Here is a 144179-nt window from a genome sequence, read left to right as displayed (position 1 = left end):
TTCACTGAGGTAAGACCAGGTAAATTTGGCTATCTGTACCTGTTGGAGCTCATGGATACATTTTCCGGGTGGCCAGAGGCGTTTCAGAGAAAGGGTGAGTCTGCCCGAGTTGTGGCCAAGGTCCTCTTGGAGGACATTTTTCCCCGGTTTGGCTTCCCAGTGGCCATAGGATCAGACAACAGCCCCGCCTTTACTTCCAAAGTTTCAAAGGCTGTGGCTTCAGTCCTGGGGACTGAGTGGAAGCTCCATTGTGCTTATAGGCCCCAAAGTTCAGGACAGGTAGAAAAAATGAATAGAACTCTAAAAGAAACATTAACTAAATTGACTTTGGAGTCTGGCGGGGACTGGGTGACTCTCCTTCCCGATGCCCTTTTTAGGGCCAGCAACTTCCCCTATCGATTAGGATTGTCCCCGTTTGAAACCATTTATGGGACTGCCCCCCCCCCACAACCCCCCATGGTGCCCAGTTGCCTCACGTTTTTCCTACTGACTGTGAAGTTTTCTTTCTATAAGGGCTGTGCAGCAAGCTCATCAGGAAGTCTGGCCCTGCCTCAGGGCGCTCCACAAAGGGGGAGGGCCCTCCCAGCCAGCCCAGCTTTCAGCCAGGTGACCGTGTCCTTGTTCGCAGACACAAAACTGATGGTCCTGGGCTCCAGCCCTGCTGGAAAGGGCCATATCTGGTCATTTTAACCACGCCCACCGTCTACTTAAGGTAGACAGGATTGCTGCCTGGATCCATCATTCCCACTTTAAGGCTGCACCGGCGAACGAAACTCAACCTGCGTGTAGGCCCGGAGACACCCCACCAATCCGCTCAAGCTGACTCTTCAGACACTCTCGGCCTCAACCCACGCCCCCCGAAGAGACTGGAGCTCTTCAGACGTTCCCAGCTGCAAACCATCGCTCCTGAACCACCGAAAATGACAACAAACTGTAAAGTTGGCCTACTGCTCTTCTTTTGTTTTCTCCTTGTCGGGGCTGAGTGGGATGCCTGCCAGCGATGCGCCACCGCAGGCGTATTCGAACACATTCAGAGCAAGTGCTATATTAGTAAGCATGCTTGCCGCCTTGGGGGAACGCCTCTGTTTGCAGCGACCCTGATCAAAGGCACCACCCAGGGCTGTCCGGGCGTAGTGGGGAGGGTGGTCTGCTGGAAGCGCTTGGATCACTCGCCGCCTAAACATGAAGGTTGCCATCGCTGTAAGTCGAAAGGGAGGTTTTCAGCCCGTACTTTTGTTCATTCGCGGTGCTATGAAATGTCTACTGTTTACCAATGTACGGAATCCAATCAAACTTACTGGACTGGCATATCCAAAGGGAATAATGCAGGATATGTGTGCCCTGCCAAAGCAGGGCAGCCCTTTTGTTGGACTATGAGGAACCCATCGGGGAATGACAGATGGAGGAGGGGTGCAAGACTGGGCAGAGAAAAAGGAACATAATTCCCAACATGTGCCTCCTTCACCATGAAGTTGAGCAGCTTTAATTGAGTTTGGTTATAGTTATGCTGTTATTTTTTATATACTCTTTTTTAGACATCTTAAAAAAAAAAAAAAAGCAGAACTGTGGAACCTAGCTGTTTGTGCTTAATCATAGCATTGCCATTTTGTGTATAGTGGCCATTTTGGGTTATAAGTCTCATTTGCCTGGAGATGATGCAACATTCCTGAAATGTCTCATCCTCACCTCATCAACAGTCTCAGACCACCCTGGCCTCCAAAGATAAGGAGGCAACCAGATAAAGGGACTCCAACATCCCTGGCCTATCAATTTGAACTTCAGGTTGCGCGCACACCAAGGACGAAAAATGCTTTCTTGTGATCAATGAGCATCCGCCACCTTGTTTTAAATGTTAAGCCTGCTTATAACTCTATAAATATCTTCCTGCTCCCCCAGTTCGGGGCTCGCGATATCTGCCACCGCGTCGGTAGGTGCCGTGAACCCGGATTCGAGTCTGCAATAAACTCTCTCTTGCCTGTGCATCGGCTGCTTGAGTTCCTTGGGGCTCGCGTCCGTTGATTTTAGGTACAACAGAACAAGTCCTACAAAATTAGCTAACATCATCAGAAAAGACCGAGACACCCTCAACCTGGATTAATATAATCCAAAATGCTATACCTTTCCTAAATAACTCTTTTGGGACCTAATACCTCCTCTTGTTTCCTCTGTGCTTCCCTTCAGAGGCGTCTACTGGTGGCAGGTCCAGCTAATCGCAATACCACTAAGACCAAGATAACAGACGCTGCTTGCCAGACTCCCCAACTCTCACCCCACTATGGGACTCCAATCACAGCTACCCCTGCTATCAAACTGACGCCCTTGTCAGCTTTCATTCCTGCACTTCTAACATTTCAGTTAACTTCTTAGAAAAACCTATGTGTCTTTAGCATCATTGCAAAGACAGCTCACCTCACTAGCACAGGTCGCTCTCCCAAACCAGCCGGCTCTGGACTTGTTAACGGCTGATAAGGGGGGTTCCTGCCTGTTCCTCAGGGAAGAATGTTGTTACTAGGAAAAGAGGGGGCTCCAACTCTCCGCTGACAAGCTTTCAAAATCCTATAGTGTCATGGTTCCTCCCACTCTTGGGGCCAATACTACTGATAACTGAAAGGTACAACGTGGTAAAGAACAGCCAGGCCAAGCTTCCTCAGGGGAAGGGAAAGTTTATTGCTCCCGGGCAGACCTCACGGACCCAATGTGGGGGTCAATATAGCCGTGCACGTTGTCAGGGGGATGCAGGCCTTTATAGGGTGAGGAGAGGTCAGGTGGGAAGTTGGGCTTGTAAGGGGCTAAGAAGTTTGTAGGGCATGAAAAGATTCATGGGGCAGGTAGAGGTTCTTTGAGAAGAGATCCGTGGGGTGGGGGGAGGCTCATTGTCTGAATCCTCCTGGCAAGTTTCCGCATTCCTGCCCCCAGGTGGGCTTCCGGGTAGGCTTTTGCATTCCAGCCTCCTGCATGGACCTTTCAATAACCTTGTCTTTTTTTCTTTTTGCTCCTTGTGTTACCGAACGCCAGCCTCAGTTTCCCTCAGCCAATAAAAGGAAACTGAGTTTGAGGAAAAGGAAAGCAGTTTTATTTGTCGACAAATGAGGAGGGCGGCAGACTCATGTCCAAAAGTCCACCGTCCTGCTCTTTGGCAGTGGGCAGTGGTATTTATACTAGGGGGAGATGGGTAGGGGTCCGCGAAGGGGAGAAGGAAGGGTCCGCACAGAGACAAGTGGATGCCAGCTCAGCAGGGAGATGGATGGGTGCCAGCTGGTTTTCATCAAGGGGAGGGGGAAAGTGTCAGCACAGAGTAAGGGGAGGGTGTCTTCACAGAGGCCGATGGGTGTCAACTCATTCATCTTAAGGGAAGGGGAAAGTGTCAGCACAGAGACAGGTGATCGCCAGGTTGTTTTCCTTAGGGGGAGGGGGAAGGGTCTGCACGAAACCAGTGGGCGCCAGCTTGGTTTTCTTCTCAAGGGGAGGGGGAGGCTGCAACAAATGGGAAAGACAAGCTATTAATCCGGTTAATGCTAGATAAGGGGGAATTGCAAGAAATGGGGAAAAGACAAACTTGTTAACTGTATCATAATCCCCACTCTCAGTTATGACCTTCCATTTCTATGGGAAAAGGGGCGTTGTGTCATCTGGCTGCTTCCTGCTGAACAGGGTCGTCGTGGTGGGGTTTACTATGGAAGGCCTGCACTTACTGGTGCCATAGTTCCCGACATGATGTTAAGGTCTTGGTGCTGGTGTGGCTGTTAGGGGGAAAAGGATGTCCTAAAGCTAATTCCATACAGGCTTTGTGGACTCCACCCCCACCCCAGGCCAAAGCCAAAGACACTGGGAACTCCAAATCCCATCACCACCAAAGGGAAGGTGGCTGGGACCTGAGGGTGGGGTTAAGCAGCCAAGTTGGTATAAAGGCAGACACGTGGGCTTTGGGGGGTCCCCCATTTTGGCTCTCCACCAGCTAGCAGCGTCCGGCCAGCTCGGAGAGTGACTTTGGGTTTTCCAGGTCTGCGGATCGAGTAGGACGCATTAAAGACTTTATTTCCCTATTTTCTCCCTGAGTTGTCCATTTTCCTTATTTTCTTTTCCCTTGTAAATAAACCTTTTATTAACCTTTTGTGTGTGCCTGTAGTGGAGTATTCATAAGTCCCTTTTAAGCGCGCGGGTGGAGGACCCACAGCCAGGAACCCGTTCAATATCGGGGCTGTCCTATAACGTGGCAGCGACAAGATATACAACATAGCGTAGTCCTAAATGTAAGAGGGATTACTTTTTCTCTTCCTCAAGATGATAACATTAAGGCTATAGCCCTCACTGGAGAGGACCAGAGAATAATATAAATAGTTACTGAGACATAATTTTTCTCTACCCTCATCCCAATTCTGTAAAATAGTAAACCAAATCTAATTTTAACAATTTTCCCTATATTTGCATAAACTCATAGGGCAGAGTAAACAAGTAGAGTGTTGTTGGCTTTGTTGAAAATTCCACAGGACTTAGCGTGAGCTTTTTAACATCCAGTCCATGCCGGCTTTATCAAAGTCACAATCTCAACAAATTTCACCTGAGATTTCCTCTTCTCAAGGTTCCCAGGACTTTTTCCAGGGTTTTCCTCAGTCCTGTCCATGGAGGCAGCTTCCTCACCTTTCATGGAGGTCTCTGGAACCCAGTAAGCAAAGTGACAGGCTCTTCTTGGCTTGCTCTTCTCAGCTCAGCACAGTTTATTCCCAGAAGAATTTCAATCAAAGCCTTGTAACAAAACATGTTTAATTTACCAGCTTAAGGAGAAATAAATAAAATTCCCTGTTGAGATTATGCAAAGATAGACATTGTCCTGAGAAGTACAAATATTGCCTATAAATTTTTGGGATGAGACAAGAGAAAAGCAAATGCTTCAGTTTGCTCCTAAAAAGTTGCAAATTGCCACTGCTAAGATCATAGCCCAGCTTAAAGACAAGGTTTCTAGAGACCAAAAAAACCAAAACATTAAAAACTAATTTTTTTTAAAGTCAGGAAATATTATTCAAATCTTCCTCAGTGTACTTTCCATATATTAAGTCTCCATCTTCTGTTGGTAATTTTCATAAATCAAATTTTTATAGGCTTGGTAGGTCTTTTCAGTTCCAAAATATATCTATGTTATCAGTCTCTTTTTGTGAGTTTTCTGAAGACAAAGCTCAGCAAATAAACTTTATTTATTTTTTTTTTTTTTTAATAGAGGCATGTTTTTATTTATTTATTTGTTTGTTTGTTTGTTTTGTTTATACATGCACTGGGTACAGTCAGAAGCGCGGGAGGGTGAGAGAATTCACCAGAGCCAGAGTGGGGAGCAGAGCAGGCAGAAGGACCGAAGTACACTGCTGAGGGGAGCAGCGGGCGGCAGGAGAGGTCTGCGCACCATGTGGGACCCTCCTCTGGTGGCCGGGGAGCAGCCGGGGATCGAACCGGCGCCGCAGAGGCCGCGGGCAGCTTCGCAACCGAGCGCTCAACCGCTGCGCCACCGGGGAGGCCCAGCAAATAAACTTTAGAAAGAACAAAAACTCAAAAATGACCATACCTAAAATCATGGCTTAAGGTAAAAGACAAGGATGTTTGCTCAATTTTGTGACACACATACACATATATATTTCAGTATAATCAGAATCATCCAATAATATTATACCAGAACATACTAGGTTTTAAAAATGGCATATATTTTAGAACACTTTAATCAATTTTATATATGCTGAAAAGGTATAACTTTTTCCCTCAATGACAATTTTTTATGAAGTTTTAACATTTCTAGATTGGTCCAATGTGTTTTAGCATTTTGCTATAAGGAAAATAATTTATTAAGAGTCCTAATGTAACAGGGTGGTCCCCAGGAAAGGGGGAGGTTCCCTGCCCCACCCAAGGGAGGGTAGAGCTGAGCAGGAAGAGGAGAAGCTGCAGAGGAGACTGAGGAAGGAAGGAGCAGGATGGAGCCAGGAGACCTGGAGGAGGCACATGGAGCCTAGAGACACGTAAAGAAACTGCGCTTGTCTTGTGGTCGTGGACTGGGTGACACAGATGTGGGTGAGACCCATGGGGAGGTGACAATGGCAGCTTTTATCTTGATGTTGATTTTGCTCTTTTCCTTCCGGGCTTGTCTGGTTGTTTCTGACCCTTTTCTGTGGGTCCCCACTGGAAGATGCTTTAGACTTGTGGCAGGCTTTGGGGCCTTGTTCTGGGCCGATCCCATATGGATGGACTTTTACCCACGAGGGGATGGGTAACTTTGGGTGCTTCATTTAGAAACCTGACTCTTTGCCTTACCTGTATTGTTTCCTAGTTTTATTAAAGTTCCTTCCCATTAAAGTCTCATATGTTTTGTGTTGATGCGGCAGATGACAGAACCCATTTAGAATAGGCAGGTTTGCAGGGTTTGGGCTGCCCCTCTCCCTGTCCTATAACACTAAGACGCATCAAATAATTGTACTTGATTCAAAAAAAAAACTTTACCATTTCTGAAATTTGACTCCAAGAAAAGTTTCGTCACAGGCTTAATAATATATACAGATTTTTATAAAACAACACTAAGGTACCCAGAGTGATAACTAGTGGTTTTTAAAAGTAGATATATTTTCACAGTGCTCAACAATGCTGACAGGACTATATTTTTCAGTTTACCAAGTCCAAGGGTAAAAGAGAACCAAGATTTTAGATTACCTAAACAGTTTTTAATTTGTCATCAAGAACTAGTAAAAGCAGGGCCTCCCCGGTGGCGCAGCGGTTGAGCGCTGGGTTGCGAAGCTGCCTGCAGCCTCTGCAGCCGGTTCGATCCCCGGCTGCTCCCTGGCCACCAGAGGAGGGTCCCACATGGCGCGCAGACCTCTCCTGCCGCCCGCTGCTCCCCTCAGCAGTGTACTTCGGTCCTTCTGCCTGCTCTGCTCCCCGCTCTGGCTCTGGTGAATTCTCTCACCCTCCCACGCTTCTGACTGTACCCAGTGCATGTATCAAACAAACAAACAAACAAACAAACAATAAATAAATAAATAAGACATGCCTCTAGAAAATTAAAAAAAAAAAAAAAAGAACTAGTAAAAGCAGTTTAAGAATACTTGAGCCTTTACTGCAGATAGAAAAGAAATCAAAGTTTGGTTTTACGTAAGTACACCACTGATAATAAATTTGAATATTCCTAAAGCAAGTCATTCTAGCACATAGCATTTTTTCTAAGATACCTCTCTCAGACCTGCAAACCCTTTTTTTTTTCCAAGATAGCTATTTTGTTTTGACACTAGATTTTTCAGACCTTTAACATATCTTTTACATACATATCTTAATACAATCTCGCTTTATTTGCATTTAGAGTTACAACATTCTAGTTTTTAATTTTTAGATTGTAAGACCGTTATAGAAGACTTTTGTCTTTATTTATGCCCACAGGCCCAGAGATCTTTTTCCAAAGTCCAAGCCCCCAGCAATTAGACAACAGAGCATCCATTGCCCCAGCAGGGGCACATTCGCACTTTAAAGCAAGCAGGGAGTATAGAAGCAGGAGACTCCCAAGAGGTCATCTGGTCATCTGGGGCACACAAGTCAGGCGCCTGGCCAGAGAAAGTCCATCAGTCATTTCCTGAAACTTTTAGTCCACTCTGAGGCTTTGTCCCAACGTAACTTCAGCTAATTAACAGGCAATCCTCACATTTTTCACTTTAAGACATTGTTAGAGCTGTTATGCTATTATTCCTTTGTACTGGTACTAGATAACTCATACATAAACACATGTTTTATTTTTTCCTAGATGATAACAATAAAGTTTTGTTTTCCTACTATAAGAAGCAAAAATACACCAAAAGCTCATCAAGCAGTCAACAAACTTTCGTTATTAAACTTAGTAAATCCTTAGTTTTATAGGAAAAATATACCACCATTTACATAATGATAAGAAGAACAGAGATACCAACTGTAGCTCTAGTTTTCCTTAGGATAGGAAGTTCAAATTGCAGAGTTAAAAATGAAACAATTTTATATACCAGAGGTTTTTCTTTTTTTCCTTGGCTAGGACAAGGGAAGGAAAAATCAATTAAGTTGCTTACCTGGGGAACAAAGGTACTTCTTTCAAGGTAAAGAAATAGTGGGTCAGTCTTTTTAGAAGAGAATTTTATCAAAAAGAAGTCCAGGTCTAAACAAAATCACACTTATCTCTGTTACCATAGACCAGGTTTTTTTTCTTTCGACCACTCCAAACTTTTTAAAACACATTTAACATACAATAAAACTTTTAACTCCCAACATTATAAATCTAAGACATATGTGCTTTAATGAAACCATTACATTTTGAACTAGTTTTTGTTCACCAAAAATTTTAGATCCCAATCTCAAAATTTGGGTTCTTTTCTATTAGAATTTATATAGGCACCATTTATAATGATTTTTAACACAGCAACCCTCCAGAGACAAAAAACATAAAGGCAAAGACATAGACACAGAGATCTCTTCCATTTAGAATTTTGGCCATTTGCACTCATTTTTAAAGATAGTTATTTTACCAATATTTCTGATAACACTGACAACAATTATTAATTTACTTTTTAATATCCTTTCTAACTAACTCCTTCAGATAAGAAAACATTTCTCAAGTTATATTTGTAAGAATGCCCCTTAGGTTCTAAAGAAAGTGGGGCATAAAATTCCCTATCAGTTTTCTAAGGCCACATATTCCTTTAAATTCCTAGAAGAGATATTGGATGGGTAGACAGTTTCACCAAAACTATATCCCTTTTCAATACAAAGATAGACTAATTCCTAAAACTGTAACAGGGTGGTCCCCAGGAAAGGCGGAGGTTCCCTGCCCCACCCAAGGGACGGTGGAGCTGAGCAGGAAGAGGAGAAGCTGAAGAAGAGACTGAGGAAGGAAGCAGGATGGATCCTAGAGACACGTGAAGAAACTGCACTTGTCTTTTGGTCGTGGACTGGGTGACACAGATGTGGGTGAGACCCATGGGGAGGTGACAATGGCAGCTTTTATCTTGATGTTGATTTTGCTCTTTTCCTTCCGGGCTTGTCCGGTTGTTTGTGACCCTTTTCTGTGGGTCCCCACTGGAAGATGCCTTAGACTTGTGGCAGGCCTTGGGGCCTTGCTCTGGGCCAATCCCATTTGGATGGACTTTTACCCACGAGGGGATGGGTAACTTTGGGTGCTTGATTTAGAAACTAGATTCTTTGCCTTACCTGTATTGTTTTCTAGTTTTATTAAAGTTCCTTTTCATTAAAGTCTCCTATGTTTTGTGTTGATGCGGCGGATGGCAGAACCCATTTAAAATAGGCAGGTTTGCGGGGTTTTGGGCTGCCCCTCTCCCTGTCCTATTGCAACAGGGTGGTCCCCAGGAAAGGGGGAGGTTCCCTGCCCCACCCAAGGGAGGGTGGAGCTGAGCAGCAAGAGGAGAAGCTGCAGAAGAGACTGAGGAAGGGAGCAGGATGGAGCCAGGAGACCTGGAGGAGGCACATGGAGCCTAGAGACACGTGAAGAAACTGCGCTTGTCTTTTGGTCGTGGACTGGGTGACACAGATGTGGATGAGACCCGTGGGGAGGTGACAATGGCAGCTTTTATCTGGGTGTTGATTTTGCTCTTTTCCTTCCGGGCTTGTCCGGTTGTTTGTGACCCTTTTCTGTGGGTCCCCACTGGAAGATGCTTTAGACTTGTGGCAGGCTTTGGGGCCTTGCTCTGGGCCGACCCCATATGGATGGAGTTTTACCCACGAGGGGATGGGTAACTTTGGGTGCTTCATCTAGAAACTAGACTCTTTGCCTCACCTGTATTGTTTCCTAGTTTTTATTAAAGATCCTTCCCATTAGAGTGTCATATGTTTTGTGTTGATGCGGCGGATGGCAGAACCCATTTAAAATAGGCAGGTTTGCGGGGTTTGGGCTGCCCCTCTCCCTGTCCTATAACACTATAACAGATTAACTTAAGTTTTCAAGTTAAGTTGATATAGCCATCTAAGTTCTGGTTTTTTTTTGTTTTTTTTTAAATCAAGGAGGTTTCCAATAAGAGATGGAAGTTAAAGTCCTTACATGTTCTAATAAGCATCCCATTTTAATCATTTTAAAACCTCTAGAACCCAAGATTGGAACCATTTTTAAAGACAAGCATAGAAAACTCAAATTGCTTTATGGAGTCCTAGTTTCTGTTTGACCTCACGGATGAGGCCTGGTCCTAAGAAACATAGTAACATGGGCCATGAGATATACATGGGCCACGAGAAGGACAGGAGAAGAGGCAGATTGAGATATTACTTGGCAGCTTATCTGTTCTTAGATTCTTACTAGAAATCTGATAAGGAATATTATTTACAGAAACCCACTATGTAGTTTGATTAGTAAATTGATTGTTTTAAGAGACTTAGATTTTCAAGGAAACCTGAAATTTTATGGTCAATAAGAAGTTTAGAAATTTTCCAACCAACTAGCAAGCTTCCTTTATAGCTAACTAGAAAGTCCAAAGTAATCTTGACAAAACCAACTGAGCCTGATCCCAGAAGTCTCAGCACATGATCAAAAAAAGCCTGCAAATTCAGAGGAAGAAAACACCTCCTTAAAGTGGAGAACACTCTCTTCAGCTTACTTGACATCCAATTTTTACAGTGACTGGTAAATACTGAGTTAGGTGTCTGACTAAAACATAAAAAGCAGAAAAATACCAAATTTTTAAATTATCCAAGACCTGATTCCAGATACTTGCTTGAAATCCTTACACAGGCACAAAGATCAGATTCACAAAGTTATTTGCATAAAATGGGGAAAAGGTAAGGTAAGTATGATGAAGGACAAGAATAGAAAAACTGAAAAGGAGGTGCCCACAAGACAAGTTGCCTAAAGCCAAAGCATCTGGACTGACACTGAATGTCAGGGTAAGATTTTAGCAGAGCATAGATAAAAGGAGCTCACAGGCAAGCCAGCAAATGTGGAAAAGGAGAGTATATTGCCTGGCTCTTGTGCTAAAAAAAAATCAGTCTGTTCCCCACATCAGTTTTTCCTGGGCTCCTGCAGGGAAACCGTGATAGGGGTTGCTTCTTAGACATAGGTTTGTAGCTACAGGTCGACCACTCAGTTAATATTTTCCCCATGGGGCTTTCAGATGAAACAAATACGGTGCCTCTCATAAGTTTAACTAAATCCCTGGCTTCCAAAAACCAAATGGGAAACTCCAAATTCCAGATACCAAATGGACATCAAGTAAAAAATACCAAATGTTTCCCAATTCCCACTCAACCGGGCCTAACACACCAAAGAGCGCTCCAAATCGAGGGAGACTCATAGACTCCCTCCCAAATGAGGAGACCTGAACTCCCTCCGCGAGGGGACTCAGATTTCTCCCGAACGTGTGAAGGCCAAGGTCTTGGCATGCATGCCAGGGGAACTTACACCAAACGCCAGGGGACCGCGGTTTTCCATCCAGTTTCCATCTCCTCAAAGGTAAATCCAGGGTGCAGAGAAGAGCTGTGCCTCTCCCGAGGAGGACTTGGGAAGTTCCCCGGAGGAAAAAGAACTCCGGCAGCTGCTGTGACTCTCCCTCATCCTCCTGGAGACAGGGCGCTCCCTCTCAGCAGGAGGGTCAGGATGCCACCCGGGATGCCCAGGCCCCTCTCTGACAGCACAGACCAGCATAGATAGGTGAGCCCTGGTGCGCTGCTGAGGCCAACTGCCTCGTCCGTTGGAAGTCAGAGTTGGGGTTGGGAGAGCCGAAGTGGCATCCACCTCCTGGCCGGCTCGCCAAAATTGTTACAGAACGCGGCCTCAGTTTCCCTCAGCCAATAAAAGGAAACCGAGTTTGAGGAAAAGGAAAGCGATTTTATTTGTCGACAAATGAGGAGGGCGGCAGACTCGTGTCCAAAAGACCACCGTCCTCCTCTTTGGCCGTGGGCAGGGGTATTTATACTAGGGGGAGATGGGTAGGGGTCCGCGAAGGGGAGGAGGAAGGGTCCACACAGAGACAAGTGGGCGCCAGCTCAACCAGGAGCTAGATGGGTTTTCATTAGGGGCGGGGGAAAGTGTCAGCACAGAGATGCGGAATGGGAGGGGTCTTCACGGAGACGGGTGATCACCAGCTGGTTTTCATTAGGGGGAGGGGAAGGGTCTGCATGGAAACTAGAGGGCGCCAGCTTGGTTTTCTTCTCAAAGGGGATGGGGAGGCTGCAACAAATGGAAAAGACAAGCTATTCATCCTGTTAATGCTAGATAAGGGAATTGCAAGAAATGGGGAAAAGACTAACTTGTTAACTGTATCAAAACGCTATACCCTTCCTAAATGACTCTTCTGGGACCTAATACCTCCTCTTGTTTCCTCGGCGCTTCCCTTCAGAGGCGTCTACTGGTGGCAGGTCCAGCTAATTGCAATACCACTAAGACCAAGATAACAGACGCTGCTTGCCAGACTCCCCAACTCTCAGCCCCCCTATGGGACTCCAATCACAGCTACCCCTGCTATCAAACTGACGCCCTTGTCAGCTTTCATTCCTGCACTTCTAACATTTCAGTTAACTTCTTAGAAAAACCTATATGTCTTTAGCATCATTGCAAAGACACCTCACCTCACTAGCACAGGTCACTCTCCCAAACCGGCAGGCTCTGGACTTGTTAACGGCTGATAAGGGGGTACCTGCCTGTTCCTTAGGGAAGAATGTTGTACTAGGAAAAGAGGGGGCTCCAACTCTCCGCTGACATGCTTTCAAAATCCTATAGTGTCATGGTTCCTCCCACTCTTGGGGCCAATACTAATGATAACCTTGTCTTTTTTCCTTTTTGCTCCTTGCCTCCTAAAATTCATACAGGCTCACACTCAGGAAATGTCTCCTCCTGTAACAGGGTGGTCCCCAGAAAAGGGGGAGGTTCCCTGCCCCACCCAAATGGAGGGTGGAGCTGAGCAGGGAGAGAAGAAGCTGCAGAGGAGACTGAGGAAGGAAGCAGGATGGAGCCAGAAGGAGACCTGGAGGAGGCACATGGAGGAGGCACATGGAGGAGAGGAGACACATAAAGAAACTGCGCTTGTCTTTTGGTCGTGGACTGGGTGATGCAGATGTGGGTGAGACCCGTGGGGAGGTGACAATGGCGGTTTTTGTCTTGATTTTGGTTTTGCTCTTTTCCCTCCAGACTTGTCTGGTTGTTTCTAATGCTTTTCTGTGGGTCCCCACTGGAAGATGCTTTAGACTTGTGGCAGGCTTTGGGGCCTTGAGCCAATCCTGCTTGGGTGGACTTTTACCCACGAGGGCACGGGTAACATTGGGTGCTTGATTTAGAAACTATATTCTTTGCCTTTTCTGTATTGTTTCCTAATTGTATTAAAGTTCCTTCCCATTAAAGTCTCATATGTTTTGTGTTGATGCGACGGATGGCAGAACCTATTTAGAGCAGGCAGTTTTGGCCGGGTCTGGGGTGCCCCTCTCCCTGCTCTGTAACACTACCATCTTTAACCAACAACTCCACCCAAATTCTGGCATCCCTGCAAAAGACCCTCATAACCAGGCCTGAGCCACCCACCTTGGTCTTCACCCCCTTCCAGCAGGAAGTAGCCAAAGAAAGAGCCATTGCCCCTTTTCTTATCAATAAAAGGCTGGTATGAAAGGTCGATTGAGGAGGCCAAATGCAAAAACCCACCAGGCAGCCCACCTGGGGGCAGGAATGCAGAAGCTTGCCTAGAAAATTCAGACAATGAGCCCCTTCCCACTCTAGAATCTTTTCCTGCCCTTCAAACCCAGTCTCCCACCTGACCTCGCCTCACCCTATAAAAGCCTGCCTCCCCCTGGCAACGTGCATGGCCCCCACCTTGGGTAGGTGAGTGCTGCCCGGGCCGCAATAAATTTCCCCCCCTTCGAGAAATTTAGCCTGGCTCTCCTTTTCTTTACCACTCTGAACCTTTCAAGAGGAAGCAGCTTATTTTGTCCTTCTGTTAGGGGGAAAAGGATGTCCTAAAGCTAATTCCATACAGGCTTTGTGGACTCCACCCCCACCCCAGGCCAAAGCCAAAGACACTGGGAACTCCAAATCCCATCACCACCAAAGGGAAGGTGGCTGGGACCTGAGGGTGGGGTTAAGCAGCCAGGTTGGTATAAAGCCAGACACGTGGGCTTTGGGGATCCCCCATTTTGGCTCTCCGACAGCTCGCAGCGTCTGGCCAGCTTGGAGAGTGCTTTTGGGTTTCCAGGTCAGCTGATCTGGTAGGACGCATTAAAGACTTTATTTCCCTATTTTCTCCCTGAGTTGTACATTTTCCTTATTTCCTTTTCCCTTGTAAATAAACCTTTTATTAACATTTTGTGTGTGCCTGTAGTGGAGTATTAATAAGTCCCTTGTAAGTGCACGGGTGAGGACTTACAGCCAGGCAACCTGTTCAATATCGGGGCTGCCCTATAACACTGCCAGCTCTAGGAGTGCCATTGGGTTTCCAGGTAAGCAGATCGGGTAGGACGCATTTAAGACTTTATTTCCCTATTTTCTCCCTGATTTGTACATTTCCTCATTTCCCTTTCCCTTGTAAATAAACCTTTTATTAACCTTTTGTGTGTGCCTGTAGTGGAGTATTAATAAGTCCCTTTTAAGCGTGTGGGTGAGGACCCACAGCCAGGCAACCCGTTTTATATCGGGGCTGCTCTGTAACAGTTCCTGACAAACTGAGAAGGTACAAACCATCCTGAGGAATCCTCCCTCTAACCCCTATTATTCTGCCCCCACCAAAGGAGAGGGAGGAGGACCTAGTGAACAAAAGGAGGAAGCAAGAGGTCAAGGCCCATGGCTTCTCCAGCTACTATTCTGTCCTTTGGAAACTCCACCTCTTCTGCCCTCCCCTCTCCAGATCTCCTCCCTCCTATTCCTGAGGACAAAGTTCCCTGAAGGGAGTCACCCTGTAGAAGAGTCTGAACCTTTCCCACTGCATCGGGCCTAGTAGTAAACACTGGAAACAGTCGCCCTCCTCTCTTGCAGTTTTTTCCATTGAGGTGTCCTCTGACTTTCAAGGCTCACTGGGAAGGTAACAGAACTGCTCCTATTCCCTCAAAAGCTACAAAGGCGGGGTTCTACCTGTGAGGTCAGGTCACGGTTTATAAAATGTGGGAGTGAAAAACTTCATGGCTGAGTTGAGGTTACTTCATGGATCCTCCACAACACCCAAATAAAGAAGTAACCATCTTGTATAAAAAGAAAAATTTCCACTGAGTTTTTGAAGTTTCTATTTTGGGTAAACTGTTTCAAGAGAATATGTTGTGTCACCAAAAAGAAAAAAAAGGAAGAAAAAGGAAATGAGCAGAGCCTTTTATTAGGTTTATTTTCCTTCATGCTAGGTTTGGGTTTTTTTGTTTTGTTTTGTTTTTGGTGTTGATTGTTTTTTTCTGCCGGTCTTAACTGTTTTTTTCTGCCGGTCAGAACAGTCTGCAAAAAAAAAAAAAAAAAATCAGTTCATTTGGTTGTTGAAATTAGTAGAACACAATTGGTGGAAAAGACATCAGATTCTCTGAACACCAGCAAAACATTTAAGTCTTGTGAGTTCTGGAAGGCTGGGCCAATGCCTGGTATGGGGAAATTTTCATTGTCGATGCCCACTGGGGCAGTGAGCAAAGAATGTAGTCACTTTGCAGAGGGGGTTGGCTGAATGGCCAACGCAAAACAAATCATCTCAACCTTAACTAGGGAGATGCAAGTTTAAACAACAATGAGGTATCACTTCTCAGATTGGCAGCATTGAAAAGACTGACAGAGGGCCTTCCTGGTGGCGCAGTGGTTGAGCGCTGGGTTGCGAAGATGACCACAGCCTCTGCAGCGCCAGTTCGATCCCCAGCTGCTCCTCGCCCACAGGAGGAGGGTCCCACATGGCGCGCAGACCTCTCCTGCCGCCCGCTGCCCCGTGTACTTTGTCACTCTACCTGTTCTGCTCTCCACTCTGGCTCTGGTAAATTCTCTCACCCTCCTGCTCTTCGGACTGTACCCAGTGCTTGTAATAAATAAATAAATAAATCTTTAAAAAAAAAAGGTGATAAAAAAAAAAAAGACTGACAACCAGAGTATAAAGCACACAGATAAATACGAACTCCCCCTGCTGTGAATATAAACTAACTGTTACAGGGCAGCCCAGATATGAAACGAGTTGCCCAGCTGTGGGTCCTCACCCGCGCGCTTAAAAGGGACTTATTAATACTCCACTACAGGCACACACAAAAGGTTAATAAAAGGTTTATTTACAAGGGAAGGGGAAACGAGGAAATATACAACTCAGGGAGAAAATAGGGAAATAAAGTCTTTAATGAGTCCTACCCAATCCTCTGACCTGGAAACCCAATGGCACTCAGAGCTGGTGGAGAGCCACGAGCTGGCCGAGAGCCAAAAGGGCCCCCCCAAAGCCCATGTGTCTGTTTTTATATGCTTAACTCCACCTTTAGGTTCCAGCAACCTTCCCTTTGGTGGTGACGGGATTTGTCTTTCCCAATGTCCTAATGGCTTTAGTCTGGGGTGGGGGTGGAGTCTACAAAGTCTTTATGAAATTAGCTTAGGACATCCTTTTCCCCCTAACATTACCATCACTTTGGAGAGAATCATAGTTTACGGGGGGTTAAAGAGTACCAAGTCAGTCATTGCTGGCAAGTCAATATCCTCTTCAAGTCAGTCCTGTTCTAAGCCAACACCTTAAAGAAAATCTTGCACACAAACTCCAGAGGATATGTGCAAGGCTGTTCACTGTAACACTGTTTATGTGTCTGTAAAATATATAAACATGGCAGTTGTCATCTAATCTTACTGCTCTTGTATTCACCCAAAATATGAGAGACTATGCAATCCTTCAGTCATTTTTTTAAATTTTTATTGTGTTAAAATACACAAAGCCTAATATTTATCATTTTAACATTTTGAAGTGTACAGTAGTTCCGTGGCATTACGTACATTCACATTGTTCTGCAACCATTGCCAGAAGTCTCTACCTCTTGTGAAACTGAGTCTCTGTACTTCCTTTTCCTCACCTCAGGTCTGGCCATCACCATTCTACCTTCTATCTCTATGACGTTCTGTACTCTGGGTACCTCATAGAAGAATCATACAGTGTCTTTTTGTAGCTGACTTATTTCACTTAGGATAAGGTGCTCAAGGTCCATCCATGTTGTGGTATTGTAGGGGAAGGATGAGCACTAAGCAAGTTTTCTGATCCTGCCAACAGGTAAAGGAGAGTCTTGGTGCCCTCAGTGGGTTTCGCAGGCTTTTATTGAGCTGTTACATATAGAGCAGCAACCAGGTTGGGGGGGGGGCAGGAGGCCAGAAGGCCTCCAAGCCCCCACCAAGTCTTCACTCTGGGCTTCTCTGGCCTCTTTCTCCCCTTCTCTTTCCTGCTACTCTTCTCTTGGTGACTACCTCAATACTCCTCCCATGGCCCATAGAAGTAAGTAAGTCAGCTTGCAACAATGTAACAACTGAGGGTGCCCCATCAGGGAAGGCAATCCTAATGGTGGGAGGACAGAAAAGCCTGAAAAACCTTTTACCCAACAGGTATATATCAAAATTCTCTTCCTTTTTCATGCTGAATGTCATTCCATTGTGGGGCTATTTCACATTTGCTTATCCAGTCATCATCCAATATCAAAGTGTTGACTGAGCTTGTTCCTTCTGAGGGCTTGTGAAAGAATCTGTTCCTTCACTTCTGGTGGTTTGCCTGCCATGTTCAGGGTTTCTTGGCTTGTAGAAGCATCACCTCAATCGCTGCCTTTCCTTTCATACAGTGTTCTTCCTGTGTGTGTGTGTGCCTGTATCCAAATTTCCACTTTTATAAGGATGCTAGTTATATTGGATGACAACCCACACCAATGCTGCACCTTCCCCTGCAGTGACCTTTAGGGCTAACCGCCCCTAGGTCCGGCTGGGCAACCAGCGCGCAGGGGAAGAACAGCAAAACCCTACCTGCTGCACCTCCCCCCGCAGTGATCTTTAGGAATGGCTTTCGCCACGGTCCCTAGGTCCGGCTGGGCAACCAGCGCGCAGGGGGAGAACAGCCTGAAGCAGAGGAAGTGCAACGGAAGTTCCCTGAAAAGGCAGAAGCTTATCAATAGATAACGACCACCAAGAACCACTACAAGAATGCTAAAAATCTTATCCCTCTTCCTAGAACTACAAACTTTAATCCCTTATTTGTCTTTCTAAACTTCCTTCTTTCTTCTATAATGGTCATTGCTTGTTATGTAGATCACCTCCCTGATAGTGGTAGACTGAGCCCATGAGCAAGCTAATTTCCTTGATATTCATTCCTGTGCTTTTGGAAAACATATATATACTGGTCACAAATTTAGAGAAAATTACACTCAGATTTTCACTCTTGAAGTGTGTCTGTTTGTCATTTCTTTCGCCGACGCCCTGACCACCCTGCACGCTTCTCTCAACCCTGAGGTGGCCTCATCGTCTACTGCTGTGCTGGTCCGCGGCACACCAATGACCTCATTTTAAGTTGATTGTCTCTAAAAAGACTTCAGCATATAAATTTGAGGTGGACACAATTCAACCCAGCACAGTTGCCAACTCTAGTAGTTCTTCCAGTTTTGTTGACAACATCTGGGAATCACTGACCTGCAGATGAATTGGCTACCAGCCTTAAAGTTCTACATTTCTCAGTTTCTAGAAGTCAACTATGAAGCCAAAGAAGTAGCTGTTACTCTGTCACCTAAAAGCAGTTGCCTGCACTGATAAACTTAGGAAGGGCTAGGGAAATGAAATCATTTTAAATTTCATTACAAATTTACCAAAATGATATTTTAATTACCTTTTTTTTTAATTTTATCATAGATTTTACAACTTATTTTCATGAAAAATTTGGAGCTAAAGATTTAGCCCATTTGATTTCCAGAAAATAAAAATACTGTCAAGTAACCTCAATGGCAGAGCCAGTCTTCATTGTCAAATTAATTAACAAATCAGTTCTTTTCTGTTTTAAAAATAGCTCTGATTCCTTTTGCAATCCTCATAAGCATGTACATGTACATCCAAAAATAACTATCTTACTTCTGAATTTTTGCTTTATTATGGGGAGGGGGGTATGGTGATTCATCCCCACCTCTCTCCTAGACACCCCTTCACCAAGATCATAGGGACTGCCCTTAGGAGAAATGCATTTTGGGAAATTCCTCAGAAACGAAAAATGAATAATATTTGGGTGTTTTCCTCTGATTGCTGCCCCAAAGGGTTTTACACCACAGTGAGTTACTAGAAAGTGGATGGAAATTCTGACTTTTTGTTTTAGCAGGAAAAGAGCAATCCTGGCAGTGGAGGTAGAGAAGGGGAATCAGCCAGAAGGCTAACCATATGTATTTGCCCCTGGGCACCCTGCTTTAGGACAAAGGACCAGTGGGAGCTAAAGATCTAGAAAACAAACCCCTTAAAATTATATGTGTTGGGCCTCCCCAGTGGTGCAGTGCTTTGAGCGCAGCACTGTGAAGCTGTCCGCAGCCTCTGCAGTGCGGGTTCAATCCTGGCCAGACAGCGAGGGTCCCACATGGCGCAGCAGACCTCTCTTGTCTCGCCCTCTGCTCCTTAGCAATGTATTTCTGTCATTCTGTCTGTTCTGCTCCCTGCTCTCTCTGGTGAATTCTCTCACCCTTCCGTGCCTCTGGCTTGTACCCCATTGCTTGTACAAATAAATCTTTAAAAAAAATTATATGTGTCCCAACATTGTCTCCATATACCCCCATATGTATGAATACCTGACTTGGACCACTCATACTATGATAACATTTCTGTATATTAAAATATTCATCTAGAATAAAGGTATTAAAACAAAGAAGAACAAGTTGAAAATAATAGCTTAAAAATGCATTGTACAAACTAAGGCATAAGAAACCTGGAGTCTCTGAACTAATGTCAAATCTAGCAGAGATAATCACCTTATATAATGATAAAAGGATCAATGCAGGGAGAGAGAACAATCCTAAATGTATATGTATCCAGTAACAAAGCCTCAAATACACAAGGCAAACAATGGACCGAATTGAAGGAGGAAATAGAAAAATCCAGAATCACAGTTGTTAATTTAACATCCTTTTTTCATGCTTGAGAGATAAAACCCCAAATTTTGTTTCTGGGGAGAAGGCAGGGAGTTTGGGAGAGTATGATTATATCTGTAACATTCATCTGAAACAAATATGATAAAATGCCACCACATCTGTTCTAAGGTGTGTTTTCTGAGGAGATTATGGACATTTTTCATTATTTGCTGTATTTGATTGTGTTCAAATATTTTCACAACTTAAAAGGGGGTGCCCATCAGAAACATTTCTTCCAGCATTATCTCTACAACTCTCCACCCGCCCACTCTATCCTCCCTCCCTGGCCTTCCTCCTTACCCAGAAGTCCTCATTTTATCATCTATCAATAACAAACACGTGGGAGTGGGTGTCCTGAAGTGGGCCTGAAGCAGCCGAAGGCTCACAACCTCTTCCTGCCACAGGCTACCAGCCCCAAGTTCCTCGCCCTCCCAAAATGACCTGAGAGCCCCAACCTGCAGCCCCACCTTCCGTTGACACTTTTTCACCCACTCAAGCCCCCTCAGAAAGCCCCCTTCTAGAAGCACTTGGATTCTGTGCTGACATTTTCCTCCCTCTCCTTAAATGCAAGCTCTAAGAGTTCACCAAACTTTTCCATTCCCCGCTTCCTCACTGATGCCCTCTGTAGTCATACTCTGCAGACATCATCATCACCTTCTCACAGGACTGCATCCCCAGCCCCACCCCTCTCCTGAACTCAAATCCTGGCACTCTGGTTGCTGTTTGCTGGTTCTTGGCATTCAAGATCTGTCGCAGTTTAACCCAACCCAACTTCACAACAAGCTCGTGTCTGCACGGAGGGAGGAGGATGGCACAAGTTGTCAACAGATGGGTGGGTTTTCCCCATCACAGATCAGTTTCTTTCTCTCTGCCCCATCCAAGTTTTGACTAAGGATCCCCAAACATATTTCAAACACAGTCCCAGCTTCTGCTGACACCCTGGAAGGCCTTTCTCTCTTTGTACTTGTTGACTTGGGATTCACTTTGACATATATGTAGATGGAGATTTATATTTATTCTATTGGCACTGGAGAGCATTTTAATCTGAGCGGCTAATGTCTTTAATCTTGGGAAATCTTCAGCCATTATCACTTCCAAGATTCTTTCTCCACATGTCCTTTATTCTCCTCTTTCTGAAATTCTACTAAACATTCCACAGTGCTCAGCCTCCTCTCAACAGCCATTCAACCTGCTTGTGTCTTTAGCTCTCTACATTGCAGTCTCTGTGAATTCCTCAATGCTAGCTTCCAGCTTACTAATTATCCCTTCTATGATGTGCCACGGACCAGCACAGCAGTAGACGATGAGGCCGCCTCAGGGTTGAGAGAAGTGTGCAGGGTGGTCAGGGCGTCGGTGAAAGAAATGACAAACAGACACACTTCAAGAGAGTGACAATCTGAGTGTAATTTTCTTTGAGTTGGTGACCAGTATATATATGTTTTCTAAAGGCATAGGAAAGGCGAACATCAGTGAAGAAATCAGCTTGCTTATAGGTTTAGCTTATCATTGACAGGGCAGTGATTTACATCTGGACCCAGGCGCATTCCTAAGTAGTTAGGCTATTAATTTTTCTTTTTGTTTTATGTGATTACTTTTTTGTTTTAACTACTCACTACCACTAAATTACTATTAATTAGCACGGGTGAGTTTTACTTTTCACAATGTAATATTTTTATCATTAAGATTAATACTAACAAGGCTAAGCATACAACAGAGAAATTATTAAGCTAACAGTTCTATTAATACAGAGTTTAGTAACGTTTCATTTGAATTAGCCTAGTTATTAGATTTCGTATGTTATTTTTTAATCAGCAAACCAATGACCTTTTTAGACAGAGAAAGAGAAAAGATTTTAGAAAGAAAAGATTTTAGAGAGACAGTTGTATTAGAATAAAGTTTGTGGGCCTTGAGAAGGTGAGATAAGGTTCCGTGTGGTCAGCATTCACGTAGTGGCTCCTTGGGGTCATTATCTTTCAACAGGCTTCCGTCTTATCTATGTCTTCGGGGGGTTTGCTGTTCTCCCCCTGCTTCAGGGAGTTTTGCTGTTCTCCCCCTGCCCGCTGGTTCCTTGCCCAGCCGGACCTAGGGACCGTGGCGAAAGCCATTAGCCCTAAGGGTCACTGCAGGGGGAGGTGCAGCAATGATGTCCAATATCGAGTATATAATAGTTTACATCTCATTTCTAGAACATTTGGTGTTTGTCTTATTCAGCTGCTTTTGTTTAAAGTCTGCATTTTCTGTATGTCTTTGTTCTCTTTATTTAATAAACTCTTTTAAGATTGTGCCATAGTCTGCCTCTCTTTTAGAGTGAATTCACATTCTAATTTGAGTTAAATAGCCATATATATAGTTTGGGTATTTTGTACATGTGCATAGGATCATCCTGAATGGCAGTTTTTAAACCTTCCTTCTCTTTATACTCCATCCTCCTGGTTTTATGGGAGCTTCATACTCTCCAGAGTCCCCCGTCAGAACTAGGGCTTATACTGGTGGCTGTGGGCTCCCAACCAGTGGTGACACTGGGAATCAGGCAGCTTCCATTTCTGACCTGCTCTCCCATCATTATAGGGAAGCAGCCTCATATGACCCATGACTCTGGGGGTGTGCACTGCTTTCTCCGCCCTTTCACCAATTGAAATCCTGACCTCGGCCCTCATTGAAACAGCCTGACTCCAGCCTCTCCATGGGTGTAATGTTTTAGGCGCCTGTTAGTCAAAGAAATCAAACTCTCAGTGCTTTTGCTATGAGAAAGCACCCTCAAACCCAGACCCAAGAACACACCCCAGCAAGTCTAAGCCATGATTTTGCCCTGGTTCTACCACTACAGTCACAGGAATGTTTTCCTTGCTTGTGAGTACATCCACCTGCTCCTCTTCCTCCTCCTTTTACTTTCAGTCATATACTATTACTACGTGGTAAAGCATGGTATCTGCACCATCGTGACCAGAAGTGAAATGCAACATTCTCTCTAATGTTTACCTTATCGCCAAACCAGTCTCCATAAAGCTTTTCCTGAAAGAGACATTCTTATCAGAACTTGACTGTCTCTACCTCCCCTGGCCTGCTGTGCTCTGCTTTGCCTTCATTTAGCTTTTACAAACAAGGATTTCTTGAAGGCCAAGTGTGTGACACCTTCTGTTAGACTCCCCAGTATAAACAGGAGCCAGACAAGGTCGCTTCCTCAAGGGACCAAAGGTTGGCTCATCAAACTGGATGAGCAAACAAATCATTGCTGTACAGAATAAATGTTCCAGTCCAGAGAAGTCCATCTAAATGACTCCAAAAAGGAAGATGTCTATACCGCCTGGGGGCGGGACTGGGCAAGGGACTGAGCTCTGAACAATGAGATACTTGAGCTGAGTCTTGAAGAAGAGGAGTTTACTAAATAGGGAACAGAGGAGGAAAGGAGCAAAGCCCCTTTGAAAAACAGAGAGAAGCCAAGCCTAAGAGGAGTGAAAGACAGGTAGGAGAGGATGGACATGGGGCCACAGGGCCAAGTGTGGAGGGCGGAATTCCAGATTACCCAGTGCTGGTACTTGGGACCAACATTAGGACCCTAGGATGCCCTCATGGGATGAGATTCTCACTGGAAGAGACTAGGAGCACCAGTCACATTGAAAAAGACCAAAGTAGAAATGTGGGGGTGCTGCACAGTTAGAACACCATTGCAATAGTCCAAGTGAACAATGACACCGGCTACTTCTAGGCAGGATTCTAGGTTGTCCCTGAAGTCAGCATCTTAGAAGCTGGGGCACAGAGCCCTGGTCGGTTGTCTACCACTTCCTTGCCTCTTATGCACTCTGAATTAAAGGTATTTATTTCCATGTTTTAAGAACAAAGGCCTTGAGGGAAACGCAGCCCTGTTTAAATCTAACATGAAAACTAGTTTCTTTCCTGTCTCTCTGGATATTTTAAAAACAAAGGGCTTGCTTGATGGCATGCAATTGCTCCCATTTCTTCATGCCATGCCATATGAGTACCACACTGTGGAGTGTGGGATCTTACCTGGCAGTGATGGACAGGCCCCACCCGGCCTTCTGTACACCTGGCCCTCAAGCATGCAAGCATCCCCAGAATTTGCTCAATTGCATCTGCTCTCCTGCCTGCTGCAGGGCGGATGTCTTTGTGATTACATTGAGAATCGCCATCTTTTGAGAAAAACATCATTGGGGTCACAGAGCCCACCAAGGATGGTGGGTTTGACATGTTGCCTTGATATCCCCCCTCTACTCTCTTTCATGATCTGTACAAAAGGGCTGCCACCCCCATGGGTGACACTTTTCTTAGCTACAAGACTGGAAGACCTCCAAGCCAGCTGCAGCTCACTCCCAGGAGACTGAGGGGGGACTACTCTATTTTCAAGCATTGCATCCCAGAATCTGAGCATCATCATACTCAGGGGTCTGATTCCCAAGATCCAGATACCTGCAGGTTGGCTCAGGTTCCACTCCAATGGCTCCTCCACCAGCAAGGTATACTTTCCTAACCAGTCATTCTCTCTACCACATCCCCTAACTGCACCCAGGGCCAGCAAGGTCATTTGCCACTCCTTCTGCAGTGAGAGCAGAGACAAAGCAGAATAGGGAACTGCTGCCTGGAACGATGATCTGGACTTGGCTGCTTCTTGTCACCCTCACTCATGTGAATTAAGAGACAGCACTGTGTCTACACAGGCAGGCACACAGACACATGCAAACACACACATGCACACTTCTGTATGCCAGGGGATGCATTTCTGTGTACTTTGGTCATAACCATCTTTACAAAGGGTTTTAAGGAAAACCTCCTTTTGAGGTTTTGAAAATGTTCCATGTATGGAGTAAGGGCTCAACAGTACAGATACTGCATGTACTTCAGCCCTGCTAGTAACTACAAAAAAATGAGAAACTGCTTAAATGTCTATTAATAGGAAACCTAAAATATGGGACACCCATATGAAATGTACCCCTCTAAAATAGCCACATGTGCTGACATGAAAAGCTTTCCTTCTGTTAGATAAGAAACGTAAGTTGCAAAAATATATACAGAGCATAACTGCGTGTGTCTAAAACACATATAAACCTCTGTGCACAGCTACCTTGCAAAGGACACACTCCAGTGTGACAGTGGTAATGGTGAGGAGAGTTGAGGCAGGGAATTTCCCTATATTCTATTATTTTCATAATATCTGAAGTTTTTCAAGAAGGTACAACTGATTTAAAAGATATATTAAGAACCACTTCTAAAGATAAAATGTTAAATATTCCACCTTATTTTTTTAAAAGATTTATTTATTTATTTATACAAGCACTGGGTATAGTCAGAAGTGCGGGAGGGTGAGAAGATTTACCAGAGACAGAGTGGGGAGCAGAACAGGCAGACTGACTGACTGAAATACACTGCTGAGGGGAGCAGTTGGCTGGGCAGGAGAGGTGGGTGCAGCAGGAGAGGTGGGTGTGGCAGGAGAGGTCTGTGGGCCTTGTGGGACAGTTGCCTGGTGGCCTGGGATAGAACAGGCACTGCAGAGGCTTCTGGCAGCTTCACAGCCCAGCACTCAACCGCTGCGCCACCAGGGGAGGCCCTGGTGGCGCAATGGGTTAAGCACAGCACTGTGAGGCTATCCTCAGCCTCTGCAGCACAAGTTCAAACCCTACCCACATGGTGCAGCAGACCTCTCCTCTCTCACTCTCTGCTCCCCTCAGCAGTGTATGTCAGTAGATCTGCCTGTTCTGTTCCCCAGGCTATCTCTGGGTGAATCCTCTCACCCCTGCACCTCTGACCTATACCCCAGTTCTTGTATGCATAAATGAATAAATCTTTAAAAAAAAAAAAAAAAAAGGTAGGGGAAGTGTGTGCCAGAGAGGAAAAACTGTCTCTACCTGAGCATTCACCCAGTCCTTGCAAATGTCCCTGCTAGGCACCCAGAGCTGAGAATACAGAGAAATGAGTTTCAGCACCAGAATTACAGCACCAGAGCTGGCCTCTGGGTTAACAGAATGGCATCCAGAAAAAGGGAGCGCAGAAGCAGCAGGAACCCAGAGTTTAGATAACCTCAAGCCTTGTGTGGATTCAGGCTGGGGTACAGGCGGGGAAGGGGGTGGACAGAGACTGGAAGGAGCCAGCACACAAAGCCTTTGAGTCAAGCCAGACTAGATCTTCCATCTGGTCCTGCTGGTCTAGGGGGCATGCAGGAGTGACACCTCAGGCCCCCTTTACAAGAATAATGATCACAGCAGGACAGCCCAGGACTGGGTCACTGGAGAGACAGGTGGAGGTTTTTGCAAGGTCCCCAAAAAGAATGGGGCTGTGTGCTCAGGCTTAGCCAGTAGGAGCAGGCCCCAAGCACGCAGTCAGCAGAGGTTAGCCTGTCCCCTACCGGGCTTGGGACGCTGCTGCCCCTCTGAAGAGTTCTCAGAGAAGGCAGACGATTTTTCTTGGGTGAACACCCCCAACTACCCTGTCCTGGGTCCCAAGAAGTGGGAAAGTCACCAACTCCTCTTCCTTCTCAGTCCTCATGCCATTTTGCAGACGAAAAGCCAGGCGACAATGCTAGAGACACTTTGAGTGAAGGCACAGCAGGTGGACATTCCCCTCTGCTTTCCTGCCGGCTCTCACCCCCTCTTCTTGAAATCTCCACTCTCTGGGAGACATTTCCAGGGGTCATTTCCAAGTCTGTCTCCCTCCTCCTCAAGCCCGCCCATCTCAGCTTCCCCCACAGCCCGGCAAGGCTGCTCCAGGGCCCCCACTCAGGGGCCCCATCCCCTAAACCATGTAGATGGGAAGACGGCAACCGCGGAAGGAGGGGACTCTCTTCTCGCCAGTTGAAGTGACATCACATCCTCAAACCCGAAATCGGGCTCCACCGCCAGGACGCCAAGGGCCCAGCCTCCCGGTGCCACCGACTCCGGAGCGCTCCGCGGGCGTCCGACCCGCCTCCCCGGGCGCGCGCCATGGCACCCCCGGCCACCGCCCTGCTCCTGGCCCTGCTGCTCCGTGAGTTCGCCCTTCTGGGGGAAGCTGAGGGTGGGGGCGCGCGGGGCGCGGCACTCCCGGCTCAGTCTCCTGCCCGGCCCCCTCAGACGCCGCCGCGGCAGAGGTGTTCCGAATGTCGAAGCAGGAGGTGCACCCGAGCCCGGGGGAGACCGTGGAGCTGAGCTGCGAAGTGCTGCTGCCGTCCGCGCCGTCTGGCTGCTCTTGGCTCTTCCAGGCACGCGGAGTCGCCTCCCGTCCGCGCTTCCTAATGTACATTGGCATGTCGCCCAAGTGGGCGGAGGATGTGGATCGCGAGCAGATATCCGGCAAAAAGGACAGTAGCAGCCGCTACACCCTCACCCTGAAGCGCTTCCAGGAGAAGGACCAAGGCTACTACTTCTGCGCGGCCATTCAGAACGCGATAATACACTTCAGTCCCTTCGTGCCGGTTTTCCTGCCAGGTGCGGGCCCGGGACCCGTGGTGTGGGACTGCTCGGCGTGGGGTTGGGGGTCACCTCAAACCATTTATCACACGCACGCGCTGCTTTCCAGCCTCAGCGCCCCGCGGGAAGCCTAGATGCGATTGGCATGTCCAGGGCTTGTGCGGCCCTGGGCGAACGGCCCCATTCTCTGAGCCTCGGGGTTTCCTACCAGTAAAACGTGGACCTGAGACAAGCTTGCAGGTCGAGCCCGGGGGGAGGGGTGAGTGGGGGGAGATGGATCTGCTTTTGGGTGGGAGGCGCGAGTGCACCCTGCAGAGCCCAGGGCGGCACGCGGCAGGCTCGACGCCTTCCTCCGCCTGGAGAGGCCATTGCGTGTCCACCCCGTCTCCCCCGCCCCGGGGCGCAGATGGGCGCGGGCGGTGGGTGTCGCTCCAGCAACGGAAAGCCCAGAAGCCGCCACTCAGGCAAAGGCGCGTCCGCCGCCCTGTCCAGTCCCCAAGCTCGCGCTCTTGTTGCTCCCGCAGCTAAGCCCACCACCACCACGGTGCGGCCTCCACCACCCACGCAGGCGCCCACCAACGCGTCTCAACCCGTGACTCTGCGTCCAGAGGGGTGCCGGCCGTCTGCGGGGGGCCATGGTGAGGCACGAGGTGGGCCTGGATGGGGGAGGCCAGGGCCGGTAGGGACCTTGGGGAGAGCCCCAGCCAGGGCCACCTCTAATATGGACATGGAGTGGAGGGCTCTCCTAGTGGTGGGGCAAGTAAGACCCTGAGCCAGGAGACCTGATGGGGCTGGCCTGGCGGGATAGGATGAGGGGATCCCCCATCATTCCTGAATGTTGGCCTCTTCGGGTTTCTTCAGTGAATACAAAGGGGCTGGACTTCTCCTGTGATATCTACATCTGGGCGCCCCTGGCTGGGGCTTGTGCGCTCCTTCTCCTGTCACTGATCGCCGTCATCACCTGTAACAACAGTAAGTCCTAGGAAATCACTCTGGGCACCATTTGCCCCTCAACTGTCCTTTCAGCTGCTGACTCCAGGCAGCAGAGGTGGGGTGATGGGGTTGAAATTTCTGGGATGCTAAGCTGCACCGCAGGGCTACTAGGTACAGGCCATTTCTTTCCAAGAGATAAAACTGAGAAAAATCCTCCTCTCCCCTCTTTCCATTCTCTGGGAGGTTTTTAGGACGACAGCTCCCTATGCCAGGAGCTGCAGCAGAGGAAGCTCTAAGCAAGCACACAGGTCCAGTCTTATCACAAACTCCCCCAGGGAGAGGGGGCCATCGTGGGCCTGGGAACATTCCCCATAGGGTGAAGGGTTGAGTGGAAGCCACCAAGAGTGAGAGTCACCTTCCAGGAAACCCTACTGTGGTACCATGCGGGAGGTGCACTAACCCACCTTCACCTACGTCTGCATTTGCAGTGTTTCTTAAATTGATGAGAAGAATGGAAAAGAAGCCCTCAGCTGGGGTCTCAAGAGTTACAATCCTAAAGAAGTAGGGAAGGGGGAGGGAAAATCCCACGTGGGGACGATAGGAGTGTTGGAGGCAGTCAACTTACCCCTCTGTTTTTCCTTATTCAGGGTATCGAAAACGTGGTTTTTGCAAATGTCCCAGGTGAGTCTCTTATAAGCCCTGGGCACAGATCCTGGCTTCCCCAGCAACAAATATTGGGGACCTTCCTGAGAAAGGCAATGGCAGCGGAGTCCTGGGGGTGGAAGTCAGCATAGGGCTGGAGACAAGAGAAGACGAAGGTTGGCCACGTGGAGAAAATGAATGCCCAGCCTGGCTGATGGGGGAGCCATGTGACTTTAGTAATTGTCCATTTTATTTGGCCTCATAACAAAAAAAACCCATCTGAAGGATTCCCCCAATTCATTGTAGCTCCTCGAAAGACCTGAGGTCTCTTTATCTGGATGATTCCAGCTAGGTTTTGATGTTTTCTTAAGAGAACATTTTTTTCCCTGCTTGGCCTAGAAAGATGATCTTTTATCGCCTAAAAAAGTAATGGCTCAGTCCCTCATTTCCCTGAATCAGTGCAGGACCTTGAATTGCTGCCAAGGAGCAGAGTGAAAGAAAGGGGACCAGAGGCAGGAGCAGGTAGCTCTAGTAACTCCCTCATCCAATCCAGCCTATGATGGTTCTGGAAAAACCATCCAGATGGTGGGGCTGGGGTGGGGGGTGCGGCAAAGTATCTGGAAGAGACAGCACATTCTCCATCTCCTCTCCACAGTACTTCCACAGTACTTAGGGAGAGGTATCTAACCTTGTTAGATGTTCGCATCTAACAGTCCTATTCTAGCCTCACACTAATGTGTGTGTGTGTGGGGTCACACTCAGGATGTCTAATCCTTATAGCAACACAGTGGTAGACACCATGGACCACGACATCATAGATCACTGGCTCTGACATCAGGCAGGGAGGCACAGAGGGCAGGATATCAGATTACAGATACAAACCACCACCCTTTGATGAAAGCTGGCATAGTATCAGTGACTTGCCATATGTATATATTTTTTAAGATTTTATGCGTGCATATGGAACAGGGAGCGGTCCAGCCTATCTTGGCAGCTGCCTTGCTCAACTGCCTTCTCTTCCTCTTGGCATGAATGTGTGTTCCAAAACTTTTCATGGTGAACTTGATTCCCACTTGTCTTTGGAGACCTTGAGTGACTCCATGGCAGGTCGCACACCTTCCTGAGCATGTTCCCCAAGACCTTGGTGAGGTGCCTGCCTGCGGCAGCGGCTATATCTCACCTTGCTGAGTTCTTGGTCACCTTATGGCCCTTGTTGAGACCACGGCTATGGGGTAGCACACAGTGATGGCTGCTGCAGCAGAAGAGTATGTAGTTTGTTTTTTAATTTCAAGTTTCATAGCAATCTTTAAAGTAATTACTGCGACAACCAATTTACAGATGAGAAAACTGAAGCTTAGGACATTTAGTGACTTGCCTGAGGAGCAGAGCTGCAGGCTCCTTCCTATGATGGGGGCAGAGTTGAATAGGGGTGGGGGTGTTAAGGATAAACAACTGTGTTCACTAGTTCCTTTCAGTAAATGAAAATATTTCAAACCTTATACCAAGGGTTTGTATTTCACAGTCCTTGATATTTTCTGCAAGAATCCAAATTCAACATCTTATACCTCATTATTTTTTTTGTATTTATTTATTTATTTTATAATAAATTTTATTTTTATATTCCCAATACAATTGCAACCCCCTTATTTTGACCCCAATCCCTCCCTGCCTGCCCCCTACCCCCCATAGAGTGTCTCTGGTTCATAGTTTTTTGTTGATTTTGATTTTCACTTTCTTATAGTTATTCATTTTCCTGGTCCCTTATTTAAGTTTTCTAGATTCCTGCTATGAGTGAGACCATCTGGTATTTTTCTTTTTCTTTCTGGCTTATTTCGCTGAGTATGATCCCTTCCAGCACCATCCATGTTGCTGCAAATTGCATGTGCTTATCTTTTTTGAATGCTGAGTAATATTCCATGGTATATATGTACCACATCTTCTTGATCCAGTCATCTATTTTTGGGCATTTGGGTTGTTTCCAAAGCTTAGCTATTGTAAACAGTGCTGCTATAAACATAGGGGTGCAGGTGTTCTTTGGAATGGATGTTTCTGTGTCCTTTGGGTAAATACCTAGGAGTGGAATTGCTGGATCATATGGAAGGTCTATGTTTAGTAGGTCCAGAAATCTCCACACAGCTCTCCATAGTGGCTGGACCAGTTTGCACTCCCACCAACAGGGCAGAAGAGTTCCTTTTTCTCCACACCCTCGCCAACATTTGTTGTTGCTAGTTTTTTTAATATGTGCCATTCTCACTGGTGTAAGATGGTATCTCATTGTAGTTTTGATTTGCATTTCCCTGATTACAAGTGATATTGAACATTTTTTCATATGTCTGTTGGCCATTTGCATTTCCTCTTCAGAGAAGTTTCTTTTTAGCTCTTCTGCCCATTTTTTGACAGGATTATTTTCTTTGTTGTTGTTGAGTCTCATCAGCTCTTTGTAGATTTTTGTGATCAGTCCTTTATCATTAGTGTTGTATGCAAAAATGTTCTCCCAGTTGGTGGGGTTTCTCTTTGTTTTTGTTATTGTCTCTTTTGCTGTGCAGAAACTCTTTAATTTGATGTAGTCCCAGCTGTTTATCTTTGCCTTCACTATCACTGCTTTGGGTGATGTGTCTGTAAAGATGTCTTTGATGTGAATATCACACACTGTTTCGCCTATATTTCCTTCTATGTATTGTATGGTTTCAGGTCTTATGTCTAGTTCTTTAATCCAATTTGAGTTGATTTTTGTGTATGGTGTGAGGTAGTGGTCAAGCTTCATTCTTTTGCATGTAGCGACCCAGTTTTCCCAGCACCATTTATTGAACAAACTTTCTTTGCTCCAATGCATAGTCTTTTGCTCCTTTGTCAAAGATTAGTTGACCATAAATCTGTGGGTTTATTTCTGGATTTTCTATTTGATTCCATTGGTCTGTATGTCTGTTCTTGTTCCAATACCATGCAGTTTTGATGATTATGGCTTTGTAGTATAGTTTGAAGTCTGGGAGTGTGATGCCTCCATTCCTTTCTTTTTTTTTCAGGAGAGCTTTGGCTATTCGGGGTTTTTTGTGATTCCATATGAATTTCATCAATAATTGTTCTATTTCTTTGAAGAATGACATTGAAATTTTGATTGGAATAGCATTGAATCTGTATATTGCTTTTGGTAGGATGGCCATTTTAATAATGTTTATTCTTCCAATCCATGAGCAGGGGATGTCTTTCCATTTCTTTGTGTCTTCTTCTATTTCTTTTAACAGTGTTTTATAGTTTTCTTTGTATAGGCCCTTAACCTCTTTTGTTAGATTTATTCCCAAATATTTGATTTTTTTTTTGTTTTGATGATAAAAGGGATTTTTTAAAATTTCTTCTTCTTCAGATTTATTGTTTGTGTATAGGAAGGCTACTGACTTTTGCGTGTTGATTTTGTATCCTGCCACTTTACTGAACTGATTGATGAGCTGAATTAGTTTTTCTGTGGAGTTTTTGGAGTTCTTTATGTATATTATCATATCATCTGCAAATAGTGATAGTTTGACTTCTTCTTTTCCTATTTGGATTCCTTGTATGTCTTTCTCTTGTCTTATTGCTCTGGCTAGGACTTCCAGTATTATATTGAAAAGTAGTGGTGAGAGTGGACATCCTTGTCTTGTTCCAGATCTTAATGGAATTGCTTTCAGCTTTTCACCATTGAGAAGGATACTGGCTGTTGGCTTGTCATATATGGCCTTTATGATGTTGAGGTATGGTCCTTGTATCCCAAGAATTTCAAGGGCTTTTATCATGAATGGGTGTTGCACTTTGTTGAAAGCTTTCTCAGCATCTATTGATATTATCATATGGCTTTTGTATTTCTTTTTGTTGATGTATTGGATAACGTTGATTGATTTTCGGATGTTGAACCATCCTTATGTCCCTGGAATGAATCCTACTTGGTCGTGGTGAATTATCTTATGGATACATTGTTGGATTCTGATAGCTAAAATTTTATTGGGGATTTTTGCATCAGTGTTCATTAGGGAGATTGGCCTGTAGTTTTCCTTTTTCGTGTTGTCCTTGTTCGGTTTTGGTATTAGTGTAATGTTGGCTTCATAGAACGTGTTTGGTATTGTCCCTTCCTTCTCAATTTTTTGGAAGAGTTTATGAAGAATAGGCACTAATTCGTCTCTGAATGTTTGGTAGAATTCATTTGTAAATCCATCAGGTCCTGAGCTTTTGTTTTTGGGGAGGTTTTTGATTATCATTTCAATTTTGCTGCTTGTAATTGGTCTGTTTAGGTGTTCTATTTCTTCTTTATCTAGCTTTGGGTGATTGTAGAGTTGTAGGAATTTGTCCATCTCCTCTAGATTGTTGAACTTGTTTCCATATAACTGTTCATAGTAGTTACTGATTATTCTTTTGATTTCTGCTGTGTCTGTTGTGATTTCTCCTCTTTCATTGATGATCGTGTTTATTTGTGCTTTCTCCCTTTTTTCCTTTGTGAGCTTGCTAGGGGTTTGTCTATTTTATTGATTTTTTCGAAGAACCAGCTCTTGGTTTCATTGATCTTTTGGATTGTTTTTTTAGTTTCAATGTCATTTACTTCTGCTTTGGTTTTTATTATTTCTTTTCTTCTACTGGTTTTGGGGGTTTTTTGTTGTTCTTTTTCTAGATCTTTGAGCTTCGAGATTAGGTTGTTTCTTTGAGTTCTTTCTTGTTTCTTGATGTGAGCTTCTATTGCTATATATTTTCCTCTTATTACTGCTTTTGCTGCATCCCATACATTTAGGATATTGGTGTCCTCCTTGTCATTCAATTCAAAGAATTTTTTAATTTCTTCTTCGATCTCCTCATTAGTCCAGTGGTCTTCCAGTAGTGTGGTTTTTAATCCCCATGAGGTAGGAGAGTTCCTTGCCTTCTTTTTATGGTTTATTTCTAGTTTGATGCCTTCATGGTCAGAAAAGATGGTTGGTATGATTTCAATCTTGGTTGTATCTGTTGATGATTGTCTTGTGCCCCAGTATGTGATCGATCCTGGAGAATGATCCGTGTGCACTTGAGAAAAATGTGTACTCCATTTTTGGGGGGTTTAGTGTTCTATAGATGTCTCTTAAGCCCAAATGCTCTAGGTCCTTATTTAGAGCCTTAGTTTCTTTACTTATTTTTTGTCTTGTTGATCTATCCATTGTTGATAGTGGTGTGTTGAAGTCTCCCACTACGTATGTGTTTTCTCTGATGTCTGTTTTCAGAAATGACAACAGTTGTCTGATTTATTTTGGTGCTCCTTCGTTTGGTGAGTATATGTTAATGAGTGTTATTTCTTCTTGAAGTATTGTCCCCTTGATCATAATGTAGTGACTGTTGGGGTCTCTTTTTATCTTTTTGAGTTTGAAATCTGTTTTATCTGATATAAGTATAGCTGTTCCTGCTTTCTTTTTTGGTCCATTTGCTTGTAGGATTGTTTTCCATCCTTATCTTTTGTAGCTAAATGTGTTTCCTGGAGACAGCAAAAGGTTGGGTTATACCTCATTACTTTTAACAGTAGAAATATAAAGAATTTCCAATGCTTATAGTGCAGGTGATATACCAAGACTCTTTAAAAAAAGGATTTTTATCCTTTTCAAAACAGATGCAGTTGAAAGTTTTGGGAGGAGAATCATCCCTTATCTTCTGAAAATGCTCCTTTTTATTTATTTATTATTTTTAAAGATTTATTTATTTATGCGTACAAGAGCTGGGGTAGAGGCCAGAGATGCAGGGGGTGGGTGGATTCACCAGGGACAGAGTGGGACACAAAACTGGCATTGACCAAAATACACTGCTGAGTGGAGTAGCAGACAAGACAGGAGAACCTGCCTCGTCATGTGGGTTGCTCCCTGGCCGCCCGGGGATCAAACTTGTGCTTCAGAGGCTGCGGATTGCTTCGTAGTGCAGTGCTTAACTCCTTGTGCCACCAGGGAAGCCTGAAAATCCACATTTTTAAATGAATGAGAATAAAGCTCTGCCCTGAAATGCAAAACTCAGCAGGTTAAACATATGTGAGGACTCTACAGCTATGAGCTAGCAGACACAGAGATCGTCAAGAGTAGATTCAATGGAGAGATTTTGGAGGACAGCAGGTGCAGATCGGGTGCAAATTAGCACATTTAGGAGGTGGTAGCCCAGTGCTGAATAAGTGCACAGTCTTAGTGTAACATCACACTTAGGTTGTCAAAGGCACTTTTAGATAAAGTAGCTCCACTTGGCTGATGGTGGTGGTTTGCTCACATCCTCCCCGTCTCCTGTGATCCTCTCCTGGGGCTGAAAATCAGGTCAACTGAGAACTTTAATTATCAGCCTCCTCTCCACCTCCTGGGGACCTTGACAAAGTCCTCAAGAAGCTAGATTAAGTGGCTTCAGATGGTTACTCCATCACCTAGAGAGTTAACCTTGGAGATGTCCTCTAAGCTCTCATTTTCAGTGTCTACCCCTAGGGTTGCTGTGAGGATTAATAAGTACTTGGCAGGTCACTCACCCAGTCCCATGCTGGCCCCCCAGGGACAAGCCCTCCAGCCTTTAGAGACTGGGAGGTTGGGGGTGAGGATGGGCTTGGATGGATGCTGCAGCACCTGCCATTGCCCCTTGCAGCAGTGACGCTCTCTTGCCTCTCTTTCAGGCCGCAACTGACACAGGGGGGCAAGCCCATTCCTTCTCAGAGACTTGTCTAACATGGCGACAGGCCCCATGCCGCAGCTACTACAAGACTTCAACTGAGAACTTTCCTTTCGAGGAGAGCAACCATCCTTCGCTTCTGGTTTTTCCCGGTCTCCTCCTTATGTGTCATTCTCATTATATTTTCATGGGGTGGGGTGGGAAGACTACTTTTTTATGTGTTTCCTTTAGTTGACACAAAACAAGACTATACAATGTCTACAGTATATCACAAGAGCTATCATTCCGTTCTGCACACATCAACCAGGGTGAAGGTGGGCAACCGCAAGCCATGTTCTCAGAACCAGACTGCTAGAGCTAGAGGAGGCCTAAGCACCCACTCAGTCCAAACCTCTGCCCATCCCATTTTGCAAGAGAGACTGAAGTTCAGCTCTGGGCAGCAGCTTGATCAGGGTCACAGCAAGGCTCAGGGGGGTCCTCCACAGCATTCAGGTCTTTCTCACAGAGGCCTCTGTGGCCTCTTGGGGCGCTGTGTCTCACACCGCAGGTGAACAAGCAACTTCTCCAACACCTATGATAGACATTTTCTGTGCTCAGAGCTCTGAGGAGGGGATGAAATAGGCAAGAGATCTTCTGCCCTTCCCAGAGTTCTGTAATGTAAACCAAATAGCATCAGACTTTTTCATCATCAAGTGTAAAATTATATAGACAGCGGGAATTCCTCAAATAAACCGGAGTGGGTGAACTCCTGGAAAAGGAATCATTCCACCTCAAAAAGAAACCTCTGTAGAACCCCTCAGTGGATGATATTGCTCCCCCAGCCCTCCCATTGCAGAGCAGCCCAGGTGAAAGAAGACGCCACCCCTTTACAAATGTGCTTTGTGCGTCAGTGAAACTGAGCGGAGGCCTCTTGAATCTCTAAACTTGAGATACCATATTTGAACATGCTTCTGGATGACTTTTTACAGTTTGGAAAGACAGAGTTGTTCAAGAGCTGCCAGGAAACTCCTGGCCTCCCCTCAACTAGCAGAGGAGGAGGCTCAGAACCCAAACTGCTGCCCTGCACATACATTTCCTGTCTTAGTGTGTCGTAGAGAAATGCAAACTCATGGGGAAAAAAACCCCACAAGGAAATAATAATCAGCAATATTTCTTTACCTCAGGTATAACCCTTTGTTAATATTATGTTGTACATGCCTCCTGATTATTTTCTAGACTTGTATGTAAACTATATAATTTGCTTTAAAAAAAAAAAATGGGATTGTAGTTTGCTTGTACACATAGCTTTAAGAAACATTTACAGGGCCTCCCCTGTGGCGCAGTGGTTGAGCGCTGGGTTGCGAAGCTGCCTGCAGCCTCTGCAGCGCCGGTTCAATCCCCAGCTGCTCCCCGGCCACCGGAGAAGGGTCCCACATGGTGCGCAGACCTCTCCTGCCGCCCGCTGCTCCCCTCAGCAGTGTCCTTCGGTCCTTCTGCCTGCTCTGCTCCCCGCTCTTGGTCTGGTGAATTCTCTCACCCTCCCGTCCTTCTGACTGTACCCAGTGCATGTATAAACAAAACAAACAAACAAATAAATAAATGAAAAACATGCCTCTATAAAAAAAAAAAAAGAAAAGAAACATTTACAGCAAATTTTTTTTTTAAGATTTATTTATTTATACATGCACTGGGTTACAGGCCCGAGGCGCAGGAGGGTGAGAGAATTCACCAGAGATAGCAGGGAGCAGAACAGGCAGGATGACCAAAACCCACTGTTGAGGGAAGCAGGCAGGACAGGAGAGGTCTGCCACGCTATGTGGGAATCTCCATGGCTGGCCAGAATCAAACCGGTGCTGCAGAGGCTCTAGACAGCTTCAAGGCGCTGCGCTCAACCCACTGCGCCACCAGGGAGGCTCAATATACCAATTTTTTTTTTTTACGATTTATTTATTTACTTATACAAGAACCAGTGTATAGCCCAGAATGTGCAGGAGGGTGAGAGGATTCACCAGGGACAGAGCGGGGAACAGAACAGGCAGACTGATGAAATACACTGCTGAGGGGAGCAGTGGGCGCAACAGGAGAGGTCTGCCGCGCCATGTGGGACACTCACCGGCCGGCGGGATAGAACTGGTGCTGCAGAGGCTGCGGACAGTCTCACAGTGCAGCGCTCAACCACCTGCGCTACAGGGGAGGCCCTATACCAAACTTTTTTTTTTTTAAAGATTTATTTATTGATGATTGATTGATTGATTTATACATACAAGCACTGGGTACAGTCAGAGTCACGGGAGGGTGAGAGAATTCACCAGAGCCAGAGCGGGGAGCAGAGCAGGCAGAAGGACCGAAGTACACTGCTGAGGGGAGCAGCGGGCGGCAGGAGAGGTCTGCACGCCATGTGGGACCCTCCTCCGGTGGCCGGGGAGCAGCCGGGGATCGAACCAGCGGTACAGAGGCTGCGGCCATCTTCGCAACCCAGCGTTCAACCGCTGCACCACCAGGGAGGCCCGATACCAAACTTTTTAATGGCAAAATAGCATTTCATTTTTGGTGGTGTCATCACTTATTTAACTATAACCAGCATTTCCAATTTTTCCATACTGTAGAACTCTACTAAAATTCACAAACATCTTTGCTTCTTTAGAATAAGTAAGATGATTGGGTGAGCTCCTGCTTTCACCTTGATATCCCCATTTTCACTTCGGCTAAAATAGATGAGCCTCTTCTTGCATTATTTCTTTTGTTCTTTCTTGGTAACAGATGAAATGATAAGGCCTCTCATAGTAAATCATGAAATCTTCATACTTGTTGAGGTAAAATATACAGACCAGAAGTGCACAAATTCCAAGTGTATGACCCCAAAACCTCCTTAAGAACAGGCTCACATAACTAACACCAGGTCAAAAAAGAGAATTTCCCTTAGACTCTGGGAAGTACACTCCACATCCTTAATTTTCAAAAACGAAGATAGTTTAGAGAACAGAAATCAAGAGGATTCGGCGTTCCAGATATGAGGAAGTAGAAATGAAACCAAGAAGCTCTCCATGAGATCCAGGTTAGCTCTCCCCCCTCCTCCCTGACCCAATCCTGATGACAGAACCAGGGGCACCCGAGGTCTGATGTCCTGCTCCAAGCCTTGACAGGCTCTGCGGGCTCCAGCAGAAGCAAGGCCTGGGCTTTAAGCTGCTTCTGGATTCCCTGCAAGTGTGAGGAAGAGTATTCCGCCTCTTGCTGCTCGCGGGAGAAACTCATGAGGATGGCCAAGGAGAGCCAGTGCCGCAGAGCCTGAGTCAGGGGGAGATGGAAAAAGGCATTTCCCCTTCCACCTGCAGCTCCGGTGGGGAGAGGCTAAGGGGATCCCTTGGGGAGGATCCAGAGAAGGTGAAATATTTACGGATCATTTCATACCCCCTAAAAAAGAATTTCATTTACCATTAAAGTGGTAAACAATAATTTGGAGATTAAAAATATCAGTGCAGGAGGAAATAGTCACTGGAGCTGGCCCTCAGGGGCAGAGAGAAAAGAGAACACCAATCTGAAGCAGGCCCAGGGTGGGCTGTGAATTTCCGTTCCCAGAGCGCCATGACAGACTATTTGTTCTACGTGTGGGGATGGAGCACCCAGCAGTTCAATGCTGGCAGCCTCAAGTCCAACAGTAGTATTTCACTGGCTAATCTCTATCCTAAGTAATGGCTTTCTAACTATCCCAGGTGGAAGATGCTCACAGCTCAGTTTTGCACCCTGAAGAACAGAAAACAGAGAAATAACTTCTCTATTAAGCTGTGAACTTGGTATCAGCTGGCTGGATCCAGCTCACCATGGTTCACTTAATATTCATTTGGCAAAATCATATCCTGTTGGTGAGAGAAAAAAAGAGAAATTTGTCCTTTCTTTCCCTAGCTGTTAAATGGCTCTGAAGCGAGCCCACCCTAGAATCTTGGAAATCCTCTGTGACTGTTCAACCAGTGGGTCAGGGAGAAGTCTCTCTTTCTACCAGTCAGAAGCTGTCCCCTCCCTCTTATCCTGGGGTCTGTGTGCAAATCCTTCTCTGCACAGGTTTCTGACCTTCCGGGCCAGGTACCACTTGCTCCTAAAAGCAGGCTTGAGCAATGTTTCTCCACTGAAAGGACCTAATGCAGGGGTGCTAAAAACCACTTCCTGGCTTGTTACATTTTTTTAAAAAAAGATTAATTTATTTATGCATACAAGAGCTGGGGTACAGGCCAGAGATGTGGGGGGTGAGAGGATTCACCAGAAACAGAGTGGGGAACAGAACAGGCAGATTGACCAAAGTACACTGCTGAGGGGAGCAGCGGGCGAGTCAGGAGAGGTCTGCTGCGCCATGTGGGGCAAGTCAGGAGAGGTCTGCTGAGCCATGTGTGTTGCTCCCTGGCCACCTGGGATTGAATTTGTGCTGCAGAGGCTACAGATTGTTTCATAGTGGGGTGCTTAACCCCTTGTGCCACCAGGGAGGGCCCCCGGCTTGCTACTTATTAACTATGCTCTCTGAATAATGACTGAATGTCTATATACCTCAGTTTCCATACTTGTAAAATGGGAGTAATAGTAGTTGCTACATAAAAGGCTACTGGTGATTTTCTTCTTCGGGTAGTTTGCTGGAGTCGTCCATTTATCACAAAAATCTGCAAAGAGCTGATGAGACTCAACAACAACGAAGAAAATAATCCAGTCAAAAAATGGTCAGAAGAGCTAAAAAGAAACTTCTTGAAGAGGAAATGCACATGGCCAACAGGCATATGAAAAAATGTTCAACATCACTTGTAATCAGGGAAATGCAAATCAAAACTACCATGAGATACCATCTTACACCAGTGAGAATGGCACATATTAAAAAAACTAGCAACAACAAATGTTGGCAAGGGTGTGGAGAAAAGGAACTCTGCTGCACTGCTGGTGGGAGTGCAAACTGGTCCAACCACTATGGAGAGCTGTGTGGAGATTTCTGGACCTACTAAACATAGAGCTTCCATATGATCCAGCAATTCCACTCCTAGGTATTTACCCAAAGGACACAGAAACATCCATTCCAAAGAACACCTGCACCCCTATGTTTATAGCAGCACTATTTACAATAGCTAAGCTTTGGAAACAGCCCAAATGCCCAAAAATAGATGACTGGATCAAGAAGATGTGGTACATATATACCATGGAATATTACTCAGCATTCAAAAAAGATAAACACATGCAATTTGCAGCAACATGGATGGCGCTGGAAGGGATCATGCTCAGCGAAATAAGCCAGAAAGAAAAAGAAAAATACCGGATGGTCTCACTCATAGCAGGAATCTAGAAAACTTAAATAAGGGACCAGGAAAATGAATAACTATAAGAAAGTGAAAATCAAAATCAACAAAAAACTATGAACCAGAGACACTCTATGGGGGGTAGAGGGCGGGAGGGAGGGATTGGGGTCAAAATAAGGGGGTTGCAATTGTATGGGTATTACAAAAATAAAATTTATTATAAAAAAAAAATAAAAGGCTGCTGGGCAGAATAGAGTTCCCATGTATTTTCTAAGTGCTACATCAGCACTTAAGTAACACGGTAAGTAAACAATAAGTTTGTGTTGAAAAATTGACCTTATGCTGAATTTTTCAAAACCACTTTGTAGCAATTATACTAGGAATGCCTCTGTGTCTAAGACTTTCCATTTCTGTTCTCAAAAGGGGTCCACAGTAGCCATTCCTGACCGAAGCATGCTGTTAGGTAGACTCAGGGACCTCAGCACCCCAGTGTGCAGGGGGGCAGCCCTTCCGGTATGTTCCTATCTTGTATGTAACAGCCTCTGTTCTATGTCCTTTGAGCTCCCCTCAGCCTGGCTTCCTGAATGCCACCATCCCGCGTGATTGACAGCTGTGCCTGTCCATCTTGTGCACAAGAAAGCTCCACCATCCTGAGAGCAGGAGGAAAAGGCCCACAGAGGAGACACATTTTGCCATCTCAGTGCCTACTGAAGGCCCCACCCCTCCTCCTTCATGCCACATCAGTCCCCAACTTCCCTTTCCATGATCCCTTCGCTAATCATGATATTCTGCAGATCATTTACCTTTCATTTTATCAACTCAATAAAGGAATAGCTACCAGTTATTTAGCACTCCCTACAGGCCAGGTAGTTGACTTAGGCCTCATCCAAACTGTGAAATCGAAACTATTATTCTATGTTCCAGAAGTAAAGACTAAGCAGTGTAGGAAATTTCTATCAATTGCCCAAGTCACACAACTAGATTCTAGTGGGGCTTGGATCTGAACCAAATTCTAAGCTCAAATTTTCAAAATCTCCCCTAAATTGAATATTTTAATCTGTCTTTAATTTTTAAAGTAGTCCAAACACTTAAAAATTCTGTAAAATCTAAACACACCTCAAAAGATTTATTTATTTATGCATACAAGAGCTGGGGTCAAGGCCAGAGATGCAGGGGGTGAGAAGATTCACCAAAGGCACGGTGGGGAACAGAACAGGCAGACAGACCGAAACACACTGCTGAGGGAAGCAGCAGGCGAGTCAGGAGAGGTCTGCCGAGCCATGTGGGTCACCTCCCTGGCTGGCCAGGGATCGAACTCTCACTGCGGAGGCTATGGATTGCCTCACAGTGCAGTGCTCAACTCCTTGCGCCACCACTGAGGACCCGTGAAGGTACTTTTTAACTAGGCAGTTGTAAACGCAGGAAAGGCCACAGTGCAGGTTTTCTGATCCCATGCAGACTGGGTAAAGGAGGAGTCAGAGTCCTCAGTGGTTTTGCAGGTTTTTATTGGGGTTCACCAGGCATATGGCAGGCAGGATCTCCAGCAAATCTTCACTCTATCTGGGCTCTCTGGCGTTCTCTGCTTCTGCTTCTGGCTTCTTCTCTTTCAGCTTCTACTGGCGTCCCCGTGACACCACCCTTAAAAGCACAGTCTTAGCCCAGGTGTACCCACTCCAGGTGCCCGCCATCAGGCATGCATTCAGGATCAAGGGTTCCCTCATCTATTCTGATGGCGGGAGGGCAGAAAAGCCTGATTTTTTACCTTACCCTACAGCAGTCCAAGAAAAAAACAAAGGTCACCATCTGCTCTGAAGCTTCCAGGGCAGGTGAGGGGCAGAGGTCCTAAATTTACAGACTGTTTTGGCCTGATTCAAACATAAATACCACCAGAATCCAAGAAATACAGCTGATGATTTGTCAGTAACAACTCGCTCTTTTTTTACTTACGGGAGGTGGAAGGTTGCATTGACAAACGGTGTTGTTTTAATTTCCTTAGGTGAATTTCATGTCTCCTGGCTGAGATGCACAACAAAGTGTGGCAGACAGCACCCTGCTTTCCTAATGACTATTTTCCCCTCTTCCGAACAGAACCCTCTGGCAGGTGCACTGTGCCCAGGTAAAAGACTACCTTCCCAGCTTGCTAGTAAGTCATTGGGTGGTGCATCCAGGAAAGGCCTGCAAAGGTGCCGACTCAACTGGAAGCTTCATGTTTCCTCCTCCCTGCCTCCTCCTTTGTGCCTGGAATGGTTATGATTAGACAGACGTGAAACTGAGGCTTGTTAATGCTGTGGAGCAGAAAGATGGGGAGCCTGTGTCCTTACTGCCATGAAACATCACAGAAACCCTAAAGCCATGCATGCCGCTAACTAGTGCTCGCTAGCAGACAAGCTCCTCAGCACCACGTTTCCTGAGCTGAAAGTTTTCATGACAAGTTACCAGTAACCCACGTGATTCTTCTTCAGGGCTGATTAGCTCACTCATCAAAAACAACACTGTCTTCTGCCTACGAAAGGAAACCTCAAATGGATTTCTACACATTTAAGAACGGGAAAACAAAAGAAATGTCTTGAATGCTGACAAACGACGTTTCCTTTCAAGTGACATTTTTTGCTTTAGAGGGGAAATGACATCAAAGTCCATTCGAATGGCAGCACCTGCAGAATAGCTGGAAGCAGCTTCAAATGAAGTTAAAAGCAATTCCACTCCTAGGTATTTACCCAAAGGACACAGAAACATCAATTCCAAAGAGCACCTGCACCCCTATGTTTATAGCAGCACTGTTTACAATAGCTAAGCTTTGGAAACAACCCAAATGCCCCAAAAATAGATGACTGGATCAAGAAGATGTGGTACATATATACCATGGAATATTACTCAGCAATCAAAAAAGATAAACACATGCAATTTGCAGCAACGTGGATGGCGCTGGAAGGGATCATGCTCAGCGAAATAAAGCAGAAAGAAAAAGAAAAATACCGGATGGTCTCACTCATAGCAGGAATCTAGAAAACCTAAATAAGGGACCTGGAAAAAGAATAACTAAAAGAAAAAATCAAAAACAACAAACACCTATGAACCTGAGAAACACTATGGGGGGGGGCCGGGAAAGGAGGGTTTGGGGTCAAAATAAGGGGGTTGCAATTGTATGGGGAATATAAAAATAAAATTAAAAAAACAAAAGCCCTATCCAGGGCCTCCCCAGTGGTGGAGCAGGTTGAGCACAGAGCCAAGAAGCTGTCCGCAGTCTCTGCAGCGCTGGTTCTATTCCCAGCGAGATTCCCACATGGCGGAGCAGACCTCTCCTGTCGTTCCCACTGCTCCCCTCAGCAGTGTATTTCAGTCAGTCTGCCTGTTCTGTTCCCTGCTCTGTCTCTGGTGAATCTTCTCACCCTCCCGCGCCACTGCCCTGTACCCCAGCTATCGTATAAATTAAATTAAAAAAAAATATCTTTAAAAGCCCAATCCCACCTGGGAATTGGCAGAATGTAACACGGCACACCATGTAGGAGAGCAATGTCAATAAGGAGAGTTTGTTGAAGTTAAAAATTCACTTTTCGGGCCTCCCCGGTGGCGCAGCGGTTGAGCGCTGGGTTGCGAAGCTGCGCGCGGCCTCTGCGGCGCCGGTTCGATCCCCGGCTGCTCCCCGGCCACCAGAGGAGGGTCCCACATGGCGCGCAGACCTCTCCTGCCGCCCGCTGCTCCCCTCAGCAGTGTACTTCGGTCCTTCTGCCTGCTCTGCTCCCCGCTCTGGCTCTGGTGAGTTCTCTCGCCCTCCCGCGCTTCTGACTGTGCCCAGTGCATGTATAAACAAAACAAACAAACAAACCAGCAAACAGATGAATAAAGCATGCCTCTATAAAAAAAAAAAAAAAAAAAAAAAAAAAATAAAAATTCACTTTTCTATATGTGCAGACAAGAGATGGGAATACATTTTAAAACATTACAGCTAGGACGTCTATCCCTTGAGATAAGAATAGTGTTTCCTTGAACAGAGCAGTGACTTTGTATATCAAAAACATCTTGCTGTATGGGGTTTTCATTGTATTTTTCACTCAGATTATCTTGATGCATGGGGTTTTCATTGTATTTTTCACTCAGATTATCTTGATGCTAAAACTTGAGACGAAGTCCAGCCCCCACAAAATCCAGTGAATACTATTAAGTCCCCTGAATTCCCTGCTATATACCAGCCTTCCTGGCTCTAGCCTCGGCCTCCCCTCTCATCTCTGACAGAGTAGGCTTTAAAATACGCAACTGAATGCTGCTCCTCTCTTCCTCCCCATCATCCTCCAGCAGTTACATCCAAACAGTTCTCTCCATCACTCTTTTTTAAGATTTATTTATGCATACAAGAGCTGGGGTGCAGGCCAGAGATGTGGGGTGTGAGAGGATTCACCAGAGACTGATTGGGGAACAGAACAGGCAGATGTACTGAAATACACTGCTGAGGGGAGCAGCGAGCGAGACAGGAGAGGGCTGCTGCGCCATGTGGGTTGCTCCCTGGCCAGGGATAGAACTCATGCTGCAGTGGCTGCAAAGAGCTTCAGAGTGCTGCCTCTTAACCCCTTGCACTACCAGGGAGGCCTTCCATCATTATCTTTAATGCAAGGTTGTTTATACTGTGGACCTTAAACTCATTAGCAGTTCATGAATTCAATTTAGTCTTCAATATTAAATGAGAAATAGAAATGCATGTACATCATAAGCTAAAAGTTTTGCAATATTTGTTTCAGAACTATAACCTTTATGTGTATACAGGATTATGAAGTTTTATTGGATGGCAGAAAAAAAGAGGAAAGCATACCCTCTGCAAAGTAAGATTTGTTTGTCAGGATATGGTTTTCATTGTTTCCCTATTGGGGGGGTGAGGAGCATCAAACTACTGTTTTGCCTAAATACTCATTTTTAGTCTTTGTCAGTACAAAAACCCATTATCTTACATCTTTGGTGTTCATCCTTCCCTGTTTGCGTGGGAAGGTCAAAAATACATTTTGCTATGTTGCAAATACAATAGTAATACTCCCTCAACTACCTGGGTGCTTGAAGAAATACACACTGACTATAAAAATAACTATACTAAGAGTTCAAAGCACGCTAAATTTAACTCTGCCCAATGACTCAGGTCTTAGTCATCAAGAAAAGGGTAAATTTCTTCAGTACATGTCATCCTGCCTGTAAGGGAGGAACTTAAAACAGCGAGCATTCGGGAGGCACCTGTAGGGGAAGCCAGTGATCTCCCAAGTACCGAGGTTCCAGTTCAGGAGGTCGGGCTGAGATTTGAGATTCAGCCTTTATCCTAAGCTCACAGGTGGTGCCAAGGCTGCTGGAGACCACGCTGAGCCCTACAGAGCCCCAAATGTGTTAGGGAGATGTAGTGAGACCACCGGCCTGGCCCACCAGGACTCATCTATACCAGTTGGGCCGCTACTTCTACATGTGACTGGCTGGGAGCCCCAGTGGTTTCCACAGGTAGGAAATGTTCTAAAATTGAAGAACATAAATTTTAGACGGTAAAATCTAAGAATGTAAAATCTAAGACTGTTATTCCCTCTAAAAAATACACAAAAGCAGCACAGATTATTGCTTTCTACCTACCATCGTAGGTCATGAGGTAGAGCAGACAATTCAGCCTCCGTTCCTCCTGGCAGTCTGAGTATGCAATACAAGCCCTACTCCAGCAGCGGCCTGGCAGAGCAATTCTGGGCTTCCTCTTCCCAGTCACACATCACTCTGCTCAGAAAACAGGGCAGGGTCCCAGCCACCCACAGGATGGACAGGAGAGTACAGGAGGCTGCAACGCCCTGCAGAAACCAGGGATGGTGCCAAGCTGCCTCTTCTCACACTGCTAGTGGCACCGAAACAGGTGATAAATAATCTTTTCAGAAACACTCTTTCTGCAGATCCTTAAGCAAACACAGGCAGCAATGTTCTCTTCTACAATCGACACCTCCACACTCCCTCCCTCATGCCTGTCACCTGTCACATTTACACAGACTGGTCCCACAAAATACTTTTTAAATGTGCAGTTCTTTAATTTTTAAAAATATACACAGGAGAAGCCATGTGTTTTACATAAGAATACACACATTAACAAAGCATTTCTTAGTAATCCAAAATTCTATTATAGCAGTCTGAAATTCATAAATATAGCAGAACGTTTTAACGTTAAAATGAAATCCCTGAAGCTACTGGATATACTAGATTTTTTTCCAAAGTCAAATGAACAGAGCATATGGTTTGTGTTAAATAAGGTTTATTGTTAGCTTTATTGCCTATAGTCTATAAGATGCAACTTTATTGTGCCTTTGCAAACAGGATACATTTCTTAAAAAAACTGATCAAAATTTTCCATACATATAGCTCTATATGATAGATTACAGTGCAACACCATTCTTGTTACATAATTATAGAAATACTATAGAACCCAAGCGCACAGGGTAAGCGAAAGAAATACAATCCTGAGCCATCTGAACAAGATGATTTGATGAATCCATTTAGTGTAAGTTTAGCAAACAGAGGAGAAAAATAATACATGCACACTGCAGTCATGAGCAAAATACATTAAATACCTGTGCTTGCTAGACACAGGTGGGAGAAATGGTGAATTTTAGACACATGCACACTCACACACGCTCCCATTTTCTTCTCCTGCTTCACTCCCATCCCCATACATTCGCTCCCACCCCTTCCCCAAAGAAAAGATCAGGCACTAAATCCTAGTGAATCCCACATCTGCCTTGCCAGAGAACATGAAGCGACTGCTAAAATAGAGTATAGGTCCTCACCCCGTAACATGAAATGAAGCGTGTGCTATAAGCCAATTCCAGCTGCTCTTGCCTCTTTGGAAGAAGTAAATGAAGCATATGCTCACTACAGTTTAAAACGAGTGGAAAAGTTTTTGAAAACAAACCTTTGTTTTCTCTCCTTCTGTCTTGAAGTAAAATCAACAGTGGACAACTCTAAAACTAACTGCCTCATCCGATATTAAAATACATTTGTCATTCTATTTTTGGTATCTATTCAATTATAGTTCAATAAAAACAGTTGAAGGTTTTTACCTGCTTAAGGTAAACACTATTGTACCACATAAAACCTGTCCCAGTGGGACAGGCATATGAAGCACCAAAACCTTCTGTGTTCCTTGCGAATATTCCCTCAGGAGCACAGCATTCTAGTGTTACCAAAGATAATGTACATTAAGTAATGAGAGATATTTTGGTTTGTGTCTTCACCTTACACATCCCAGTGATGAAATTAACCAAACCTTGTCTCCATGCCTTCCCTGAAAATAACCTGAGTCTGCTGACTAAGCAGTTTGACTAGCATGCTGGCCAGTCCACTTAACCAGAGGTTGAACTGGAAAACCAGTAGGGTAATGTCTACCAGCAGCATGTCTTGTGAGGACAACCAAGAATTCTTGGTTTCTGCAGTATCTACTCTCCCAAAGGCTCTAACCAGTGAGTTGGAAAAAACTCACAGCAGGAAAAATACTGAATTTTAACTGCATAACCTGTGGGACTACCCGGAGAGAAAAAAAGGATCCTCATTTCCCACAGAATTTGGTGTGGGTTTTAGTGTCTCTGTATAAATCAGCTGCTACAGAAAAACCAAAACACAAGATTTACTTTCTTATTTTCAATTAAATGCTCATACACTCACAAAATATTCACACACCCTATGAATATGAGGTGGCTCTTTGCTTCAAATTTTTTTAAATCAAGAGGCACCAATACCCGTTCATTTATGTATTACAAGTCTCATAGAATCAACCACTAAAACAGCAATGGCATCTGTGATGATCACACAGAGGAGAAAAAAATATCAAAGACAACCTTAGCCACTGCACTTCAGATTGTACTTGAAAGCACAGATGCTGTGGCTATATCAGAATCTTACAGTAAGGTTTTATTGGTTTCGCATAGTTCCATGGCCTTTGTCCACAACTGATAAATGGAAATGGTTCTGAAGAAACCGCTCTGTTATTGTTTTCCATGTATATCACTATTATTACTATAAGTTTAACTGTAAAAAACCTTGGCTCTATCATGACCTCTTGTGAGTGGAGGAAGAGTGGATGGAAAGCATCCTTTCTGCACTGCTAACACACAGCCTCATGGCGAGGCACTCTAAAAACCATTAGTGAAGGTGTTTCTAGAGTACGAAGGGCAGCACATTGCATTTCAGCATCTTTGGTTAAGTTCTGGCCTCTGCAAATCCACCTCACCTTCACATTTAGTCACCAGTGAATTTTAAGCTCATGTACTGAAAGGTCATAAGACATTGTTTTCACATTGTCAGACTAATGAAGAGTTTCAAGGTTTTGGTCCTAACTGGTTTAATGGACCTTATACTGAAGGCTGTAAAATTAAATGCTTCAGTTAAAGCATGTTCTTTTAAAGTTTCATGCGCTGCACAGAAAACTCAACAGGATTCCCAACACTAGGGACGAGCAGGGCTTTAGCTAGTGGGCTGAGCCAACTCTGTGAAGGGTCTGGCCACCAAAAATATTAAATGCCAGCCTCCAGCACAATGTCTCTATTATTTGAACTTTATGTCAAGCCTAAATGTTGTGTAGGTGTTTGGGGTGGAAATAAGTTGTGAATAAAACTAAGTCTGGCCTATCAAGAAGAAAGTTTTTAAAAATGATGACACTCTGGATTTTAATTCTAAGGAAAAATATATAATAAACCAATTTTATTTCCTCAGCCAGAGTACTGCCTGGAATTCTCTACTTTCACTTTAGAGTCCAAGGAGTTTCTCTTGTTCTCTTCCTTCAATTGCTTTAGTAGAGAGAGGGAAAACTTTAGAGAGGTTTCCAACAGGAAAGCAGTAACTTACAACAAAAATCACTGTGGGGCCAAGACTCGCTGTGAGGCCAAGACTGAGGTTGTATAAAGCGAGCTTTCTGAGCCAGGCCAATCATAAATCCTGGCTAAACTACAGAGTGCACAGAAGCCCTCAACACAAGCCTGACTACACACACTCTGCAATCCAGCAGGTCTTCACTGCGGAACCACTTTCCTTTACAAACAAATCTCAAACTCTCTCAGGTAAACATTTCAGGATAAACCACCCAAGCTGGTGTACTACTGCAAATGCTGCCGTCTCCAAATAACTTAAAACTGGAACTATTATCTCCTTCCCCACCAAACTAAGTCAATCTGCATTTTACAATGTGAAGTGTCACATTCTGCTTCTGTGTTTTCTTCTTTTTTTCATAGTCTCACGAAAGTTTTCCTATATTGTTGAGTTCCATGTCAGTTGAATAAAGTTGCGAAGTATTTGGTGATTTCCATATAACATTCTTTCCATAATGAAGTAACTTCATGAGTTTAAGTCAAATTTATGTTCACAGAAGTCTTTTCCATGTAGTTCATCATACAAAGAAAGACTCTTACACATGGCTATTTCTGGACAGTGCATTAAATTAAGATACCTCACAAGAGAAAAAAAATCATTATCTGTATCCATTAGAGTAATATACAGATTCACAGTCAATGAGATGAAACACTTTGCAGAAGAGAGGCATTAAACAGTATACTATTCAAATACAAAAACAGCAATAAACATATTCTGCGCGACAGAAAATTTGCTATCTGCTAAGTTTAAGGATTTAAAGTGATAAGTCTCGTAGCTGCATTTTAGGACTGGAACATGCTTCTTCCCTCCCAGATACACAATGTTTGATGCTGGTGCACATACATACACACACAACACTGTGTCTGCAATGATATACAAATGCAATAAATAGCCAGGTCCTAAAGGCAGATTTCAGAGAATAGGGCTACTAAAACCAAAAAAGCAAGTATCAACTTAAGAACACTTCTAACTTCAGAATTTCATTTTATTGAACACACTTTTTTAAAAAAAGCACCCCTCAGCAATAAAAGCAAATCAAAAATAGTACTCCCGCTCTGTTTTGGCAGAAGATTTCTCACAACAACCTGCTAAAGTCAGGATGGAATTTCAAACAGGGAGCCCACGGGGGCTACAAGCAGGGCTCAAGTGCAGGTCTGCTGACTTCTCGGTGAGAACTGGAGCAGAGGAAAACATCAAAAAGCAAATTTTGGAATCTATCACAGCTTTCTCTCTTAAGCAAAAAAAAAAATACAAGTTAGTTTATAACCACAATTCAGTTTTTCAAACTTTTTCTGAAGAATTTTCATTTAATTATGTATACATAACAGGGAAATAAAACTTTTCCACAAACATTCTCAAGGCTTACAATTATCAAGAAAATGACAAAAGTAAAAGCAGGAGAAATATTAAACACATGGCAGGTAGGTCAATTTCTGTTTCTGCTCTTAAAAAGTAAAAAAATCACCATATAATTAAGTACAAAAACCTGCATTGAATGACAACTGCTGGTGTATTGACTTGATCAGAAATGAAGACCAAGAATATAATAAAGCCCTATGATAATATTCATCTCGAGCACTCCCCTCAGTGTACACTAAAATGTTGGCAAAGTTTCTGGAGCATTAGCTTATATAAACACGGGAGTCCTTGGTTAGCTGCATTAAATGGAACATTCTCTTCTGAAATGCGGCCACAATTCAGTTTTCACTTACAAATTGCTAAAGTTATTTCTTCAGAAAAATATCTGCTTGGCATCTCCTGGGCTTTGTTCCATTGGACAATACGGACACTTTAATCTAAAGACAAGGAAGAAAATACTGAATCAGGACAAAGACCAGTGGTGAGTCTTCAATTTTCATCTAGTTATAGAGTATCTTCAACAGTTACACCTATACACAGAAACAGATAACTGTATTTTGCTTTGAGGCTTAACTGTGCTTTCCCTTAATGTAAAAGCCAAGATTTGAAGGGTTGCAAATAAATACCAGTTAAGCCAGGCCCAAATCAGTGAAAACTAACTTTTCTAAAAATTGCTTTTATGGTTTCACAAATAAATCCATTTTTCCTTCTCCAAGATTTAGGCTGCACCTGTCTCTAAATGGATTTAAAATATATGGATCAGGGCCTCCCCGGTGGCGCAGCGATTGAGTGCTGGGTTGCGAAGCTGCCCGCAGCCTCTGCAGCGCCGGTTCGATCCCCGGCCACCGGCGAGGGTCCCACATGGCGCGCAGACCTCTCCTGGCGCCCACTGCTCCCCTCAGCAGTGTATTTCATCGGTCTGCCTGTTCTGTTCCCCGCTCTGGCTCTGGTGAATTCTCTCACCCTCCCACGCTTCTGACTGTACCCAGTGCTTGTATAAATAAATAAAAATAAATCTTAAAATAAATAAATAAATAAATCTTTAAAAAAATAAAATAAAATATATGGATCACACCATCCACTTAAGTGCCACAAATATGTTAGCTGCTGAACCGAAGGGGCACGTAGCCTATGAAGAATGCAGTGGCACACAAAATCAGCATGGTCTGAACCAAGATCAAGATCTGGCTTCTAGTCATCACCAATTGGCATTACTAGGTTGCATGGCCAGGGGAGAGCAGCCACAATTTTTTTATATGTCAGGTCCTTCTCATAAAAGGACTTTACCATAGTGAGTCTGAAATATATGCCAATGAAAAATACACTGGCTTCTAAGCCTGTTGGGCTTATTATCTATAAAAATTATAAATGTATATATACCCCTTTGAATTAGCAATTCAAATGTAAAAATTTTATACCACATATAGCAAGTTTTTTTTTTTTTTTTTTTTTTTTTTTATAGAGGCATGCTTTATTTATTTGTTTGCTGGTTTGTTTGTTTGTTTTGTTTATACATGCACTGGGTACAGTCAGAAGCGCGGGAGGGTGAGAGAATTCACCAGAGCCAGAGCGGGGAGCAGAGCAGGCAGAAGGACCGAAGTACACTGCTGAGGGGAGCAGCGGGCGGCAGGAGAGGTCTGCGCGCCATGTGGGACCCTCCTCCGGTGGCCGGGGAGCAGCCAGGGATCGAACCGGCGCCACAGAGGCCGCGGGCAGCTTCGCAACCCAGCGCTCAACCGCTGCGCCACCGGGGAGGCCCCCACATATAGCAAGTTAAACACAGTTTAAACTTTACTTTTCATTTAACTACATTAACAAAAGGTAAATGCAGGAAACTGGTTAAATCACCGTATTTCCATATGGTAGAATACTCTGCATTTTCAAAAAGTTTGAGGGCTCTTTCTATAGCATATAAAAGATCTACAAGACATCACTAAGTGAAAAAAGAAGAGTTCAGAACAGTATACAGAATAGTATGCTACCTTTTGTGTAAAAGGAGGGGAGAAAGGGCAATGTATCACCTAGCCAAAAAGTTAAAGAATTAAAGATCATGTTTACAAGTCTTGTCACCAAATTCATGAATAAACTACTTGAAAAGATGACAAATAAGTTACTAACAAAAGATGAGATACCACCCACTATGCCAAATGAATAATTAAGGAATCTAATTATTCAGCTACATTTATTTATTGTCTTCATTACTTCTTAACCTCATACTAAGTTCCAAAAGAAAAAAGCTTTTTCTAAAATTTGAAAAATAAGACACTTACTTGCTACCATTGAACATTTTATTCAGGGCATCTCTTGATATAATATGACCACAGACCAGTTTCATGGGTGGATTGTTATCTGTGGTTTGCTGACGAAGAATAGGACAGGCAAATATAGAGTGATACCAGCACTTTTTGCCAAGGTCCACTTCAATCTGTTCAAAGAAAGTAAAAAGACTCAAATTATATTTCAGAAAACCATCCACATATCAATATGTATTATGCAGTAAAGAATACTTATCTTCTCATCTGAATGTAACTCTTACAGGCATAAGGATTCAAAGCATTACTTTGTAATTCTAAATTAGTCCTCAAAATTACTTAACATTATTTTTCAAACTAAATTCATATTCCTGAGGGTCTCATAAGCAAGGCAAAGCTCTGGAAGTCAACCAGAGCAGTCAGTGTAAGATGCTGAAATTTTGTTTTGCAGCACACATAGCTAGGTGACAAGATTCAGTGTACAACCACTTTAAACACAGACATAATGTGGTTTTCCATGTTTTGTGTGTAATGGCCCAGAGAAATCACCTGAAACAAGACTTTTGTGTTTCAGCAGGACTTTTCACAATCTGTACACCCCACTGTATTAATAAGAACAAACAAAACCTATGATATCATCTAGCATAGCAGTTAGCAAGCACAGGACAGAGGTTTTATAAAACGTCAGTTCTGTTTTCTTTCCTTCTAAATGCAAACGGTTATTGCCATAAGTCTATTACCCATATTCTTTCAAAAAAGTTGACAAAAGTGTAACCAAATAATTCTGAAAAAGCATAATCAGACCACCCCTCCAATTGCTTTATTACACTGACACACAGGCTTCCAATTTCAATGTGCTCTGTTCTAGCATGGAAGTGTTGGAGATGCTTACAACACAACAGGGAACTGCCAGATTCTTGCAGGCACCTGCCTCAGCAAAAGGAGTGAAGGCTCGAGTCTTTCATGAGCAGAAGTCAAGCAAGGGTGCTGCTCGTGTCCTGACCACACGCAGGACTAAGAATGCACCTGTGCCTTTAATCAAAGCAGAGCTCTGAAAAGAATCTGGGGCAACTAACCGACAGTTACCAGCTGGGAGAACAAGGTAAATGCAAATAAACCCATGAACAGGTGTGGCAGAAAAGCAGCAAATGTCAGATTATATTTTAGCCCTCTGGGTCTCTGACACAACTGTAACAGAATAATTTCAGGCAAAGTTTAGTGTTTACTGTCAGAGACCTGGCAGAAACACATACACCTTTGTCACTCCATGTCATAACTACTATGACATCAAAACTTGAGGACCTACTATGTGTCCTGTATTATTCTGAGCATACCTATGCTATCACTAGCCTTCAGTAGTCTCATAAAGAGGATGGCCCCTATTTTAGAAATGAATTACTACTACTTAAAGTAGTTGTAGAGTTGACAAGTGACTGGATCTGATGTGTGAAACCGTAACTCCTTTTCTGCACAACGGCAGTGGACACAGCTCCAGAGTGCCACTGATAACCACATGTATCAAAGGGGTGATCTTTATTTAACAGCCAGGTACTTAGTTAGTATTACAAAAATGTAACCAACAAAAACCACAATCTCAAAAATGTCAATGATTAAACCCAAATAAGCTGACTCTTATATAGAATATATACTATGAGGGCTTTGTCACCTGCACTACAGAGCACACTGCATGCTATACAGCATATTCCACACTCCCTACTTTGACATTTTCCTTTCTTAGCTTTAATCACCTCTCTAAATCATAATTTTAATAGATCTCCTGCAGTGCCTCCAAAATATACCAACCCATTTCTATTGCTTAATCATGTGCACATATACATAAAAGTATCTTCTGTCAGTTGCCTACAATAATTCCTGGTTAAAAGACAAGTGAGGCTTTAAAAACCCTTAACTTCTACTTTCTTTTAATGGCAGGAAAGGTAAATAACCAAGAGAAAATGGAACTCACAGGTAATTCATCTTTCTGATTCCAAACTCCAGTGCACTGCCTCTGTTCAATGACGGCTTTAATATTAATTAGAGCTGGCAGAGCCACACAACCTGCTGAGAAACTGGGAGAGCAGAAGAGGAAATGTCAGTGCCAGGCCAGGTGTCAAATTTGTTCCCGGGAAATGTCAATTCCCCTAGACTGTGCAGAAGACCCTAGCCATGGGACAGGGCACAGAGCCCTCATCTTTGCTAAATTACTGTCCTTTCCACAACCCCCAAAAGTGCCTGAATTTTACAAAATTACTAGATTTAAAGGGCTCTGCAAATCAGTCATTAACTGTATACTTAATATTATTGAGATTCTTAAACATTTTCTTGCGTGGTTCCTTGCAGACCTGGATCATCCATGTCCAGGGGCAGAAGTACTCATTCCTCATATCTGTAAGTGCTGGTAGTCAAATCTCAGCTGAGCCCCTCTTCAGAACTATCCTCAGTTAAAGAAAGCTACCCAACCAGGTTCACACCTGATGAGTGCTCCATATGAGGACACAGAAGTCCAGCCCTGTTGTCCCAGTTTGGGACAACTCACTCCCATCATATCTCCAGAGCATCTCAGGGGTGGTTAAGACCTTTGGTGAGAGTGCATCAGAGTCCAACTTTTCCCTTTGTGTAATCTTGCTGCTTTCATTTCCCTATCAGGGATGATCACAATAAACTTCCTGCATATCAATTTCCACCCATTCCAGAGAAATTGACATGCAGCCCATCCATGCATCATAGGTTAACTGTATCCCCTATCTTCAGTTGGAACACCATATGGAAATGCCGATTGTACCTTAATCATCTGTGTAGCCCACACAATGTCTGTCATACAGCTGGGATTAAAAACACTTAAGAAATTAAAAGAACAGAAGAGTTTAAAAAAGTTATTTTCTTAAAATAGGTTCTTACATTTTTTTTGGTTTCAGGACCTTTTACATGCTTAAATTAGACTCTCAAAGAGCATTTTTTTTTTTTGTGGGTTATAGCCATTATTATTTATTGCATTAGAAATTAAAGCTTTAAAAAACTAATTCATTTAAATATAGTATTACAAAATAAAAACAATATTACATGTTATCATAAGTTGTCCTTACAAAAATAACTGTTTTCCAAAACAGTTTTTACAAAAGTGGCACTGTTTTTACACTGTCACAAATCTCTTTCATGCCTGGCTTAATAAAGACAGTTGGGTTCTTATATCTTACTCTATATTCAATCTGTTTTGATTTGTTTGTTGAAGTAAATGACAAAATTTTAGCTTCACACAAATATTACCATTTAATTGTCCTTTCAGAAATTGCAACATTCTTCTTCACACCACATCTTAAAGAGTAGCGTTTCTTAAAAGGTTAGGGACAAAATGGAATCTATATCCTTACCACTGATTTTTTATGCCCTGCTATATTAACATCCAATGGTCTATCTTGCACTTGGAATTTTTTACTCAAGCATGATTTTGTAAGATCATACTGAATTAAGATAATCAAGAGTATTAACACATTTTATTATATAATACCAAAAATAATCAAATTCATTATTATCACCACCAATCCCATCGGAATTCTTTTAAGTATTGGGAAGCTGTAAAGCTCACAGTGGTGGATATGAATTTTTCAACAAAATTTAGTTTAAAGCCTTGAATTTTAACATCATGGCAAAAGATGCTGTCAGTTGCTTTCTTTGATGTGACAAGTTCACTTCATTCATTTGAAAAAATGTCCACCAAAAACCTGAGAATGAATAACTTTAATTTGTCCTTTAGCTAGTCTTTCAAGATAAAAAGTTGCAGCTAAGTTATTATTTACTCAAAGCTCAACATGTAGGTGCTTTTTCTCCAGACATATACTTTGTCATGAAGATGAAGTGCTTCATGCAAACTTCCTATTTTGTCATACAGAATATTTTGAAAATGTGTATTCAAATTTAATAAAAATCACTTTTAATGTTTCATCAAGAATATCTTAAACTAACATTCTTAAACTGCAAGTCTGTGGTGGAGAAAAATACAGCAGATTCACTGCCCCAACCCTGCCTTGCTGGTAGATTTTCAGTAAAAAAAGTGGGGGGAGCTTGGAGGGAAGAGGCACTGCTCTTCCTGGAAGGTCCAGCCCCTATGAATCAGAGGTGGCTTTTAAAAAGGATGTCAGAGATAAACATAATGGCTTCAACTAAGGATTAACAAAAGCAGATTAACCTCAAAAGACCTTACCTGGTTGGGAGATTTCAAATAAGTATGGAGAGACCACTGGCCCAAACTATACTAAGGATCAAGCACTTTAGCTCACCATTATTTTCAGACTATCTGTGCAAATGTCAATACCATGGAAAAGGTTCTCAGGGACTCCGAGGGGTTCACAGTCCATACTTTAAGAACCCTGCCCTATAACTGTGTCACTGCCAACTGTGATGGTCTCCTGAAATACCAACTGCACTTTTCTTCAGAAAGACAAATGTTCTCTTAGTTTTAAACATTAATAACTACATAACAGGTTCAGAACTGACCAATGCAGTACATATTTCAATAATAGGACTAATTTCCATACCTGACACTGAGAGGGGACTCCACAGAGAGCCCCAAGAGGGCACAGGCATCCCGTGTAAAGATATCACAGATGTCAGCCCACTGGTTTGCATCAAGCAGGTGAACATACGGTGAGTTTTCAATCCCTTGTCTCAGGTACACAAGGCTTCCCATCAGAACCTGAATGTCTAAACAAAAGCAGCAGCAATTTGAAGGCATGAATGACCCATGAAATAGATTTCGCTTGCAGGTAACCAGTTGAGAAAGACAATACTCCCAAATGACATAGCCTAAAAGAATTTCTTAATAACATCTTTTAAAATCTGGTCCTAAAGCTTGATTCCCCCTTTTCTGTAAATTAAAGAAACAGCATACAGAAAAAAAGAAAAAGGAAGCACTAAATATTGAAGTTAGTTATTTTATTCTTAGACACAGCACAGTACAGTCACCATTATGGAGAGGAGTAACAATTACATTGTAAGTGGGGCCATCATGTATCTCTGGCTGTAGCAGTAGGCAGTGCTCCCACGCAAGACAATGGAGGTTAAGTGCAGCCACCCTTATGCACCCGCAACCCTCAGAAGCTTAGTCCTGGCAGCAAGGGGGCAAGGGAGGAACAAGAGCATAGTACTCTCGCGTCTCTTCTTAGTTTAACATGGAATCCCCAAAAATGCAATGTTACTTTTTGACTTTTCATTGAGGAGGCTTGAATGTTTTACTTCTGTTCTCAAGTCAAAGTTTTTTTCATGATTATCATCTACAATTGTTTTAATTCATTCTCAAATATGTATTAGATATAGTTAAGATAAACATAAATTCCAAATGGTGGCTGCAGCCTATTCCAAACATTAAAACACCTGATTCCAGACTCACCTTTTTGATGATTTAGGGCAAATGGCTGAAAATTTTTAGCATATTGCAAAGCCTCTCGCTGATTTGTAGTTCCACCCATTAACAAGCTTATGAAATACAGTCTGTGTAACTTAAATTCCAAAGAGCTGTTTTGAGCTATGAGCATTTCTCGGTTTGATACTGCCCATCTAAAAAAAAAAAAGCAGAAAAGATTTTAACTAAAATTAAGAACAAAGGCAAGGTGTGTGAAAAATTGCTTGAAATGCAGTAATGAAAGAAAAGGGTTTGGTCTGCCATCTTGTGGAAGGTGGTGGTAATAAGAAACCCTAGGACCAGAAAAAGCTTAACTACATCTAAGGAAGTCCTTCAGTGAAAGAAAGGGAAAAAAATTAAGTTAGATGGCAATTACATATTTAATAAGATTTTATGACAAGGCAAAACTGGCAAGTTACATGACAGATTTTAAATTCTATAAGGTCACACTTTGAAGAATACTGGTTTTAAACCACTTCGCAGAATGTGTCTATAAAGTGTCATTTCAGAATGTAAAAAGGTGACATACTTAGGTTTTGAAATTAAAAAAGGCAAACAAAGCCTTAGGACTAAAATAAAAAATAGGTGATTTCAGCTCTCAGAGTCCCCAGCAATGGAAAGCAAGTTCATGAATTTTGGGGAATGGCTGGGTTTTACAGAATTTGGATCCCCAACTTTAGGCTAAAAGTAAAGCCCCTTCATGAAGCATCAAAGGCCTGGACTCCAAATCTTTGTTTTGGACTCCTGAATGTCTACAAGCCATTGATAAAATGGAAGACTGATCTCAGCACTAGCCTTATGAATGTCATACCCCAAGAAGCCTTTCCAGCTCTATGTGTATGAGAGACAGGAGTTGGCCAGGGAATGTTACTTCAAATTTTAGGATCAGAAATGTAGCCCATCACATACCTGCAAACAACTGGACCATACTGCTAACGTATGGCCTCCCTGTTTGCAGGCTGTAGCTGCCCCTGTAACCTTCTAAATGAAGCAGAGAAGTTTACATCAGTCCATAACTCTGTATGTGCCATCCCAGGTTTTGACATTGTTAGAACAGCAAAGGGGACTTTAGCTGACATCAGGGCATAAGGGGAAACCTCAAGCCCAGAGGCCCTAGTCTACCTTGTGTGAAACATTTACATGAAGGATTCCACTATGAGAGAAAGGCCAAGCTAGAGTCTATATACATATTTAAAGGAAGCCTAAAATTTACATAGAGTGGCTCAACTGTTAGGCTGCCATTTATGTGCCAAGAATAAAAACCAAGAATGAATCACACCCTACCTAAAGGTAGAGGGATTCAATATCAGGGAAAATGTTCTGAAGACTGGCAAGTTTTATAACTTTTGGTCTTTGTAGATATGGGTAAAAGCATTCCTCAGTATGGGTAAAAGCATTCTTTACCAAGACAGAAAAAGCTTCAGAAGTTGCCAAACAACTGCTGAAGGAAATGATCCTTTGCTTTCAATTGCCCAATTCTATTCAGAGTGAAAATGGACCCACATTGATTTCATAAGTTGCTGAGAAAGTCATGCCTTACAGATTACTTGGAATTTACACAATGCCTGGAGACAATATACATGACAAACATAAAATGAATCACACCTTAAAAAAAACCTTGGCAAAACTATACCATGAAACCCATGTATGTATGTTAGGATCAGGTGTAGTCCATTACCTTCCTTCGGATAAAAGTGGTTCCTAGCAAAGGGCTACATTTAAGGCCCTTGGAAACTGTCTTTGGAAGACTACTCCAAGTCTCAATTTTGAAAACTGCACCAGACACAGAACTTGAATGTAGGATCAAATAGTATGTAAAACATATCCAGGAAATTCTAGCTATAACTCATAACTCTGCATGCCCTAGGATCTCTATGCCTCCAGATAAACCACTGCATCCTTTTAGATCTGGTGACTGTGTCTTACTTAAGACCTGGCAGAGTGGGGATGCTAAAGCTCAACAGAGCGATCATCTGGTCTTTATGATGTTTTGTTAACCACTCACACTTTTTTCAAACTTGTAGGCATAAAGTCCTGACTGCATCACTTCCAGGGTGAAGAAAAGTCTCAGAAGATATGACCTGGAAGTCAAAACCCTTTGGACTTGTAAACCTGTTGAAGACCTGAGACTATTTAAGAAAGAGACAAAAAACTTAAATATTCTCTTTCAGCTTCTGTTGCAAGATACTCCAGGATTGACTTCCTAATGAACACTGGAAACCCTGAAATGATGAATAAGGCTAACAGCCTTCCTCCTTGGTAATTGCTCTATTTTTTTCTTCCAAAGTTAAAGTATGTAGAGTATGCAGGATGCCATCTGAAACCTTAAGACTTCAATTGTCAGCACTCCCCAGTTCTGGGAATTTGAAAAAAACAGGTTTGAAAAAAACAATTTTGACTTCATGTTGGTTTTGATTTTGGTTTTTTAATTTTTAGTAATTTTGATTTTTGAGAGGTTTTAGTATTTTGATTTTTGAGAGGTTTTTTAGACTGATATTTTATTTTTCCTCTTTGTCTCTTTGCAGGAGGTTATTTTTCTCCCAGGTAAATGTGTGGTTAAGCAAACAAAAAGCCTGGTTACATCAATGTGAATAAAACTGTCTTTCCATCAGGCAGTGGTGAGAAAAATCTACCATCAGAAAACCAGGGTTTATCCTCATAAGGAAGCAGTGACAAAACTCTTGTGTCTTTGCAAATAGGAGCACATCTATAACTTCATTAAGAGATTCCAAGTGTGGAACTCCCCAGTGGCGCGTTGGGTTGAGCACTGTGCTGTGAAGCTGTCCGCAGCCCCTGCAGCACGGGTTCAATTCTCGGCAGGCCAGGGAGATTTCCACATGGTGCGGCAGACCTCTCCTATTGCGCCCGCTGCTCTCCTCAGCAGTGCTTTCGGCCTGACTTCCTGTTATGCTCCCCACTCTGTCTCTGGTGAACCCTCTCACTCTCCCGCGCCCCTGGCCTATACCCCAACTATTGTATAAATAAAAAAATCTTAAAAAAAAAAAAAAAAGACATTCCAAGTGGGTTAAATTAAAAAACTAAGGGAGCTATGTGTGGTATGTATCTTTCCCTTTATGTCTAATTATTCTGTTATCCAGATGATTTAAAAAAAATGGTATAGACAGGACTATAGAAATTTTGAGCTCAGAAATACAATGGAAACTGGTCTAGGTGCTTCCAGGAAATGTGGTTTAGAATAATCTTGGGTAAATTATTGGTAGAATTAATTTGGAATTTAATGGTTTAGGTTGAAACATGTGTTATCTGTGAAGCTGTGCTACAGACTGTATTGCTTTTTCTCCTTTTCCCTGAATCTTTTGTGTTGGGTGTACACTTCAACAGAAGAGGCAGCCTGAGGTAAACTGCTAAGAATTTAAATGCTAGGTAAAAAGGAAGTTGGGAAATCAAAGGTTTTTAATTTTTTTTTTTTTTTTTTTATAGAGGCATGCTTTATTTATTTGTTTGCTGGTTTGTTTGTTTGTTTTGTTTATACATGCACTGGGTACAGTCAGAAGCGCGGGAGGGTGAGAGAATTCACCAGAGCCAGAGCGGGGAGCAGAGCAGGTAGAAGGACCGAAGTACACTGCTGAGGGGAGCAGCGGGCGGCAGGAGAGGTCTGCACGCCATGTGGGACCCTCCTCCGGTGGCCGGGGAGCAGCCAGGGATCAAACCGGCGCCACAGAGGCCGCGGGCAGCTTCGCAACCCAGCGCTCAACCGCTGCGCCACCGGGGAGGCCCGGGAAATCAAAGGTTTTTGAAAGTTAAGAATTCTAATTGTGGAATTGAAGAATTAGTTAAGGTTTGGTGGAGGAAAAGTGGTTACTTTTGGAATGAGATAATTTAAGATGGGAAGAGTTCTAATTCTGCTAGCACAGTACTTGCAAAGTTTGGTTAGAGATTTAATATCTTAAAATTGTCAGTGTTAGGTAATTAAACCATGTTCTCACCAGTACTTATTTCAAAACTTCCCAGAAATCTGATTTTTTTAAAATGGTATCTTCTGTTTGATCACAGAAAATTTTATAGAAACTCAGTAGAGCTCCTGAGACACTACATAAAATTTGTCTCTTTCCTTATGTTAAAGACAATAGATGAATTCAACTTATTTGTTATTTACCTGGTAAACTGGAACTTAATGGGAAGCACTGTAGCTTGAAAGAAATGTTTCACCTTAGCATATACATGAATCCTAATATTGGCGTTCTAAAACTTATGTGAAACTTCTTAAGTGCATGATATGTTCTGATTAATAACTGCTCATGAGTCCTGATTTACAATGTTGAACAAATTTCCCTATCAACTGTTACTACCCTAGCTTTAATTTTGGTTATTTCAGAGTTTTAAAATTTGCAGAAATTGTTTTCTGGTGAAATTAACAGGAAAAACACGCCAACAATATTTTAAGAGTCATGCTAATGATTCAATCTTGATGGAACTCTTTCTTCCTCCTCACCCTCTAACCCCCCTGCTCTCCCTTTTCTCACTTCCTATGTAAGTAAATCCTGTTACTGCTGTTTCTCCTTGTGGGTCTACTTTTGAGTGGTGTCCTGCAATCATAAGCACTCAGGTGAAGACTGACCAACCGCGTCACCCCCAGTTCCCTGTTTTCTTTCAATGGAGCAACTAACTTGAACACTTTTGCCTGAATGCTAGCCAAACCAATGGTGGCATTTTGGGTTTGTTTTACAATCTTGAATCCAAAGTAGAAGTAGCAGCAAATGCTCCATTTAAACCATAAGCAGCTTTCTGTTCTAGTGCAATTTAAATTAAAAGATGGTGAGGCATCTTTTGGTTTTTACATTCAGTGGATTTTTCCAATATGCTCTGTACCACAGCTTCAGGTAGGACTCTCATTCTGGATTTACTTTGCTGTGATTATTTCAAGTCTTACTAGTCTTTTTAGTAGAAGACTCAACAATTTTTGAAAAGCCAAGAATCATTATACTACAACAAGCAAGCTAACCAAAGATTCAGTTAAATCACAAATTCACTGTGATTTTAAAATAAAAAATTCTGTTCCCAAATTTCCAGTGTGGATTATGAGAGCACTGTCAGCTTTAGAACTTTTTACAGAATCACTGCAGACCAAGAAAAATTAAAAAAACAAACAAACAAACAAAAAAAAAAACGCATCCCATTAAGGTCAGTAATGTCACTCTGTTCACATTTTCCTAATGAAAACTTCTGGGTCCCTTCCATAAAAAGACCCCAAAATAATACCACTCACTTAGGTAACTAAGTTAGAAGCAACCCGTATCTACACAATTATCCCACAGAAACATTAAGCATTAATTATCCTAAGTGTCAAGACTCTGAAAAGACTTGGCACACTGTTAGCTCCATATTTAGAATTGCTGTATTATTCCAAAAATAATTAAAACACGACTCCACCTTAATAGTTAGCTGTTCTCCCCCAGGAACTTAACTGACAGCATTAGACTGTTTATCTAGCTTTCTCACAATTTTGCCAATCTGGGTTGGTGTCTATTTTTGGTAACACTAAAATAAAAATGCCTCTTGTCAATTCCCATAGCACACTTCACTACAAACTTTCAGAACATTTTTAAAGGCTTACAGTTACCTTCTTTTTCTAGTCTCCTGTAAAGATATATTCTTGAGGACAGAAGCTAAAGCTCAAGAAAATGAGTGACAGTCACTTCACAGATGTGAACTTGGCTAAATGTTATTAGTGACTGAATCAAGAGCTTAAAAAATCAAAAGTTCAAAGTCAAAATAAGTTAGGAACCACATAACTTTGCTTTAGAGACTGAAAAGGATAGTTTACATTTAAATTCAGAGATATTTTCAAATCATAACTTCTCAGATATGGGTTGAATCCATTTCAGAGATAACATGACTCTTTGTTCTTCTGTACGCTACCTAAGAAACCACACAAACCATAGTACTGCACATTTGCGTATACTTAAAACACACTTACACACACTTCCAACTTTACATGACAGTCTCAGTGATGCACAGTTTGGTGGTGTGTCCAATAGCTACCTGTGACAAGTGGCCACCATATTGGACAGCACAGTTCCACAAATTAGCAATAATATATAAAGTACTTAAATATGACACCTCATTTATGGACAGTTTCCTACTATAAAATCATGAAGTTTTATATGCCTCACTTAATAACAGCATTTTATAAGCACAAACTCCAGAGTCTGTCTTCTTAGTTCCCCCTCTGGCCTGGTTTAACCCCTTATTCTTAAATCTCAGGAACAGTTTATTTCAATTATCCCCTTTTTAAAAAGAATATGCTCAATTTCTCTATAGTTGTGGCTTGCCTGCTCCAATAATTTTCAAGTCTTTGGTGAGGATGTAGCCAGATGAGAGATGGTCACATCTATTCTTCCTCCTGAGGAATACCCACTATCTAGAAATATCATATAAACTTTTGCCAGCAACAAACATAAAACAGACAACAGAAAATGACATCACCTCAAATATTTTTTCCCTTTGGCCTTTATATTCCATTGTACTATCTTTTTTCTCTTCAATGTCCTTGCCATTGGGCGCCTCTTTCCATTTTCTTCCACTTAGTTTCTCTTTAATAGTGCAGCTCTTTCTCTACCAGACTGAGTTAAAAATGTATCCCTCAATTCATCTCTTCTGTTTTTTGGAAATAATATTCACACCCCCCCCCCAAAAAAAAAGAAAGAAAGAAGACAAAAATTCAAACTGAGAATAAACCAATTTGTTTAAAACTTGAGTTCATTTTTTTTCTGTGATTATGTGTGATGATGATAAAAAAAAGTTTTACTCGACAGGAGTGGCCCGGTACAAGCCAAAAGCATGAACAAGAAAACAGACACCAGAAACTGCTTCATCACCGTCACCCTCATTTCCAGTGGCAGTCAAGTCTGTATGACCATGTGCTTTGGCTTGCTTTCTCCAGTCTCATTTTCTCAAACCTTTCTATGCTTATAAACATTTTACTCACTGATACTAAAATTTCTTTAAGTCTTCCAAGCATTTTCTCCTGAGGATCACCACTGACACATACCACCAAGAACCCACAATAGCCAGCTCATCTCACATCCCTCTGTAGATGTTATTTCTAGACCCATGTGATCACTAGACCTAGTGAGTCAAAGCCTGCATGGTATTACTGTTCATGCCTATCCAATCTAACACCTGTCTCCTGTCTGAACTAATACTTTTTCTCTTCGTCTATGAAAAGGTCTGTAACTTCTCCCTTTCTTAAAACCATTCAGTTATTTTCTGTTCCCTTACGGCATTCTAATAAGATTTTGTAAAAAAAGAATTCAAATTCTTTTAAAGAAGTGCTCTGAAGTCCTTAGTTTTGAAAAAAAGGGGTTTCCAATTTGCAAGGTTCAAAGTCAGATTCTAGACTGTTGTGTATCCAGCAAGGTAATATTATTCTTTGGCATCCCCTAACACTAACATTTTCTTTCAAAATATTGGTAACTGTACTTAGCTACAAGGACAGTTTCTATTTTTCTAGAATTTCTCCATCTCTTTATATTAAGTCATCTTCTGGTTTTGCTTTTATCTGCTACATGAAAGAGGAGGTCATGTTGGTTCAAAGTTCTCCTTTAAACTATTCAATCATTTATTGAATACCTACTATGAATACATAACGCTAGAGGCCAAGGGGAATTAAAAAAATAAAGCTATCTGGATGAGGAGAAAAAATTGTATACAAATTCAGAAATAAAAGAAACAAACGAGTAGGCAGGCCCTGAGTAGGTCTGTGTCTGCCACTTCTGTCATACCACCATTCTTTTCTGCCTTCTTTCCATTGTCTCTCACTACTTGCTATTAATAGCTAACAATCTCCAAATTTCCTTCTCATCTAGTCCTTGCATAGCTTCTATTAATATTAATTTTAATTTTTTTGATTGTTGTTGTCCTCTGCTTCCCCAAATTCTAGACTTCCTGGAGGAATTGCTGCAGCCTCATCTTCCTCTTTTCTCTCAGGGGTGGTTCCATGATGGTTATTCCTGGCATGCACACACAGAAAATGCCACATAACAGAAAGATATTTCCCCCTTGAGGGCTGAATAGGTTAATACATGTAAAATGCTTAGAACAATACTAGACACATAATATACACTTAAGAGGAATTAATGATAATTACCACTATATTCTCCTATGCTGATATTTAACATGGCAACTTTCCCAGAAAAGTGAAGAGGACATTTTTACTGTATAGTACTTTCCACTGTTACTACCAGGTGGAAAGATTAAGTCCTCCTTTGCTTGAGAAGAAGTGCTTGAGATTACAAATAACAGAAAATATTTACAGAAATAATTGATAAGTATGATACTGTTGTCTGCAAAAAAATTGAGATCTTATAAAGCACAAAGTTAAAGAAAAAGAGTTGGGAATTTTCTACATTCTGAAAGGAAAGCCTTGAGTGCTTTGAGAGCTGAAACAGAAAACCCTTTTCTCTCCTGGGAATGAAGACCAACTGATAAGTGAAGTAAGCTCTAACCATTTTCTCATATTGCACATTCTCCAAATTCACTTAGCTAAAAGAAATAAAATAATATCCCTTGATTTCTCTGAGGGCTATCCCAGGTGAGAGCTATCTCTCAAAATCTCTAATATGTTTCTTTTTTTTTTTTTTCTAATATGTTTCTTACAGAGAGTTCTCTCAAAGTATTCAAAAGAAAACAAACACAGTAACTCACTCCAGAGCTGGTCTCAGAACTCTGACTTTTAATGCTTCCAATATTCGATTTAACTCCACAAATGGTTCTTTCTGACTTGGGTCTACAGATAGACCAGATTCCTGAAGGAAAAAAAAAAAAAAACAACGGAACTTTTGTTAGTGGTAATCAGAGTAAAGAGGAGATAAAAACATTTCTAAATTATTAAATATGGGATAAGACATCAAAGATAATTTCTTTTTAACATGTACTGCTATGGCAGAGAGCGATGACTTGGCCCCAGTATCATTCTTCTCCCCTTTCCATGATAGTAAGCCCTCCCCTCCAAATTAACTGGTCACATAAACATATGGAGTAAAACTGGATAGGACTTTGTAAGATACAAATTCTCGCCAATGAAATATGCACTCTTTGCCCCTTCCTGGAACACAAAAAGATATAGTTGAGTTCTGGGCTCCTATCCTGGACTGTAAGAATAGGGACATCTTAGAAATAGCAGTTACAGCAGCCTAGGTCTCTAGGACCTTCAGAGAGCACAGCTACTATATGTGTTGTGGATGACTTACTACCTCCTATTTCTGTGCATGAGGAAAAAAAAACTTTAATTTTGTTTAAGCTACTGTTGTTTTGGATCTTTGTTATTTGTAAACAAACCTAATGCTGAGTGACACAATATAGTTAAGTAAATTTATATGGACCAGACATACAATTCTCAGAAGGTATAGAGAAAGATATGAGTTACTGTTTATCTGAATTGTTTAAAATAAAAAAGACTTGGATTAGAGGTTTGGTTTACAGACTGACTTTAAATTATTTAAAGTCAAACAGAGTTTGAAAAGACATACAAATTTGGGACTGAATATTAGATCACCAACATTCACTAAGAATCTTCATGGCCTTGGAAAAGTTACTTCTCCGAATGCAGATTCATCATTTACAGAATGGAAGTGATGATTTCTATCTCACGGGGTTGGAGTAAGGAATAAAGACAGAGCTTGGCTTGTGGTGAATACTCAATCATGGCAACCGCTACCACTAGGACTATGTTAAATGTTCTGAGAGCCTTAAGCTTATGTCTAACAGAAATAAAAGACAAAAGGCTACTCACCTAAAGTAAACTTTAGCTTGAAATTCATGTGATAAACAAAATTATAAGTTGAGCCAGATCAGAACAAACAAACTTTTTGTCCTTTTCTTCTCTGCTATACTAACCTTCCCTTATCAAAAGAGGAAACGGAGAAAGTAGTATCACTTCTGACCCCTTGGTTTGTGACATGGGACAAAAATCTGGGGCAGGAGTAAAAAATAATAATTTAAAGAACAAGTGCTAGGAATATAATGTTTGCCTAATTTTTTAAAAAGCTTTCCCAGTAAAATGAGGTTACCTTGATAATTAAAATACTAAAAATCATCTATGGCTTGCAGAAACTCAAAACTCCAAGGAGTTCCCTATTTCAGCTTCAACTTCTTTTTTTTTTTTTTTTTTAAAGATTTATTTATTTATTAATGCAAGCACTGGGTACAGTCAGAAGCATGGGAGGGTGAGAGAATTCACCAGAGCCAAAGCGGGGAGCAGAGCAAGCAGAAGGACCGAAGTACACTGCTGAGGGGAGCAGCGGGCGGCAGGAGAGGTCTGCGCACCATGTGGGACCCTCCTCCGGTGGCCGGGGAGCAGCTGGGGATTGAACCGGCGCTGCAGAGGCTGCGGGCAGCTTCGCAACCCAGCACTCAACTGCTGTACCACCGGGGAGGCCCTCAGCTTCAACTTCTCACAGTTGGCACACTATTACCTGGCAGAGCTCCTCAGCTACATCCAACATTCCTTGTCGAAAGAAGTGTTCCACCATCACCTCATTAAGAAGTCTTTGGCTGTCTGCCTGCCAGCAGCCATCTATTCCCACACTGCTAATATCAGAATCAAAATTCTGGAAAAAAGAAAAAGAATCATGAATTGAAGAGGATATATCACTTCATATGATTTTCACCCCACCTAATAGTGGCCTTCATTTCACTGAGATGGCCCCACCATGCGCCCAATTCCAATCATCTATAGCCTATACCAGCAAGTAGTATTTCCCCTGCTCCTTTCTAAAACTTATCATACTCATCATTGCTGGGAGAGTAAATAAATGCATTTTTACAGGGTATTATAGAAAAACAAATGTAATGATTTCTGTGAATACACTGATTTCTAGGCATTATACTACAGCAGTATTTGCAGAGGTATGTAGCAATACCACTAAGAGCACATTTAATGCAGCACTTGAAGGGGGAAAAAAGAGAAATCCCACATGCCCGACACAGAATTAGTAAAATACACAGTATATCCCAACAACTGCAGAAGACAATGAGGGGGATGGGAGTTGGAAAATGACCAGGTGGTTAACAGAGCAAGTTTTGGGGCCAATCTATCTGGATTGGAATCCTGGCTCTATCTCACTAGCGGTGTGATCGTGGCTAAATCACTCAAGGTCTTTGAGTGTCAACTTCCTTGTCTTTAGTGGAAAAAATAGTAGCACCTTCCTATTACAGGTTGAATTTTATCTCTCCAAATTCCTATGTTGAAGTCCTAACTTCTAGTAACACTGGATAATTAAGTTGAAATCAGATCATTACTGTGGGCCTTAATCTAACAGCACTGGTATTCTTACAACAAGAGGAAATTAGAACACAGGTAGAGAGAAGACTATCTGTTATAGACTAAATGTGTGTTCATTTCCCTTCGCCCCCAAGTTCCCCCAAGTCCAAAGTCTCAGTGTAACTGTATCTGGACATAGAGTTCTGTGAGGAAGCGAGAAAGATTAAATGAAGTCATATAGGTGGGGGCCTAATCCAACAGAGCTGGTACTCTAACAAGAGGAGGTTTCAAGAAACACCGGAGATCTCTCGTCATTTAAAGATGCAGTGAGAAGGCAGTCACCCAGTAAGCCAGGAAAAGAGGTGGTCTTACCCTCAGGCAATGAATTGGTCATCATGTTGATCTTGGGCATTCTAGCTTCTAAAACTGTGAGAAATTAATTTCTATTGTTTAAGCTGCCCAATCGATGGTATTTTGTTATGGCAGCCAACACAAATGAGAACACAGAAGAAGACAGCTATATAAGCCAAGGAGAGAAGCTTCAGAAAACACTAATCCAACTGATACCTTTTTTCTCAAACTTCTAGTTCCCAGAACTGTGGGAAGATAAATGTCAGTTTAAGCTACCCAGTCTGCTTTTTAAGGGAGCCCCAGCAAATAAATACAGTATTTAATTGGTAGTTGCTACTCTTCTAGTATAAATATTCTAAATTAAAAAGTGAGGTTCATTATTCCGTATCTATTAACATGGAAAAATGTTGACAACACCTAAAGTGAAAAAACAGCAACATCTACAATTTATGACCCCATTTTTGTTTAACAAGAACAACAAAAGAATACTCACAAATATTTGGGGAAAAAAATCTGGAAAAATACACCCTAAAGTATTAGCAGACATTATTACTAGAGATTACCACTTCTCAGCAAATACTCCTTTTAAAATAAACTAAAAGAGTTTTTAGTTCAGAATAAGTTTGAATAAGCACATTCCATCCTGTCTTTCCACTGAATGCAGCTATAAATCCAGGACAGGACGAATGGAGTAGCTATCTGAGGACACTAAAAAGTGAACAGCAGTACATGCACTAAGGAAGAAGGTCACAGAACTGGTGGTGAGTTTACTACTTTTCTCCCTTTATATCTCTAAGCCTGGATGTAGTACATCCAAAACCCAAAAATGGCCACCTAGGATACACGCAGAGTGTTTCAGGAAAAGTTCTCCACTTCTAGCCATGAAGATCAGGAATGGTTTTTCCTGCCATGCAGGAGAAATCACATTCTTTCCTCCTCCACTTTCTTGCACCTCTAGCTCAAGGCACTCTGTAGGTATATTAGTTTTCTGTTAAGAATTAAAACAATTTTGTTATCTCACAGTTTTATTAGCTGGAAGTCCAAAAAGAGTCAGGTGTTTTCTCTGCTCCAGGTCCCACAAAGCTGCAATCAAGTTATCAGTGCCTAGTCTCACTTGAGGATCTAGGAGGAAATCTCCCTCCAGACTTAATCAGTGCCATGAGCTGCAGAACTCGGTTCCCTGTTTTCTTAACTGCTATAGAGTGGGGGTTGTTCTCTGTGTTCAAGCATATACTGAATGGACTGTTCCTAGCATTAAAGGAAGAATGACAGTTGCTTGAATAAGGTTCTCTTATAATTTCCTATCTATCTGCTGATAATTTCCTTATAAGATTCTGCCTGTTGAGAGATGTTTTTTAACAGTCTGTCACACATTTAAGCTAACTACATCTTTATGCTGCCTACGAAAACCAGAATACTCAAAGTGGAGATGGTGGCACTTCTGGACTAAAGTAAAGGCCCAGAAGGTGACTAATGTCTCCCACATTTTACACCCTCAGCATTCAAATAAAAAAAAAAAAACAAAACAAAAAACAGGTATCTGAAGATGAAAGACTACTACAAACTTCGGCATCTGCCTATAATTCTTAAATGTCCACGTGCACCTATAGACAAAAATTACTGAGACTAATTAAAATTTCTTCTTGATTTATCAACCTCATTGTACCCAAACAGAACTTTCAGATTTCTGCTGATTCACTTAATGATTATCCCCCAATCCCATCAATCCCTAACCAAATTATCAGGTATTGGTTTTGCAGGAAAGAAGTTAAGCAACTTTGGAAGAAAAACTGGTCAGCTCAAAACACAAACCATGTCAAAATAGAAAATTCTACTGGGCAATATATATGAAGTCAGAATTTTACTAAATCCACTAAATAATAACTGCTCAGATCAAGCAAAAGAATTCCTTGAAATCTTTCCTAATTACATACAAAAAGTAAATTTTTGATCATCTAGAAAACTTTAAAACATACCAGTCCAGTATTTAAACAAAGTATTACAATAATGCACTTCATGTACCTTTATTTCCATAGGTCCGTGATTACTACCTATGGGTAAGAAAAACTGGCCTCTGACACTCAAAATACCTCTACTATATTCAAGTTCTATAACTTATTTACTAGTTTTGGAAAAAACAACTAATATGAATAAGCACTGTAAAAGGTAAATTTTCTGAGCTCCCTTCTACCATTCTGATTTTCCAGTTTAAACCACTGAAGTAGATAAGTAAATTTCTTTCACAGCTTATTTTCTGCTCATATGTGATAAAAATTAAAGCTAAAATTGTAAAAACAAACAAGCAAAAAAAAAAACCAAACCAACAACAACAACAAAAAAAAAAAAACCAGGAGGCCAAGGAAATGTAATATAGTATCAGAACTCCTTTTATTATAATTGCAGGTTGGTCCTATTGCATCAGAGCTAGGATCAGTTCCAGCTCCGTTGCTAGGTGACCATTTGCAAGGCTGCACAGGAAATCAGCAGCACTGCAAACCAGCCAAGAAGTGGCTAATGAAGAGAAATATCTATTATTAGCATTTCTGCTTTACTATACTTTTTCCTTTCATATTTTCAAAGAGAAAAAGACTGGGGAAAATATTCTTAAATGTGAAGGCAAGATTCAAATAAGAATCACAAGAGAAAAAAAAAAAAAAAACACACCAAAAAACATTTAAATGTTTTGTCTGTTTAGAGAAGATGTCATAGCTTGAAAGAAAAATCCAGGACACACTAATTTGCACACCACCCCATATATTTTGAGTGCTATTCACATTTTTAATGAATTAAAAAGTTTTAAAATCTGGAAGCTGAGTCATAGGAGGAATAAATAACTTTAATAAAACATTATTATGATATATGGAACCTAAACAGACCACCCTAGCTCTTCAGTCACATCATGACTGGCTTTCATAGTTAACATCTAAACAACATCCATTTCCAAAATACATTTCCAAAATTATTATTGAGCAGATAGTGGTAATAGTACATAACTCAGTATTTCTTTGAACTCCTAAGTAACAATTCTTTAATAATATTAATTTTTTTAAACTTCTCCATCTACTTTTTTTTTTCCTAAAGATTTATTTATGCATACAAGAGCTGGGGTATAGGCCAGAGATGTAGGGGGTGAGAGGATCCACCAGAGACAGAGTGGGGAACAGAATAGGCAGACTGACTGAAATACACTGCTGAGGGGAGCAGCAGGTGAGTCAGGAGAGGTCTGCTGCGCCATGTGGGTTTCTCCATGGCCAGCAGGGGATCAAACTCATGCTGCAGAGGCTGCGGATTGCTTCATAGTGCAGCGCCTAACCCCTTGCACCACCTGGAGGCCCTCCATCTACTTTTGAAGAAAACTTGATGTATAAACCTGACAATGCGGGTGATATTAGTTTGATATGCTTTATTGTATTCTTAGGGAATACATCACTGGCTTTGGTCACTGTTGTCTTTTTATAACTTTGCTAATCATTCCTTTTCATTAATTAAAAAAATTCCACCCAAAACATATATATAATATTTGTCCATATTTCAGAACTTAATTCTTTTTCTTCCCAAGATATATTCCCCACTGGTATCTTTTTCACCTGTCACATCCCAGTCATAACAACTACAAAACAGGTATTTCAGAACTATCTTAAAACATTCTCTATTTCACTTTGTACAGCATTACTCCAATCACTTTTTAATAGTCACATTTTTCCTCACTAATGAAGATGCTCCATCTAGTGGCTTCCAGAAGCTCAGTTTAGACAATGTGGTTTCAACCTTCTCCTTCCTGAAAACATTACCAGCCCTACAACGGCATTACTGAGTTCCTAGCATAGCACTAATTTTAAAAGGACAGACTCTTAACATCTTTTTCCAAACCTTGATTTACCACTTCCAAGCTGAATAGCTAGGGCATATTATATTACTTAATATATCTGAGTCTCAGTCTTCTCAGCTGTAAAATGGTAACAATGCATCTGCAACAAGTGATAAAAATGCATATAAAGCCACACTCAATAAGTGATAGATATTATCTTCTTACTGACTTCTCCACAGTCTCATTTCATCCCATTTAATAAGGGCAAGCAGACCCTCCATTGCTTAATTGAGGTCTATCATTTTACCTTTCCCCACCTGATTGCCTGATTCTAACAGGGGCAGCCACTGCCATCAAGTCAGTAGTTCCTGAGAGTCGTTAACAGGAGTCAAGCATATACTCAGTTCATTTCCTAGCCCCACAAAAAACGCACTTCACTGACTGCTGCTCTAAATGTTATTCATTTTCCTAAAGTAAAATTTAAGATACTAACTCCACTAACATTACATTAAACAAAAGTACAATCTTTACTTATGGTAGCAGTCTATGACAGAAAACTTTAAGCTGCCTCAGAATCTTTCCAGTTTTTTTTATGTGTACAAAAAGCACTCTACATGACCAAACCAGACCACAAGACCACAATCTTCTAAAGAATATGTACTAAATTTTTCATTTTCACCTATCCCAGAGCAAATTTTAGATACTTGAAAATCTTTTAAGTATTTACTTTATTTCTTTCTCTCTCTCTCTCTCTCTCTCTCTCTCTCTCTCTCTCTCTCACACACACACACCCCTAAAACAGTAGTCAATTTCATTTTCTTAGAAACTGAAATTTTTTTAAAAAAGGCAAAAGACTAAGTAAAACATTGAATAAAATGCCCTCAATGGGAGAGAATTTAACTTTTTTTTAAACATGGGGAGGAAATTTAAAATAGCCCCACACATTATTTGTTTTTAATTAAAAATTGTCACAGAACCCAATGGTTGATTTTTAAAAAGTAGTCATATTTTAGGCATCTGAAAATAATCAAAGCAGAAATATTCAAAAATGTTTTATGTTCACAATAATTAAAAGCCAGAAAATGCGCTGGGGCTAATGCATAAACCTTTTCTGCTCATGTTTTCTAGAGAAGTGATGATTAGAAATCATCACTAATGCATAAACCTTTTCTGCTCATGTTTTCTAGAGAAGTGATGATTACAACACAAGTAACATTAAAGGAAAAAAAGCATTCAGCATGTCAAAAATGTAAAAATTCCTCACTCAAAAACAGCCTGCCCTATAAAGGAGTCAATGGCTTCTTTGGTCGACAGGGTGGGGACATATGTCCTTAATATGGTGCTCACAGGCTGCTGGACAGCATTCCAATTCATTAGTTAAGACTGTTTGTTGTGGTACTTAATGGCTTGTGTCACAAGAGCTTCAGCTTCATCCTGTTTGTTCACCACCAATTCATGAGTCCACCCAGTCTTTACAAGAACCTGGCTGGAAGCTTGTACAAATTTTCCAGGTCCAAAGTGAGAGAGAGTAAGGACTTTACAAGTCAATGGAGTCTATGCAACAACAGTCTACACAGAATTCCTCAAATATGTGAGAAGCTGATTAACAATGTCTAGGTAGTTTTAGTGAGTTAACAGCTTCCTCGACAGCTAGGGCAAAACAGATGCCAAAATATTTGGGACAGATTACACTAAAAAATGTTATAGAACTAGACCAAGAGACTCCAGCTTTCTTCTGTGGCCTTGGACTATAATTCAACAAATACTTCTCAGTATCGATTTAATAAGGTAGTTTCATGTGATGGATCAGAAGAATCTAGAATCTAGATCACCTTAAAACCTAACTATTTTCACAAAAACATAAAATTATTTTTAAAATTTATTGTAAAGCCCTTGTAACTTCCAAGTACATGAAAGAAATGTTCCCAAGACAGTAGTGAGTAAATTAAAATATGTAGTTAGGAACAGTCCAGCTCAAACACATCCCTACCAAAAAAGTCAAACTATAGATTACACACTATAAATGTGTTCACTTGACATCCATTCTCAAAAAGATGTTTCCATTTGTGCACCAAATATATTTAAATGCTTTGTCTCAGAGATTAGCCAAGATATTTGACAACCTTATGAATATTTGTAAATATTTGCTAGATCAGGAAGAAGACAAGCTTAGCAAGTCACCATTAGATAAGGGTAAACAAGGCAGACAAGGGTAAAAGATGATTCTGATGAAAAATATGGTAGGACAATGTAGAAAAACCAGCAAATAAGGACACATGATTACCCTAACAGTGCCAGAATGCAAAGCAGGTGAATTATTTGGCCAAATGCTCCAATCTTGGGGCCCAGTAGTTCACAAAGAGGGATGTTATTGAGGTCATCAGCACCTAGTCCTAGAACCTGGGATCTCTTTTCAGATACCTTCTCTGATTGGCTGCTTTGGAGGCTTGAGCTCATCTCACACTACTGCACCTTCTGATCAAGAAGCAGCCTCCGGCAACTTTCTCAGGTTTGAACCACAGGGATCACCAGAATGCCTTGGTCACTGTCAACCACTAAAATCTGAAGTTTCCTAAATGTACCAGTAGTTACCTCACCCTAGAAAAGCTAAGTGATTCAGTGCTAAAGATGTTAACTGCTTATAAGTAAAGCACTGAGTCAAAGACAGCTTATTCAAGAGATGTCACCAACAGTGGTTTAAGACTATCTGAAGTGATAGCTTTAAGGCTACCTAAAGTGCCCCATTACCACTGTAGTAGTTCTTACGCTAGTACAAACCAACAATCACTTCCACAATGCCATAGCTTCCAAAAGGTCCAATGCCAAAGCCACTTTCAAAGCTGTGTTAACTCCCCTGGAGTTCTCAAACAGGCATCACAACCTCAAAACTATTTCAGAGAGTACTCACTATCTTCCCAGACTTTGCTGGCAACTGCCATCACTGATCCAAAAATGGAACTGCAGCTGCCAACAATGCTTCTCTGGCCTCGTTTACTAAACTGAAACCCTCAGCACTATGGGAATAGTGAGAACTCTCTGAAAGGTCACTAAAAGTTCTGTAAGCCAGAGCTACCCGGAGAGTACCCAGAGGCCCTGGCATACAATTTTTGTACCTACCAGCCTCAAGTCCAGTCTTTCAATACTCCTGCTCTGCAGGATATTTCTAACAGTTGGGCCAAACAGATGGAGTCACTCAGGATTCCATGAGTTTCCATCTATATTCCAGCTATCGCTCTTGTACATACAGAAAAACCACTCAAAAGTGGTTAGGAGATGTCTTGCTACAAAGAGTTCTTCACAAAAGTTCCTCCTACCTTCCCCGATGTTTACAATGTGTGAACAAAAATGTCCATAACCAGTCATAAAGTCCCCAATGGCTTGAAGTAGTCAGGAACATCAAATAGTAACCTTAGTCTACTACTGCTCTTAGACCCCAATAGGACTATGAACTCCAAAGGCACTATTGGTCCAGTGCTAAAAACAAAAACCACTTATAAGTAAAACACGAGGTCAAACATTGCTTATTTAAGAGATGCCACAAGAAAAATCACCCAATAAAGATGATTGGCCTTACTGACTAGGAACAAACCCACTCACTCATATAGAAAGCAACACTGGAGAAAACTAACTAGTGTGTCCACAGGAAGACAACAGATGATAAAGGGGTGACAGATGCAAGGGTTGTTACCCTAAACATCTCAACAGAGAAAGAGTCATAGCTAGGGATTACTCAGAAAGCCGAAGTTAACTTCTGTAAACAAATTCCCTCAAAGTAGATTAAAACTTCTTTGGAAATTTACTCATCATGACCCTACAATATAAGCAAAAGGATAAAAAAGCAAGGCTATAAAAATAGGTTTTTTTGGGACTTTCTGTTTGGTTGGTTTTCAAAACAATAGCAACAGGGACTGTTAAGAATAACACAGTAAAACCAGATTTGCAAAAACTATTAAAAGCAAAGGTGAAAGGAATAACATAAAATAATTTGAGAAAGCTGTTATCAAGGCAGGAAAGATGATGCTAAAAAATACCAAACACCTCCTTCAACACCATACCTTATCAATGGCTTTTCCAACCCGAGAAACACTGCTGTGGATGTCTTTGTGGTCTGAAGCCAATTTTTGAACAGTATCCTTTATTCTTTTACAGCACTGTGTCAAAACAAGTGAGAGTGTCCCTGATAATTCAGCATCTTGGCCTATTAAAAAAGAGAGAGAGAGATTGATTACTTACCAAAGCAACCTCAAAAATGGCAGGTAGGTACCTTAGGACACGAAAAGGTGAAAGAAAAGCAAAGAGAAATCAGTGTCTGCTTGGAAGCAGATGGCCATATTCGTAGGAAATTATTTCAATGAATACTAAGAAAGTTATCTTAATTTTAAATAAAATCTTACTATAAAATAAACCATTTTTGTAATTATTAAAATCAGCACAGAATATAAATAATTCTGACAGGGTATTTTATTTAAATATGTCTAAGTGAAAAATCTCACTTACTCAATCCATTTAAATTGTTCAAGTCATTCTCAAAACATTTTTATTTCACTTGATTTCCTAAAGAGAAATTATTTAGTCTAACGCTTTGTATCCTATATAAAGAAGCAGAAGAAAAAAAATGAACAAACTTCTTTGGACACCACTAATGTACAGGTCTGAGACTGCCATCCTTATTAGCCTTGTTTACGAGGCTAGCCTTGGTTGACATCTGGAAAGTTGGATTTAAGAAAGGTTCTCACCACTCTAACTGTAAGAATAGTTCACAGGACCTAACTGTAATATGTCCCACTTTGTTTCTCCAAGTCTGGCGTTTTGGTATGTACTAGGCAGCAGGTACCTACTATATGACCAGTCCCTAATAAACACCCTGAATACTAAGTCCCTAATGAGCTTCCCTGGTAGGTAATCCTTAAACTTGTTACAGTGTGATGTGTGGCCTGTGTGCCTCCCCTGGGAGAGGACTCTCAGAAGCTTTCTCCTGGGTTCCACTGAAGTCCTATACTGATTCCCTTGGCTGATTTTTCTTGTATCCTTTTGCTATAATAAATCTTAGCCACAGATGTGACTATATGCAGAGTTATGCACATTCCTAGTTATCACAAAAACTAAGGGTGGTCCTGGAGACTCTGAACGCACACAATAAATCAATTGAGTTACTATGATTTATATCTTTTCCTGTTCTACTTCCTCAGGAAAAAAGGGAAGAGGAAAAGGGAGAGAGAATTAACTCAGTTATATGTGCCATTTATCTCATGCATCTAAATATTCCTATCTCTAGCTTCTGAAATCCTACTCCATATTCTATAGCATTGTTCTTACACTTTACAGCTGAATCACCTGGAAATCCAGTAAAACAAAGTAGATGGACACACCCTCCCCCAGAGTTTCTAATTCAAGAGGACAGTAATGCCATGCAAGAATTTGAACAAGAATAAGCCCAAAAATACAGGAGCCCTAGGATGCCCATTCATTCAATAAATATCTATTGAGCATTCATTATTATATGGTAGGGATAACAGTGACACAAAATACCAAAAATCTCTGCTCTAAAACTTACTTTCTAGTAAACAACATAAATAAAACATTAAAAAAAAAAAAAAAAAAAGCCAAACAGGTAAGTAAAACAAAAGAGGATCTGTGCAGGGGTGGTGGGCCAGGCAGACTAAAAGAGGAAGGGAGTATTGAGCGGAGCCACTGAAATCTCACAGGGCAAATGAGTTGGTCTCACTGAGAAAGTTGCATTGTAGCAAAGACTTAAAACAAGTGTGGGAATTAACCTCAGGGGTGTCTCCCTCTCTGCACCAGAAAGACAAGAAACCACAATCTTAGATCAAAAGAGAAGGAATAGGCCTCCCCAGTGGCGCAGCGTGTTGAACACAGTGCTGTGAAGCTGTGTGCAGCCTCTGCAGTGCGAGTTCAATTCCCAGCCGGCCAGGGAGAGATAGCCACATGGCGCGGAAGACCTCTCCTGTCTCGCTCGCTACTCCCCTCAGCAGTGTTTTCAGTCGTGTGCTCCCCAGTCTGTCTCTGGTGAATCCACTCACACTCCCGTGCCTCTAGCCCAGTCCTTGTATAAAAAAAAAAAAAAAATTAAAAAAAAAAAAAAATAAAAAAAAAAAAAAAGAGAGAAGGAATGAATGACCATCTAGATACTTACAACAAACCCTACTCTTGTTCACAGTGCTTTCCCTGGCAACCTCCTCATAGCTGGTGTCCCCATACCTTTCTTTTGTCTTTAGTTGAAGATGGTATTTAAACGTGAATTCTAAGCCACCTTTTTGATTTACTTATTTTTCCCTGGGAATCTCCTGTGTTTACATGAAGGACACATAATTACAAAATTCTTTTTTTCTTAATAACCTTTTCCTTTATTACAGGGGTTCCAGTCCAGAACTCACAAGAGTAAAGGAAAAATTTTCTTCCCCTATCGAGATAAGCATTCTAGGCAGAGGGGTCAAAAGCCTTAATGAAGAAATATATGTAGACTATTCAAGGAATAGCAGAGGCAAGCATGACTGAAACAGGTTTCTGGCAAAAGGAAAATAGTAGGAAAGGATATCCAAGAGATAAGGGTAGCCCTACTCTTGTAAGGCCTTTCTGGCATAACTGGCTTTTACTCTGAATGAAAGTGATTTAAAAAAAAAACAACAGAAGATTACAGGTAGAGTAAGTACATAAACCGTCATAAAATTTTAAGATGGCCACTCTGGCTGATGACAGGAGTACAACAATAGAAATAAGGAGCCAAAGTAGGAAGTTATGGCAGCAATCCAAGTGAGACTGTTATATAGCACAAGGAAACAGACACCAGGGCTAACAAGAGGCAGGTTTTTGCACCAGTGCTAACTCAGCGGATTCATATCCAAAGGCTGAGCCCCATTTGTAGGAAGTCAGGGACTTAAACACATTTTCAGTTTCTACAAGGACTGGGTGGGTTTGCATTGGCAGCTGTACATGGTCAGATATGACGTGGCTACATACCAAAAGGTGAGTTGTATAGCTGCATACCAAGGAGTAAAGAGTCAGTAGCCAGGTCCATTTTGCCTCATGGCGGTGACATGATGCAAGATTCATACCAGGAACTAAGTTGCATACCAGGAACTGAGCAAATGGTTGTTACTAAGACACCCCCACCCCCAACTCCCATCCCACCTTAGGCTGCTTATCTCAGGTCACCATACTTCAAAATGACTGGCTCAGCCCAGATGTGGAGGTGGTAGAAGTGGTCAGATTCCAAATGTATTCTGAAGAGAAAGCTAAAAGGGTTTCCTGATTGGTTATGAGGAAAGAAAAGGGCCCACAGATGACTCCAAGGTCCTTAGTCTAAGCCAATTAGAAAGATGGAGTTGTCTTCAATTAAGATAACAAACACTAAAGGCTGAGCAAGTGTAAAGGTAGAAAAAAGAGAAAGAGTTCTGTTTTGTTGCTGAGTAATCACCCAGAATACATGTAGAGGAGACATTTAGATATATTAACCTAGAGTTCAAGAGCAAGAGCAGGGCTAGAGATACAAATATGTGAGTCACTGGCAGCACAACAATATTTAAAGCCATGAGACTAAATGAAATCACCAAGAGTGATGCAGACACAAAGTGGTAAATGGAGAGTCCTGAAAACTCCCAACTTATGAGACCAGGAAGATAAGAAACTGGAAAAGGAAACTAATAAAGACTACTAAAGCACTATAAGGTTGTAGAGATTGTGGAGAGGGAATACAGTGAATCTTGTTCATTAATAACCACTGAGAGAAATTACAAAAAGGACAAACAGGAGCGTGTCCATAAGGTGACCATCCAATATGGGGAGATCAAAACAGGTACTGCCTAATCTCTAAATACAACTGCACGGAGCATATAAAAGGTATGTCACAAAGTACATGTCAAGTGCTTCCAACTTCTAATGTAATTAGGGTAAAAAATGATATGATTTATTTTATTTATACAATAGCTGAGGTACAGGCCAGAGGTGTGGGAGGGTGAGAGGATTCACCAGAGACAGAGCAGGGAGCAGAACAGGCCAGATTGACTGAAATACACTGCTGAGGGGAGCAGCGAATGTCCCTGGGCAGCCGGGAATCGAACCCGTGCTGCAGAGGCTGCGGACAGCTTCACAGCACTGCGCTCAATCTGCTGCACCACCAGGGAGGCCCAGTGTTCTCAATTCCTAATGAATTCTGTCCTCTTCTTCATTTCTCTGTTTATCACATACCATTTAACAATTTCATGTATACGCACCATCATTAGTCTCAAAGGGAATAAAATGGTCTTACTATACACCCCACAGTCTTAGGCCTTGCACATTTGCAGTCACTATTAAAGATTTAGATAGTGGTAAATAAAACAAGGGGAAAAACAGTTAAAAAGAAAACCATATTCAACAAATAGTGCTGAGATAATTAGATATCCACATGCAAAAAAAAAAAAAGCCATACCCCAAAATTAACTAAAAATGGAATGACCTATATAGAAAAGACTAAACTGTTAAATTTTAGAAGAAAACAGTTATCTTCTTCACCATGGATCAGGCAGTAGTTTTTTTATATGTACCAAAAGTACAAGTAATTTAATTGGACTTCATCAAAACTAAAATTTTTGTGCTTCAAACACTACTACAGTGAAAAGACAATCCACAGAATAGAAAAGGAAAATAGAAATATTTTCCCCATCATTAAATAATAATTCAGATAAGTATCTAGTGTCCAGAATATATTTTTTTAAAAAAACCTCTTACAACTCAATGATACCAAGACAAATAACCCAACTTAAAAATGAGTGAAGGATTTGAATAGACATTTTCCAAAGACATATAAATAATTAATAAGCATAGGAAAGGATATTCAACATTAGTTAACAGGGAAATATAAAGCAAAACTATGATGAGAAGCTACTTCATGCCCACTAGGATAGCTATAATGAAAAAGATGGATATCAAGGATGAGAGAATTTAGAATCTGCATGTATTACTGGTGGAATGTAAAACCGTGCAGAAAATAGGGGCCTCCCTGGTGGTGCAAGGGGTTAAGACGCAGCCTATGAAGCAATCTGCAGCCACTGCAGCACCAGTTCGATCCCTGGCCAGCCAGGGAGCAACCCACATGGCACAGCAGACCTCTCCTGGCTCACCCGCTGCTCCCCTCAGCAGTGTACTTCGGATGATCTGCCTGTCCTGTTCCCCACTCTGTCTCTAATGAATCCTCTCAACCTCCCACACCTCTGGCCCATGTCCCAGCTCTTATATGCATAAATAAATAAATCTTTAACAAAAAAAAACTGTGCAGAAAATAGCTTGGCAGTTCCTCAGAAAGTTAAACAGTTACTATATGACCTAGGATACATATCCAAGAGAAATGAAAACCTATGTCTACATACAAACTTGCACATGAATGTTCATAGCAGCATTATTCATAATAACCAAAAAGGAGAAACAATTCAAATGCCCAAATGATGAATGGATGAACAAAATGTGGCTTACTATATGACAGAATCTTATTCAGACATAAAAAGCAATGATGCACTGATACATGCTATAACATGGATGAACCTTGGGAACATTTGTTAAGTGAAATAAGCCACACATAAAAGGTCATGTATGTGTGATCCTATTTATTCAATGTATGAAATGTCCACAATAGGAAAATCTATAGACAGAAGTATCTTCATGGCTGCCAGGGTCTAGCATAAGGGTGGAATGAACGAGTATTAATAAGAGGCTTCTTTTGGGAGTGATGAAAATAAGTAATGCTCATGGCTGCGTAACTCTGGACACACTAAAAGCTAGTGAACTGTATACTTTAAGAGTAAATTTTATAGCATATAAACTATATCTCAATTAAAACTATACCTCAATTAAAATATGGTATATAAACTGTATCTCAAGCCATCATTCCTAATTATACACACGTCTGCTTCTACAAATTAGTAGACAACTAAATAAACACAAGTTAAAGAATAAACAAGCAAAAACCAAGCAGAAGAGGGAGGAATTTGGAATTTAACTGAACTTTTTCATACCCTAGCCTTAAAAATCAACTGATATTTTCAAATCTTAGCAACTTAGATATCTGAAGTTTGATGCTGTTATCTCTTCTTCTTTTACTATCTGCAAGTCTCTCTACTTTTTGGTTTTCAAATTTAGAAAAGACAGATAATGGTAGTATGCAGTCAATTAATTAACACTGAGAGTTCTCAGTGTACCCCAAGGAAAAACAATTTCTACAAAGTATTTGGAAGCACAAGCATAATGGAATAATCTGAAAGAGAACCCCGGGAAAGCCCTGTGCAGAGAGAGAGAGAGTCCACTAATGCATTTTCAAATGGATTCAGTGGAAAGCAGCCAAAAGGAAAAACAGGTTTGAAAATCACTATAATAACTAAACTGACTGAGACCATGCTTCTAAGACCTGAAGGGAGCGTCCTAATGTTCTTTTTATTTCTGTCTGAAAATAAAACCTGCTTCTAGGAGAACCTTTTTGTAAAAGAAATCTAATTGAATTCAGTTCCTAGAAGTAAAGCTGGGGAATTACAACGACAGCCTTCTTCACCCATATCTACACTAAATCTGAAGACGAATGCTGGAATCCAGTTGGGTCACTGTGGAAGCCATATTTCACCCAGCATAAGTCCTGCGTCAACTGAGTTTTTCAATGTAATAAGCCTCACTGGACTGAGACCCCACACACAAGCATGAAAAATAGTTCTGAGGCAGTGCTTATCACTTACAGTGATAAAACTGTGAAACTTCTTAGAGCAGTTTTAGGTTTATAATAAAAATGAGAGGGAGGTATAAAGATCTCCCACTTACACCTAGCCCACACAGGCATAACCTTCCCTTCACCAACATCAGTATCACTCACCAGAATGCTATTATTTTGTTTTATTTTATTTTAAACCAAGGATGAACACATCATAATCACTGAAGTCTGTAGTTTACCTTAGGTTTCACTCATGTCACACCTTCTATGGGTTTTGATAAATGTATAATGACATATCCATTATAATATCATATGGCAGTGTGATATTATTGGGCAGTGTTAACCGCCCTAAAAATACTCTGCTCTGCATATTCATCTCTCTTTTCCCTCCCACCCCTGATATCCATTTGATCTTTTTTTTATTGTCCCCACAGTTCCACCTTTCTCAGAATGCCATATACTTGGAATCATATAGCATGTAGCCTTTTCAGACTGGCTGCTTTCACTCAGTAATAGCATTTAAGATTACTCCATATCTTTTTTTTTTTTTTTTTTTTTTTTTTTTTTATAGAGGCATGCTTTCTTTATTTGTTTGCTGGTTTGTTTGTTTGTTTTTGTTTATACAAGCACTGGGTACAGTCAGAAGCACGGGAGGGTGAGAGAATTCACCAGGGCCAGAGCGGGGAGCAGAGCAGGCAGAAGGACCGAAGGACACTGCTGAGGGGAGCAGCGGGCGGCAGGAGAGGTGCGCGCCATGTGGGACCCTCCTCCGGTGGCCGGGGAGCAGCCGGGGATCGAACCGGCGCCGCAGAGGCCGCGCGCAGCTTCGCAACCCAGCGCTCAACCGCTGCGCCACCGGGGAGGCCCTACTCCATATCTTTTTGAGGCTTGGTAGCTCAATTCTTTTTAGCACTGAGTAATATTCCATTGTCTGGATGTACAAATTTATTAATCACCCTTCTGAAGGACATCTTGGCTGCTTCCAAGATCTGGCAATAATGAATAAAGCAGCTATAAACATCCATATGTAGGTTTTTATATGGATGCAGGTTTTCAACTCCTTTGGATAAATACCAAGGAGAAAGACTGCTTCATTTAAGTGATAGTATATTTAGTTTTGGAAGAAACCATACAACTGTCTTCCAATTTGTACTGTACACAAGTACTTTTCAAAGGTCATTTTACTGACTTGATTCAAGAAGAAATGATTAGCAAATCAATGAGAGATTTTTAAATCCAAGCAAAGAATCAACACACATGGTTGGTTTAAGTTAAAGATATTATTTCCTTCAATACAATAGAACAGTATACTTCATTTTAAAAACATTTTTTTTCAGAAGTTGGAATAGTCATGGTCTCCTCAAAAATCAGACACTCACCAAACTAAATTAAACATGTAAGTTAACTCCTAAACTGTTTTTACAGAACCTAGCTAAAACATCAAACTCTGTCCTTGAGCTTCCTAGCCACCTCAGGATTTATGTCACAGAAATAGTAACTTAGAAAAATGTTTCCACAGTTCCCCGCACTTCTCTATCAGGGTTTCCCACTTCACTGTAAATCACCCCCATGAAATTACTTGAAGACAGGAAATAAGATTTTTCAATCCCCAGCAATTAGTACCGTTAACTGGTAACACACAAGGCATTCAATAACTATTTAGTGAATGAATAAATTGTTACTACTTAGACTCAATTTCAACACCTGCATCAGAGATGGTAACACCACTATGATACCCAAAACCAAGATCCTCTGAAAATGCCAGCAGTTTCACACTCAGTAGCTCACTGTAACGCCTTTCTCTTATAGGATGCTTAGTGTATACTAAACAATAGCACTGTAGCCTTATATTTCCAAATATCAAATTATCAGCCAGTACACGCACCAATTATCTAAAACACATTTACAAGAGGGCTCCCCATTATAAGTGCCTTCTCTTTTCTAAATAATAATCCACACATATACCAAAAGAAAAAACAACAACAAAAAGCCTTTCACATGTTGGTAAAGACTTGGAATAAGGATTTCACAGGCTGATGTTTTGAGTCAATTTCCTTGTTTATAAAAGAAAACCATCCCAAGGTTTTTCAATGAAATACATCTCAGCTTTAGTACATAATGTGTTCCTATCAAAGTGTATTCCAGTCAGAATGCAGGAAGGTAGAACAAACTTACATGTGAACAGGGGTGTCTGGTGCACACAAAGCTAAAAACTTTAAAATGTATAATTAATATTGACTATATAATTATGTAAGTCTTAATTTTACCTTGGCTTTATAAAAAACCTTCCATACAGTTCCAGCATTTTGCTTAGGTTATTTACTCAATTATTTTCCGTCATTACTAACTGAATGGCTTAAGACAACTATGTGTGCAACTATGTGACAAGATTTATTCATCATTTTGGACCATTTAATATAATCCAGACAAAGATATTGTTGAAACTTTAAAAACTGTTTCCCATTCCTACTCAATACTTGCACAGTCAATTTTGTTTGCCAGTTATTTTTAGGATGTGGGGGGGAACCCTCAAATAATTTCACACACTGTTAAATAAACAGCTGGCTAGTAGGCAGCAACAAACTCCTGTGGCTTGATATATAGGCTCATCAGCATATAATCTAGAATTCTAATTTTGTCTATAGAAGGCAATTTAGAGGTGTCAATTATACCATGAAATACATGCTGCCCAAGAGCCAAACACATAAGAAATGAGACCACTATGAGAGCGCACTATGAAAAATGGCGAAGAACAATTCAGAATAGCATTGTGATGATGATGATGATGATGATCCAGATTTCAAAAACGGATGAAAATCTCCACATGTAGAACTAGAATATTTTGGTAGAAATAGACAGCAGGATTTCCCAGAAAACACAAACATCAGACTTGACAATTTTATGGCTATCCTGAAAGCAGGAAAAATTAAAAATATCCAAGCTTATAAATATGACATATATTTCATTTGAGCTCTTTTTGACATTAACTATTAACTCCACTTTCATAAAATGAACAGAAATCTTAAACTCAGAATTACAGGGAAGCATAATGGCACACAAGTTTTGATGTAGATAAATACAAAGAATTCCATTTAGTAAACATAATCCTACCTTACCTAAATGAAAACTCAACCTTCATCAAGCTACCCTCCAGAATTCATTCTAGGTTATATCATTAAAAAGAAAAATTTAAGTTAAAAAAAAGTCAAGTGATTAAGAGGAAACATTCTCCTTGAACCCACTCATGAAAAAAAAATCCTTATACTTTAAAACAAAAGTAAACCAAAGACCAAAACAAACAAAAAAATCCTGAACTAAAGGCAAAACAAAGGGAAAACTATGACATTCAGATCCAATTAACATTACTTAGCACTGAAATGCTTGCTACAGCCATGTTAAAGGTACAGATATAAGTGTTCTAGACAGATTTTAAAAATTTAGGATAGGACTCTCAACTGCAGGACAGCATGAACTCAAAATGGGAACACATATTTTATATAAGAATCACACATTTTTGCATTTAGATGAGGATGGTTTAAAAGGAGGCTCCTTGCTTTGCCCCTGAGAGGACCCCGTAATAGTTATTCAGATGGACACTATACCAAGAGAGTCTCATGGCTTGGGGCAAAACTGGAACACCTCTCACCCATAAGAGACCAGCACAGACTACACCAGAACAGGCATGAAGGAGAATCATGCTTCGCTGAACAACAGGTAAGTAGACAGGGAGAACAGAAAGCTGTGGTTTGGGGCAGGAGAAACTGATGGAAGGGGCTGCCAATAAGCATGGGGTCCTTGGAAGGGAGAGCTTTGTAGTATGGAGGCACATAACCTTGACAGAGGGGAAATACATGTGGAGGAGCTGTGGTGCTCCCCACAGGTCAGGCTGCTCCCCATTAAAAAGAACAACACATAGAACTTCACCACCCCTTGGGATTTGTACTGACCTTGTCAAACACAATGATAGCACACAGAGTGCAGTCACAAACTGGATTTGTGCCACCCAGCATTTTTACACCAGCAATTAGGCTTCCCAGGCCTCCCTCCCACACCCACCCTATGACTCAGCCAAGGCAAGAATACATCTCATTACCTGTGGAAGCCAACAAATACCAAAAAACAAATACTTAAAATCAAATAAAACCAAAAAGTCACCTGTTAGAAAAGGTTGTAGTTCAAGTCTCTAAGTGACTGCTAGAGATACTTTAAAAGAAAAACAAAAACCCCAGGAAATCTAAAGCAGCAAAATGGGTAGAACTCAGGGTAATATGACACCAGAAGGAGAAAACAACTCTCCAAAACCCAACCACAAAGACATGGAAGAGTTCATCTCACCATGAGATAAAGCTCAAAACTGCCATTAGAAGGAAAATCAAAGAAATGGGAAAAAATACAGAAAGGCAAGTCACAACAATACAAAAAACTCAGAAACAAATACAACCAAATTAAAAACAAAAAATGAATGACCGGAGAAATGCAATGAACAGAAAAAGAAATTAAAACTTTAAGTAAGAAAACAACAGAGGGCCTCCCCAGTGGCGCAGCGTTTGAGCACTGGGTTGCGAAGCTGCCCGCGGCCTCTGCGGCGCTGGTTCGATCCCCGGCTGCTCCCAGGCCACCGGAGGAGGGTCCCCCATGGCACACAGACCTCTCCTGCCGCCCGCTGCTCCCCTCAGCAGTGTACTTCGGTCCTTCTGCCTGCTCTGCTCCCCGCTCTGGCTCTGATGAATTCTCTCACCCTCCCGTGCTTCTGACTGTACCCAGTGCATGTATAAACAAACAAACAAACAAACAAATAAATAAAACATGCCTCTATAAAAAAAAAAAAAAGAAAACAACAGAGATTCAGGATGAAAGCCTAATAGATGAGATTTTAAAATTCTAGAGAAAGCTATGAAGGAGAAGGGACCAAACAGCATTTAATCTATGACTAGAAGACAATAATGCACAAAGGACCAAGGTGGAAGAAAGAAAAATATGAAGTTGGGGCCTCCCCGGTGGCGCAGCGGTTGAGCGCTCGGTTGCGAAGCTGCCCGCAGCCCCTGCAGCGCCGGTTCGATCCCCAACTGCTCGCCGGCCACCAGAGGAGGGTCCCACATGGCGCGCAGACCTCTCCTGCCGCCCGCTGCTCCCCTCAGCAGTGTACTTCGGTCCTTCTGCCTGCTCTGCTCCCCGCTCTGACTCTGGTGAATTCTCTCGCCCTCCCGCGCTTCTGACTGTACCCAGTGCTTGTATAAATAAGTAAATAAATCTTTAAAAAAAAAAAAAAAAAAAAAAATTATGAAGTAAAACAAATGAAGAAAACTTTGGCTACGATCTGTCTCCACTAGGAAAGGGAATGAAAGGAGGAGTACCCCAGAAAGTGAAGAGTGAGAAAAGGGAATGGAGAGCTTATTGAAAGAAACAGCAGAGGAAAACTGCCCAAACATGAAGAAGAAACTAAACATTCAGGTCCATGAAGCTCAAAGAACACTGGGTTATCTATATATGGTGAGACCTACGCAAATACACGGAGTTGTGAAACTACCACAAGTTCAAGACGAAGAAAGAATATTATAGGTAGCAAGAGGAATAAAGTGCATAACCCATAAACTATATAACCCATGACCACTTTCATCACTACTCTTCAACACAGTATTAGTTTTCATCAGATCAGGAAAAGAAAGATATAAAAGGAAGCCAAATTACAAAAGAAGTAAAACTGCTATTATTTGCAGATAGCATGATAAATATACATGATAAAATATACACAGAAAACCCCCCAAAGACTGCGCTAAAAACAATTAGAAACAATAAGTCAGTATATAAAGTGACAGGCTACAAAATCAATATACAAAAATTGGTTTTGTTCCTATACCCAAACAAAAGGAAAAAAAATCAAGAGAACAAACCCTTTTACAACTCCACCTAAAAGAATTAAATAGCCAGGAAAAAATAAAGGAGGTGAAAGATCTACAGAATGAAAGCTTTAAGATGCTGTTAAAAGAAACAGAAGACAAAGAAATGGAAAGATATTCCCTGCTCATGAATTGTAAGAATTAACATTGTTAAAATGGCCATCTTACCCAAAGCAATATATAGAGTTAATGTAATACCTATCAAAGTTTCAATGATATTCTTCAAAGAAATAGAATAAACACTACTGAAATTCATATGTAACTACAAAAGATCCCATAATAGTCAAAGCAATCTTGATGCAAAGAAGAATGGAGGTATTATATGTCAAGGCCTCAAACTATATTACAAAACTATTGTAGTCAAAACAGTATGGTATCAGACTAAAAACAGGCATAGAGGGCAGTAAACTACAATCCAAAGCCCAGAAATAATCTATGGACAGTTAATCTATGACAAAGGAGTAAAGAGTATACAATGGAGGAAAGAGTTTCCTCCACAAATGTCATTGGAAAAGCAGGTGTTCATATGTCACCCCCAAACCCCCCCAAAAAGTGAAATTAGATCACTATCTCACACCATACACAAAAATTAATACAAACTGGATTAAAGACTTGGAATGTGAGACCTGAAACTATAAAATACACAGAAGAAAACTTAGGCAAAACACTCCAAGTCACTGGTTGCAGGGATGTCTTTGATGCTTAACTGCAATGGTAAGTGAAACAAAAGTAAAAATAAATGAGATTATATCAAGCTAAAAAGCTTTCACAGCAAGAGGAACTATGATTAAAACTACTGAATGGGAGAAAATATTTGCACATCACACATCTGATAATGGCTAATATCCAATATCTACAAAGACTGTATACCAGTCAACAAAAAGAAAACAAACTACTCAGTAAATGGGTAGGAAAGCTAAACAGACATCTCCAAAGAAGGCATACAACAGATACATTAAAAAAAAGTTCATCACTGATCATCAGGAAAATGCAAATCAAAACCACAATGAGATACCATCTCACATCTGTGAGAATGGCACATATCGAAAAGACCAGAAACTCGTGCTGACAAGGATGTGGAGAAAAAGTAATCCTCGGGCCTCCCCTGGTGGCGCAGGCGGTTGAGCGCCGCGCTGTGAAGCTGCCCGCAGCCTCTGCAACGCAGGTTCGATCCCCGCCGCCTGCGAGGGTCCCATACGGTGCGACGGACCTCTCCTGCCGCCCGCTGCTCCCCTCAGCAGTGTATTTCAGTCAGTCTGCCGGTTCTGTTCCCCGCTCTGTCTGGTGAATTCTCTCACCCCCCCACATCTCTGACTGTACCCCGGTTCTTGTAAATAAATAAATAAATAAATAAATAAATAAATAAATAAATCTTAAAAAAAAAAAAAAAGTAATCCTCATACATGGTAGGAATATAGACATGCTCAAAAAACAGCATGGGGACATTCCTGGTGGCACAAGTGATTAAGTTTCAGCACTATGAAGCTATCTGCAGCCACTGCAGCATGAGTTCGATCCCAGCCAGGGAGTTAACCTACATGGCACAGCAGACCTCTCCTGTCTCATCCGCTGCTCCCCTCAGCAGTGCATTTCAGTAGATCTGCCTGTTCTGATCCCCATTCTGTCTCTGGTGAGTCCTCTCACCCCCCACACCTCTGGCCTACACCCCCATTCATGTATGCATAAAGATAAATCTTTAAAAAAAAACAAAAAACGCAGCATGGAAGGTTCTCAAAATACTGAAAATGGATCTACCATATAATCTAGCAATTCCACTCCTATGTATTTACTGAAGAATGCAAAAACACTAATTTGAAGGGATATATGTACCTTTATTTTCACTGCAGCGCTATTTACAATAGCCAAATTATGGAACGAACCTAAGCACCTGACAAAAGATGAATGGATTAGGACAATCTGGTATATAAACAGAACAGAATACCACTCAGCTATTAAAAACAAAATGAACTCTTGCCATTTGTGACAACATGGATGGAATTGGACAGGACTGTGCTAACTGAAATAAGTCAGAAGACAGATGCCAGATGATCTTACTCATAGATGGAATAGAGAGAAACAAAACAAAGAAACAGACAAAACTAACCAAAATAAGCCCTAGAAATCTAACTAAAATTGTAAGAGGAGGCGGGTGGGGGTGGGGAGTACAGCAGGGAGAGAACCCAATGGACTCTAGTAGAGGATTATAGTGCCTCAGTGGTAGGTGTGGTGTGGTAATATACATCTAAAAGAGGTGTGACCCTATACTTCTGCATGTATGCAGTGTTTTAAGCCAATGTAATTGAAATAAAAAAATAAAAATATACCTTGTCCCACATGGCACGCAGGCCTCTCCAGCCGCGCCCACTGCTCCCCTCAGCAGCGTATTTCATCAGTCTGCCTGTTCTGTTCCCCGCTCTAGCTCTGGTGAATTCTCTCACGCTCCCGTGCTTCTGACTGTACCCAGTGCTTGTATAAATAAATAAATAAATCTTTAAAAAAAAAAACAAAACACTCCTAAAAAAAAAAAAGAAGTGGTTGACAAGGTGAATATGGATATGCTTGCAAAGTATTACAAGAGAAAAACCTGAAAAGGTAAGGTTGATATACTTCATACTGTGAGGAGTAAACTAAACTGTGGCCTACTTAAGTTTTGGGCTTCAGCACCTAGAACATAGCAATTGTTTTCAACAGAGATTTACTCACAAAAGGAGAGAATAGGCACAAATAGAACATACTTTTTTAATAAATAGTTCCCACTAAAAATAAAACAAACTTTATTCAGTTTACTGATAGTTGTCAAATTTACAACATAAAGTACAGCATTTGTTAGTCAATCCTGATCTTTCAAAACAGAAAGGTGGACTCATAGATACATGTTCTAGTCCACTGAACCAAATCAAAGTTTCATGAAGTGCAAAACCAAGCATGAGGGGGGAAAACAGTTTATATTTAAAAATTAAATTGCATGGTACCGGCTAATTAGTGCTCCTGGAGCAGAGAGCTTGACCAAAATGACTGGCATAGGGAAGAAAAGGAAAGCTTCAAAAAGCAGGCTATGAGGTAAAAACTAGAGAGAAGAAAGATATGGGTACAAGTTTTTTAAATATCTCCAAGAGGTCCAGCTTTAGAGGGCCTAATTACTTCAAATTCAAAATACAGAGAATTAATCTCTAGGCATCTATTTCTGAAATGAATATACAAACCGTATAAGGTTTCTTTTAGCAATCAAATGTGGTTCCCATTATTTTAAAATGAAATTCAAATTTCTACCTCCCCGATGCTAAACTTTCTATCTTCTTCCGGGCCCATAATTGTTTGCCTGTCACTTATGTTCAAAACCTTAGATTAACCTTTAATTTTTCCAGACCATCTCTCCAACTCTGTCAGATTCCAACCACGTACCAAGTTCTGGTATTAATTCTTTCCCTCAGGAGATCCTCTGCATGAGTCCCTTTGTAGCTCAACCACTACTACACAAACACAGGTCCCTATCTCATCAGCTCCAGGTTGATACAACCCTAACTATTCTTCTTACCTCTAGATAAACCTCTCTCCCAACTCCAATCAACCTAAATGCTGCTGACAATTGATCTCAGATCAGGTCTCCGTGTCCTCGCTGTTCAAAATGCTCCCCTCCTGGACCTCCCTGGTGGCGCAGCTGGTTGAGTGCCACAATGTGAAGCTGTCCGCAGCCTCTGCAGCGCAGGTTCGAGAGCTCTCCTGTCTCGCCCGCTGTTCCCCTCAACAGTGTATTCAGTCAGTCTGCCTGTTCTATTCCCTGCTCTGTCTCTGGTGGATCCTCTCACCCACCCACGCCTCTGACCTGTACCCCAGCTCTTGTATAAATAAATCTTTAAAAAAAAATAAAAAAAGCTCCCCTCCCCACCCCAAGTTATTCAATAACATCTTCCTAGTCTACTACTTTTCCTGGCATCTATGACTCTTTAACACTTGATCCCAATTTAATTTTAATCGTTTCATCCCATTTTTCTCCACACTGGTTTTTCACTATTCCCAGAATGCCTCTCGTACTCATACTCCTCTGCACATCTGTTCCTGGCAGCCTCCTCTCCTAGTACCCCATCCTTTCTCTCTACTATTTCCATTCAATCTCTGTTACTGAAACTTCCCACCAGTTAGAAGAGTTTCTCCCAATCTCTAATCCTACCTCCCTTAATATCTGCATCACTCAATCAGCATTAGGTCTATAGACATGGCCTGGCATTACCAAGCATTGTTTAAAACATATCAGTCTCACCCTCCTAGCTAGATAGAAAGTTCTTAGAGCATGAGAATAACTGCTTGTTCCTTGCTAAATCCCATAAGATTTAGCCTAGTTTGACATAAAACTGGTGACTAATATCTACTGACCTGGTATTTTAAGGTTCAATTGAAATAAAGCCCTCCTACCTGAGTAGGTCTTTCTAAGGATTTCTTCTCTTCCCATTTCTCTGCACTGCTAATACCTATAACATCCAGGAAGGCTGTTACTGATACTATACTACAGCTTTGCTTCCTCTCCCCCCAAATATAAAAGGTAAGCCTCATCCAACTGAAGTTTCTTGAAGATTCTATTTCTTTTATGTCTTAAATATTCCTTACACTGTTGGGCCTCCCTGGTGAAGCAGAGAGTTAAGTCTTAGCATTATGAAGCTATTGGTAACTACTGCGGTGTAGTTCGATCCCTGGCCAGGGAGCTAACCCACATGGCGCAGCAGATCTCCCCTCAGCAGTGCATTTCAGTAGATCTGCCTGTTCTGCTCCCTTCTCAGTCTCTGGTGAATACTCTCACTCTCCCCTTCCCCTGTACCTCTGGCCTACACCCAAACTCTTGTATTCATAAATAAAAAAAATAAATCTTTAAAAAAATATATTCCTTACACTGTTAAGCAGACCACAGGGCAAAGAATGGTATTTAGTACACCAGTAATAAAAACAACTAAATAGTCAAAGCAACTCCAGTAAAACAATACTTAACATTATTTAAAAAATACAGGCCTTAAAAATAACAGTCAGTTCACATCTATTATCTATTTAATTCCCATAATCCTATGACATAAATTATCAGTTACTGAATTACTGAAGAGGAAACAGGCTGAGCAAGTTTGTAGAATCAGTAAAGTGACAGAACAAGAAGTCAAACCCAGATCTGAGCTCAAGGACAAAATTTTGTGTTCTATTCCACAAAGACAGACTCATCTCCTCAACAAGCCACCAATTTCCTGAAAGACTGAGGCCATGTAATAGCATTTCTTTTGAAAGAAGTCTCTCCTTATCTCCTCCCAAATGTCCTCATTTATCAACAACAAGGTAGTAAATCTATATAGATTCCACAGATTAAAGATAATTAAAGATAATACACTGCCAGGCACTGTGCTGCAGTAAATGAAGAAATTACTATTCAGAACTTAATCTTAAGTGAAGAAAGATTTGGCAATATAAGCCTTATGGATTCCCCTTACATTCCCAAAGAACAATTTTGCTCTTAGCTGTACAATCACCAAGCTCAAAGTCAGTGAAAACATTTCTAAAAGCTTTAACTTCTGCCAGAGATTCAAGTTCATATTCTTTGAAGCAGAAGTTTATGCCACTCTAATACAAACTCCTGGAACTTTCAAAGAAATATCCAGTTAAAGAGTGTCATCTTCTGGTATTTAACAACTTCCAGGATCTACATGTAGTACCATGGACTCCCCAGTACAGTTCAGAGCCAAGGTCCTCCACAATACTCCCCTAAGCTGCATCTTGGGGTCATTTTTAATTTTTTTTTTTTTTCAGATAAAGAAGGAGGGCCCAAAACAAAAGCAAATCAATTTTAATCTCCCATGTAAACAATTTGCTAACACCATGTTCATCATCCTAACAACTAAGAGACTAAGACATAAAAATAATGGAAATTGTCCTATTAGTTCCAGTATCACAGAAGTGCTGGCAAGTTTCTCTCTCCAACTACTCAAGAAATAACATAACCTTAGCAAAATTACTTTATTATGCCAAGCACTAAAACCACTTCCAACAGGTTCCCAAAAGTAACTTGGAAAGGTTGCACCTCTAGTCTATAGATTAAGTTGTACTAACAACTCAGTATTTGAGGTATACCGACATTATAATTAGGAGGCAAGGCAAAAGCTCAGAAATAAAGGTTAAGCTAGTAAAAAAAAAAAACCCTTCAAAAAACATTAGTTATGTAACTTACAGCTGTTCAATTGCAGTAGACATCTATCACTTTTGGCTGGGTGCAAGTTTTCCCTTTTAGAACTTTCTCCTCCACTGATCAACAGTTGATCATAATGATACAAAATGCATCTTCATAAAAGGGGGCAAAGCATCACAGTGCAGAAAATGGGGGCCACTTTTCCCACTCAACTTACACGCAGCCATCTTGGACTACAGGTCCCAGTGTGTCGTGAACTAGACATCCTAAGCAGTGAACTAGACTTCCTGAGCAGGGCAGCTACTGGGGGGGCTTGACTTGACTGAACAGTGAAGTGAATCTACCTAAAACTGAAAACAGTTGGGCTTCCGGGCTCTTGCTTTTTCAGTTTTAACTTGCATCCAGGGATCTGGACTTCCCCTACACGAAAGAAGATATGTGAGGAAAGACATGTAAAGACATTTGGAAAAAACATGTGAGCGAGGAACATATGGAGAGATTGCTCCCAGTCCTTGGTAGAGACAATGACAGCCATTATCTTTTTTTTTTTTTAAAGATTTATTTATTTTTATACAGGAGCTGGGGTACAGGCCAGAGACGCGGGAGGGTGAGAGGATTCACCAGAGACAGAGAGGGGAGCAGAACAGGAAGACAGACAAAGACACTGCTGAGGAGAGCAGTGGGCGAGAAAGGAGAGGTCTGCGCTGCCATGTGGGAATCTCTCTGGCCAGCCAGGAATCGAACTCACACTGCAGATGCTGCGGACAGCTTCACAGCACTGCACTCAACCCACTGCACCACGGGAAGGCCCAGCAGTCATTATCTTAATTTGCACTTTTATTTATATTTTCTTTTTCTTCTTTTGTCCCAGCTTTCTGGGGCCTGTCTTATCTCTTTCTTGCTGTTCACTGCCAGAAGGTGCCTTGGACTTGTGGCACATTTTCAGGCCTCAGGGCCCACTTCATATCAACCCTGTTTAGCGGAGCATTTTTCCACAGTATGATGGGTAATTTGGAGAGCATTATTGGGAAACTGTTACTAGGAATATCCTCTCTTCTTTTCCCTCTCTAGATAAACTAATTCTACTAAAGATTTTTCACACTAAAGTCTGCTTCCTTTATGTGCACAGATAGCCGTATCCCCTTAGAGTATGCACTCCCTAAGAATTTGGGGGTCCCTGTGTATCCCTTGTTCATGTACTGATAATACAGTCATACATCTCCTAACACAGAATAAGCAAAGCCCAAAACAGTCAAAGGACTCCATGTCCCAGCCCCATTTACTGACTCAGGAGAGGCTTAACCAACCAAACCAAGATAATATGGAAACTCCCTGGTAATTCTGTTGGAAATGGAGAATGTCCGGTCTTTGGGGTCACTAGAAGTGAAAGGATGATATGAGCTCCATTGGTCATATATACCTCTATGTGGAAAAAGCTCCTATAAGAATGAAGCCAACCATGGGAAGCATAGTAGAGAGAGTAAGAGAATAAGACCTTATACATCCTTTGAACCCCTGAGCTGTCCTGGCCTAACCTCAGCTTATCTAGCTGTGAGTGAACAAATTCCACTTTAATCAAAACTATTCTGCTTCCTACAACCATAAGAATCCAGAACATATTAGTTCAAATGAACAGGGTGACACAAAGAGCTCACACGCGCGCGCGCGCACATACATATGCTTCTAAATGAGCATGGAAAAGAATGACTGAGAAAGTGAAATCTACTTCAAAACCCAACTGGAACACCAAAACTGACCTATTACGCTCAGGTAGCTTGGTAACTGGTCTAAACTCCTCTTAAGAGTACTTGAACAGGGCCTCCCCAGTGGCGCAGCAGTTGAGCGCTGGGTTGCGAGGCTGCCTGCGGCCTCTGCGGCGCCGGTTCAATCCCCAGCTGCTCCCCGGCCACCAGAGGAGGGTCTCACATGGCACGCAGACCTCTCCTGCCGCCCGCTGCTCCCCTCAGCAGTGTACTTTGGTCCTTCTGCCTGCTCTGCTCCCCGCTCAGGCTCTGGTGAATTCTCTCACCCTCCCGCACTTCTGACTGTACCCAGTGCATATATAAGCAAAAACAAACAAACAAATAAATAAAACATGCCTATATTAAAAAAAAAAATAAAAAAGAGTACTTGAACAATAGGTACTGTTATCCACACAAACTTTATTTCTGATCTACTTATCTGCTACTTTTCAGGCTAGTTGTTAAACAGATAGCAAATTTTATTCAATTCAAAACGCAATGTTATTCTCTCAAGAGTTTCTTGGTGGTATTTAGCAAAGTTTGGCTAACAATCAGGAGATCAGGCTATGTAGTCTATTTCAAGTATACCAAAGAATAAAGCTGAATAAGTAAACCACTAGTGCACTAAACCCTGATCCTTTTACATTAATTCAACACAATACATTAATAAAGGTTCTGCAAAGCACACAGAACTTTATATACATACATATATGTATATCAACCCTGTTTAGCTGGGCATTTGTCCACAGTATGATGGGTAATTTGGAAAGCATTATTGGGAAACTGGTACTAGGAATATCCTCTCTTCTTTTCCCTCTCTAGATAAACTAATTCTACTAAAGCTCTTTAAGTATGTATATGTAATATTTAAGTATGTATATGTATAACTTTAAGTATGTATATGTAATATTTAGAGAGCCCAAATTTTCGAGTGCAAAGTTATACCTAACATGCAACCCTGGATGTTTACTTTATTTCTAATCCCCTTACATAGGACACCTCACTCTGCAGGATCTGGACCACCCCACCATCCTCTCATTTACCACCCTCAGGTCTCTAGGGAAGTTCCACAGGCATAAAGAGTGAAACCTCCAGGAAGGAGAATGGGATCAGAACTCCCTTTTAATATTTGTCCTAGTTTTCTACTGCCTCTTAGTACTTCTATGAACACTATGTTGCTCCTATACCACCAAACCCCAGCCCCACTCAGCTATGCCATCCACTCAGAGCCTTCTCCTCTCAAATTATTCCACTACCAAAGGCTTGACACCCCTATTCCTCTACCATAGGTTTGATGGGACTTGGGGGTAGATTAGTTAGGGGCAGATTGAATGGAAGAGCACAAGGTAATTCACCAGGTGGGAGTGACACCAGAGCACCACCATCATTTTGTCTAAGGTGTTTGAATCAGAAGATTTGCATTGTAAAAGAAATAGCTAATTTAGAGCAGATGAGATTTTAGGGCTCACAACAGAACTATTTCTAGGCCAGCTGCCAAGCTAGCCCCCATTGGGGCAGTGTTCACAAACTGGAATAAGGCTGATGAGAGTGGTCAATGGGCTTACTTACTGAACTCCATTATGTACAGAAAGTTTCTACTACAAACTCCTCAAACTGCCCTCAGTATAGCTGTCTTCTCACAGAAAAGGAAATTTAAATATAAAACAGTATAATTCATCCTCAAAAACTGAACCGTTCCCCTGACCTTCACTAAAGGACAGTTCTGAAACTATCACTCACCACCAGTATGATGCAATGTTGGGGGATATGTATGGTTCCCAAATTCTGTTTTACCCATATTTCATTCTTCTATGAACATTACCACAAAGAGCCCCAGAGACTGAGATCCAAAGCCCTGACAGTGTCGCCAGATCACTTGCACAACCAGGTACACTCAGAAGCCCTAAAAATTTCCCTTTCAACCAAAAATGGAGTTTCGAGTTCAGATTTTATTAGATTTAACTTCGGAGATGGCATACTTAAGATTCAATATATTACCCATATCACATACAGAGAACTTTAGAAATTATCTGCTTTGACAGGTGCTGGCAAGGATGTGGAGAAAAAGGAGCCCTCTTACACTGCTAATGGGAATGTAAACTGATTCAGCCACTATGGAAAGCTGTGCGGAGGTTCCTCAAAACATTAGAAATGGATCTGCCAAATGACCCAGCTATTCCAATCCTAGGAATTTACCCAAAGAACACAAAAACACTCATTCAAAAGGAAACCTGTTCTCCTATGTTTATTGGAGCACTACTTAAAATAGCTACAACAGACACGGCAAAAACCCAAAGGCCCCAAAACAGATGAATGGATCAAGAAGATGTGGTGTGTATTAATATACACAATACTACTACTCAGCAATCAAAAAAAGATAAACCCATGCCATCTGTGACAACATGGGTGGAGCTGGTAAGGGTGATGCTAAGCAAAATAAGTTAGAAGGAAAAAAATAAATATCAGATGGTTTCATTTATGTGAGAAATATAGAAACACCAAACAAAAGGTCAAAGACAATGAAACATCCATGGGGGGTGGGGCGGGGAACGCGCCAAGAGAATATAGTGGTGGACTATGGATGCTTTGGTAGTCAGAGAACTATGGTGACCACACCTGAGGGGAGACATCATATAGTCCAAAAATTAAAGGGGTGGGGTGAGGGGACTCAGTAGAAAGCATTAAAAACAAAAAAGAAGAAATCTGCTTTGAAAAGAGATTTTATTTTGGAAAACTAGACATGAAACTTATGGTTATTTATTTTTCTTCCATGCTTTACAACTGCCTCTAGTCACTTAATCCCATTACTAATAATTAAAGAAGTAACAATATAAGACTGCAATTTGGTAGACAGAAGGGTAAAAAAAGAGAAAGCTGAAAAAGGAACACATACAATTCACCAAGTCAGACTGTTTGAACTGCATGGCATACTCTGTGGGTAATAGGCTTCAGACCATGATACCAAGCAAAAAAAAATCTAAAATGAATTCCTACTTTCACAGTGCCTCACAATTATCATCTAAAATTGGCCCCAGATTTTCTAAAACAAGACTTATAATCAATCACCCTTGAATTAATACCTTCTTTCACTCTCAGGGAAGAAAATTATTTTACTTCCCCTCTTCTCTCTCTCAAACTTTGCCCATTCAATACCTCAATCTCTAAACTGGTCCCTAAAAAGAAAATATTCCTTGCAACCTCTCCAAGTATATACCCTTCACCCATTCTCATCCTTTCAGCCTTTAATAAGACAAAAATTTCCTCTATGGTGTAATGGAGGAAGGGACACCTTCTGCCCAAGTACTTAAGCAGTCTTGGGGCTCTTTACACCTCAGTTTATATCATTACTTAACTCCCAGTAATCTGGTTTGTCTTCACGCTATGAAACTACAAGCACAGAGGGTCCCTGACTTGAGTAGCCATGTACCAGCTCTTTTTCCTTAACCCCTATCATTTTCAGCTTCTGCTGATTCTGTTGCCCTCCAGGCTCCAGAAAGTCAAAGTCTGTGGTTAGACTCTATAGTTGCCTCCCTACATCCTAAGCGATTCTCCTTCATGCTCTGCTATAGAGATGACATCAGAAAACCATCTTAGACTTCACTTTTCTCCCGGACTCTATGAATCTTCAGCCACCAGTAAACAGTAAGCCTTTGACTCTATCTTCATCAGTCCTTCAGCTTGATCTAACGGGTCTCAAAGCAGATGTACCAAAGCTTCACAGGATTCCCACCCCACACCACCTCCACAAGCAGCACTCTAGGTCTGCTGATTTTTCCATATTAATATTTCAATAGTTATCCCCACTATCGCTGCAGGTTTCTATCTTCCCTGGAATTCAAAAGTGACTGCTGTATCCAAAAAGAGGTAAGTCTTCCTTACTTGAACTAGCACAAACTCTCAACTGAAAGCAGTACTGGAAAGAAATGGATGGAAGGAGGAAGAAGTTCGACTAGCCATGGCCCCAGCTCCTCTGCCACAAACATATGCTTTTCATCCCAGCTACCAAAACTTCCTTTATGTAAAGTTCAGTTCCCCTGCATGTTGAGAAGGCACTCCCCACAACCTTCCAAACAAATCTATTTAAATGAAGTCCTTTACTTCTTGGTCAGGAATCATAACTGAACACTTCAATGCAAAGATATCAAACCTTTACTATTATGTGTAATAACAAAATAAAAAACAAACACTTTCCAACCAGTTTCCACATATCAACTTCGGCAAAATATCCAAAATAATCTAGGTAAAACACCTTTTGCAGAAAATCTATTTTCTGAAAGGAAAACAAGTTAAAATTTGATCACTAAGGCAACTAACGAGCAACTTATGCCACAATGTCCTTTGGAAAGAGTTGCCCGTTTTTCCTCAGTTTCATCAACAGCCACACTGGAAGAGCTAAACGGCTTGATTCATCTAGTTTCCCAGAAATCAGCATCAGAGATGCTGCAGAGTTGAAGAAGAGCTGCTTCCACACAGTAATCACATTACGAAGTTGTCTGAGTTCTATGAACCCACAGCTAACATTCGACTTTCTAATTAATAACCGAAAAACTTAAGTACCCCCTGCCGAGGATTTGGGACAGGGGAAGAGATTGGGGTTTCCTGCACCGAGACTCTTAGCACCCAGACTCTGGGGTCGAACGCAACTCCCGCCAGCGGAACCACGCCGAGTGGACCACAAGAGACCCAGGGGACCCGACGGGTTGGGGGCGCCCGCCCGGGTAGACCTCCATGCACATTTACCCGGGCTGGGGCCCGAAGTCCCGGGATGGGTTTCCAGGTGGAAACCTATTAACAAGGATATCTTAATCAGCAGGGAGATCGGGCAAATTCGGAAAGATGCGGAAGCCCAGTGGTCCAGGGGTCTCCGCGCCCGGGGGGAGGCGGGAGCCCGGCCGTCGGAAGGCCACCCCGCCCGGCCCGCCACGACCTGCGGGGCGCGAGCGGGTGGGCCCTGCCCCGCGCGCCCACCGGGGCCGACCTACCGTGGCTCTGCAGGATCTCGTGCTTGAGGCCGCCCGTGTAGTCGATGAGCTCCTCCAGGCCGCGCTCGCACAGCTGCCCGTAGCCCGAGAACTTGTGCAGCACCTTCTCCAGCTCGCGCTCCACAGTCACGCACTGATCCATCCCGGAGGCGGCGGCGCTCGGCTCCCCGGCGCCCGGGTGTCCGCAGCCGTTCGGCCCGGGCCCGGCCGAGGCCGCGTCCTGCTCCTCGTCCCCCAGGCGGACGGCGAGGGCGGCTGAAGCGGCGAGGCGGCGGGCACGCTAGCCGCGGTGCCAAGGGTGCCCCGCGCCGCCCGTGCCCACCTGCCCCATGGCGCCCCGGCCCCCGGCGCGTCGCCGCCGCGCCCGCCCGCTCGTCCCACCCGGCCCCACTTCCCTGAGTGCCGCCGGCCGCGTTCGGATGCCCGCGGCGGCGCCGCCGATTGTTTTTGTTTTCACGGGAACCGACCGATGACCTGGTTCTCCCGGGCGGCACCAAGCGCCGCCGACTCTAGGGGGGAGCAGCCACCCCAGCTCCCGAAGGAGGCGGCGCGGGCCGTACCAAGCGCACCCTGGAGGGGGGCAGCGCGAGGCGCGCGGGAGGAGGCCGGCGGTCGGCGTGCGCTGGCGCCGCCGCTGTAAAGGTGCGGGCCGCACCACGCACAAGGCGTGCGAGGGGGAGGGCGGGGCGGAGCAAGGGCCTAATTGGTCCGGGCAGCTATGTACGGAACTTTAGAGACCGCCCCAGCGCGGCCGGAGCGCCACAAACGCGCGCTCGGTAAACAAGAGGGTGGACACCGTCCCGGCCCACCCCGCCCAGAACCCGGAAGAACGAGCCAATGGGCGCCGGGAGCACGCGCGGAACCAGCGTCCTCCAATCCCCGGCAGAGGCGTCCGTCTCCAGCCACTCCGGGCCCAGGGGCCAAACCAAGCGTCTCGCTGTTGGAAGGGGTGACTCGGGGAGCGCCCCGGGCTGCACGTCGTTTCTGAAAAGCCTTGGGGGGAAAACGAGACGGAAATCAAATAAAAAGAGCAGTTGTCCGTGGGCGTTCGCCCCAACGGCGAATTATTTCGTCTCCCCGCCACTGTCACTCCGAAGTTTTGGGAGACGGGTTTGAAGCCCGGGGTGCAAAATCCAGCCGGGGCCGACGGGGTGGATGGTGCGCTGGGCGGGGGCAAGTGTGGGGGCGTAAGCGGGGAGCTGTGACGGCGGCGCGGGGGGAGCGGGCCCTGCGGGCGGTGGTGTCGCGGCGCTTGCGACACCGCGGGCCTCAGCCTGGGCCCCTCGGCCTGAAACCGCTCCTTGCCGGTTGCCTCACCCCCGCGCCATGTGCGAGCAGCTCCACACAGTGGGAAAGACTCGCGTCGGAGAGCAGGACCACCTGGCCCGGCCTCTAAGTGCCTCATCCCACGGAATAGGATTGCATTACCTCCTTTGCGTAGATCCTTTGCTTGCCTTTCCGTGGCGCCTCCAAATTTTGGACAGTACCCCTTAGCTCACTAAACTTAGGGTGCACTAACCTCGCACACTTCCAAGTTCTTGTCTCAGGCGCTCTGCGCTTGCCTTTTCTTTGACCTGGAAGACTTTCACATTCTAATTCCAAAGGTCTCAGCCCATTTGTCCCCTCAGGGCCATCCCCTGACCTCCCTGTAGAGTAGGGCTACCCAGCCCTCCCTCCTCCATTGCTATACCATATTTATTATACCTGTTATATCACCAACTATACTGTTTTTACACCACTTTTCAAGAATTGAAATCAATTGATTAGTGTATTCGTTTGTTTTTCTGTTTGTGTTATAGGGCAGGGAGAGGGGCAGCCCAAACCCCGCAAACCTGCCTATTCTAAATGGGTTCTGCCATCCGCCGCATCAACACAAAACATATGAGACTTTGATGGGAAGGAACTTTAATAAAACTAGGAAACAATACAGGAACAGCAAAGAGTCTAGTTTCTAAATGAAGCACCCAAAGTTACCCATCCCCTCGTGGGTAAAAGTCCATCCATATGGGATTAGCCCAGAACAAGGCCCCAAAGCCTGCCACAAGTCTAAAGCATCTTCCAGTGGGGACCCACAGAAAAGGGTCACAAACAACCAGACAAGCCCGGAAGGAAAAGAGCAAAATCAACATCAAGATAAAAGCTGCCATTGTCACCTCCCCATGGGTCACACCCACATCTGTGTCACCCAGTCCACAACCAAAAGACAAACGCAGTTTCTTCACGTGTCTCTAGGCTCCATGCGCCTCCTCCAGGTCTCCTGGCTCCATTCTGCTTCCTTCCTTCCTCAGTCTTCTCTGCATCCTCTTCTCTTCCTGCTCAGCTCCACCCTCCCTTGGGTGGGGTAGGGAACCTGGAACCTCCCCCTTTCCTGGGGACCACCCTGTTACATTTGTACCTCTTCAACTCCTGTCTTTTCCTGTGCCTAAACTTGTACCTGGCAATATAGTAAGCGGGTTTTTTGTTCGTTTGTTTTTAACTAAGGTAAAACCTTTTTGAGCTGCAGTTTACTGTTTTATGATTTGGAAATAACTGGGATCGATAGTACTTCATTAGATTGTTGGGAAAATTAAGTGACATAGTATGTGAAACACTCATAATAAGCACATGATAAATGATGGTAGTGGTTGCTACAATAGTCAATTCTAGGAGTAAATCAGAGATGACAGCTTAAAGTCATGAAATCATGACATGTTAATCTGGCCCCATCCTTCTATTCATTCCTTGGTGAGTCTCAAAGGTAACCTCAATTGTTGCTGTAACATCTCTTTTTTATCCTCCCCACCTAATAACCCATTTCCCTTTCTCCCCTTTTTCCTGGCAGGTGGCCCTGAGAAGATAAAAAAAAACACTCAGCTCCAGCACCCTCTGCCACTCTTTCAAAGTATTTATATCCATACCATCCGTTTTGTGAACTGTTGTCAAGTACCCAAAGGAACAGGCATCTTTCTACCTTCCTAAGTCAATGCTTGGGCCTGCTGGCTTTGTCTCACCTCTCCAGATCTTCCTCCATCCCTTTGCATTAGGTTCTTCCTTCCTGCTTCTAGGTTGAATGGGTCTAGTTATGTGGGGGGAAACTCTTTTAACCCTCCTCAAGTTGTGTCTCTGTTCTCACTCCTTTCACTGCCAAACTGCCCAGCTAAATCCTCTACACTTGTTCCTTCCTTTTCCCCAAGAGGCTCCTTGATAAACTCAGTCACCCTTTTCTTAGTCGGCTTTTTTCCTTGACCTCATTGCAACAAATGGAAATTCTGGCTCTCCTTCACCATTAAGATTTGCCCTTGACTCCTGGTATGGTTCACCCTTTCTTCCCTTGCTGGCTCTTCTTTCTCATTTAGCACTCTGTGGGTGGGCATTTGCCCCAAGTTTTGTCCTTACCCTCTCTTTTCCTTTTTCCTTCTGTCCTGGAAGAACATATACAATTTCTCCTCTCTAGCCCTGATCTGCCTCATATATTTTGGCTTCACATTTTCCCCAGCCAGTAAGACATCATCATCCAGAGGACTTGTTACCTCCAATCAACATGTCACAAACAGTATCCACATTTCCTTTCCAAATTTAACTTTTCTCCCCTTGAATCCTCAGTCTTTATCAACATTGCCTTAAAGAGATGGTAAGAAATGGTTTCTTTACCATCTCTGCATACCCATCTTTAATTTACCTGTAAGATTCTTGAAAATCTTTTCTAACCATTCTCATTGCCAACTACCTACAGCATTCTCAAGATCTCTTTGCTAAGTATCTGCCTTCATCAGTCCCAGATTTGTTGGTGCTCCCCAGGATTTTGCCCTCATCGATATCCCTAGAGATATAGACTGTCTCACTGCCTTTTTCATCCCCCCTCTATATATAGTCAGACATCAACTGCTACTGACTTTAATGTCCTAATGTCACAGATGAGACCTTTTAACACCTACATCCCTCACCTTCATGACTACCTTTCATATGCTTCCAATATTATAATTGCTGCTTTTACCTGCCTTTGAGCTCTTATCCCTCCAGCACCACAAATGAATCTCCATTCCCTATTACTCAGCAATCAAAAAAGATAAACTCATGCCATTTGCAGCAACATGGATGGAGCTGGAAGGGCTCATGCGCAGTGAAAAAAGCCAGAAAGAAAAAATACCAGATGGTTTCATTTATAGGAGGAATGTAGAGGATCCAAATAAGGGATGGGGGGGGGGGGAGAGTAATTATAATAAAGTGAAAAATCAAAATTGAGGCAACTATAAAACAGAGACATTCTGCAGGGGGAGAGAAGGGAGTAGGATCAAAACAGGGATGGGAAGAGCACAAGGGACTATGGTGATGGTACATGGGTGAATTGGTGGTGGGAATTTCACCAGGACTATAACCAAGATGAGAAAGTATACATTGTATAAAAATGAAGAATGATGTAAAAAAAATACATAAAATAAAAGTTAAAAAAAAACTCCATTCATTTCAAAATGTTATAGTAATTAAATGAGATAAGCCATATGAGTAACTCAACATAATGCCTAACACATGGAAGAGTTACTGTTATTCACTCATGAGAAGTTATCAATGATTTCCCATTACCTAGCTTCAAATCAGTCACATGATTTCCCTAGTGTAGCTAAGCTTCCCATCACAACCCCCATCCAGAAGCTGGATACTTTCAAATATCTCCAACTAAACACTCCACACTTCCATTGTGAAAACAGCACAATTCACAATTCCCTGTGCTTTTTCCTGAAATAATTTCTTTTCATTGAATGCTTTTCTTAATTGTCAGCTGATACTTCCCTTTCTTGAAGAAGCATGCCATGTTCTACTTTAACCATTGATATCTTCCAGAAATTGGCCTGCACTCTTCAATGTGATAATATGAACTATATGTGAATATATATAGCTATTTAAATAAAATTTTAAATACAATTCCTCAGTTGTACTAATTTCATTTCAAGTACTTAATAGCCATATGAGTCTAGTAGCAACTGTGTTAATCAGCAAAGAATAAAAATTTCCATTGCTATTAGAAGTTCTATTGAACAGTGCCAATCTAGACCATGACCACAGTTAAGTTGCCATTTCTTTAACTGCTGTGGGATTTCTCTGTGAAAGTCATGTAATGCCTAAGGAAATACTGCCCCCGTATTTTCATTAATTTTTGCAATATATACCTTATTTTACCCAACTACGTTGTTCACTTCTAGATCAAGGCTGACTTTCTTTTTCTCTCTCATGATTTTATCAGCATAAAAAGTGTTCTTGGTATGTTTTTAGAGGAAAATGATTAAATAAATAAGAAGAGGTCTTAGATTTGACCAAAGAGAGAAACATAATACTTGTAAGAAGCAGAGCTTTTTATGTTCCCTCCTTACTTTATATTGGCCCTTCCTACTCAGTGCGTAATTGCTTTAAGTCTAAACCTTGATTTCTAAGAAAAGGATCTCTAAGAGCAAAAGGGGAAAAAGTCACTTTTAGAACAACTAGAACTTATTTTTCAATAATTGCATTTTTACCACACAAAAAAGAATTCAGAGACAAACACAAACTAAAAACCTTCCTCCAGTATCAGACGGGCTACTGCACCCATTTTCTGGTCAGTCTGGAGAACCTTTCGTTTACAATCACTCTGGACTTTGCCCTGGTCCTCCCCTTCACTCCAGACTGATTCTCTGTAACATTTAAGTAAATATTAATCAAAAAGAGCAAAAAATCTTTTAACATTCTGACCAAAATACATAGTCATTGTAAGAAAATCAGTAAATACAAACAGATAATCATCCCATGAAATCCAAAGACCTAAGGGAAAAAAATATGTCTAAACATTTGGGATGAATTTCCAGAGTTTTGCCAGTGTGTTCACATACACCCATGTGTATTTTTGTAAAAGGAAGCTCTCACTATATATAACTTTTTTAAACCGCTTCTTTGTCCGCTTAACATTTCTCTAGCAAATCTGAAATGGTTAATGGGGTACTCGTAGCTATAGCTTAACACTCACCCTTTTTCAATATATTTCATATATGTTCTTTTCACTTTTATTTATTCTTAAGATCCTGACACCAGTCTGAGGCAAGATAGAAAAAGTCAAGTTTTCTTTTTTTCAAATTTGATAAACTATAAACAACTGCCTTTGGTACTTTTATACAAAATACACGTTCAGATAAGGGTAAAAAAGACTATTTATAACTATAAAAGACTTTGTAGTAAAGACCTTATTCATTTAATGACTGTTACAGTGATAACGAACAAAGTAGGGCAGTGCACACTGACAAAATGTGTTATTATATGGTACTGAATTGTTCAAAATAATCATTTCATCTTGTTAAATATCATCAATTTTCATCATTTTTAAGTCAAAAAAAGTCTACACAAGATTTTTCTTGATGCTATTTGCTCAGTAGCACATATACTGGAAATTGATACTAAGCCCTGTTTAAGAAATGAGTGGAAACTCAACTACTAGCAAAAAATATTAATCTAAATGTGTGTTTTTTTTTAATCTCTTGTGTGGTTTGAGGCACACTGCCACTTAAATGCCTGTTTGCTGTCTGGCTGGATGAAACTTGCCTGCCATTATGACCTACTAGTAGAGATTAGATAAGGCAGTGTTAACAATAACGCCTTTCTTCTGTAACCACCACTTCCTTCTTGCAACCTTCCTTCAAGCAGCCTTCACCACTTCTAGAGGCTAGGGCACTTTTTTTTTTAAAAGATTTATTTATTTATGTATACAAGAACTGGGGTACAACCAGAGGTGCAAGGGGAGAGGGATGAGAGGATTCACCAGAGACAAAGTAGGGAGCAGAATAGGCAAACTGATTGAAATACACTGAGGGGAGTGGTGGGCAAGACAGGAGAAGTCTGTTGCACCATGTGGGTTAGCATCCTGGTCTAGGATAGAACTCGTGCTGCAGTGGCTGTGGAGAGCCTCATAGTGCTGAGACTTAACCCTTGCTCCACCAGGGAGGCACCATTGGACACTTCTAATCTGGTTGATCTGTAGAGATCTCTCAGTATGGTATGCGGGCATTGATCATCCTTGATGATCAATGGTACAAGAATGGTACAAGAATTTATTTATCCAAACATTTTGCTTTCTGGAATCTGGGTTGCCTTTTATACTTTGTTTTCTGCTCACTCTTTTGTATGCTTTATCAGGTATTACAGGAAGGGTGTTAACAGTATAGTCCTGAAATAACTCAGTCAGCTTTTCTCGGCCCCAGTTTCCTTATCTATCTATAAAATGAGAATAGATGACCTTTAAGTTCCTTCTAGTTCTAAAATTACAGAGATGCCTGTGTTTATTTAGCATGGTGTAAGGTGCTACACAACCAAACAGTAATGGACAGATGCACCCTCCTGCTTTTGAAAACTGAGTCTGAATCATTAGTTCCTCATTATGAAAATGCAGTGAGTTTGCCTTTCTTTGGGGGGAAAGGGGACCTTATCCCTAATAATAATCACTACTACCATTTAGTGAGTGCTTACATATTCTTGCAATATGTCAGGCACTTTGCTTTAAGAATATGATTATCCAAAGCAAACTTTTGAAGTAAATGTTATGATCTCCCTTTTACAGATCAAGAAACTGAGGCACAGAAACGTTAAATAATTTCTCCAAGATTGCACAACTAATATAAGGGTGAAGCTGGAATTTGAATTTGAATCTGACTCCAACCGAAACCCATAAGCCACTCTACCTCCAAAAGGTAAAATTACACACAGTCCTTACAGATGAGATGTTGGTGATAAGATATATAATAGAATACCCTAGGATAATGTGGTTTGTAATAGGAGTTCTGGGCTAAAATTCACAACAATCATAACACTTCTACTTCCCAGCTTTTCAAACTTAGTTAAGAGTCTTAACTAAATACACTTTATTAAAAAAAAAAAGTCTGCTCTACCTATCTTGCAACATTGTTGAGAGCATAATAAACATATATTTATAAAATAATATAAAAATATTTCATGTCATAAATATATACTTTTTTATGTAATCCTGAAGCTGTGAAGTCCTATAGAAGTGCAGAGTGCTGTTATTTCCTCTGATGCATTTGATTCATCTGTTTATGTATTATATTATGGAACTGTGTGCAGGGCAGTGTCTAGGTTATAAATTGCTAAATTACAAGATTCATGACTTTTCACAACCTGGGCGAGAATCCAGGAAGTAATCCTGTTTCCTAAAAAGTCTCTGGACATAATAACAAAAAACAAGTAGATAAATATTTTGAAAGATAGAAGTTAGATAGCATAGGAACGACATAATGCTAAGTTCCCTGCGTTTCCTTATTTCCTCTCATATCTGGGCACTGAAAAACCAGCACTACAAACAGGCACACACAATAAAAATCTCCAAGAAATGTCTGTTTTCCCTAATCAAAGGATGGGAAAGAAGGTAGTGTAATAATAGAAAATCTTAGCAGTATCTGTTCTACTCCAACCAACCACAGAGAAATTACATCCACATGACCCCCCAACATGGTTTCAACAGAACTGAACAGGAAGTTAAATTTCTAGTCAACTTACTTAATCCATGGATACAGGACTCTGCGCTCCTGCTCCTCTGCAGGATATAGGACGCTGCACTCTAGTTCCTTTTAGCAGGATTGAGCAGGGTCTGACCTTACATCTGCCTGACAAAAGTGAATGATGCTCCATTTCCCCTGGAAGGTGATAAGAACAGATTGAACAGAGAACTGAGTTTATACCTCCACAGTGAGGTAACAAGACAGTGGTAACTGAGACCCCCATTTACACTGGGAAGAGGAGCGCTGAACTTCCGCCTACCCATTCGCATCAATGCAATGTGAGTCAGTGCTCCACTTTTACCAAGTTGATGTTAGCAGGACTCAGAGAGAAGCTCATTTTATACACCCAACAGCCCATGATGCTAAATCTCAACAGTGGAATTGCCAGCTAAAAAAATAAATAAATAGGATCAAGAGTGTCATAGCATAATATCCAAAACATCCAGGATACAATTAAAAAGGTTTTTTACTAATCCAAGAACCGAGAAAATCACAACACAAATGAGAAAAGACATGCCAACAATGAGATGAATCAAATGTTAGAATTATCTGATAATTAAAACTACCATCACAAAAATACTTTATCAATCATTTGCAAATTCTCTTCAAGAAAATAGAATTTATAAAAAGAACTAAATGGAAATTAGAGAATGACAAATATATAAATAAAATTAAAAACTTGCTGTGTGGGCTCAATAATAGAGAGAAGATAGCAAAGTAAAAACTGTGAACTTGAAGAACAGACCAATAAAACTTACCCAATCTGAATAACAAAGAGAACATAGTCTAGAGTAAAATTAACAGTCTCAGCAACCTGTAGGACATTCCTGTTGTCACAGAAGAAAAGGACTGAGAAAGTATTCAAAGAAATAGTAGTTCAAAATTTTACTAACTTGGCTAAAGACAAAAAAACACACAGATTCAAGGAGTTAAGCAAATCCCCATTAAGATAAACTTAAAGAAATCCACTCTAAGGCACATGACACAATTACACTTCTGAAAATTAAAGGCAAAATATCTTAAACACAGCCAGAGAGAAATGATGCATTACTAATGGCGGAACACCAATACAAATTACAGTAGATTTTTTTCACCTGAAACCATGGAGGCCTGAAGGAAATGGGACATTTTTCAAGTTTTAAAACTGAAGAATTGTCAAAACAAAACCCTATATCCAGTGAAGATTTCCTTTAGTAATAAAAGGGAAATGAAGACATTCTCAGGTAAAGGAAAGCTAAAACAATTTTTCACCAGCAGGCAAACCGAAAAGAAACAAATGGAAAAAGTAAACAGAAAAAATAGATTTAAATAGGAATTTTAGAACATTAGGAGAAACGAACATAGCAAAAATATGGATATATACAAAGTTTATATCTCTACAAAGTTTATATCTCTACAAAGTTAAACTCTCTTGAGTTTCCTGATTTCTAAATCAACAATGAAAATAAAAATTACCATATTACTTGATGTGGTCCTGAATGTATGTACAGTAAATAGTTAAAACAATGATGAACAGGGAAGGCAAAGATATAAATGGAGGTAAAGTTTCTGTACTTGAACTGGTATAATGACATCAGTAACTGTGATAAGTATATATAATGTAATACAAACACTAGATAATATAGATAATTAATAGATAATAATATATAATGTAGAACAAACACTAGAAAAACTATACAAAGAAAAGTAAAAATAGAGAATATGAAGGAGTTATTGCTTAATAGGTACAGAGTTTCTGCTTGAATTGATGAAAAAGTTCTGGAAATAGGTAGTGATGATGACTGAACATTGTGAATATACTTAATGCTACTGAATTGTACTCTTTATCTTTTTGTTTTTCATTTGTTTTTAAATTATACTCTTAAAATGGCTAAAATGATAAATTTCATGTATATTTTACCAAAATTTTAAAAATTACCACAAAGGTTGTAACCATTTTATAATATATGGATATATCAAATTAACATTGTGTATAAATTCAAAATATTGGTTGGAGACTTCAACACCCCTCTCAACAATTGACAGAAAATCAGCAAGGATATAATAAATCTCACTAAACTTAGAAGAATTTAAGTCATACTAAGTATGTTGTCCAAGCGCAATGGAATCAAACTAGGAGTAAAAAAAAAAAAAAGATAATCTCCAATCACTTGGAAACAAGCCAACATACTTTTCAATAATGCATGGGTCAAAAAAGTCTCACCTCAAGAAACTGAGAAAAGAAGCACAAAATAAACTCAGGACAAGCAGAAGGAAGGAGCAATAAATATAAGAGCAGATATCAATAAAGTTGGAGATGGGGAAACTAGAGAAAATCAGGAAAAGGAAATTAATAAATTTCTAGAAAGATCGACACAGAGTAAAAGAAAGAAAACACTATCAATTTTGAGAATGAAACAGGGTATCATGGGCCTCCTCGGTGGCGCAGCGGTTGAGCGCTGGGTTGCGAAGCTGCCCGCAGCCTCTGCAGCGCCGGTTCCATCCCTGGCTGCTCCCCAGCCACCGGAGGAGGGTCCCACATGGCGCGCAGACCTCTCCTGCCGCCCGCTGCTCCCCTCAGCAGTGTACTTCGGTCCTTCTGCCTGCTCTGCTCCCCTCTCTGGCTCTGGTGAATTCTCTCACCCTCCTGTGCCTCTGACTGTGCCCAGTGCTTGCATAAATAAATAAATAAATAAATAAATATTTAAAAAAAAAAAAAAAAAAGAAACAGGGTATCACTACAGACCTGCAGACATCAAAAGGTTAAAAGGGAAATACTGCTACAGCTATATACATATAGAGTTAACATTAGATGAACTAAATCAATTCTGAAAAACACAACTTGCTTAATAAGAAATACATCATTTGAATAGCCCTGTAGCTATTGAGGAAATTGAATTCATAATTTTAAAACTCTCAAACAGTAAATCTCTAAGCTCACATGGTTCACTGGAGAATTCTGCCAAACCTTCAAAGAAGAATTAATACCAGCTCTACACAGTCTCTTCCAGAAAATATGAGGGGACAGAATACTTCCCATTTCATTTTATGAAGTTTGTATATCCCTGATACCAAAACCCACAACAGTAAGCCAGAAGAAAACTTTTGAAAGACAAGTATCTCTCATGAATTTAATTGCAAAAATATTCACAAAATATTATGATTATAATTATATGATTATAAAATATTATAATACAAAATATTATAATATAATACAGAATATTACAAAATAACACAAAATATTATAATAATATGATTACAACTGTATTTGAACAGGTTTATATACCATGATGTAGGAGGCTTTATTCCTGGCATGTAAATCTGGTTTGCTGTAATAGGGTTTATTCCAGGCTGGCTCAGCATTCAAAAACTGAACAATGTAGTTCACCATGTCAACAGGATAAAGAAGAAAAATCATATGATCATATTAATTGATGCTGAAACAACATTTGACACCACCTACCACCATAACACTCAGTAAAGTAGGACCCTTTTTAGAAACCTAAACTTGTTTAAAAAATATATTCAGGGACTCCCCTGGTGGTGCAGGTGGTTGAGCGCAGCACTGTGAAGCTGTCCACAGCTTCTGCAGCACCAGTTTGATCCCGGCTGGCCGTCGAGAATCCCACATGGCGCGGCAGACCTCTCCTGTCATGCCCATTGCTCCCCTCGGCAGTGTATTTCGCCAGTCTGCCTGTTCTGTTCCCTGCTCTGTCTCTGGTGAATCCTTTCACCCTCCGCGAATCTGGCCTGTACCGCTGGCTCTTGTATAAATAAATAAATATTTAAAATATATATATATATTCAAAAACTTACAGCTAACCTCATACTTACTGATTGTAGGGTAAATGGTTTTCAGGCTTTTCTGCGCTCCCACCATTAGAATTGCCCTGCCTGATGGGGCACCTGCAGTAGTTACACTGTTGTAAGCTGTATTGTTTACTTCTGTGGGCCATGGGAGGAGTATTGAGATAGTCACCAAGAGAAGGAGAAGCAGGAAAAAGAGAAGGGGAGAAAGAAACCAGAGAAGCCAGAGTGAAGACTTGCCGGGGCCAGGAGGAGGATAGGCACCCCTGCCTGCCATGTACCTGTTGCCACACTACATGCAAAATCTCAGTAAAAGCCTGAGAAAGCCACCTAGGGCTCCAGGACTCCTCCTTTACCCATCTGCTGGATCATAGATAACCTGCTCATTGGCCCTTCCTGCCACTACACCGATGAAACACTGAATGCGCTTTCCTAAGATGTGGTAGGACGTTCACTAATCCCACTCTCATGAAATGACTGAAATTGTAGCTAGTTCAATAAAAGAGAGAGAGAGAAAGAATAGGCAAGGCCTACAGATTGGAAAGGAGGAAATAATACTATATCTATTTACCAATGGTATTAGTATCCAAGCAGAAAGTTCCAAGGAATACACCACACACACACATACACACACACACACTCAATCAATCAATCAATCAATCAATCCTAGGTCTAATAAGTACAGAAAGGCCATAAGATGCAAGGTCAGCACATAAAAATTAACTGCATTTCTATATACTAATAGTGAACACATAGAAACAAATTAAAAATGCAATGCCATTTACAGTTGCTCCAAATAAAATTACATATAAATCTAATAAAGCAAATATAGGATCTATATTCTGAAATTTTCAAAATGTTAATGAAAGAAATAAAAAAATCTAAATAAATGCATAAAAATACTGTATTCATAAATTGGAAGACTCAGTAAAGATGTTAATTCTCCCTAAATTGATTATCATAGATTTAATGGATTCTAGTGAAAAATCTCACCAGAAAATTTTATAACAAACCCACTTGTTATAAAATTTATACATAAAGGCACAGGATCTAGAATAACTAGAAATAGGGCCTCCCTGGTGGTGCAGCAGTTGAGCGCTGGGTTGTGAAGCTGCGGGCAGCCTCTGCGGTACCGGTTCGATCCCTGGCTGCTCCCCGGCCACCAGAGGAAGGTCCCACATGGCGCGCAGACCTCTCCTGCCGCCCGCTGCTCCCCTCAGCAGTGTGCTTCGGTCCTTCTGCCTGCTCTGCTCCCCACTCTGGCTCTGGTGAATTCTCTCTCCTTCCCACGTTTCTGACTGTACCCAGTGCTTGTATAAATAAATAAATAAATAAATAAATAAATAAATAAATAAATAAATAAATAAATCTTTAAAAAAAATAGAATAGCTAGAAATAATTGTGAAAAGGAAGACAATGGAAGGAATCACTCTACCCAATGTTAAGAATTAATATATAGCTACAGTAAATTGAAACTACTAGATGGTGGAGGGTGAATATGAGGAGGAAAGGGCGAAAGGGGCCAAATGGACCATGATGGAAGATTACGGGAGGTGGGCGTGATGTAGTAACATACATCTGAAGAGGTGTGAGCCTATACCCCTAAATCATATAAAGTGTTGTTAACCAAGATAGCATCAGTGAAAAATATTAGAGTTAAGTGTGTTTGTATGTGTGTGTGTCTCTATAGTAACCAAGAATGCATGGTTTTGGCAGGGGATAGACACATAAGATCAATGAAATAAGAAATTAGAGAACCCAGGAATAGGCCCACACAAATATGCTCAGATGATTTTTTTAAGATTTATTTATTTATGCATTCAAGAACTGGGGTACAGGCCAGAGGTGTGGGGGGTGAGAGGATTCACCAGAGACAGAGTGGGGAACAGAACAGGCAGATCGACAGAAATACACTGCTGAAGGGAGCAGGGGGTGAGTCAGGAGAGGTCTGCTGTGCCATGTGGAACTCGTGCTGCAGTGGCTGCGGAGAGTTTCATAGGCTGCATCTTAACCCCTTGCGCCACCAGGGAGGCCCATGCTCAGATGATTTTTAACAAAGGTACAAAAGAAATTCATTAAAGGAAAGGTAGCCTCTTTAGTAATAGTGGTAAAGTAATCGACGGTTTCTCACCCCCAGCTTCTCCCCCCTCAAAACAGAAAGAACTTCAACCTAAGTCTCCTAGTGTTATAAAACTTATTTCAAAATGGATTACTGACTTAAATGTAACACAGGTAACATAAAATGTTAAACTTTTTTTTAAAGTGTGGGCAAATATCTTTGTGATCTAGGGGTAAGCAAAGAATTCTTTGATTTGACATCGGAAGCACAATCCGTAGAAAGAAAAATTGATAAATTGGACTTCATCAAAATTAAAAACTTTGTGAAAAGGACAAACAACTGAGAAAAAGTATTTTCAAACCACATACCTGGCAAGATGTGCACCTAGAATATAAAACTCCCAAAACTCAATATCAAAAACAATCCACCTCCCTGGTGGCACAGGCAGTTGAGCACGGCACTGTGAAGCTGTCTGCAGCCTCTGCAGCGCGGGTTTGATCCTGGCCGGCCAGGGAGAGACCCAAATGGTGTGGCAGAGCTCTCCTGTCTCACCCGCTGCTCCCCTCAGCAGCGTACTTTGGTCAATCTGCCTATTTTGCTCCCTACTCTGTTTCTGGTGAATCCTCTCACCCTCCCGCGAATGTGGCCTGTACCCTGGTTCTTGTATAAATAAATAAAAAAAATCCAATCAGAAAAAGGGCAAAGGACATCAACATACTTATCACTGAAAGGGATCTAGGGATGGCAAAAGTACGTAAAAAACTGCTCAACAATCATTAGCAATTAGCAAAATATAAATTTAAACCACAGTGAGATATTATCTCCTATCAGAATGACTAACATGAAAGATAGTGATTTACCAAATGCTGGCAAGAATGCAAGGAAACTGAATCACTCATTGCTGGTGGGAATGTAGAAAGATGCAGGTGCTCTGTCGTTTCTTACAAAACTAAATATACACTTACCACATAATCCAGCAGTTGTAATTCTGGGCGTTCGTTCCAGAGAAATGAGAACCTTAGTCACACAAAAACCTGTACACAAATGTTTGCAAAAGTTTTATTTGTGATAGCCCCCAGAAAGAAGCAATCCAAATGTCCTTCAATAGGTGAATGGTTAAACTGATACATCCATACATATCCTGGAATACTACTCATCAGTAAAAGGCATGAACTATTAATACACAGAATGGCATGGATGAATATTAAGGGAATTATATCAAGTGACCAAAAAAAGCCAGTCTCAAAAGGTTTATATATAGAGAGAGGTTTATATATATATATATATATATATATATATATATATAGGTTTATATATATTTATATAGAGAGAGCAAATCTTGAAAGACAAATTTTATAGAGATGGAGCACTGATTGGAGGTTGCCTGGGATTAGAGTAAGAAAGACGGAATAGCTGTAACTACAAAGGTGTAACATGAGGGATCTTTGTGATGAAATTCTTCTGCACCTTGATTATGGTGGCCACACTAGTCTACATATATAATAAAATTGCATAGGAATAAGTTCACACACACATGTGCACACAAAGGAATGAGTGCAAATAAAACTGTAAAAACAATAAATTTGATATATTGTTGTAACCTTAATTCCTGGTTGTGCTATTGTGCTATGCAGGATCTCTGCTTTATTTCTTGTAAGTTGTATCTATAATTATCTCAAAGAACAATTTTTAAGCTGTACTTTGAAAATAATTAAGATAATGAATGAGAAAGGCAACCATTTGTTTAATATACCTAATTATTACCTCTATAGGCTCTTCTTTCTGTTTTCAGTGCTACCTAGTCGATTTTTTCCAGTGACTAAATCAGAGTTCTGTTTAATCCTCCTTTTTCTGTTCTCTTCATTTTTGCTACCAAATACTCACTAGGTTTTTGGATCTATGGCAAGATAATTATTTTTTTAAAGATTTATTTACTTATTTATACAAGAATCGGGGTACAGGGCAACAGGTGACAGGATTCACCAGAGACAGAGTGGGGAACAGAACAGGCAGACTGACGAAATATACTGCTGAGGGGAGTAGTAATTGTGACAGGAGAGGTCTGCCGCGCCATGTGGGACCCTCGCAGGCCCGCTGGGATAGAACCCACACTGCAGAGACTGCAGACAGCTTCACAGTGCTGCGCTCAACCACATGGCAAGATTATTAAAAGTACATTTAATTACAGAAACATGATTATAGTTCCCAAACATATAACTAATCTTCCTCATTGTACCAAGGGCAGGAAGAGCACTGTGGTTGTTGAGCACTCTCTAGTGGACAGCACGTGAGAAGTATATAAACATTGAGCTGCTGTTGCTACAGAAGACTCCATTATTAATCCTCTGAATCACTCTGCATGTTGAAATGAGTGAGGTAATTTTGCGACTCAGCTCATTGCGAGTCCTCCCATGATTGAAAATCAGGCATTACTCTTTTTTTCTTAATAATGGCTTAGTAGAAATCAGAGAAGATCATATTTACCAAGAGAAGTAAATGTCAGAATATAAAGAGGACTGCATAACTTACTATTGACACATTCATTTGAAAGGAAGAGTAACATATGTCATTGGTGAGTATTATGTCATTTTATGCCCTCACACCTTAGCCATATGCTATTCCACCTGCTTAGAAAGAATTCCTTTAAAGTTTCCAATCCTGCTTAGGTGTCAATCTCAGCTCTACTATGTGACTATAAATTATTTAACCTTTTGTTGCCTCAATTTCCTCATCTATAAAATGGTGATAGTAGTAATGCTTAACTCAGTTATTATGAAGATTAAATTAATATATGTAAAATACTTAGAAAAGTGTCTGGTATATAATAAACACTATATAAATTTTAACTACTACCTTATATGTATATTTCACTTAGACTATAAGTTACTTGAGGGCAGTGTTAGTTATCTATTGCTAAATAACAAACTATTCAAAAACTTAATGACTAAAGCAACAAACACTGTCTTATGGCTTTTGTGGGTCAGGAATCTGGGAGCAACTATCTAGGTCCTCTGGCTCAGAGTTTCTCATGAGGCTGTAATCAAAGTATTTACTAGGTCTGCCATCATCTGAAGACTCAACTAGGGGAGGATCCCATGATTGTTGGTGGGATTAAGGTCCTCATGGATTACTGAACTGAAGCTTCAGCTGGTCAGAGGCTGCCCTCAGTGCCTTGCCCACTATGCCTCTCCAAAGGGCAACTCACAAAATGGCCACTGACTTCCAGCAAATGAGCAATCAAGAGAGGGTGAGCAAGACAAAAGTACCAAATTTTTATAATCTCATCTCAGAAGAGACATCCCTCACCTTTCCTCCATTGTGTTTGTTAGAAGTGAGTCACTAGGTCCAGCCTACAGTCACGCTGAGGGGATTACACAAGAGCAAGAATAAGAGCAGTCTGGGATCTTTGGGTGCCATCTTGAAGACTGCCTACTATTGTCCACATTCTGGTCCAGTGATTTACATTTCTCCCGCATGAAAAATACATTCATTGCCTCACAAAGCCCCCAAAAGTCTCATCTCATTATAGACAGGGACTGTATCCTATTGATATTTGTAACTATAGTAACCTTTTCTTATTGGTTTGAACAAAAGGAAAAGAGTAATGTTCTTTGTTATGAAAAAAAAGTATAGAATCTCATGTCACTAATACTTAAGCTATCTGAATAGCATTCTACAAACAACTGTAGTAAAGAACAAGACTTCTTAGTTATTGTTTTTAATGCCCTGATTTTTGAGGAATTTAATAACTACATAAATTTTAAATACTCATCAGATTATTTTCATCTCCACATTTGGGTTTAGTGTGGTGTGAATATATTTCATGAGATAAGAATGTAAATCTAATTTTTTACATCCTAAATTCCACTAAGCTCATTCATATAATGTTTATCTTCTTTGTTTACCATTGGTTTCATGATCCCAAGGATTATGGATAATTTAAGCTCCTTTTTTCCAAATCAATTTCCTGATTATGGCAGTCCAGAAAGGTACAACCAGCTAAAAGACATCATGACATTGAAACAGGGTGGTAGTGTTATTTTCATGAGAAATTATGAAGGATATTATTCACACACAAAAATCAAATGGTACATTTTAAGTAATGAATAGTTCTGTCTCCACAGATCAACAGTCTCCTGAAATAGCTCTTCTCGGAATCTCCACATACTGCCCACTTAAATGTAGTAATCTTCCTTGTTCTGCTCACTACTAACCCATTTGTTCTCAAAACTACTTTCCTGAATGAATCTTCAGTTCTTGTCTCAATCAGTTTTTTTCATTTTCTCTACTTTTTGCTTCTGCCCCATCCCTCTGCTAATCTAATGAATAGCCTTATATCTATTAATGAAGTTAAATCAATACCTAAACTTTCCAGAATTAGAATGCAGCAGACCTAGATTGTTTCTCTCGTGAATTCCTTAAATGAAAAACATTTAAGGAAGAAATCATACCAATTTTCGACAGTCTCTTCCGGAAAATAAAAGCAGAGGGAAAACTTCTAATGCATTCCGTGAGGACAGCATTAGCATAATACAGAACCATGAGCTCCTAGAATTTCCATACAATCCTAATGGGATTGGAGTGCTGAGACTATTCCTTCCCACTGCCATCTCCAACTAAGCTGGGTTTTAGGGCCAACTCTGGCAAATGGGGGATGAAGGCAATTTGATTTGATTTTGGAACACAAAATAATGTAACATTTCTTGCACTTCATACATTGCCGAGCCAATTCTTAACCCTTCCATGAAGGATTAAGGGTTATGTCACTCTTATGTTTAAAATTTTTCATGACTTTCCATTTCCTAGAAACTAAAGTACAAGTAGCCCAGTCCATTAAATTCTCTCTTGGATCTTACACTCTACTCTAAGTAGCAAAATTTTCCTTGCCCTGGTACCCTATCTATCTGGATTCCATATCGGACTACAAATAGTCAACCACTGATACTAGTTTCTTGTGAGTATACAGAAAAATTTTAAATCTATACAGGTACATAATATGCACCTTTTTTCCTTCCTTATACAAAAGGCAGCAGACAGTACTCACTGTTTTGAATCCATTCTCCTACTTAAGCTACTGCCCTTGGCCTTGAATATTTTTCTAAGCCATCACCATCACTAAGCCAAGTAGTCTTCAACATCCATTGCAAACACCTATCCCTAAACTATTCCCAAAGGCCACTAGTTGAAATGAAAGGTTAAGCTCCTGGGAACTTAAACACGAACTTCGTAATTAAATTGTATTAGTTGTTCAATATCACAGGAAGCATTTTGGTTCTTATTTGACTTAACAAAAGACAGAGCCTGTATATTAGGGAAAACTATATGAAATTGCTGTTGTTTGACTGTTTTGAATTAAAAAAATTACATTTTATATTGGTGCTCTAATAGATTTAAATTTTTTTCATTGTTCCTTTAACTTTTTTTAATTTAAATTTTATTTTTTATATTTTTTATTTTAAAAAATAGATTTAAATTTATTTTTTTAACTTTTTTTATTTTTTATTTTTTTAAGAGGCATGTATTTTTATTTATTTATGATTTTTATTTACTTGTTTGTTTTGTTTATACATGTACTGGGTACAGTAAGAAGCGCGGGAGGGTGAGAGAATTCACCAGAGCCAGAGCGGGGAGCAGACCAGGCAGAAGGACCGAAGCACACTGCTGAGGGGAGCAGCGGGCGGCAGGAGAGGTCTGCGCGCCATGTGGGACCCTCCTCTGGTGGCTGGGGAGCAACCGGGGATCGAACCGGCGCCACAGAGGCCGTGGGCAGCTTCGCAACCCAGTGCTCAACCGCTGCGCCACCGGGGAGGCCCAATAGATTTAGATTTAAATTTAAATAAGACTTTTCTCTCACCTCTTTAGTTTCCTATAGGATTCTTTCTTTTCTTACCATGAAGCAGCACATTTAGTGACCTATATTATTTTATTCTAACACTTCCCATCAATAATATTAGCCTTATATAAATTGAAGGCGTTCTGGTTTATAATTGTCTTTTATTTCCATATTGCATGTATCTCTTATTCAAGACTAATGACCCTTCTTTTACTATCTCTACCATCCTTACACAGCCAGCACAGCCTGTACACATTCTTTTTTTTTTTTAAGATTTATTTATTTATTTATGCAAGCACTGGGTACAGTCAGAAGCGCGGGAGGGTGAGAGAATTCACCAGAGCCAGAGCGGGGAGCAGAACAAGCAGAAGGACCGAAGTACACTGCTGAGGGGAGCAGTGGGCTTGGCAGGAGAGGTCTGCACGCCCTGTGGGACCCTCGTCTGGGGGCCGGGGATCGGATTGGTGCTGCAGAGGCAGCCTCGCTAGCCAGCGCTCAACCGCTGCGCCACCAGGGAGGCCCCTGCACATATTCTTTATAACCCATTGCACGTATAAGCAAAGCGTGAAGTCACCCAGACCTTGTAGCTGGTGTTGCTTCCAACTACACTTTTTCCTCTCCTTGATAGTTCTAGATAGCTTATTACAACAGCAGTTGGTACATCACACAGATCATGTCCTCTGATTAATCAATCACCTCATAACTAATTCATACTTGCAAAACTTGCACTGAAGCCCCCCTCCTGAAGATAGACATTCCCTGGCAAACGGAAACATGCCCTCAAACAATTCTGGACCCATTGCCAAAATAGTCAGTGACAAAAAGGGAAGAAAAGAAGGTGAATCCAGTTAGAAAATGTTTGGCTAAAGGAGCCTGATTGTCCTGACTGGGGTCCTGTCCCCATCCCTAGAACAGTCACTGTGGTTAGAGGGATGAAATAATATTATTAGCCACTGCTATAACCAAGGAAAAGATTATTAACAGAAGAAGCTGAGGAGACAAAGGCATTCTGAACTGACACCAAAAATTACATACTGGATGGGAAAGAACTAATTGTTGGTGTTAACAAAATGGGTTCTACTGAGCCACCCTGCAGCTAGAAGAGATATAAGGAAATGGTTAGGGAAGTTAGCACTTTCATAAAGAAAACTGACACAGCCCTGACACAGAAACATTTGTGCCAATTTCTGGTTGAAATGGTGACAACATGCCGGAGCCAAGTGCTAACATGCCTTGGTGGCTCTGGATGCATCCTGCCACCAACTTGTCCAATTGACAAGACTTTGTGCCAGCCCCTCCAGGACATCTACAAAATTGGTTGTATTGGGACTGTCCCTATGGACTGAGTTCAGATAGGTGTTCTCAAACTTGGCATGGCGGTCACCTTTGCTTCAGTCAATGTTAAACTAAAGTCAAGACTGTTAAAATGCACCATGAAGTTTTAAGTTAAGCTCTTCCTAGACAGTATAGACTTCAGTGTCAAGAATGTGTCTGTCGGGCCTCCCTGGTGGCACAGGTGGTTGAGTGCAATGCTTTGAAGCTGTCTGCAGCCTCTGCAGCATGGGTTCGATCCCGGCCAGCCGTGGAGATGCCCACATGGTGTGGCAGACCTCTCCTGTCTCACCCACTGCTCCCCTCAGCAGTGTATTTCAGTCAGTGTATTTCTGCCTGTTCTGCTCCCTGCTCTGTCTCTGATGAATCCTCTCACCCTTCCGCACATCTGGCCTGTACTCCAGTTCTTGTGTGCGTGAATAAATAAATCTTTAAAGAAAGAAAAAAAAGAATGTGTCTGTCAAAGATATTCGCTATGGCAATGTGACTGTGACAGCAAAAATTCCACCAATGGAATCAGCTGGCTTCACAGCCTAGGTGATTCTTCTGAATCATTCAGCCCAACTCCATGCTGGATAAGCATCTATGCTGGTGCACACAGCTCACAGCTGTGAGTCACACAGCTTACATTGTTTGCAAGTTTGCTGATCTGAAGGAGAAGATTCATCGTCATTCTGGAAAAAATGTTGGGAAGATGGCCCCAAGTTCTTAAAATCTGGTGATGCTACTATCATTGAGATGATTCCTGGCAGGCTCATGTGTGTTGAGAGCTTCTCTGACTAGCCTTCTCTAATGTAGTATTACCAATCACAACATGAGACAGGCAGTTGCTGTGGGTGTCATCAAAACACCATCAAAGTGGGTAAGATGGCATCTGGTGCCATCAAGGTCACCAAGTCTACCCAGTGGGCTCAAAAGGCTAAAGGAGGGCCTCCCCGGTGGCGCAGCAGTTGAGCGCTGGGTTGCGAAGCTGCCCGCGGCCTCTGCGGCACCGGTTCGATCCCCGGCTGCTCCCCGGCCACCAGAGGAGGGTCCCACATGGCGCGCAGACCTCTCCTGCCGCCCGCTGCTCCCCTCAGCAGTGTACTTCATCAGTCTGTCTGCTCTGCTCTCCCCTCTGGCTCTGGTGAATTCTCTCACCCTCCCGCGCTTCTGACTGTACCCAGTGCTTGTATAAACAAAACAAACAAACAAACAAATAAATAAATAAAACATGCCTCTATTAAAAAAAAAAGGCTAAAGGAATATTACCCCCAATACCTGCTACCCTAGTTTTAATCAGTAGTGGAAGAGGAGTCTCTGAATTTTTTGTCTGAATTGGTTTAATTAAGGTTAATAGTAAAAAACTGGTTAATGATAACAATACATTATAAAACCTTCAGAAGTAAAATATTTTATTGAACATTGTTTTTGGTGTTTACTTGTAACCATTTTATTAGTTTTTAAAATAAGTTCATTTTAATGGAAACAACCACAAATCTGTCACAGGAATTTGAGGCTCATTAAAACAAAGTTGAATGAGAAAAAAAAGTTCTAGAAGGAGATCCACTAAGCCATTAATAGATAGGTGGGGTGATTAGGCTTCTATATATAGTACTTTCAGGTCTTGCTTTCATGATTTGTCATGTGGGGCCAGATCAATGCTCAGTTTAAAGGTAATTATTCCCCTACTGAGGTAGCACACGCCTTTCTATGATACCCAGTACCCTGATTGGTAGAAAGAGGCACTAGTCCCTGTGTGAATGCCAGTTACTATTACCTGTAAATTGTGTGTTGGTTCTCTACCTGGCTTTGGATAGCTTTCTCATGCACACATACTGATCAATCCTCATGGAGCTGCCTCTGCATGTTTTTAGAGTCTCTCTGTGAAACTCTTTCCCCCTTGATACTCTATAATTCTGCAGATTCTAGTGCCTATTGTTTTCACATACTCTGAATTCCATTTTCTCAATTCAAGGAGACTACCAGTCTCTGCCTGGATTCCCGCTCCATGCCATTGCCTTAAATCTCTCTCCACAAGTTGAAAGAATAGCCTATTCACATACAATTGTGTAACTAAATGTGTAAGGATATGTAAGCATTTAAGAGATGTGGACTTAGACTAGTATGGGTGTTATAAAAGGTGGTTGTCAGCATGGACTAAGGCAACTGACTGTGGCTTAATGGACAACACTGGCTTGAGCTAGTCTCAATGGAGGAAGTGTACATTTCAAAGCCAGGGATCAGCTTCAGAAGATGTTATTTTTCCGGTGGGTAATACCATTAGCTGAGATGTCAGAGGGAGGAGAAGACAGGGATCTGGACAGATGAGAAATATTCCAAGGAAATGATTTAAAGAAATGCTAACATAGAAAAGGGAATGGAAATAGGAGATCAGGTATGGAGACATCTCTAGGGAATTGCTGGGTCATAAGGTAGCTCGATTTTTAGACTGAGGAAACTCCAGACAGCTTTCCATAGTGGTTGGACCAGTTTGCACTCCCACCAGCAGTGCAGGAGAGTTCCTTTTTCTCCACAACCTCGCCAACATTTGTTGTTGCTAGTTTTTTTAATATGTGCCATTCTCACTGGTGTAAGATGGTATCTCAATGTGGTTTTGATTTGCATTTCCCTGATGATAAGGGATGTTGAACATTTTTTCATATGTCTGTTGGACATTTGCATTTCCTCTTTGGAGAAATGTCTTTTAAATTCTGCCCATTTCTTGATTGGATTGTTTATTTTGTTTTTGTAGAGTCCTGTGAGTTCTTTGTATATCTTTGTGATCAGTCCCTTATCTGTTGAATGGAGTGCAAAGATTTTTTTCCCAATCAGTGGGGTGTCTCTCTGTTTTGGTTAATGACTCTTTTGCTGAACAGAAGCTTTCGGTTTGATGTAATCCCAGGTGTTTATCTTTTCCTCCACTAGCTTTGCTTTGGGTGGGTGATCAGTCTTTAAAGATGTTATTGTGATGTATGTCCTACAGTGTTTTACCTATATTTCCTTCTATATATTTTATGGTTTCAGGTCTTATGTCCAGTTCTCTCATCCATTTTGAGTTGATTTTTGTGCATGGTGAGAGGCAGTGGTCTAGTTTCATTTTTTGCATGTGGTGGTCCAGTTTTCTCAGCACCATTTATTGAACAAATTGTCCGTGTTCCATTGCATATTCTTTGGAAGCAAAGACAATTAACACACTGATGCATATGGAGTTGGTCAGCACTGGGGAAAACTGGTTACTTGATCTTCTGAGATTGTCCGTCAAGGAAAACAGAAAATGCATTTAACCTCAGCTGTATGTGGCTCTCATGCCTCAATCAAAGATTACCCCACAATATGTAAAGTGACATACTTCCAAACTATACATGACTGAGAGTTGAGCAGAGTCCTGTTACCACAAAACATTAGAAAAGCCCAGGACAGAAATCAAGAGGCATGTGGCTTAGATGCTGTCAGACTACACCAGCTAGCCTTGTGTGGAACTGGACTCTTACCTATAGCCAAAATAAGAAGTAAGAATGAGAGTTTTTGAATTGCACAAGAGGTATGCTGCTCAAAGTCATACCACTAGTATACAAAAGAGCTGGAATATGAAAACAAAGCCCAGTGGGAGTTCTGGGCAGGATCATGATATTCTATTATATGCTGCTGATGGGGAGACTAAGGGCATGAGTGAGTAAGGGGGTGGGCAGCGGTGTTGTGTCTTTATACATCTTGTAATGTACTATTTGTTGCTCCTGCCTGGCATTACATCTCAAATTGTCAGAGCAGCAAGATCTGCAGCACTCACACAAATCTACTGCCAGACAACAGTTATCTGAGAGAGGTTCAAATACCTCAACTGCAAAACCACCTGGGGTGGGAAGGTAGACAGAGAACACCATGGTAGGTGGGTACATTTACCATGACAATGAAGTTTTCTCACACACTCTTTATGATTAGTATGCTTCCCACTTTATCCTTTCAATACACAGAAGGTTTTTAAGTCAGCCCAGGGTCACATGTTTTCTTCTACTTCAACTGTTCATGGACTAGTACATGACTTTCAGGTATTCGACTTCCTCCCGTTCCCCTGGATCTGCTATTTTGTTTTAAATATTTTTTACTTTTGCAGCAGCATTGGCTTTGATCTCTGATCGACCTTAGTTCAAATTCACCTTCACCACTTACTAGTTTTGTGACCCTGGCAAATGACTTTCCTTATTTGTAAAATAAAAGCAGATCTTGTTCTAAAACCTGAAAACAGCGCTAGGCCTTGCTAGCTGTCAAAGTTCTTATCAAAGCACAGATTATACTCTATTCATGGAATTTGGCTCTGTTAAACACCAGGTAACTAGAGTAAATAATGCAGAACTAGTACTCCCTTATACTTATTCTGCAAGTATTTAAGCCAGGCATTGTTCTAAGTGCTGGAGAGAGAGCGGTGAATGAATCAGGCAACAGTCCTATCCTTCAGAACCTACCTTTTAGTTGTGGGATGTCAGATAATACACAGGTACGTGCATTAATTAAAGATGGTAATAAGTGCTATGGAAGAAAGAAAACAGGACACTATGTTAGAAAATGACTTGGGGAAGAGTCAAGGCAGGAAGAAACTTACTTGAGTAAGGGTGGTTAGAAAAGGCCTCTGGGAAGGTGACATTTGAGCTGAGCCATGAAGGATGAGACTGAGCCAGCCACCTGTTTTAGTTACTATTATTGCATAAAAAATTACCCCAAAACTTAACAGCTTAAAACAACCAGTGTTTTTCATTTCATGGTTTCTGTGGGTCAGTGATCAAGGCATGACTTGGCTGGGGGTCTCCTGCTCAAGGTCTCTCCCAAGGCTAGCGCTGGGTCTGCAGTCAGCTAAAGGTTCTACTGGGGAAGGATCAGCTTACAACCTCCCCCACAGGGCTGTTGGCAGGCTTCAGGTCCTTGCTGGCTGTTGGCTAGAGACAACCGTTTTTTTTTGTCATGTGGGCCGCTCCACAAGGCAGCTCAGAGAAGACAGCTGTCCTCCCTCACAGTGTGCCAGTGAGAAAGTAAGTGAATGCACCCCAGTGAGAATCACCTTCACTTTGAAACCTATCACCTCCACTGCATTCTGTTTGCTAAACACAAGGCATTTAAATTCAACCCAGGGGAGGAGTTACACAAGGATGTAAGGATGATCGGAGGAGGCAGGGATGATCAGAGCCACTTTAGAGGCTGCACCATGCAAAGAGCTGGGAAAGTGTTCAAGGCAGAACAAACAGAAAATGCAAAGGTCCCCAGTGAGGGAAACCCTAGATGCATCTGAGGAAGTGAGAGTGTTATAGGGTAGCCCCGATACAAAACGGGTTGCCTGACTGTGGGTCCTCACCCACGCGCTTAAAAGAACTTATCAATACTCCACTGCAGGCACACACGAAAGGTTAATAAAAGGTTTATTTACAAGGGAAGGGCAAATGAGGAAATGTACAACTCAGGGAGAAAAGTGGGAGACAAAGTGTTAAATGCGTCCTACCCGATCCGCTGATCTGGAATCCCAAAAGCACTCTGAGAGCTGGCTGCAAGCACTCTGAGAGCTGGCTGCCAGGAGGCTAGCGAGAGAGAGCGACCCCCCAAGGCCCACGTGTTTGGTTTTTATACCAAACCTGGCTGCTTAACTCCACCCTCAGGTCCCAGCCACCTTCCCTTTGGTGGTGACGGGATTTGTCTTTCCCAGTGTCTTGATGGCTTTGGTCTGGAGTGGGGGTGGAGTCCACAAAGCCTGCATGGAATTAGCTCAGGACATCCTTTCCCCGTAACAATTAGACACTGGTGGAGGTAGAATTACTGAATAAAAATGAAAAAATGGTAGGAGATGAGATAGTCAAGCAAGACTGAAAATAAATTTTGGTTTTATCCTAAATGCAGAGTGGGAGGCAGTAAAGCATTGTAAACAAGCAATCAGTGACATTTCCAGCCACATGACATTTCCCGGAGGTATGTGGTGGATGTAGCCCTATCACAACTTGATGGACAAAAGTGGAGGATGAAGGAAAAGGGCTCTTCTGCTCAAAAAACCTCAGTGGCACCTAAATGCCACCTAAATGCCTTTAACTAAAGCTAAAAACCTCAGGTCTGATAATATATTTCGCAAGTTATCCAGCTTTATCTCCCATCACTCACCAAAACTCCAACTTAAGTTTCTTGAACTTGTACTATATTTTCCTCTCTCTGAGCTTGTGCTATTTCCTTTGTCTGGGAAGCAGCTTCCACATCTCTACCTGTCAAATCTGGATCCTTTTTGTTAATACCCTTAAGTGCTACAGGAAGTAGTGCTAAACTTTGTGAAACTTTCCTAATTCTTCACATCTTTGAATCCCCCTTGTCATTTAATCCATTTTTGGGATTTTACCATGTCTTTCCTAGTATGAGTAGTTCATAACTAGATTGTAACTGCTTGAGATCAGGCACCTTGCTTTCCTTAATTTTGTAACATGTGCAGTACTCAGGACTTGAGCATATATAATCAACATTCTACAAATATTTGTCAATTTGCATTAAAGTGGGAATTAGATTATAGTTCCTTGGTTCACTATGAGAACTTCCTGGAAAATAATAATTTCCCTTTGGTTGTCACTAAGTTATAATTTTTCTATCACAACTTACAAACATGCAAAGTATGATTCAATTTATACAAAGTATGTTCTTTGATCATAATGGAATTAAACCAGATATTAATAATGTAAATATCTTTGAAAATCTCCAAATATTTAGAAACTAAATGACAGACTTCTAAGTAACAACACATGGGTGAAAGAAGAATTAAAAGGGTAATTAAAATTTATTTTGAACTGATAAAAACACTACAAAGTAAAATTTGTAGGCACCTATTAAGGCAATTTTTAGGGAGAAATTTATAGCATCACATACCTATATTTGAACAGAAGAAAGGTTTCATAACATTGACCTTAAAACACTAGAAAAAGAAAAACAAATTAATAAAATATATACAGTGTTGTAAAATAATGTTACCTCAGTAAATATAATAAAAAAGAAAAGCTAATTAAATCCAAAGAGGAAGAAAACAAATCATTAAGATCAAAGTATAAATCAATAAAATAGAAAACAAAATATGGAGAAATCAATAAAATCAAAAGTTGTTTCTTGGAGAAAATCAATAAATTGATTTAAAAAAAACCCTCTTGACAGGCATTAGAGGAAAAGGAAGGAATACACAAATGACAAAAAGCAAGAACAAAAAAGGGACGTCACTTCAGATTCAACAAATATTGAAAAGACAATCTGGGACTATTTGAAAAACCTTATGCCAATAAATATGACAACCTAAACAGAACATTTCCTTGAATGACAAAAATTACCAAAGCTCATGCAAGGAAAAATAAATAATTCAAGTAGCCATGTATCTATTTAGGAAAACGGCATAGTTCAAAACCATCCTCTAAAGAAACTTTAGGGTGAGATGATGCCATAAGTAAATTCTATCAAATATTTAAAGACATACAACCAAGTCTATACAAGCTCTTCCAAAAATATCAAAGAAAAGAAATAGCTCCCAATTAATCTTAGGAGGCCAGGATTACTTTCAAGGTGAAACAAGACAAAGACATTACAAGAAAAGACTACAGGGCCTCCCCGGTGGCGCAGCGGTTGGCGCAGCGGTTGAGCGCTGGGTTGCGAAGCTGCCCGCGGCCTCTGCGGCGCCGGTAAGATCCCCGGCTGCTCCCCGGCCACCAGAGGAGGGTCCCACATGGCGCGCAGACCTCTCCTGCCGCCCGCTGCTCCCCTCAGCAGTGTACTTTGGTTCTTCTGCCTGCTCTGCTCCCCGCTCTGGCTCTGGTGAATTCTCTCACCCTCCCGCGCTTCTGACTGTACCCAGTGCTTGTATAAACCAAACAAACAAACAAATAATAAATAAATAAATAAGACATGCCTCTAGAAAATTAAAAAAAAAAAAAAAGGAAAAGACTACAGACCAATATCCCTCATGAACAAAAATTCTACCCAAAATGTTAGCAAACTGAATTGGACAGTTTATCAAAAGGATAAAACATTTATATAATCAAATGAGGTTTATCCCTGGAATGTAAGATTAATCAATCAACAAGTTTAAAATACAAACTAAAAATGAAAACCATGTTCATCTATATAAATATTGAAAAAAAAAGCATTTGACAAAATCCAATATACATCCCTGAGAAGTACTCTCAGTAAACTAAAATTTTAGAAGGAAACTTCCTCAACCTCATATACGTCATCTAAAGAAATCTGAAGCTATCATCATACTTAATGGTGAAACCTAAGTACTTCCCTTGTAAGATCAGAAATCAGATAAGGATTTCTTTTTTTTTTTTATATATAGAGGCATATTTTCTTTCTTTCTTTATTTATTTGTTTGTTTTTGTTTATACATGCACTGGGTACAGTCAGAAGTGCGGGAGGGTGAGAGAATTCACCAGAGCCAGAGCGGGGAGCAGAGCAGGCAGAAGGACCGAAGTACACTGCTGAGGGGAGCAGCGGGCGGCAGGAGAGGTCTGCGCGCCATGTGGGACCCTCCTCCGGTGGCCGGGGAGCAGCCGGGGATCGAACCGGCGCCGCAGAGGCCGCGGGCAGCTTTGCAACCCAGCGCTCAACCGCTGCGCCACCGGGGAGGCCCCAGATAAGGATTTCTGCTCTTATCGTATTAATTCAATACTGTATTAATTGTTCTAGTTAGTACAATTAGGTAAGAAAAAATATGATTGAAAAAGGAAGAACTCATCTTTAAAAAAAACTACTATAATAATTGAGACAAATAAGGTTGTAAGAAACAAAGTCAACATACAAAAAAATCACTTATATTTCCCTGTGCTAGCAACAATAATCAGAAATTTGACTAGAAAACATTACCATATATGATAACATAAGAATATTAGAGACAAATTTGAAAAGTGAAATATACCTACATACTAAAACTACAAAATATTGCTGAAAGAAATTAAAGAAGACCCAGATAAATAGAAAGCTATACCTTGTTCATGGATCAGAAGATTTAATATCCTAAAGATGTCAACTGTCCTCAGATTAATCCAATGTTTCAGTGCAATACCAATCAAATTCCCAACAGGAGTTTTTATAGAAGTTGACAAGCTGATCCTAAAATTATTATAGAAAAGCAAAGAATTTAGCCAAACACTCTGGAAAAAAAAACAAATTTGGAGGTATAACACTATTTGATTTCAGGAATTACTATAAATCTGTATTAATGAAGACAGAGTACTATTAGCATAAAGATTAAAAAGAGATCAGTGGGACAAAATGGGAAGTCCAGGAAAAAACACACACAAATATCTGGACAACAGATTTTTGACAAGGCGCAATGGTAATGCAATGGAGAAAGAACCATATTTTCATCAAATTGTGCTGAAACAATATAAATAGAAATAATATTTTTTAAGATTTATTTTATTTATACAAGAACTTGAGTATAGGCCAGAGGTATGGGAGGGTGAGAGAATTCACCAGAGACAGAGTGGGAAGCAGAGCAGGCAAACAGACCGAAGAATCTGCTGAGAGGAGCAGAGGGCAAGACAGGAGAGGTCTGCTGCGCCATGTGGGTATGTCCCTGATCAGCCAGGAATCGAACCAGTGCTGCAGAGGCTGCAGACATCTTCACAGTGCTGCACTCAACCCCCTGCGCCAGTGGGGAGGCCCTATAAATAATATTTTTAAGCTTATTAAATATTTTAATAAGGTATTAAAATATAAATATTTTTTAACCTTAGACCCATATCTAACAAATGCAATATTTAACTCAAAATTGGTCATAGAACTAAAGGTAAAAACTTAAATCTATAAAACTTTTGGAAGAAAACAGTAGATCTTTATGACCTTGTGTTAAACAAGCATGCCTTAGCTATAACATCAAAAGCACAATTCATAGGGCCTCCCTGGTGGCACAAGGGATTAAGCACTACACTATGAAGCAATCTGCAGCCTCTGCAGCAGGAGGGAGATTCCCACATGGCGCAGCAGACCTCTCCTGTCTCGCCTGCTGCTCCCCCCAGCCATATACTTTGGTCAATCTGCCTGTTCTGTTCCCCACTCTGTCTCTGGTGAATACACACACACACACACACACACACACACACACACACACCCTCTCTGGCCTGTACCCCAGCTTGTATGCATAAATATATCTTTTAAAAAAACCCACAATTCATGAAAGAACAAATTGATTAATTGGCCTTGGTTAAAATTAAAAACATCTGCTCTTTAAAAGACACTCTTAGGATAATAACAAGACAAGAGGGCCTCCCCTGGTGGTGCAGCAGTTGAGCCCTGGGCTGCGAAGCTGCCCGCAGCCTCTGCAGCGCCGGTTCGATCCCCGGCCACGGGTGAGGGTCCCACATGGCGCGCAGACCACTCCTGCCGTCCACTGTTCCCCTCAGCAGTGTACTTCATCAGTCTGCCTGCTCTGCTCTCTGCTCTGACTCTGGTGAATTCTCTCACCCTCCTGCGCTTCTGACTGTACCCAGTGCTTGTATAAATAAATAAATAAATAAATAAATCTTAAAAAAAAAAAAAAAAAAGACAAGACACAGTCTGGGAAAAAAATCTTTGCAAAAAGAGACAATAACAAAAACAAAGAGAAACCTTATCGACTGGGAGAACATTTTTGCACTCAACACTAATGATAAAGGACTGATCACGAAAATCTGCAAAGAGCTGATGAGACTCAACAAAAACAAAGAAAATAATCCTGTCAAAAAATGGGCAGAAGAGCTAAAAAGAAACTTCTCTGAAGAGGAAATGCAAATGGCCAACAGGCATATGAAAAAATGTTCATCACTTGTAATCAGGGAAATGCAAATCAAAACTACAATGAGATACCATCTTACACCAGTGAGAATGGCACATATTAAAAAAACTAGCAACAACAAATGTTGGCGAGGATGTGGAGAAAAAGGAACTCTCCTGCACTGTTGGTGGGAGTGCAAACTGGTCCAACCACTATGGAGAGCTGTGTGGAGATTTCTGGACCTACTAAACATAGAGCTTCCATATGATCCAGCAATTCCACTCCTAGGTATTTACCCAAAGGACACAGAAACATCCATTCCAAAGAGCACCTGCACCCCTATGTTTATAGCAGCGCTATTTACAATAGCTAAGCTTTGGAAACAACCCAAATGCCCAAAAATAGATGACTGGATCAAGAAGATGTGGTCCATATACACCATGGAATATTACTCAGCATTCAAAAAAGATAAACAAATGCAATTTGCAGCAACATGGATGGCGCTGGAAGGGATCATGCTCAGCGAAATAAGCCAGAAAGAAAAAGAAAAATACTGGATGGTCTCACTCATAGCAGGAATCTAGAAAACTTGAATAAGGGACCAGGAAAATGAATAACTATAAGAAAGTGAAAATCAAAATCAACAAACAACTATGAACCAGAGACACTCTATAGGGGGTGAGGGGCGGGGAGGGGAGGGATTGGGGTCAAAATAAGGGGGTTGCAATTGTATGGGGAATATAAAAATAAAATTTATTTTAAAAAAAAAGGAAAGAAAGAAAAGGCATGGAAGCGCCAGGCCTTCTCCCCACAACCCCCCCCAAAAAAAAAATCTTTGAAAGTCTTAACATATATCTGATAAAAGACTTGTATCCTAAGTACATATTCTCAAAACACAACAATAAGACAACAAAGAAACCAATAAAAAAACTCAGTCAAAGATTTCAATGGACAATTTATGATACAAAAATGGCAAACAAAGCTAAGAAAAGATGTTCAATATCATTAGTCATTAGAAGAATGCAGATTAAAATTATAATGAGCAAATTCTACATAGCTATTAGAATGATTAAAATTAAAAAGACTTACCATGCCAAGTGCTAATAAGGATGTGGAAGAATTGAAACACTTATGAACTTCTGGAGACAATGTCAATTTTACAACCACTTTAAAATGAATCTTAAAATTATCACGAAGCATGAAAAGAACCAACCAAAAAAAAAAAAAAAGTGCATTCCGTATGATTAAACTGTAGAAAATTCAGAACTAGTCTATAGTGACATAAAGATATTTGACTGGTGACTGCATGAATATAGGGGACAAGAAGTTTGAAGGGAGTGATTATAAAGGTACAGGTGGAACTTTCAGAAGTAATAGATATGGTCACTGATTGTAGTGGTGATTTCACAGCTGTGAATACATGTAAAAATTGTAGACTTCAAATTTGCAGTTTATGATAAATAAGTCAAATTTATCTACATATAAACTTTATCTGCATATGAAATTATTCTTCTTTGCTAAGGTATAGTCAACATACAGTAAAATATACATAATTCTTTTTCATTGGGCCTAGAAGTGAAAATGTCACTCCCTGTCTGTTACATTGGCTAGTGAAAATCGTATGTCCACACCTAACTCTATGGGGACAGAAAGTGCATTCTTAACACAAGGCTGAAAGGAGGCAGTTAAATATTTGTGTATAGTCCTAACGGCTACCACTCTCAGCAGTAAGTATATTGTTGTTTTTCTTTTTATACACAGAGCACTTGTCCCAGTTGTTACATAATAGAATTCACATTCCTTTATGGAACCACCAAACAACAGTTGACTTTTCAACTCTGACTCAAAAAATCCTGCATAGATTCAGCTGTTTAGCTTATAAATGATGAGGAACATACATTAAATCAAATTGGTCAAGTAACCCAGACCTTTCCCCACTAATTCTGAAGTTGGTACTTTTTAGAATCTAAAAGGAAATATAGAGAAAATGTGAACAACTGGGTGGTCTAGCTCCTGTCCTCCTAGCTGCTTAAGTTTATTGCAAATCAAAGAAGAAAGTAGGAGGGGTCATGAATTCCTTTGCCTACATCTATTTTCTTCTTGTACAGTTTTAAACATTTTTTAAAATGTAAACTCATTTCCTTTTATTTTGTTCTTATTAGTCTCTTCAATGAGTTGCTCAAAAATATTAGAGCAAAAACTGTGTGGCATGGAAAATGGTTAGCATCTTACAATACAAAAAATCTCTTGCACATCAGTATGGAAAAAAACAAACATTTTACTTCTTTTTCTAGCAAATGGCAGATTGTGTTGCTATAGATCCTACCTCACTCTTAGCAGGCCTTCCAAAAAAAGCATTATGTCTGCAATATTATTTTTTTACTTTTTATATGTACTTATAATATTTCTAATTTTTTAAAGGAAAAATAAACACCTATGAGAAATGCCACAGATATGATAAAAATCTCTGATTTCAATAATTCAGTCCCACACAGTCAGCTTCACAGGTAAGTGAACTGCGCAATAACACAGGACCTCCAGTGCAGATGGACCCGTGGGCATGGAGTTTAATGTTTTGCAGTTGCTGTCTTAAAATTCTAAATATTATTTACTTTGAATTTGTGCTGTGTAAGTGAAGGTCAATGAACACTGGAACATGTGCCAAGGTCAAGGAGCCTTCAGCTCATACAAAGTCGGCCTGCTGTCAGCTCCTCACCTCCTGGCTGCCAGCTCTCCACCTCCTTGGCAGCAGGCTCTCCGCTGCCTGCTAGTGCCCTCCGCAGCCTGTGCTCTGAGTCTGTGACCCCTGCTGCCTTCCACACTGATGGCAGTCCATTTTTTGTCCTCAGTGGGGAAATACAGGGATCAAAGTTTTGCTGTTGCCCTGTGCCTACTGTGTGGCCCTGGGCTTAGGCCTGGGAAGGGTTGTGGCCTGGCATGTGCACACTGGGGCACTTGGAAGTAGGGCATGGCAGCAACTGCCCCTGCCTAGGCTGGCAGAACCACAACTATTTTGAGGGGAGACTTACTGGGACAGGCCTCTCACCCACACCCAATCCAGGTGCTGAGCTTGTCTTAGCAATAAGGTTGTAATACTTTTGGGGCCGACCATCTATTACATGATGGTCTCTGCCTGGGCAGAGGGGAGCCTGGAGCCTCTGAGGACCTGCACTTACCCTTTGACCCAAGGCAGAGTTACACTAAATAGCTTTTTTTGTATTCGCAGAAATTAGACAACTGTATTTCACCATATTTCTTTCTTTTTTCTCTTTGTTGAGTAACATTGGTTTACAACACTTCATATGATTTAGGGCAACAGGTTCACACCTCCTCAGGTATATGTTACCACCCCAATCCCCACCATAAAAGTACTTTTACCCTAGCCCTTTGAGCCCCCTCCCCTTTGGTCAACACATCCTCCTTTCCTCCCCCATAGCAGCCTTAATTTTGTGGTTAAATTTCTACGATTTTTTTGTTGTTTAGTTTTGTCAGTCTTTTTCCTCTATATTCGACATATGAGTAAAATCATCCAGTATTTGTTTTCCACTTCTGACTTATTTCACTTAGCATAATTCCTTCCACTTCCAACTATGCTGTTGCATAGATGCTATGCTGTTGCAAATGGCAAGAGCTCATTATTTATATATATATATATATATATATAAAATGACATGTGCACACTGAACACATATATATGCTCATTTATATATATATGAGTAGTATTATATATATATTATATATATATGAGTAGTATATATATATATATGAGTCATATATATATGAGTAGTATTCCACTGTGTATCTATACCACATCTTCTTCATGTACTAGTCTGTCAATAGGCATTTAGGTTGTTTCCATAACCTGGCTATTGTTAAGCGATGCTTCAATGAACTTAGGAGTACATATAAACCTCCAAATTAGTGATTTTGTACAAATAGAAAATTTTAAAACATCATTATAGGTCAAGAGAGCCACCAGGAAAAAAGAGACCAAGCTTTAAATAGTACCCATAATGGCACTTTCCCCATGCTCTTCAAACAAGGGGTGTGCATTTTCTTCTTGTGCTGGGCAAGAAATTTATGTAGCCAGCCCATTGTCCTTTGATCAGACCATGTGTCATTCTAGCTTCAGGTGGCCAGAGGGAACAGTTTACTCCAGGAGGAAATATGACTAATTTGCTTACTCCACCTATATTTACCTTTGTCTTCAAGTGTTTATATGCAGAGTCCTACCACTTGCTGTTGCTGGTGTTGGAAGGTGACCCCACTGCTGGCTGCTGGCTGCTGGCTGACTGCATGACCAGAGAAGGGCTGTTTATTACATGAATGGCAATGTACAGAGCAGATCTGCCCCCAAGTGCATTCCTGTCAACTTTATTGAAAGTTACTTTCTGTAGGTTATCTCTCTGATAGAAAGAGTTTCCTCCTTTTGAAGATTCTAGTTTGAGTGTCAAATAGGTCTCCAAATCTTCTGGACAAATGTTTATTCCTGCAGACAATGACCTTAATGCATGGGAAGAAGCAACTTGGTAACAATGCTGTGGTGATAGTCCCTAGGGTCATCTCTACCGCACAGACAGGATGAATAGTTTTGACAGTCATAGCAGGGGGCATGTCCCTGAAGAAGACACTCTTGAGCAAGTCTGATTTTTCTCGTAAAAACAATGTAGTCAGATATGTAGCTTCAAGCCTGAGGGTGTAATCTTTTTTTTTTAAAAGGTTTATTTATTCATGAATACAAGAACTGATCCAACTTATTAATTTCATTTGGTGACTCAGTTTCTTCTTGTTCATAGTTCATAAATGTAAGGTACTGAAAAGCTCATTGTAAGTTCTTCTAGAGTAAGGAGGGATCTCTCTAGGGTGATTGGTCAGGACCTAGTAATTTCACTGAAAGAATCAATTAATCTTTTCTCTTGGACTGTTTACTTTCTTCAGAGAAGAATCTTTTTTTTTTTTTTTTAAAGAAACCCCCAAAGCACAGAATCCAGGAAACAATAAACAACTTGTTTTTTTGTTTGTTTTTTTTAAGGTTTATTTATTTATTTATAAAAGCACTGGGTACAGTCAGAAGCGCAGGAGGGTGAGAGAATTCACCAGAGCCAGAGCAGGGAGCAGAGCAGGCAGAAGGACCAAAGCACAGTGCTGAGGGGAGCAGCGGGCGGAGGGAGAGGTCTGCGCGCCATGCGGGACCCTCCTCTGGTGGCCTGGGGGCAGCCGGGGCAACCAACCCAGCGCTCAACCGCTGCGCCATGGGGGAAGCCCCAGAGAAGAATCTTGCCTGGGTAATTAAAATCAAGAATTACCAAGCCTCTAACATGAAAAGCAAAATCCAAAATAAACAAATAAAAATGAACCCAGATCTAAAAGGGAATGCAAACTGTAAAAGAAATATCAGGGAGAAACCACTACTGATACCTTCAAAGAAATAAATTTAGGTGTTTCAATATCTCATTACTCGGAGTTGCAGATAAGTGAGAAAATGGACAGAAGGAATTATCAGAGAATCACCCAGAACTGAAAGTCATGAGTTGCCATATTGAAAGGGTCCACTGGGCACTTAACCCAAAGAAGAGAAAGAGACTTGCACATCATCACAGAGGCAGAGAACAACAAAGATAAAAAAGAAAAGCTAAAGAGCTTACAGAGAAAACAAACACATCAACACAAAAGTCAGAAGAATGGATAAATGTCTTCAAATTTTTCAGGGGAAATGATTTCCAATTTAGAATTCTATCCTTGGCCAAACTTATCAATCAAACAGCTGAAGGGTAACTGAAAATAACTCTTAAATGGTTCAAGAAAAAAAATATACAATATATAGAAAAGACATGATAGAGCAAATGTGGCAAAAAAAAAAAAAGCATTTGGCAATCAGTGAAGGGGCATAAAAATGGTTTTGATAATATTCTTGTAAATCTTCTCTAATTTTGGAAGAAAATAGGGTGAAATAAAAGACTCTTTAGACAGATGAAGTCTCCAAATTTATCTCCATGTCTATGTTTTTACTGAGTTTGTCAGATGGGATGTATTTATTGCAAACAAAAAAATGGAAGAACAAAATGCAACCATGTGATCAAGAAAACAGAATAATCCAATATAGGAGAGAAAGAAATTCCTGAAATGACAACAGTGTGGTTGATCTGGAATGCAACCAGTCCAGCCTGGAGCAGGTGTATCATTGATATATTTATTCCAATAAAAATGTGGAATTGATAGATTAACCATTGAAGTTTAATAGCTCAGATAGAGTTTGAGGATGAATAAGTGGACAGAGTCATAGGAAATAGAAGAAACTAAAATTTAATTATTAACTTTAGAGAAAATGGGGCCTCCCCTGGTGGCACAACGGTTGAGCGCTGGGCTGCGAAGCTGCCTGCAGCCTCTGCAGTGCTGGTTCGATCCCCGGCTGCTGGCAAGGGTCCCACATGACATGCAGACCTCTCCTGCCACCTGCTGCTCCCCTCAGCAGTGTACTTCCGTCCTTCTGCCTGCTCTGCTCCCCGCTCTGGCTCTGGTGAATTCTCTCACCCTCCTGCACTTCTGACTGTATCCAGTGCTTGTATGAAAAAATAAATAAATCTTAAAAAAAAAAAAGCAGTACAAAGAATTCCTTGGTGGATTCCCCCAAGGTCAACATTAACTTTAGAGAAAATGAACACTTGCACAAAAAAGGAAATACAAATGATGTGGTTCAGTCAGGAACAAGATTTATATGGTCATATTAATATAAAAATGAATATATAACAGAATCACATTGGAAAAGGGGGAGGAAATAGTGTGTGAAGGATAAAAAAGAGACCATTCCTCATCTGTCATAGTAAGAAATCAATAGGTAATGTACAAAATGGAAAAAAAATCAAGAAAAGCAGTGGAAACCTATTATTTGGAGATATACAGGTAAATATGAAAAAATGCTTAGACAAATTGAAGGCCTCTGAGGAAAGGAATCATAGTGTATAGGGATGAGTAGAGGATCTGCTTTTTTATAAGCAGGGTTTGTCTGGGACAATCCCATATTATCCTTGTTTGTCTGGCATAATTTTATTACCATTACCCCTTTAACTCTCAAAATCATCCTAATTTGGATGAAGCCCTGAAATGTTGGCAGACTTTTTAAACTGTGTATGGGTAATACTTTGATAAAAAATGAAATAAAAAAGGGCCTACCCTGGTGGCGCAGCGTTTGAACGCTGGGCTGCAAGGCTGCCCGCGGCCTCTGCGTCGCCCGTTCGATCCCCGGCTGCCGGTGAGGGTCCCACATGGTGCGCAGACTTCTCCTGCCGCCCACTGTTCCCCTCAGCAGTGTACTTCAGTACTTCTGCCTGTTCTGCTCCCTGCTCTGGCTCTGGTGAATTCTCTCACCCTCCCGCGCTTCTGACTGTACCCATGCTTGTATAAATAAGTAAATAAATCTTTAAAAAAAAGGCTCTGTGGGCCCTAAAGAAAATAACCCTATTTCATCAAATTCAGCTGAAGACTTTGATTTTCTTTTTCTTTAAAGTCAATTCATTTTTAATGAATTACAAGCACTATGTCTGTTTCAAATCATTTTTTTTACACTTACTACTTCATTTGTTACTATAGCTCCATGGGATAAAACTTCAATCCCATTTTACAGATGATAAAAATGGGGTTCAGAGTAGTTTTGTGACTTCCTCACAAGGTGACACAGTTAGTAGATACCAGTACACCCAAGGCCAGGCCCTATAATGATGTTTCCCATGTTCTTACCATATTATCAAATGATAAGGCATTTAACACAGAATCTGAGATGTAAAATCAAGATCCCGGATTAACCACTTCATTGTTTGAAAAGCAGATTATAAAAAATGATGAATAATTTGAATATCCTTTTGTTAGCATGGTCTTTGAACAGAAATTCTAATTATCCTGCCCAATTAGACATGGTAGAAACTAAAATTACCTTCATGGGAGACAGGACACACTTCCCTTGCAAATCTCAGAGGATGAATCCCCACTGTTAAACCTCCAGGCCAGGGAAGCAATTCTAGTGATTGTTTTGTTTTGTTTTTTAATCTTTTTTTTTTTAAGATTTATTTATTTTATAAAAGCATTGGGTACAGTCAGAAGCGCGGGAGAGTGAGAGAATTCACCAGAGTTAGAGCGGAGAGCAAAGCAGGCAGACTGATGAAGTACACTGCTGAGGAGAGCAGCGGGAGGCAGGAGAGGTCTGCGCGCCATGTGGAACCCTCACCCCGTGGCAGAGGATCGAACTGGCGCTGCAGAGGCTGGGGGCAGCTTCGCAACCCAGCGCTCAACCGCTGCGCCACCGGGGAGGCTCTTTTGTTTTTTAAACACATTTAAAAATTACCAAAATAATGCATTTTTTGGAAAAATAATAAAATAGAGATAATGCAAA

At 41.4% G+C, this 144179-nt stretch overlaps 2 protein-coding genes and 1 long non-coding RNA gene across 3 annotated transcripts; 1 reads left to right on the top strand and 2 right to left on the bottom strand.

Annotated features, from left to right (window-relative positions):
* The first annotated feature begins 26945 nt into the window (after window positions 1–26945).
* Window positions 26946–36806, top strand: LOC119259889 (T-cell surface glycoprotein CD8 alpha chain-like). The gene is made up of 6 exons (XM_037528867.2): window positions 26946–26988; window positions 27075–27428; window positions 27935–28048; window positions 28272–28382; window positions 28991–29024; window positions 35602–36806. Exons 1-6 carry the CDS (start codon window positions 26946–26948, stop codon window positions 35651–35653), a joined length of 708 nt encoding a protein of 235 aa, XP_037384764.2. The 3' UTR covers window positions 35654–36806.
* A 10047-nt stretch (window positions 36807–46853) lies between these two features.
* On the bottom strand, window positions 46854–104094 carry RMND5A (required for meiotic nuclear division 5 homolog A). The gene is made up of 10 exons (XM_054701814.1): window positions 103551–104094; window positions 78144–78286; window positions 69142–69276; window positions 67373–67473; window positions 58694–58860; window positions 57843–58008; window positions 55277–55379; window positions 53329–53483; window positions 51412–51495; window positions 46854–50930 (listed from the first exon to the last, which is right to left on the bottom strand). Exons 1-9 carry the CDS (start codon window positions 103690–103692, stop codon window positions 51432–51434), a joined length of 1176 nt encoding a protein of 391 aa, XP_054557789.1. The 5' UTR covers window positions 103693–104094; the 3' UTR covers window positions 46854–50930; window positions 51412–51431.
* A 14781-nt stretch (window positions 104095–118875) lies between these two features.
* LOC129146907 (uncharacterized) lies at window positions 118876–132665 on the bottom strand. The gene is made up of 4 exons (XR_008554270.1): window positions 132630–132665; window positions 131929–131974; window positions 129510–129573; window positions 118876–118936 (listed from the first exon to the last, which is right to left on the bottom strand). It is a non-coding gene; the product is annotated as an uncharacterized LOC129146907 (long non-coding RNA).
* Window positions 132666–144179: the final 11514 nt, after the last annotated feature.

This window comes from Talpa occidentalis, unplaced genomic scaffold (assembly GCF_014898055.3).
Source record: "Talpa occidentalis isolate TD23 unplaced genomic scaffold, MPIMG_talOcc4v2.1 talOcc4.5, whole genome shotgun sequence".
Lineage (NCBI taxonomy): Eukaryota > Metazoa > Chordata > Mammalia > Eulipotyphla > Talpidae > Talpa > Talpa occidentalis.
Note: the sequence above shows the minus strand (reverse complement) of the source record. Positions and strands in the feature narration are given on the sequence as shown.

What these genes read in the sequence shown, in the direction of transcription:
- LOC119259889 (XM_037528867.2), top strand. Translation starts at nt 26,946, where the DNA reads ATGGCACCCCCGGCCACCGCCCTGCTCCTGGCCCTGCTGCTCC. An exon ending in GCTCCTGGCCCTGCTGCTCC is followed by an intron (nt 26,989 to 27,074) that starts GTGAGTTCGCCC and finishes CGGCCCCCTCAG; the next exon opens with ACGCCGCCGCGGCAGAGGTG. An exon ending in GCCGTCTGCGGGGGGCCATG is followed by an intron (nt 28,049 to 28,271) that starts GTGAGGCACGAG and finishes GGGTTTCTTCAG; the next exon opens with TGAATACAAAGGGGCTGGAC.
- RMND5A (XM_054701814.1), bottom strand. Translation starts at nt 103,692, where the DNA reads ATGGATCAGTGCGTGACTGTGGAGCGCGAGCTGGAGAAGGTGCTGCAC. An exon ending in TAGCTGAGGAGCTCTGCCAG is followed by an intron (nt 67,474 to 69,141) that starts GTAATAGTGTGC and finishes TTTTTCCTTCAG; the next exon opens with GAATCTGGTCTATCTGTAGA. An exon ending in ATCAGAAAGATGAATTACCT is followed by an intron (nt 53,484 to 55,276) that starts GTGAGTTCCATT and finishes TTCTTTGAACAG; the next exon opens with ATTGAAGTGGACCTTGGCAA.